Source organism: Apostichopus japonicus, chromosome 8, assembly GCF_037975245.1.
Source record: "Apostichopus japonicus isolate 1M-3 chromosome 8, ASM3797524v1, whole genome shotgun sequence".
NCBI classification, from domain to species: domain Eukaryota; kingdom Metazoa; phylum Echinodermata; class Holothuroidea; order Aspidochirotida; family Stichopodidae; genus Apostichopus; species Apostichopus japonicus.
In genome coordinates, this window is record NC_092568.1 from 1542 (window position 1) to 145720 (window position 144179).

The window sequence follows — 144179 nt, forward strand, 5'->3', positions numbered from 1 at the left end:
CACAAAGCTAGCCATCATGTTTAAGCTTATACGACATAGATCTTTGTGGAGCAGAACTCCCCCAGTTAAGAAAAAACTTATTCCGTTTGGGAGATATCCTTGTTTAAATTTCTTGTATGGGAGCCGTTTTTTTGGGGGGGGGGTGTAACTCTGTGATGTCATAGAGCCACTAGGATTTAAAACCTTTAAACTTTCTCGGTGGTTTTCATACTTTCAAGTTAGAATTTTCAAGTTAAACCGTGTTCACGCTGAAACCAATGTCATTATGAAATCATGTAAACAGTTTCAATATTTTAGCTCCACGATAGAGAATGATAAAGATTGTAATGAATAAGGAAAAGCATACAAAATGAAGCAAATATGGCTCGATGACGTCATACTTAGACTTGATCAAGTCTTCAGCCATGCCTGTGAAGGAACTAGAAACATGTGATATCTCTCAAATCGAATAAGATTTTACTTAGCTGTCTAAGGTGTTCATAATAATTATCTCTCACTTAAAGATCAATAATGATTGTTGGGTTTTAATCTCATTTCAATGTCTTTTAAAGAAGGGCCGTCCCAGGTACATGACACAGATCTGTTACTGCGATCTATCCGAATCTCCTTAAGGAACGAAGAAAAGTTGACAAAATCTACTGTTGCCTTGAAACAGAACATTATTTTAAATTCGTGGGACACAAACGCTTCTCTACGGAATGAAACCTTCTTAAATAGCTAATGAAATGCATATAAAAGATTACAACACATGTCACTAATTAATACTGGCTATGTGAGGTTAATCGTATTCGATTGTGTGTGGATATCCATTAGGAGTAGCTAGAGTAACAGAGTTTAGTTTCTTGAATACTGCCCTCAATTAATAAAAAGCGCTGTTTATCCTCGCAGCAAAAACGCCCCCAATTTCAAATTGACGGCGTGGCTATGGACTGAGCGACTCCTGTCAACAAGTCATTTCCACGCGACATCCATGTTAAAAGTTAGATTATATTGTGAATTGTAAATTAATAAAAAAATAACTAATTTTTACGCATTTTGAGTGCACATTGCTAAAATGTCATTATTGTATGATATATTAATATGCTAGACAGTCAAATACTATACTAAGAGAAATGCTGAGAGAAAGTACGGGATGAAACATAATGCAGCTTCTCATTTTGTAAAAAAATAAGGGGACGCGATGACATACTTGTCCCCGGGGGCCCTACCTACCTACCTATCGACGACACGATTAGTAAACAACTTACGCTGCATTTCATATATACATTCGTGAAAATATCCGGTTTCATAAAACAATAATTGAAAACTTTATCTTCCGAGTGAATTCTGATGGGTGCAGTTTGACTTGATTACAGATTAATTAACTGCCGTCAAAGATCGTTCTTACCACTGTGTATCCAAAATGTCCACTTGGATATATATGTCAGAGCCTTCCGTTCAACTATATATGCAAATAGCGTATGCGCAGCTAGTCATACACGCTGAGTGCTGCAGGGATAGAAAAGTAGGGCGGCAGTGTCTCGTTTTATTAGGAGAAGGAACGGACTCGTAAGTAAAAACGTAATCTGATGGTAATTATTGGTGACGATTACGTGGGTAACGGCTCGAAGAAGTCGTTATATGGTATAATCAAAATGGACACACTCTGCCCTTGTATCTTATAGACGTTTTTTCTCTTTTTGTCTTTGTAGAAATAACGGGATGCACTGGCGTATGTATGCATGCATGTATATAAGCGTATATATAAAAAAAAATATATATATATATATATATATATATATATATATATATATATATATATATATATATATATATATATATATATATATATATATATAAATATATATATATATATATATATATATATAAATATATATATATATATATATATATATAAATATATATATATATATATATATATATATATATATATAATTTTATTTGCGTTGTAATTTACACATTATGTGGCAACCGTTGTGTTGAAAGTAATGTGATGCCGTTGGTCATCATATATGTCGCCCTCTATTTATTTAGGCTACATGTCACTGTTTTCAGCCACATGTGCTTTTCATGTGGACAGTGACGTATTACAGGTCACGTGACGTCTGTTCATCAGCTCAGGTGGATCAGATCTCGAGACTTTTGGATCAGTCTTCCCTCCCGTTCTGAATCGTTCGGTTCGGTATACGTAGAAGCCCTGGTTTCGAACATTTTGTATCTGTTTCATATTCGTCTTTTATACACATTTATGCGTATCGTTATAGGACTCTACTTCGATATTGAGACCTCGTTTGTAACAATTTCGTTTAAATACATGTTTTTCTAGTTATTATTGAGGGTTTCGTGCCCATGTTTTGTGACTGATTGTAGTAATATATTACGGAATCTCAGCGCTCGTTCTTTACTCGTTAATCTATGTGTTATATTCTTTGCATGTAATTGCGAGGTTCAAGGTTCGTCGCTACTAACACACAACCATCCAAGCCGCATTTGTTTCCATACCACCACCAGTCCTCAGCAGGGAATATTTAGGCGCCCCCGGAATCCTAGACTGAGTAAACGTTACAGTATTAATGACGACATTATTATATAATGGGATAAGGAGGAGGAGGTCGTCAAAGAATCTTATAAGATGCGATGATTCTTTTATCTTCCAAGTTAAATCTGTTTAATTGAACAGATTTATATACAGACCGGCAATTAAATAGAGAGATATACATTACATTATAATAAAACGGCAAACAGTTATAGATGAGACCCATCAATTTTATTACTCGACTCATTCTTACAATATATTCTTACAACGTTACTATCAAACCTGCGGAAAACGGGTTCGAACTGTCAATATTTCAATCGCATTTAATGAAAGTTTCATTTCATGGAGACATTTATAGTCCATATAGAGGCCATTAAGGCCATAAAGTAGACCAAGGCCATGAGATTGCCAAGTTTATGAACATTAGCTAACATGATCTGTCATTATTTTAAAATTATAAATGTCAATTCGTTCTAAAAATTGAACGATAGTAAAATGGTAAGTCATGAACAAGAAAAAAAAACATAGGTAATGACAGAATACAATTGCACGGCAAATGTCTCTTCACTGAAACATTTATGTGCGTCAATGGAGGGTGCATCTGTATATTGTTTGTTTATATTTACTCTGAAGCGTACATAGCACTTCTGCGACAACTATTTTGTTTTATTCTTCTATTTGTGAATTGAGGAGTAGTACGCTATTGTTTAGATTCTATATTAAAAGTGAAACCATATGTTCCGGATATAATCGGAGCACCTGACCAAATTTTACAAGTTTTATTGCAATCTCCCCTTCAAACAACCCCTCCCCCACCCCTCCCAGAATCACCATCAGAAGTCTTTTCGCCGTTGGTGCCTATACAGTATGCATCCCAACACATGACTCAGTGTGAAATATCGTTAAATTGATAACAGAACATTATTTTCGGCGGTTGGTATAATGACTAAATATTGAATTGGATTGAACATGAATAAAAACCGGATTAATTGAAACGCCGCTTAATTATGGAACATCACCATGATATAGGCTGTACTCGCGTCATTTACACAAGCACAGTTGTTGTTCTCTTTATTATACTAGCATCGAACATGCAGTAAAGAAAATCCTTATGACAACGTTCTATAACAACTCATCATGTCAATGACGTCATAACTGAAATATAGTTTTTATATTCTATAATATTTAGAGGTTCTCTTTTATATTTACATAATTATATCTATTTTGCATCATACTATATATTTTTTCGTAAATCAAGCTTTCATAGCATAAGAATAAATAAATATAGATATCTCTCCGTAGCTATATATGCCACCCCCCCCTTTTAAATGTATACCGGTATCCATTGTTTTATCAATTACTATAACTCAACCAAAACAAGTTCGTGCTATTTCACATAAGTTGCAGAGCACCTTAGATGGTATTCAAGAACATTAATTTTGTCCTTGAAAAAAAAAGTGTATATTTTCCCCATTTTTTCAACCAATGTTTTTCTTTTCTGACTCTACTTGAAAATTACTTGAGAATCCCTAATCAGGTCGCTAAAGGTCGCTCATATATTCCAACTTGAATTAAAAAAATTTTACTGCCACATTCAAAAATGTTTTAAGTGTCTTAATACTAACACAAATAACATGGTTGGTCAGCACCTATATATAGTAAGTGAAAATACTTAAGAAAACTCTCTTTTTTTCTTGCTCAAAAAGAAATAGCACGCTAATGCAATTTTTTCGAGTATATAAGTTAAGAGTATGGTAGTATCGCTAATATGATCTAATAATAGGAGCCAAGGAAACTATATTTCACTATATATTCATGGTAGAATTTCAGGTGGTTTTTAGAAGGCATTTCTTCACCTCATTTTGAAAAGAGCGTTGGAAATGTGTCGATAAATGAAATATCACTTTAGCGATAACTTTACTCTTAATCCTATGGAGTGAGAATTCACTCTTTTAGAGGGTTCCAGAGGGATCCACTCTTTGAAAGGGAGGTATCCACTCTTTGAAAGGGAGGTATCCACTCTTTTAGAGGGTGTCCAGAGGGATCACTCTTAAGAACTTGAGTGGAAGTCACTCTTACCAAAGATTGACTTGATGTTAATTCAGCTCTAGATTAACAAGCGCTTTCCCCCAACAATAAGGCAATCTATAAGAGTTAAATCCACGGAAAAGATTTAAATCATTCCGCGAAAGAGTGATTATCTTAGACATTTTCAAATAGTAAATTCTAAATGTATTGAATGAAGAGCTTTACTCTGATTAACAAAGAGTGAAAAAGAAGCTCTTTGAGAGTGTCCTGCTGGAGAATCTAGCCTACTAGTCACTCTCAGCAAAGGTTGACTTCATGACAACGTAACTCTAAAACTCCTGGCTGATTTAGCTCTAAGAGAGTTAATTTTGATATATACTTCACTCCGAAAAAACGACTGGTATCAGTGCTCGACCGATTGATCATCCTGGACACGTTTAGACTAGGCCGTTGAACAGTAGGGAGTGCCCTTCCCCTCCCCCTCCCCCTCCCCCATGTTGACTTCTCCCCCCCCCATTTATTCTGTGTCACCACCATGTGTACAAACACTTTCCATTAAGATAAAAGAGACACATACTGTGCATGCCCCTTCCTTAAATTGTTGGTACCCCTCTAACTCAGAATTCCCGACTACGGGCCTGCAAGGGGCCCGACGGTTCCTATAGGTCAGGCCACATCTATTTCATCTTCCTCTCCACGAGGTGACGACCGTCCATCCCAAGGAGAAAAATCCATTTCGATTGACTTATCCGATTGGCCATCTACCTCAAACATAACAGGTAGTTGAAGTCCTACATCGGTTTCCTGTTTCCCTGCAGGACTTTGCAGGGTTATGGATACCGATTTATTACGACGATATTGTTTGGAAGCGTTACCACATATCGATTGCTTGGACTTTGATGGATTAGGCTGCTCTTCGTGCACCCAGTCGGCATTATCGTTGACTCCCCCCGTCGCGAAGATACTTGGCAGAATCAAGTCATTGGTAGAGTTGTGATGTTCGTTCTCGTAGATCTGATGATGATTTTGCGTATGGTTCGATTTCTTTCCTCTGGACTTCTTCTTGGACCTCCCTCTCCCGTGAGAGGCAGAATTATTAAGTTCTTTGCGTAGTTCACTACCGATATTATAAGAGATTGCCTTCCGGTCTGAATCCATCTCCTCCGAAAACTCGTCGCTGGCATCCGCTGCGTTTGGTCTCCGCCGATGATGTCCTTTACGGCGGGAGAGAGTTGGACAACTTTTGGAGAGAGGGATACCATTGGTCCTTTTGGGACCTTCACTGAAATGATCAAGACGCCCTCCAGCAGTTCGAGACTTTTTGTAAGTTGGGTAGTCCCCTTTCCCCGGGGAAAGGGGGTCTGGAATTGTCGGAAGAACAAAACTATCCGATAATGAAGATTGATTCGCGACTGTTCTGTTCCCGTTTGGATTCGGGTTCAGGTTCATATATTTGGGGATTCTTTTGCTCCAGAAGTCTTCCTCTCGTTTATAGAGATAAGTATCCTCATCTCCCGAGTGCGAGTCTTCGTCATCGGCGTCTGACGTTGCAACCTCTATCGATGTAATCGGAGGAAGAAAACTGTCTTTCATTTCTTCCATTATTTAGTTTTGACGTCGACGGTCATCAAATGAAAAGAACAAGAACTTGTCATCTCAGATTATTAGATGATTTTATCTAATCGGCGAGAATTTAAACAAGTAATCCACGAATGAAATTTGCACATATTTCCGGTTTAAGATATAACAACAACAACAAAATCACCAAGCCGCTTGTCATCCACAAAAGGAAGGTATCAAATTAACAGAGGCTTGGCTAATATGCCAGGATAAACACACTGGTCTCCTCTTGCAGCAAGCTTATATCTATATTGCTCTCCGTTTTTCCAGTCTGTGATTAAACTTTGTAATGTTCGGGTACTATCCTATTGAGTCAACTGTTTATAGATTCGCTATGTCGTATAGCCTTCCGTATATGACTGCATTATATTCCCCTATAATCCCACACCACGTGTAACTGTGGAGGATTTCAAATGGGAGTCTTACAAGATAACCTTTACGGAATCGTTTCTTGTTCAAATTTCAGCACGTAAAATGTGTCCTTCGTTATGTCAACTAATGTTCCAAGATTGGGAAACAGATTGCTTTGGCAAATATTGACAGCAACCGCTCTCCCACCTCTCTCTCTCTCCACCTCTCGCTCTCTGTATCTCTATAGTTAACCTGGTTTGCATGTGTAGCTAATTTGCAGAGTCATCAAGCAAGGTGATAAATTCCTACCGAGTAAACAAATTGAAACACTTGTATCCGCTGCGAGGCGATGAGAGCAAACTCAATTTATACCAATCTTCTCTTTTATATATATATTCATGTATATTCGTTCTCCTTGGTTTTTAATGAGAACGTCATTCACTACTTGCATATACATACAGAGTAGGTTTCATAATAGGTCGGGTTTGCGTCGGTAAATATTGAAAAGACTCTCCACAGTGATCCTGTTTATAGAGTTGTAGGTACTCCAAATCCTGAGGCTGACGTCACATCAGAAGGAAACATAAAACGATGCAACGTCAGGCCTGTTTTTATTTTTCTGTTTTGAATTTCAAAGAATTCAGTTCGCTTTATTTTCGCTTCATTGCTTGATTTCTTTAGACTTTCTCAGGAAATGTTCACTAATTGTCCAATCTAGAAACTCATTAAGTTGTCGAGTTACTTCTGTAAACGGCCTTGGTAACGATAATTAACGTCCAAATATGCTCCAGTGTGACAATTTAATCAAAACTGATAAAAAAAAATAATAATAACTGAATGAATGAAAAACTATAGATTAACATAGTTCAATCCAAATGGAATTAAACAGGAAACTGTTCTCCGAAGTCAAGAAGAAGAAGAAGGAGATAAACACACAAATAACCAAAATAAAACAAAACCACCCAGACACACACACGGTGTTATCAATCCACACAGATCCGTTGATCACAATCACGTTGAACTCCAATACCAAAGTTGCGTCGGATGTCAGTTATGCAATCTGACTATTTAAAGTCCAACAAGATTGGAAGTTTTTTGGACAACTGAAATAAGAGTACTCGTTGTATACACAATCTTTTGTCCATTGAGTAACGGAGTTATTTCCCTCAATTGGTCGAAAAAAGACGATACGTCATATTTGGCAGATGGATAGTTAATCTTGTTATTCGATGAGTCTGGTCCTGCTGTCTGAACTTATACCGGCGTGTATGGTATAGCCATATCTGTTGTATGTATAGCTGAAGATACGTATAGTAACGCATTCATCGGTCTGTATCGGAGAAGACAAAAGAGAAACCTAAATCAATGAGGCCACCATTATTTATTGTGTTCCTCTTAACATGTCTGAAAAGGTAAAGTATTGATTCCAAAACAAGCGTACCTATTCTGTTTGGAAGGGTTAGTTTATATAACCATTGTATCATACCCAAGTGCCTTATTTCATGTCTCTCAATTAGTTTACTCTTTTGGAACTCCGACCAGCGGTCAAAAGAAAGAAAAAACAGAGAGAGGGAGAGAGAGAGAGATAGAAAGGAAAAGACTAAGTTTGGTTAAGTCATTCGTTATTTTACTATACTGACTGGTCATTTTGACAGTCAATTTTGGACCTTTTCTTCACCAAAACCGATTAATGCAGCCAAATGTTTTCGAAGAAAAGTATTTCGTGTAGGGAACTATCAAACTTATTTCCAAATATTGAAGGGTGTCAGAAGAGATACTCAAATAGCTCCAGTAACAAAAACTGTTTATTTGTTGGAAGATTAGATCATTCAATAATTGAATACCAGATCGTCTATATTTTATCTTCACAACGTACGGCATGTAGTGTCGTGTAGAAGATTTCAAAGATAAGGGTGAGGGTGGGGTGGGACGTCTAAATTTCTCCCGACTGATTAAAGTAGGGGCATGGAGTGCGAGTGCGAGTACAACATCATGAGCACGATTACAACAGCATGAGTACGAGTACAACAGCACGAGCACAAGTATAACGGCATCAGTACGAGTACAACAGTGTGAGTACGAGTACAAACAGTATGAGTACGAGTACAACAGTATGAGCAAGAGTACAACAGCATGAGTATGAGTACACCAGCATGAGTACGAGTACACCAGTATGGATACGAGTACAATAGTTTGAGTATGAGTACACCAGCATGAGTACGAGTACAACAGTATGGGTACGAGTACAATAGTTTGAGTATGAGTACAACAGCATGAGTACGAGTACAACAGTGTGAGTACGAGTACAACAGTATGAGTACGAGTACAACAGTATGAGAACGAGTGCAATAGTTTGAGTACGAGTACAACAGTATGAGTACGATTACAACAGTATGAGTACGAGTACAATAGTTTGAGTACAAGTACGACAGTGTGAGTACGAGTACAACACTATGACTACGAGTACAATAGTTTGAGTACGAGTATAACAGCATATGTACGATTACAACAGTATGAATACGAGTACAACAGTATGAATATGAGTACAATAGTTTGAGTACGAGTACGACAGTGTGATTACGAGTACAACAGTATGAGTACGAGTACAGCTAGAAGTCATCATGATATGGAGTACGAGTGCGAGTTCAAATCCCGGCCGAAGCAGTACATAAGTACACTATGTATTTACAACTTACATATTCATTATTCGAATGAATCTCGTATAGGAATATGAGATACAACCAGCAAACCAACTGTCGAGGGTGGCTGTGATTGGAAGGCTACAGCCCCAGACACGGGGTCACTAAAGGGACTACAGGCCCATGGGCACGGGATCATAACGGGTCCCCGTATCTATATAGGGTGAAGAATAATCTGTTGTCATTCTCATAAGATATGAAATACTATAACATGCATACTTCAAAAGGGGACCATCTGATATAATTTTCCTGGTATCCCAACGTGGCTCTAGACACCCCTATGTCAGCTACTTTAAAATAAGCCGTATAAATGTAATACATGATATTAGCATACTATAGGAGCATGCCTGGATAAATATGCACAAAATCTTCTGTATAGGCAAGTCAGTCGTGGTATTGTTATCAAGATGGCTGTTTTACTTTGGACTATGAGAGTCTCATTACAAATTCATGACGATTATACAAGAGGAACATTGTAAAATCCATTCTGTCTTGCCTTGTCAATGAATTATCGATCACTGTACCAGCTCACTACCGAGAGAGCAAGGCGTCCGGTCCTTGTCTATATATATATGATGTGACTGGAAGTGTTAACCATGTCACTATAGTCAGGCCACTTTTTTGGTTCGATTGATCTTATTTGTCAATTCAGTCAGTTTTCGAATGATACGATTCGATGGTGAGAATTTGACCTTGGGTTACTTTTCTAACTTGTAATGCAGGTGTATAATTGTTGTTGCGTAATCGTCTGCACAAAATGTATGAGCATCAGACTAAAAATAGAAATCATACGCTTACAATATATAGATTGAAGGGTTGACGACTTGGTTAAGATATAAAGTTAAATAGATTACCACCGTACGAGGACACTTCTACACTTTCTCTACCATTTTAATTTTGTGATGAGTGACCCAAGTTTAAATTCATGAAGTCATGAGGCTCATCTAAAAGTCGACTCAAGCTGGACTTCTTAAAAGCAGTGCGACTTGATCATTACCTTCTACTTATACTTATATTTGTAAAGATATTTCTGTTACTGTTTTCAAATATTACGTTTGTTTTGTACCACAGATGTGTGTGTGTGTGACACTTTTATAGTTTCACTGTTTATATATATATATATATATATATATATATATATATATATATATATATATATATATATATATATATATATATATATATATATATATATATATATATATATATACTACTAGCACTTCAATAGTTTCCTTGTTTGGTTTAGACCATTCAAGTGTAGTCCGGAGTTGCATATAGTCAGTATAAGAGGGAAAGGAATGTGGAAGCTAAACACCTCTCTTTTAGACATCCGATTTATTTTGATCTTATCAAAGAAATAATATTATGAAACGGCAAGTAACTACACTGGCGACAACCATGGCCAGCTCTGGGAAAATTTGTAAGTTCAAAATTAGATCGGTGTCCATTTTGTATTCAAAGTCTGTCGCCATTATGCGTAAAACTATACAGAACTTGACTTAATTGAGAAAATGTCTTCTCATTTGAGCAAATTAATGCAACATCTCCATCTAAATTCCACTCAATCTCTACTAAACGATGCCAGGGATGCACTTGACAACTTTTATAATTACAAGCTCAAATGAACAACTGTAAGGTCTCGGGCTAAGTGGTCGGAAGAGGGTGAAAAAATTACGACATAGGCCTACTTTCTTAATTTGGAGAAACGAAATAAATCTGCAAACACAATTTGTGAGCTAGATATGGGTGATAATATATCAATTAGCACTACTGATGATGTTTTGCAAGAAGGTAAGACTTTTTATCAAACCCTCTTTACCAAAAACAAAAATGTTAAACCCTGTAGCTTTTACAGTAATCTCTATTTAAATCACACACAACAACTCTCTCAGGTGCAGCACGTCGGTTGCGAAGGATCTCTTATACTTTAGATGAATTATGTACTCAGTCCTTACAGTCGATGCCCTGTCGATGCCCTCAATTCGATGCCCTTAAATAAATCTCCTGATTCAGAAGGCCTCCCACCGAGTTCTATAAGACGTTCTGGGTGAAATTGTAGGATTAGTCCTCAATTCTTCGAAAAACAAATTCCATAATGGATATTTATCGGATGAACAGGGGAGAGCGTGTACTAAGCTCATTCCAAAGCCGTCAAAAGACAATAGCCTTTTAATAAAACTGGCGTCCCATCGCATTACTCAACACTGATTATAAGATAGTCGCAAAATGCGTATAGCTAGTCGTATGAAGGGGGTCCTCCACGATTTAATAAGTCCAAACCAAAATGTAAGGCTCGTCTTAGACCTCATCAATCACTGTGACAAACAGTCAAGTCCTGGTGCTCTCCTTTTGATAGATTATAAGAGAGCTTTCGACCGCCTCGACTGGGATTTCATGTTTAAAACATTTTCCTTTTTTAATTTGGGTCCCGATTTCGTAAGGTGGATTAGAACCCTCTCACTGTAACATTTCGTCGTGTATTTCAAATAACGGTGTTTTTTTTTTTTTACAAATTACTTTATGATCTCTAGAGATGTAAGGCAAGGCTGCCCATTAAGCCCGTACCTTTTTATTTGATGCACTGAGTTTTTTAATGCTCTAATTAATTCATATAACAATTTAGAAGGCATAACCATCTCAAACTTCACTTTCAAAGTATCCAGTTATGCCGACGACACGGTAATCATTACAGATGGCTCTATTGAGGAGGTAATTTCTGTTCTTAGAGGATTTTAACAAGTATCAGGTTTTAAATGTAACTTTGGATAAGTCCTATCTCTTCCCATAAGGCCCCTTTCTCTCGAGTCCTCCTCTTCACTTCAACGATTCACAATTTGCGATTCCTGAAGTTTTGCGATTCCTGAATGTTTACCTATACCTAGGTATCTCTTTCATACATCACGAGGAAGACTTTTTTGGTTTAAATTATACAAAACTTTCTCGTATTCAAACTTTGTTGCATATGTGGTCATTGAGAGACCTTATACCGATTGGAAGAATTCTTATTATCAAAACTTTCGCTATTTTTCAACTAGTTTATTTGACTCACATATTACCAAACCCTCCCGCACATTATTTCAAGAAGCTAAATAACATTTTCTATAAGTTCATCTGGTACAACAAGCCCGACAAAATCAAACGTTCAGTTCTGAACAACAAGAGATCGAATGCTGAACTTAACATGATTAACATGAAGTTTTTTGCCATTAGCTTGAAAAGTAAATGGGTGAAACTGCATAGACAAAAGCCTCGGTCCTTGGAAACTATTGTTTGATCGTTCATTTAAGAAATATGGCGGGAGATTCTTATTTGATTGAAGAACGATAAAATGATTTCAAACCCTTTTATTTACGATGTGGGTAGTGCTTGGTCTGACTTTAATTATCGTCTTGAAGACAAAAAAACTATATGATCTAATTAATATGTTCTAAATAATCCTCTCATTAAATCGACAACCATATTATCCACTCAGATGTCTTGAGACGGAATAATGCTTTTTTTTGTCAGCGATTTCTTCGACGCTGATGGTAATATTTTCTTTTGTCACAGAATTTCATATAACTGCTACTTTTCCATTTCCATTTTTATTATGGTATAATAAAATTGTTCTTTATAGTAAGAAGACTTTAAATCTGTTTCCAGAACGCATTTATTGAGGGACAAAACCAGAAAAGATTTTCTAAGGTTTCATTAACCGAGTTACAAAAAGTGTTAAAAGGAGGATCTTTGATATTAATTCTATAAAGATATAGTATTTGTTACCTAATATTCTGTGTAAGAACCTTTATATATATATATATATATATATATATATATATTTGTATATATATATATATATATATATATATATATATATATATATACATATATATATATATAAATATATATATATATATATATATATATTCAAATGTGTGATATCTTCGTGACCGATAACTATTCAAAATATCGGCGTTCCACGCTGTATCTATCAAATATTCAACTCCATGCAAATATTGCTTTCAATTCAGCAAATATATTTTTAAAACACTACAAAGAAATATATTAACTTATAAAATAGATAATAAAACTGACTTTCAAATTATGCAAGTCTAATCGTGCATGATTTCCTTGCATCTTTACTGTACGTGTTAATCGTGAAAACAGAACATGCAATACTCATCAAAAACTCACATTAAAACAGCGATCATGATATATTTAAATAAACTAAGATATCAGAACAAATATAAGTAGAGAGATTTTTTTTTAAGAAACCTGTCATCATTGATATTTGATTAAGCGACGAATCGATGTAGTAACATTACTCACCGTATATAGCCTATATATAATGTACGTTGTTTGAATCAGTTTGTCCACTGCACTCATCAACTGCAAATTTCGTCCTTGACCATGCAGCAGTCAATGCGGATACTAACCAAATAAAACGTACTAGACTATTTACTGGAAAGAGCGTTTGTATTCACGTTAGACAATGAAGTCAAATTTGGGTACAAAGTTCAAGATATATTGCGTCTTTTTATTTTGGTGTATTGAGTTAACTGTCATTATCCTATATATATATAGGTATCGATAAGCATGTCCATAAAGATGTTTCAACAGAAACCGATTTATTTCGAACATTTTATGTTCTTGTTGTTTGAAGTGAGGTGAAGTGTATATGATTGTTGTCGATGTACCCATTGTTCAAACTATAGTCGATCTTTGTATATATGCTGAAAATAACGAAACAATATAGGCCTAATTGTGAAAATTATTTCAAGCTGCTATCCCTATAAACCTCTGTCGATAAACATTTCTGTACTTCATGTCCACGTCATATTTGTTCTGCTCAATGAGCTTCCCACTTGTATCGCTGCTGGCGGGAGGGGGAGGGGGGGGGGTAAGGATGCAGAACCAAATGTGTCACGTGACAAGAAATTAAAGATATATAAAACTCATTTACGACAACCACGGAGACAGCGTCAACTTCTCTGTTCTATGGCCTTAATGATTAAATGTCATGTTACTTTACGAATCATTTTCGTTAATAATCACAATAATCCTAAATAACTGTCAAAAACGCTCCATATCGGTCTGTATATACTAGCACAGGGAAGAGAATGACACAGTCGAACACTACTTATCAATGATAAATTCTTAATGCAATTTTCAAACGTGGTACTAATTGTCTTCCTTTCCTACTAATGTTTACGTTGCTTCCACATGAACTAATCTAAGGATCTATCTGTTAATTAGATAGCTCTGCGGACGTTACACCGATTAATCTCCGATGTCTAAAGGGTAATTGGTACTACACTAAAATTACTATCAATATACAAACTGGTTTGTAATTTATAGCTTTTATGTGTCTGTAACATCAAAACTCGAAGGGAGCCTGAAGAATCGCGCACAAAGAAACGTCTGATGCCGGTAATCTGACCTAGTTTCGAATGAGGTGTAACAGAAGTGTTAGACACCACCATCGATCCCAGAAAATACACACACAGCTTGCTACCTTCTGTAATTAGACACTAGTGTACAGTCAGTACATACAGCTACGGTCAATACCCACAACACAGTGTACATAGCAGCGATGGACATCTCAGGTCTAGATAAAAGATAACAATGTATCACGTTTCATTACTGTCTGCATTTTGTAGCGACATGAACAAAACGTCACTTGCAAGCAACGAAAAGTTAACTATTTTCAGAGAGCGGCACGCGGTTTGGGGCGAGTCCTCAATGCCTTTAAGGCCCCCACTCCCCTCTCCACCCCCACAAGTAGTCCAATATGCCTCCCGGTCTATGGGTCAACATACGCTCTCTGCATAAATGCAGGGGAGTTTTGGGGTATGAAAATTTTCTTGTCCGATTATACAATTCAAGACTGATAGTGAACTTTCAATCAGACGGTTAGATTTCACAGTTGTAAGTTGACAGTCCACTTAAATTTGGTAAGAGTGGTATTTTGATGTCATCCAGTCAATATTATCCCTCGCGTTATATATGTCTACAATAGTGATACAATTGCATTGTCTTTTGTGATGGGTCAAACAAAGGGTGTAACCCGTGTCACTAAATATAGTTAAAATAAATATATATTTTGGGTTGATATAACTGATCAAATAACAAATGCCCTCAGTTAGTGTAAAAGATCCAAAGATCATGTTTACCACAGTCCTTTTTTATAGAAACACAAGTTTTGATCTCGTTTACGTCATTGAATAATGGAGAAGTACAAGCTAGCGTCATTACATCACAGAACGTTTGAGAATTGCAAACCTCGTGTTCTGACATTACAGACACCTGCAAAGGGTGTATAGTGTGCATCCTTCTCGTGGCGGTTGTGTCATGTATGACCGTGTTGGAATCAAAATCAGTGGCGCGCAAATAGGGACTCTGAGCCCCTCCAACCCCCCCCCCCCTAACCTCCACCGTAAGTCGAAAAAAAAACGATAGGTCGGGGGATTTTTAAATAGATTTTACAAGCGCAATCTTGTGTTTAGAAGTAAATATATACCTACTTTATAGCCTTCTAGGAGTACTGTAAATCGAGGTGATTTCCTCAGAAGTATTAACAGTTATATCAAACAAAACCATCTCGTGTAGTTTGGGACTTAAATGAGCAGTATAATAAACACACCTCAAATCAGTAGTCAGCATCTAAGAAACAAACAACAATAAATAGTTGACCTTTAAATATCTGCCCGAACTCTTGTGATGATTTAATGAGATGGGTGTGTGTGTGTGTTTGTTCGACCAAAAACGTATGGAAAGAACAAGGCGATAGGTATACCAAAGCAAGCAGTGGCGCATGTATCCATGTGCCCCCCCCCCCCCACCCACACACCCTAACCCACACACCTCCATTGTCAGAGGTAAATGGTTCAACTTGGGTGATTTTTGCAGTCGGAATGAAACCTCTTCTCCGGATGTACATACCTTTCCAAGCTCACACAAGCATTCAAGAATATTTATAAGCACTACTTTGCGTTTAGACCTAATAAATGTCTTTAAAAATGTCTCAGAGTGCATCGTTGCATCTACTTGGGGGGGGGGACCCAAGCACTCCCTGCACACGGGAGTCGTCTTCAATGACCCCGGGCCTTCCCTTTTTCGTAAAATCTGCAAATTTATTGTGAGCCTGTAATTGCTAGTTGACGTGTTTGAGTATCCATTCTGACGAGCTGCTTATTTACATTTATTTACATTATATTATGCTAAACGGGTATTAACCACTTCTTCGATTCCCACACGACTACCCCCCCCCCCCCCCACCCAAACACACACGCACATCCTTGCTGATGAACTGCTATGATCGAGGCGTTAGAAGCAATGGAACCTTGCATCTTGTACATCATGGGTTCACAACCTGCAGTCGACTCCAGAACGGTTGGTTTTACATACAGGAGCAATTCCAAATGTATGCATTCAACAGAGTGATAGGGTGTAATACTTCCATGATTGGGCAGTTTAGTTCGGTTTATTCTAAAACTCATCAAGAATGAGACAACGAATCTACGAGTGAATAACTTTATTTGCCAAATGAAGAAGATGAAGACGAAGAAGAAAAACGTTCTCAGAATAACAAGCATTTTATTTAAATAAAATTCTCAAATATAAAGCACGTTTTTTTTATACAAACGGTGGTTTTGATTTTATCTCTTTGAAACAAAATGTAACATAAATTATAAGTTAAGACACTGATTAATTTTACTTTTCAAGCATCAGGTATTGACATTTAAACGTAGCAACAGAAAATATTTCATGAATTTAACATTTTCCAATGTGAAGACACAGTCTACTCTTCCATTAAAGCAGCTTTCTGAGGTTGATTTTTGCTTTTTTAAATTACTCAATGCAAGTCGATACAAAAATCTCATAACAATATATTTATTCTGCTTTAATAGTCAACTTACATTTACAATAATTAAAGGATGAATATAAGGACAATTTAAGTCTTGATGTGTCATAGTCCAAGAAAGAAAAAAAGGCAATAGCTCTTAAGGTTTCCAAGACATTTGGCTTTAATATATGCTAAACCTTTGGAATGCTCCTTTAAGGCTCCTGGGTGCGGTGGGCCTTAATGTATATTATAATCCATTGTTTTATAAATTCTAAACCAGTCGACCAATCATCTAGCTTCTTCAGCTCTCTTCTCCTTTTGTATCAATGCTTGTTCCATCCTTGCTGTAAGTGGAAATAGATTGAACTGAACTGTATGTAATACATGTTCCTTTCACGTTATACAGAGAACAGAACATTTGTTCTGAACACACGTCTTCTACATTGTAAACTCGGCCTTTTGGCTAAGATCATGTGTAGTATCTGTTCTGTTTCGAGGGGAATGGTGATACACACCTGAGGATGATCACACAGTCACAGTCCCGATGCAATGGGACGGGGTTCCGTAGTTTGGTTTTCGTGCCCAGGTTTTCCTGGGTGACTTTTGTTAAAAAAGTATCTACAAAAGTATCTACTAAACTCAATAAGCTGCTATAACAAATGAAATCTTTTACAAATATGTATTAATATTAATACAAAAATGAATGCCTGTAACATAGTCAAACATTATACAAGCGATTCTTTGCAAACAAACATAAACTGACACAACTTGTCTTTGTTGCTTGTACTATATTCTTCTTTACTAGATTATAGAATAATTTGAGCATAATTAGGAATATGACTCATAATGAACACTTTTTGCCATGGGAGAGCTTGTTAGTAAAGTATGGTAAAGACAAAAAGAAAAAAAATCAATCTAAAACAACATTATTGCAGCTTACATTAAACTAACATAATAACTCTCTCTGAAATGCTTTGCAATGCTGAAGGTATGAAGAATCATATGATAAGAAAAGATAATATGATATCTTCCATCATTCAATGCCCTTTGTAACTATTAACCATGATATTTTCAGTATTATGTAACGTTAGTTTGTTACATATCTACCTTTATCATGTCACATTACATTACTTTACCTGACATGTTCAGAAATGACATGAGACCGATCCAAAATTTTAGGCGAGAATTTTTCAATTATTCAAAAAATTTAAAATTTGATGTTATTAAATGCAACATTTACATTGTGTGTTAGTGCCAGCTTAGACTCGTCTGGTGAATTTTAATGTAAAATGAACAATATTATATTAATTTAAGCGAAAATCGAAAATATTAAATTATTAAATGGATGGATTCCTTACTTGGCAAAATGGTTATGATAACAAGAGAAGATTTACTATTTACTACTGGAAAATACTCCAGAACAGAAGAGAACAAAATGTGTCTGGTCTCAAAAAAGTACACAGGGGCATCAAGATTCCAACCACACATGAGGTATTAAGTGCTACCATTAAAAAAAAAAATTAAAACAAAAGTATTTCTATATTTCTGTTGAGTTGCAAAAAAAAAAAAATTAAAACGAAAGTATTTCTATATTTCTGTTGAGTTGCATGGTTCGCTTAGATCTGAAGACAAGAAAAATCTAGAAATGTGTTTTCGTTTGCAAATAATCACGACATTTCTTGACAATGTGAAGTCCGATTTAGGTGTATGACAGGTCATTCATGGAAAAGGAAGCCTGAAAAATTGAAGCATCGCTTGCTGGTACTAAAATTATGCGAAGGATGACCTGCCCAGTTTATATGATCATAAGGCTGATCAACAAAGACTGTCAAAATATTATTGACACCATGTATTACAGTTTGTAAAGTTTAGAGAACTTTGTGAGACAATATGAAGCAATTTTATGTTTTCATGCCTTCGAGTTCAAAAGAAAATGCCCCTTTGTTAACTTTCCTAGAGTACAATGTACTGTATGTAAACAAATATACATATCGTTGGTGGCTCTAGGAAGGGCCGACCACCCCGTCACCATCACCACCTCCCCTTCCCCTCACCCACTGGAAATTAGGAACAAACTTAAGTTTGATCATAACAAGTACTTAGTGGACAGATTTTTAGCACTCTTCACACACATTGTGTATTTCTCACTTTCCTGAGGGATTTCTAAATTATCTATAAATATTACATAATCTTGGTCCTGAGGATTAACGACCCAACATAAAATAATTTTACAACATTAATATGCGAGTTTAGTAGGATTCTACTGATTACAGTTGTTCTACTTGTTTTAAAAATAATAATTGAAACTGAATATAATTATGTAATGCAACTACTGCTATATTAATAGTTTTTACTGTTTTAATAATAATGATGAAAATTTCATGCTTATTCTCAAGGAACCACCATACCCTACCCTTCCCTCCCCCCCCCCCCACAACTCCCACCAAATAAAATAAAATGCCATCTTGACTTTGTCTCTGAGAGAGTAGCAAAACAAAGATTATTTTTGTAGAGTTCTTTCACTTCTTTCATGTTTTTTCATTCTGGGAGTAAATTCTACTTGTTAAGCCCTCAATGGATTTTACGTTTTTTTTTCAATACTTCCTTTCATTTTGACATATATAATTTGTACTTTTTCATAATTACTCTTTTTACTCTACAGATGATAAAACAATTAAATTATTGAAAGATTGAAATGAATTTATTAAAATCTGAAGTTGAAGCTCTGTCAAATTTTGAAGTTTGAAATTTGAACAAGGATTCATGCAGTCTTGAAACCTTTGATTTAGTAGACTTTTTGAGGTTTTTGTGAATTCTTCATGGATCCATCTCACTAAAACACATCCCTGCATAAATTAATACTACAAGTCCTTTGTAGCCAAGAGGTACAGTAGGATATTTCATAGTGTCTCGCATTGAATTAATAAAGCCAACACAGTTCTACCCAGAAATTGCTCATAAAACAAAATGTCTAGAAACAGTCTATGAATGAAAAACACAGACATGTTTCAGTAAGCGGTTATATACCATATTATGGCTTAGCACCATAAGAGATTAATAAACACATTATTAATAGTATAATATTTGGTTACTACGAAAATGTTATCATTTGTATTCCCCCTTTTATCTAAATTCTTTAATCTCAATCCAAATTCCTTCATTTTGTTATATTCTCTGAATGCAAATGATCAATAATGTGCATGAAATGTGTGCTCAAAGACAAGAAAAGTGAAGAATCATTTCTTTTGTACCAGATTTCAAAATTTGATGTCAATAACATAATGACTGTATATAATAAGTTAATGGTACATTGATGCCTTCATTTTCCCAATTTATGAATCATCTTTCTATTCATTGTATAGTTTCCTGAGGATTTATTGGTCTTTACTAATAATATATCTGTCTAAATTTGGGACAGGAGAGTGACATATCTCCAATTTCAGTTTCAACAGATTTAATCAAGTTAACATTCAAACTTTCATAATCTAACGTAACATATAAAACTAGAGCCAATGAATTTCTTGAAGCAAACACTTTTTTGCTAACATATCTCACTGATTAACTGCACATAAAAGCTATGTTTTTTAAACCCTAGGTTCACACCCCCCCCCCTCAGGTTGTGAGGCAACACACCAGGGGATGTGAAGCATAAAGACAGTGACAATCAGTTTTCTGTAAGAGTAAGCTTATCCAAAGCTGGTGAAAGGTTTGCATTCTGTATTTTCAATTGCTCAGGGATCTACATAGTGGAAAAGGTTCAGAAACACTGCATTAGGGGCATTTAACAATATCTTTGCATAGATATCTGTTGCAACCCGTTACAGTTGCAATGCACTGCAACAAAATTCAATCCAATCGGGTCCATTGCCCCAAAGAAAGTCTTCCCAAGCTGTAACACAGCATTAACATCAAATAAATTGTGCTTTGGAGATTACAATCCTAATCTAATACACCACATTAACCTTTCCAAAAGAGTTTGTAGATTCAAATTGTAGATTTATGCTCTCGTATAGCAGAACAAAACATTGCCGAATGAAAAGATCTTAACCCCGCTTCTGTTATTATCCTTGATTCTGCATCTTTCTGCAGAACACAGCTCTATACTGCTAGAAGTTCATAACGGTCACAAGGTAATTTTGCAAATCTTTATCTTTGTCTCTCCCAATATTTCCAGTAATACTTCACTGTGAATGGTTTCAGTTAAAGAAGGATATCAAATCAAATCCCAAGCCTGATGCAATTTGTTTCTTCTTTTTTTCAGCACTAAAAGTTATTCATAAATAGGATTAATAACCTGTAGCCTAACTAGTTCCTTTAAAAATATTTTAAAAAACAAAAATACTACAATATTGACTATCGGAACATGATATTAATATCAGCATAAACGGATGACAGGTTGGTTTTGACTAAATTCCCAGCGATAAAGAAATTAAGATTAAATGCTCTCTAAGCTAGTATCACCAGAATAATACATTCTTCAGAAAAAATGACTTTAGGTTACCTCACAACAAACAAATGTATTACCAAAGATTCTCAATTGATGGTATTGTACTTTGCGGTTAGTAAGTTTTAGATTTAGTTAGTTACCTCAATGACAGAATATTACACGAGACTCTCAGACTGTCGTCCCTAGGTGTAAGTTTACGGTTGACAATTTAACCCACACTTTAGTGTTAATTAGTTTAACTCTATTAAGTTACCTTGACAGACTATTACACAATATTCTCAGGACTGCCAAGACTGTAGGCTTTCTACTAATTATTAGTTTACTAGATTACCTCAACAGACTTATAGGTAAGTTCCTCAGATTTCAGAATCTTTGAATAAGTATATTAAGCTAGTATATGAAGTTACCTCAAAAGACTACCAGTTAAGTTTCTTAGAATGCTGTATCTTCTGTACAGGTTCAGCCTGGATACTTTGTTATTACCAATGTAACACATTCCATAAATATGAACATGAAAGAATATCAAGTTACCTAGAAATGACTACTATAGGTAACTATTTCAGTTTGCTATGCATCCTCTGTATAAGCATAATTGTTTCACCTCTCTTAACACATTGAGTTACCTCAGATAAGGTAACTTTTTCACACTGCTGTGAATACTGTATGAGTACATTAAATTACCTCTTTTACTATATGATGTTACCTCAAATAACTGTTAGGTAATTGTTTCTCATACTGCTGTATGAATATATTAAAGTTACTGCTATTAGTATTTTAAGTTTCTTCAGATAGTATTAGGTAACTTTTTCACACTGCTGTGAATCCTGTATAAGTATATTAAATTACCTCTATTACTATATGATGTTACCTCAAATAACTGTTAGGTAATTGTTTCTCGTACTGCTGTATCAATATATTAAAGTTACCTCTATTAGTATATTAAGTTACCTCAAGAGCCTATTAGTTAACTTTCTCAGACTGCTGTATCCTTTGTATAAGTTCAGAATGGATGTTCTCAGCTATTCCCAGCGATGTAAGATATTCTTTCTTATAACTATATGTGACCTCAAATGACTATTAGGTAAGTTTGTCGTACTGCTGTATCAATATATTAAAGTTACCTCTATTAGTACATGATGTTACCTCAAGAGCCTATTAGGTAAGTTTCTCAGACTGCTGTATCCTTTGTTATAAGTTCAGACTGGATGCTCTCAGCTATTCCCAGCGATGTAAGATATTCTTTCTTATTACTATATGTTACCTCAAATGACTATTAGGTAAGTTTGTCGTACTGCTGTATCAATATATTAAAGTTACCTCTATTATTAAATTAAGTTACCTCAATAGCCTATTAGGTAAGTTTCTCAGATTGCTGTATCCTTTGTATAAGTTCAGACTGGATGCTCTCAGCTATTCCCAGCGATGTAAGATATTCTTTCGGATCTGCATTTCCTTTGATTATTGCTGCAATACTCTGGAAAACAACCCAGAAAAGTACCGGGAAATTACATTTTGCTTTACAGGATACTTTTATAGAATAGATATTTCATCCTGTTTCTGATTTAAAGGAGAATAGGTTGTTGTAAGAAACAAAAAATGTTGGATTTATTTGGTCCAATAAGTTGCTACTGATGCTATTAGATTTAAAGACAGACCTTTTCTGATGAAATATTTCCGATATCGCAGGGACTAAGGCATAATTTGCATTAGATGACAAGAAAACCGTTATTTAAAACATGTCATTAGAGACTCTCTTTGCTAATAAATATTCATTTTCTACTGTGATGACGATTCGTCTATGCAGGAGTTCTGGTAGAATAAAACAAAATGATCTCCCCATTGCTACCGTGTCTATTGCAGTAGTACCGCTACTAGCGTTGCAACTGTAGGCAATACCTCGAACTGTAACTAACCGCTGATATTGCAAGGGTAAGCGAGAAGAACATAATCTTGAAAAGAAGTTTACACTTCTGAGCCGTCAACATCGACCGTAAGTAATGATATTGCAGCACTTTTTGTTGATCAAATCACATCGTGAAGTTACGTGTACAAAGTAGTAACTATAGCCTGTGTTCGGTTGTCAGGCCAGTTGTTGTAGTAACACTGGCACTGCGACTACCATGTATTACTTTTATTAGCCTATGGGCTTATTAGCCTAAGTCACTACTATGAGAACCATTACCAAAGGTTCTGCCACAGGACGATGACCTTTGACCCCCTCAACAGTCCACATTTGACAGAAGGAGTGCGGTGGCACATTTCCGTAATACTAAGAGTGGGTCCCAGTCTTAACAAAAATTCAAATATAAGCCGTTTTTCTGCCGATACATGCTGAGACATTTATTATTGGAAATCATTGCATGATGCATATTTGTAGCTGATTTGGAGTGATACATGGTGTGATGCCAGTACAACAGTATGAGTACAAACAGAGTTCCCTTGGTATTAGGATGAGTATAATGCTTCAAGAGTGGGTACAAGCACTCTGTATACTAGATTCCCAAAAAATACCCATCTGAGCAAGAATGAGTACATACAACTACGCCTCAGTTTGAGTGCAAGTACAAGAGCAGACTCATAACAAGTCTGGTGTCAAGTACTCAGATCATATCACATGCTGCTCAACCAGAGAAACTTTCCAAAAACATGGCACACCCACTTATGTTTGCTATCGTGATACCACATGCTCACTGTTAAACAGAATTTCCTACTTTCAGATCAGATAAGCTAATCTATTTTGGCAGACTTAATACAATCAGTTATCAATTTGGTTTATATTTTGTCTTAAATTGTACATATGATCCATAAAGAGTTAGACTGTTTGTATCTTACATTCAATGCTAGAAATTCACTAAATTATTGCAAACAATTCATAAAAGAGAACATATTGATATCATAATTAATTCTTAATTTTAATCCAAAAGTTGTAATAAACCTCACTCGCGAGGTAACTTGTAAATATAGTAGTGCCCACCAGTTTGTGGCTGCACCCTTATGGGAATTCCCCCAGGGGACACGTAGTTGTGGTGCGCTGTAGTGCCCCAGGAGAGATTGATTGAATTGTACACACTTTGATGTGTTGGTGTGTGTGACAAGATATCAATGACTAGGGGTTAGTGTTGTAAAGTCATGTGAGGGTCGCCTTGGCCTTCAACTGTATTCTGAAAGTTTGGTTCCTCATTTATAAACATTTTTTTTACTGGCAGCAATCTGCTTCGGACAATCAGTTTCCTGTTTCGGTCACGGGTGAGTTACATTATGAGAATGGGATTAGTACCTCTAATTCCTCTCTCGTGAGGCGATCTACCGCCTCTCTTGCCACCCCTGCTTGTCTTGCCTCCAGCCCTTTTTTCTCCTCCTCCTTCATGTGAAGATTCATCATCGCCTGTTCAACTTTGGCCTTGTCAATTTCTGAGGTAAAAAAAAAAGAAACCAAGTCTCTTAGCAACAGTGACCAACAGTTACTACCTAAAATTTGCTAGAAAGTACCGATATAGTCACAATGGATCGTTGCTTCTTTATGATCCCTGATTGCAAACTGTTTCGTCTTGAATGTTAATTTTAAAGACAGGACTCTACCATTGTTCATATCTCACATCTTGAATACAAATTCTCTGGGCTTGAAATCTTATAAATAATTTTTAAACCTCTAAGAACTTTCAAAAAGTTTTTTTTCCCCCCTTTCAGAGGGCATAACACTTCAACCAGAGTAAGATTTTCTACAGAGACAAACTGATGAAGCCATTTAAGTGTTAAAGATATGAACATTTACTCAGATAGGTATCTTTCTCTTATTTTTAATAGGTGAGAAGCTCCTTCATTGTCTTTTTTATCTCCGATTAATTCTAGTTAAGTGATTATGTTCCACGTTGTAACTTGTTATAGACATTAATGTAACAAGTGATAAATGCAATCTCTTTGCGCGCCAAATGGAAAATTTCAACTTCACTTGAATGAGCAGTAACCATGGAAACAACATGCATCATATTTATACAGACAAGCAGTATTTCACAAGGATCACCTTCAAGCTCACAGAGGAGTAGGACAAGATTTATACTTCTACAGGGCAAATAATGAACCATCAAAGTAATAATTCTCTTCTGTCTTTTGTAAAGTAAAAAGTGAATTGACTCTCTCCAGGGTCACATTTGAGAGGTCATGAAGGGTCATTAGGATATGGGTAATGCAAATATACAAGTTCCAAACTGAAACAATAAATTTTGAGATATATTACATGAAATGAAAGTTATTAACAATTTTTTAAAGACCAAGATCTCATCAACCAGTGTTAATGCCAGAGTACAAACAAAAACCTAACATCCAACATGTATTAAAGTAAGTAAAGTAGTAAAGTCCAAAATGATGTAACCGTTTCTTCATGATATCAAACAGTTTTAAGTTTGTAACTATTCCCTTTTCACAAACGTAACGTTGCCTAGTCATGAGTTTGTATAGAATACATGTGACCTGTATGACTTATGACTATATTACAGTGTACATTTAAATATTGTAAATAAATGTTGCTATGTTCCTCTCCTGCGGGAGTTCTCCAGCATATTTACACCAAGAATTGAAATATTTTTTTCGATCAATTACCTCCCAAAAACAAATACAAAGGGCAGGTACATGAAAGCATGGCTTTCTCAAGCTTACAAAGTTTAAGTTGATGAAACAGTTGAAATGTGTATTACAACAATAAGTCACACAGTACAAACAGTATCTCTACCCAATCTTACCACAAAAAAAGTTTTAAATGTATACTCTCTTAGCTGACAGCATGCAGTGACCTCTCCTGTTGACCATACGGCACACTGCCCTACTAAACACAGACCGACTCTGCTTGACTGTAGTGACCTAGTGTTTGATAGTGGTCAAGAACTAGAGTCATAACTCTGACCCTGCACAATGAAGGACTGACGAGTACACATTTCACATATCTGTCTTCTGTTTACGATCACTGCCGGTTTTAGGTCACATGCAAAAATATTTCACCGGCAAAATGTTATAGAACTGAGTACCACCGACTAAAATGATAAGTAGGGCTAGTTTACAGACCTAATAACCAACTCCTATATTTGCCCTATGTATTAAAAGAAATGAAGAAATATTGGGGAATTTTTTATAACCTTCGTTATTGTACTTTTGTATATTTGCATTGAAACGAAGGACAGTATTATCAAGTTGATTCTCCTCCAACTGAAGGAGTGACGCTTCTTAGAACTTGCAAAATCTTGGTAAGTCGCAGTTGACTTGTATTAAAGCACTCGCACGCTGCTTGATGTTAGGATGGTCAGGCTGGGTCTGGTCCTATTAAGTTTTACTGTCATTAGTGTAGTTCAGTAAAACCCAACGGTAAGGATGCCTTCAAGTAACTCATACCTGTGTACGGGAATGGCTTATATTAAGCATCAGCCAATCCTCACGTGACAGTATTTCTCAAGAGAACCGTTTTGTACACAGTTTAATATGTCGAGCAATGTCATCACGCATGATACAGCCCAATGAATGACGTGTCTTGTGGAGCGGGAAAACCCTATGGTTATGGTTTACCCCTAGGGTTAACCCTAAGCTGAGAATCACTGCATCACATGTAGTATCATACAATATCATACTTCTTGAGGCCATGCAACTTGCCACATTACAACTTGTCTTGAGAGATGAAAAAACTTGAGGTCTTGGTGCAAGCATTCCCCACCCAATGAATATTCAGAGAGAATCATTGTAAGCACGGGACCACAGCCATTTACATGCCTTTCCAAGTTAGGAGATTACACCCGAAAACCTGATCACTTTCTCAAAGTGATCACATCTTCTCGATGCCATTACCTCAGCTTTAGATTCAGAGAACCAAGATACTTCAAATTCAAATAATAGAACAGAAGCACCCCCTGTTTTTCAAAACTCAAATACCATAAAATATGAGCCAGAACCAGAAATATATACCAGGAAATATGAACCGACCAATGAATGATTCATCACCAGATGGTCACGACAATTCTTACCTTGTTTTGTCTGAGCTGTCTTGGCTTGGTGTCTTTCGGTCTTGTCGAGATACCATATTGTCACAGCATACCTGCAGAAATGATGACGATAACAGGATGTAAAACCAACAGCTCAGAGTTTACTATTAAAATCAAATAACCAAATTTTACTTCCCGACCTTTCTCACGCGATAGAACTAGTGTGCTGTTCTGTGTGAAGTCTATATACAGTAGTTCATCTCATTAAAGCCATATCAGGCATTCTATCTATAAAGACTCACAAAAGGGATGCATATCATAATGGCCTAAACCGTCTTTACCTACGATCAATCGAGTTGTTTATGAACAAAACTTTAGTTTGCTCATTCCTTGCAGAACAGCTAATTCCTCTGGAAAAGATGTACCAAATTATAATATTGTGATAATAGAGAACCTTTCAAAAGTAAAACTTACAAATCAGGCTGTTATGATTTGCATCAGTTCGTGTGCATTTATAATGGAATGCATAATACTGCTTTAATAAAACTAACATAACTGGTACCCTAAAATTATGACCTTCATATTCCTTCACTCTAATATTATGCACCATAAACTATAGAATATGGCTTTTTTAATATTGTAGGCTAGTTTTCTTATCACAGGCTCAAGTGTTATTTGTACTCAATGAATATGTATTTAAGAAAGAATTCAGAAATGACTTCTTCTTGCCTTAAAACAGAAGACAGCCTGTGTAACTCATTTGATGTGAATTCCAGATCCATTTTACTCTATTTACTTAGTAGAAAACAGCATAAGTATTAAAAGATAATATGTATAGAAATTGCCAAGAGTTCATCAACTTTTTGCAACAAACCTGACATATAGATAGGCATGTTGTTGAGACATTGCAAAAGCTGCATATACAGTATGTTATAATTAAAAGAAATTTATTTTTATCGTGTACAAATTTCGCCAGTTCAAAGTGTAATATAACCAAACCCAAAATACAAACATCTCAGGCTTCAAGTGCTAACATTTGTTTTGAGAATCAAAACAGACTTTCTTGCAGCGATGAAAATCTGTCTTAGAAACCAACTAAGGATGCGATATTCCATAATATCTGTTCTGCTAAATATATTTACTTGTCAAGATAAGTTACAGAGCAAAAATTGTCAGCAGTCGAAAGCTTGAATTACCAATGACTAAGCTATCACAGCCAACACGCTTCACATTTTTATGCATTAAGAAATTTTAATCCACGTTAACAGAGCAAGTAAGAGGTGACTAAACTAAACAAGTTTCATCTTGCCAGGTTTCATTTTGGACAAAATTCATTATACACCCAGCACAAATTACCAACCTTTTCCAATTATTAATCCCCCCCCCCCCCAACACCATCATTCTCTTAAGTCTTGTTCTACCGTTAGAATACGGAATATGATCTTTTTCGATACGATCAACGGTTGATATAAACCTCATTTATATGGTTCTTGAGACAGCCAGAAGACCCTGAACTGTCTACAGTTCAGTGTGTTACATTTCATAATTGGCAGTAATCTGTGTTATCTCCCGTCTTGCAACTTTTATCGGTGGACTTTGAGCTGATGTGCAATTTAATATTGGTAGATGAGAGTACATGGGACCAAATACCGGATATATGATATATATGACTGTTGATATTCACTACCGTCAACATGTATAAAATCAATACCGATCAGCCAATAAAGACTGTACGACATATTTCTTTATACCACATAATAAGAATATTATTCCACCCCTAAATTGGAAAAATTGCACTTCTTGCCATTAAAATTTGACATTCCTCTTGGAAAACATATATACTGTTTCTTTTTTCACTACACATATATCTATCCCACCCATCACCCCCCCCCCCCCATCTGACCCTTCCCTGCACCTCCAGCAAACTCCTTGTGATGGTACTGCAGAGTGCATACCTCGTATCATAAGCTGGCTGGACTTCATGAGGGCTTCTCCTGTCTGACCAGAAGAAAAGCACACGATTGAGTATTGGCTCCACGTCCACAAATTCGGAACTCCTATTGGGGTACAATCGTAGTAGCCCTCCTTGCTTCTGTGGGAGCAGACCAGGGATGAAGAAAGTTACACTATTGTACAATTATACATCAAAACCATCTTTGTACCCAGTTAGAAATCTGGGAGATACTAAGAACTTTATAAAACTTTCTTTGAAGCCAATCCCTGTGTAGAGGGCTGTGGGGGTCCTCCCCACCCCACCCCCCAGAAAATATTAAAATTCAAACATCAAGTGTTGCAATCAGAGGCATATTAAGACTATAAATTACACAAAACACATTGTTGAGCTAATAACTACTTTATTTTAGAACTGTTGTGTGAAGTTTAAAGACAGGGTGAGAGGGGGGGGGGGGGGTGGGAGCGTACATCCTCCATTACCCCTGAACCTGCACCTGGACACATCTGTCACTTATGTACAACTAAACTCAGTCAGGAGTGGTGGCCAGGACTGGGGGAATTATGCAAACCACACCCTGCCTACCGATACCGTTTTGCGAATATAATGGTTCTAATATGGCTGACCGATGGTTATTAATGCCAAGTATCCCAAAGTTGGGTATTCTCCAATAGTCACTTGACATCTTAACAACAAATGTGTTAAGCAATATCCAATGACTTAAGCTAATTGTGATCTGAGCCTCTCTGCTGGTCACATGTCGATACAGGATCGACTCTTCCCTTTAACTTCCAATGCACTGGTCAAGAAAACTAAAAGTGTACAGTAAGCATAATTATATAACAAAAAAAACAATTATAAGTAATGTAGGATACCACCTGCACTGGTATACAATTTAGTATCATTAACAAACATGTAGGAAAAACTAAAGAATCAGAAAGAACAAAATTGTCCCAAAAATGAAAATTTAAGAATTTATACATTATAGCAGATTACTTCAAGCAGAAAATGTCAAACTTCCATGAAATTCAAATTTATAAGTATTATTTGCACTCATTTGGGGTTATGGCTAAAGATAAAAGGGTCTTGAAAATTTCCCTCTAAATGGTCATCTGGCTACCTTGAGTCTTGACTCTGCATTGACTGACCCCTATTAAACAAGAAACATCACATCTGCCTTCATTTAGACATGCACCAAAAGTTTTAAAGCTTTTTTATAAAAGCAGGAAAAGTGAATAACACAAAAGTATGACATTGCATAATGTCTCAGGAGACCAATTTCTTGGTAACTATTCCCACAGTACCTTCCTTCCTGCAATGATTAATACAAACCTCTCTTCACTGTTATGCTCCTTCCAAGTCACACAAGGATATATATGCCAGGCAATTACCTTATTTGGATATGCATTATGAGGAACATAAACCTTAACATCCTGGTGAAACTTCCTGTCAAGTCCTACATTCCATCCTTGAGAAAGGTTGATTTACTTTCGTACCTTTTTGTTTCAACAGTTGAACGTAAAGCAAACAGGTGTGATGTCATCGATCCAAGATAACTTTAAGATCACATTTTGTACAAAGTTTGACAACTTCAACAGTCCAAATCGAGATGTAATCTTCAACTGAATGCTTGTCCATCTCGATGGAGGCTTAGACTATTTATCTCTTTTATAACCATTTATCAAGAAACATGATTTCTACCCCTGGAACCTGGGCTATTCTATGAATTAATATTGCCAAACAGGGACAGGTCTAGGGATGTGGTCTGCCTACCCCCCCTTTTTTATTCTTTTTTTGGGGGGATTTTCATTAAACATTGGGTACAACATTTATTGTTATCATAACAAGTACATAGTGGACATTTTCCTGCACACTCCAAATGTGTATACTGATGTTTCTTATGCACTGCTGTGTTGGTAGTAACTTTGGTATCTACTAAAACCTGTCTCCTGTCTGACCCTGGTCCCCCGCCCACCTACCCCCCCCCCTCCAACCTGTTGATGCTAAATCCTGGATCTGCCAATGATGGGCTACTTACTGTTACATCCCACCCTTCATTGAGGTAATACAGGCATGTAATGCAACGTCCATCCCTGTTCGGGTTATCCACGTGGCAGGCATATCCAGTTCCATTTCCAGGGTAACATGCCACCATCACCTGGAAAGGATAACAACACACACCTTACTGTACCTGTACTGTGGATAATATATATTGCACTGTGTCAGATCATACAATCTGTAATGTGTACAGACTAAATAAATTCATTCATTATAGAGCTACTGTATATACAGATCCAATGGAATAACTTTACCATTCTGTATTGAATAAAAAGTAACCTTGATAAAAGTTATCAAAATAAGAAATGTTGAAAGCACCCAACCAAAATTGTTTCCATCAAGTTGATAATGAGATTTCCTTCTACCCCCCCCCCCCTCCCCCTCCATATCTAATAAATCAAAGTCTGGGAGAATTTCTTCCCATATGACAAGCCACTTGGCTTTCTAGTGAAAGGTGTTGAATAATTCGTCAACAACAAATATCGGTGTCCAAGGACCCTTCATATAAAAATAATAATAATCAGCAGTTATTTTTGTGTTTTACTTAAGCGACCAAAATGTGGGAGAAAACCGCAAGGGCTTATGGATTACAAATAACACGTTGGGTGGCTTCCAATTCAACGTTTTAACTCAAATTTGGAATCTTTTCAATTTAGAAAGTCATTTGAGATGGGAGAATCGTAGATTGCTCTTGGATTAAAAACCTGCCTTACTATGACCCGGCCGGGTATCGAACCCTGAACCCTGATTGCTGCTGTAAGCCTCATTGCTTCAAATGCCACCGCCTTTATCCACTCAGCCACAGCACATATAGCAGGCACCTTTTACCAAATGACATGTACCTTTTAATGGGATCACAATACATTTGGAACTATACTGTACATATCATCGCCAATTTCAACATTCTAGCACTCACTTTGCAGGGATATGTATAATGACCTACTGTACCATTGGTCAAAGTCTCTTTGGAGATACTCATAACCTTTACAAAACATCTATCTTCATATGATAGTCCAAATCAATTACACTATAAGTCAATTTCATAATACCACTACAAACTATTGAAACTGTATATTAGAAAACATATAAAATGGAAATTAGACAGGCTACGACAAAATTTTAAAGTGATGCTTACTATGGATGCTTTACAAAATATTTTCCAGTTAAAAATGAAGTAATTTATTCCAAGAGATTATGAACAAGTTCACCAGCAAATAAAGTAGTTGGGATTTGTTTCTACCAATTTTTTTTATGTTGAACCAAATATCATTGTTTGGTGTAGGATTTGAAAAGATCAAATAAAACTTGGCTAGCACCAGATTCCAACCAATTACCCTGGGCAGGAATAATAGTCCTGTGCCCTACCAATGGTGCCTTCAGAACCTTAGATGATCTTGATGCCGATGTAATAATTTCTTTGCCATTCAGATTTTACAGTACCAATTATATACTGTGTAACCAGGGCTCACACCTCAAGTTTCATTCAGTTGGTATATAGTACCTGACTTTGTAACTCAGAGGTCATTTCGTTCCATTCCATGTTCTAGTCACAGATTGTCTCACTCTCTTCAGGTTGTTAATTCTAAAAGTCATGTTCAACATTACCTTTGTTCTTCCTGAGATTGTATACTGTTCTTTCAGGAAGAAGCTCAGTTTCTGTACCACACTAGTTAGGAAGAGATTTAGCCTACAGATATTTGGCACAGTTGGCTCATTTCCTTCCAGCATGATTATCTCGTCACCTCGTATCCTCTTTTCCACCAGCTTCTGGGAATCAACACTACTGGTTTTGCCTCCACCAAGTTGACCGTCAACAAACTTTCCGCTCTGATATAAAACTTTCACTTCTTTGGCTAAACTTCTAGCAAATTTGTTGTCTTGTAAGTTATCGATAACGCAGTAACCCTCCTCTGTGAGATGCTTGTGTATATGTAATGCAATAGAACTGGCATCATAAGCATCAGGTTTTGGAAATTTTCGAGGTTTATAGCAGGCATCAGATAAACCCCTCCCTGGGTTGAAAAGCTTGGAATTTAAATCTGATGTGGATTGGGAAGTTCCCTGATTAAAAGCACCATTTCCAGAAGTCTGCCACTTGTTTTCTGCATCCACAGTTTGTTGTGTGGTAGAATTAGGCACTGTCCCAGAGCAACCATTTCCAACCAACACTGGCTGTTTCTTTTGAGCTCCATTAGATTGCCAGGAACTGGTGACATCACTGTCTACTGGCTGAGTTTTTACTGCACTGGCCTGGCTTGCACAATATTTCTTACAACTCTTTTTATGTCTTTTCCAGTCTTCAATCTGATGCTCTTTTGAGCAATAATAAACCTGTGTACATTTTGCACACCTCTTCAAGTTTTCAACATTTCCACACAAGTTGCAACAACTGGCATTTGCCTGAACTTTGGAAGAGTGTTGCTTTGGTTTAACATCAACACTAGCCATGTTTGCCTAGAGTTTCAATGATATCCAATACAAGTTATCAATTTCACTGTAGTCCGTAAGTAACCAAAACATACCCTCAATAAGCACAGTGCAAATGTTCACTAGGCTAGGATTAGCCTACCAACCTTGTCTCTCATGATGATTCTAAAGTTAGAATTCTGAAAAGTTCAAGCAATGTATTGAGAAAGTATTTTGAAATTATTTTGCAATTAACTTGAATTTGTACTAGCTTAATCATTAAACCCTAACAAGTTAATATCTGCAAGCATAAGAAACTAGTATAGTAAACCTAGCCTATGTTACTGTGCATGTCTCTAGGCCAAATCGTACCGTGACGGGGTTACTTTAGAATACACAACGATTTGACAGATTCCTAAACAGTTGGGTACATGGCTAACGTTAGGCTGTATTTACATCGTTGTCGTCTAGGACTAGCCTATGTTATTAACGTTAGTAACAGTTACGCTACTTTCGATCATACAGTTCGCTCCAAATCGTTTTGAAATTATTGCCGTCTCGATTGAAATGACCACATACATAAAAGTCTTAAAAATTCGGCCGTGAACGGAATTCTTTACAGAATCAGCGTACAGTTTGAAAGGTAAGCTCGCTGACGAATATGTTATGGCGCCTGCTAAAGTATCTCTGGCTCCATTGTGCAATTTACGAAACAACATACTATATATATGTAGTGATTGTGTGTACGGCATGTATGTAAGGTTTTTCACGCAGTTGGCAAATCAACATTACGAGCCGTCTGCTATGACACGATGGGTGGTCTGTGCATACTTAAACAATTTTACAGATCAAAGGTTATAGACTTGGCTCTCAATCAAATCATACAAATGTATGTATGTATGTATTCCATGATTTCCATGTTTCCAAATGATTCCAAATGATTTCCATGTTCTTGAATTATTGATAGGCAATGATTATCTTGCCTGTCAATGGAAACTATCAAAGGTAAAATGCATGGACAAATTATTTATTTCACAGTTATGTATGCGACCCAAAAGTCGCTACTTTTCCAGGCGTCAGAAAATTTGACTAAGTAATCCACGATGGAAGATCCATGATCCTGGTAAAAGTTTGCCGACAACTGATCTAGAGTTCTAGACCATGTGAGTTTTTTAATGCTATATGTCAACCAATGCAAGTAAATAAAAGAGATGATTCCTTGGGCTTCCGACATCAAAGGAACGGGAAATGAAGCGAAAGGGGGGATGCCCAGTTGCCCACCAAAATTCTCAGAGCGATAACTTTTATGATATATACACAGTGGTGTTGGGATATCGTTAAACGAAAATAAGTAATCACATCAGCAGGATCATCACGAAATTGTACGTATATCACCGTAATACAAACATATTTAAAAATAGGAATTCATTGGGCTTCCAACATCATGGGGAGCCATGGGGGGGGGGGCATGCAATGACTACGAATATCCCCTCCCTTAAGGGCAAAGGCATGGTTTAGTGGTTGTCCGCCTCACAATCCTTAGGTTCCAAAAAAATCGCTGCAGTGCAGTGGTGATGTGCGGAGTCTTCCGTGGATTTGGTATTTCTGGTTTGTGAACTTGATTGACAAAGAAAGAATATATATATTTCATGGTAGGTCATAAAAACTGTAAAACAATCTGTGTTGATCGTAAACTTACGTCAAATTCACAAATGCTGCCATCTACATTGGGTTCCCCCCCCCCCGCTTCAGGGTGAGTTCATTTATTTACGTCATTCAGAGCCGTGTACAGATATCCAGAGCCGTATATACGGCTCTGCAGATATCTTAATCATATACCGCCCTCTTATTTCAAACGTAACTACGTACATGCTAACTTATTCCAGTACTTTGAAAGTATGTCCCTAAAGAACATATATTTTTTATATTACAAGATTTTAACAAGACACCATTTGTACCATAAAAGCTAAGACGACTCTCCACCACTGCAGGAAAGTTAAGATAAATTGGATAATATATTAATATAACATAATTTTTTTAGTTTTTATAATTTCGGACATAATCCATGCTGTGCTTTGATTGAGGTATATGTCTGAATACCACATTACTTGGTCAGAGTGACAAACATAACGCAAAATCCAGTGTTATCAGTAGCAGCAGAAGAGCAAACATATGTTAAACGATAGTATCACATATTGAATGCATGTTTAAATCATGTAAACTTAGATCATTAAAACAGCTGTAATTCAGGCTTGTGTACAGACGATTCAAATTCCGATCCTCGCAATTTAATACTCGAGAGGAGAAAGGACAGAAGAGAGAGGAGAGGGGGAGAGGGGAGTAGGCTCCGTTCTTTGGAAGAGTTACTGGTTATTCGGATTATTCAATAATATGGGAAAAGAACGGCCCTATCAAATAGTCAAATAACATTAAAGACTGTTTACAGTCGATATATTTGCTTGTTCATTACGTATATCTTTCGATTTTACCAGCAGTTTTATTTATGTCGCCAAAAATCAAACTGCGACTTTCCATTGTTCGCTAAATCAGTCTAAATGGGAAAAGGCTCCGCTGAAGTCATTTTGCATGACCGACTTAGTGCGTTACATCTTGATTAGCTTGAGAAATAGGAATACATAAAGGGCATCATTATTCTGTCATTAAACTACAATCAGAAATAACATACTTATCATATCCATATATGCCATCGTCTATGTACGTGGTTAGATTTTTATCTAAATTTCTACTATAAGGAAATAAATGTTAACAAACAAAGCACATCGGCATTATCTTACATGTGTCCTTATCAAAATATTCTATTGTATGCGGTATTTTACTGATATTTACATATAGCTAACTTTAGTTTCTTTGAATAAACATGTAAGAAAATAATTAATAATAAATTGTTTATTTAATCGTACTGCGGTATAATGACGCCAAGCAGACTACATGGTTGGATAGATCGGAATCATCCATACAGAGGCTAGAAACGTTTAGTATATCTCCATGTATCCATGGTATTAGTGTATATATACAAAAAAGCCATTGCATTCGTATGATGCCTGATGAGTATGTTATGTATTTCAAAAACCTGCATATTCACACGTCAGATTTGTCTTTCTTAATTGGAGCTTTTTTTTATAGAAAGAAACACTGTTAAAGTCCATCAATATAGCCCCAAGAATGTTGTATTCTCAAAATTGCTAAAGGTTTTGAAAAAGTACTTTCTGTGAGGTTCTCTCTCACCAGACTATCCTGTGACATAGAAAGGAGGTTCACTTAGACAATTGCAGAAGAGAGGAACAGATGCTCTGGGGTGACAATAAAATGATTGTTAGGAGGGGGGAGGTTTGTGGCAGTACCGATAATCTTTAAGGAGATGTAGTGTGGGTAGGGGTGGAGAGTCGTGATTGGGTAGAAGGTATTGGTGAGATTACCAAGTTAATGGAAGATATATTTTTGTTTTGATGATATGAGGATATCGGTATACAGACCCACAGATTTGTAGAGTTAATCAATGCAACATTATTAGTACCATTGAGTAAGTACAATTTCCTTTGGAAAATATGAATACCAGTATGAGTATACAATCAATTGCACTAGTAACAAAATTAGGTTTAATAAACGAGTACCGTTAAACATACACGACTGTGACTGTACCAGCAACTACCTAATCTAAAATCACGTGTTTTGAGTAATCCGCAGCGTTAGTTTCCTATAGGGCGAATTGCCAATGCCCGACGCAGAACTTACAGTGGTTTCAACTGTTCTCATCAAACAATGTATTACGCCAGTCGTATCCAGTTATGCTGATGATGTGGGATGGGGTGGGGGTTGGGTGGAATGGGGGAGGGGGGGCTAAATACTAATACAATAGTATCTGTTATGTTCTTCCAGGTCATACTATATAGAACAATTTGATCTTCCAAAGCATCCATCCTTGTATGAATCATGATATATTGCAAAGGCGGTACAGCTTAAACTATAATTCATAGGTCACAGTTGAAAGTGGATCATGATGGTTTGATTGGCCCATTTATCAGATAGAGGGAGCTAAACCTGTCATTGATGTGTATATACTCGATGAAGTGGTTAGTCAATATTTGTAAAACGGAGTAGTAAATTCCGTTCATTCTCAGTACCCAATCAATCCGGGTGTTATGTGTGAGGCGACCTTTAGTGAGTACATATACAACAATTGAGCGTCCTTTATTTCGTCATCACCTTGCTGAGTCGGGTTAACCAGTAAGAAGGATCGGCAAGTGCCTGAAGCTCCCCCCCCTCCCCCACCCCGAGGTCAACAGGCCTCCATGAGCAGTTCCGTAAAGTACGTGGTCTTCCAACTTTCTATTGTGGGTTGTTCCTAAAAATCGTAATCATAAGGGGGAGGGGCACGCATTTGAGCTCCAGAAGGTGCTAATTCGACAATGCGATCATCATTAGCATGATCTTCTCACTCCACCCTCATATTTCCACCTCTCAAGAATAATGAAAGATATGAGCAATATGAAAAAACGGCTGGAACGGCAAAAATAATAATAAAAAGAGACTTGAAAGTAAAAAAAAAAATTATTTCATACAACAGGATGATATGCAGCTAGTATTTCTCTCTTTAAACAGATAGTAATGCTAAAAGCGGTTGTTTTTGCTTCAGGGTCTACGAAATAAATAAAGTGCATTATTGTTCCGTTATCGAGTTCACGCGTCATGCACTTCCTTGACGCATAAATGTCACAATATATGGTGGTGGGATTTCTAACATCACCACTTTATTAACAGCAATAACTAGTCAATCCGGAATTAACGAGGCCAGTAAGCAATAGGCCAGGCCTACATTGAGTTACATTTGCATGTACACATGAAAGTTTTGTATTCTTAGCTGGTTTGAATCCTGTAATGATGAGCTCATTGTATATATAATTGCGGGCAATGACACACACCAACTGCATGGTTTAATCCGGAACACAATTATACGTTACAGCTGTACTATATGCACATGTAATATATTTGCAAAAGTATCTTTATTAAACACTTCATAGAAGTCGGTGGTGTATGATCTTTGATTAAAAGAAAATATCTTTGGCAAAATGCAATTAATATCTTTCAATTAGTTTTACCAACATTTATGAATTGGTGGAAGCACTATGACAAAAGGTTGAGGTTAAAATGAGATTACTTACATTAAAATTGTCTGCTATAGTCTTATATTACGATATCATTGATAATCCATTGGCCATCCTCCCCCACCCCCGTGTCCGTCCCCTTTTCTGCCCACCTCCCAACCTAGATTAAATATCGCCGATGAACATTTCCGATACAGTTTAGTTGATGATATAATTTTGAGGCACACGTATATTGCCCTGCGTGACTGCATTTTATAAGATAACTTTTTTGCTTTTTACGGCACAATTCATCTGAATTGCACTAGTATACTAAAGTTGGATTAAATACCTATATAAAGACGAAAAACAAATATAGATCTACGATTTGTTCTCTTTAATCCGGTCGGAGATGATCAAACGAAGCGAAATGTAGGATATTCCTTCAGTGAAATACTGGCTGTGCCAACATAGTGCCAACGCACATGCATGGTCCACGCCAGATTGCTTCCAACGAATGACAACTCGTAGTCTAAAGTAAGGTGTACTTCTACGAACTGGAATTGACAATGTCGTTCTTCTCTCCACCAAATTCACCTTCAAATATATAAATAGTACAATATTTTACGAACAATATTGGGCAGCTTGAGTGGAATTATTGTTCCAAAGCCTAATACAACCCCTGCCGCCATCCATCTTCCCCACCCGCAAGCCCCTTGTATCATCAAATCGACCTGCCGTTAGTCCGAGTTAGGCTATTAAAAATTTTTATTTTAAATGGTAAAAATGGTGACTTTTGCGGTCTGTTTAATTCACATCTGATGCCATTCATTACAATGCCCAAAATTTTGTAAATACCTCAGAGCTTCCGGAGCATTGCCCCCTGCATGGACCCCATCAGGGGCTATTATGCCACTGGGTCATTCCAACCTGAAGATGCCCATAAATATGCTGGGCCCCCAGGAATAAAAGTCTAGTTACGCCCCTGGAAATAATAATAGAAACAGTTCATATATAGTAGAAGCTCAAAGGAAAGACATTGAAGAACAAGAAATCACAGATGATCATGTTTGTACAATATATCGACTGTTTTGATTCAATATTATTCAGTATTTCATGATTAATTTTGAACCATGAAATCGGGACGATCATCCTAAAATCCCACCCGAACCGACAGGGCTGGCTGCGCTCCTGAGGAGGAGGTGGCGGGTTATCAGTCGTGAAAACTTTTGCGATTTGAAGATATATATAAAAATGTAGTTAAATCTTATTAATAATTAACTGTGTTGGGTAATCGACTCTCCACGATGAACGGACACTTTAAAGGACACTTTGTCACTTGTTTAAAAATAATATTATAGGGTTAACAAATACATTGATGATATTTGAACATTACCAAATTAACCAAAATATCCTCCAGTGCTTACCTCGAAATTGAAATTTTTTAAGTACACTTGATAAATATTTGATCTGGAGGAATTCTAAACCAGTTTTGATAAGTACCGCACAGTGGTCGGTTACTTAACTATATTGATCGTAGACCCATTAGTGTCTTAATTACATATTAATGACCACTGTGGCACCAAACAGACCGACTTCAGACGGACTTCAATCACATTGGTTTAAATTTATTCTTAATATTGACATATCCATAAATACCTTAGATGATTCATATAGGCTTATATATGATACGCATTGGTTTTGTCAGATGAATCTGAGCGATTCCTCAGACTTCGTCCAAGATATCGAGTATCCTGTTAGGAATCTCAACTAACTCAGATGTATTGATTAATTAGATTTAATCGATTTAAATATTACAAAGAAAACTGTTTCTGACAAGAAACTTGCATCAACCGCTGCGTATCATATGTAAGTTACTCCAAGGGCGCAACCACGTATAAGCCCACCCTCACCCTCACCCCCACCGCATTCCCACTGGCAAACAGAATATTTACAAAGATTCTTAGTGTAGAGTACATAAATATATAACATGTATAGGCCTATAGGCGGATCAACCATCAATGGTCGATCGAAATTATTCAACATTGTTTCGAAAGTTGCAAAATGCAGCAGCATTTTGTATCTTAGCTTAGCACCCTCCATTTGACCAAAATTACACCCCTCCACTAGATGACACCTTAGCCCCCCCCCCCCCATGCACACAAAAAACAAAGGTGCTATAGGAGTTACTCAATAAACAGCCTGTCCGAAACTAACAATAATGAAAATAGGCTGTGTGGACAATAATTTTAAAACTCTCCTTCATGATACATATAGGTTAACGTTACCAGTAATGAATTCCCTGCCCCCCTTCCTTCTTTCCGCTCCCTTATGTCCCACCACACATCCTCTTCCCCTACTTTCCTGCACTCTCCCGCGAAGAGGTATATCCCCTTCTTAGACTGTGACGACCAAATCAAAATAGTGCATGGGATAAGAACACACACACATATATCATCACCGATGAACGGTCAAACTCGTTATCTCTAGAATAGTTTAGATGCCTTCCTCAGGGTATTTCTCCTAATGCATATATATATATTGAATCTGATTCTTTTCTCAATATCATAATTGAAAGAAATGTCTTATTTCTTGGAAGATAGTTTCGATGACTTAGCTTGTTTGTCAACAGAAGTCTGATAAATTGTGATATTTTTTGGCTATGAATATTCATTTACATGTACTAGAGACAAAAATGTTTCTGTAAGTCAAATACCAAGAATTAATTAGCTAAAAGATGAGGAACCCATTCCTGTTTATTCACAATGGATGGTAAAAGTGGTTTAGCTTTCTGACAGAAACGTGAATGGCAAATTACCACAGTGCATTGAGTATATAAGGTTGTCTCCCTTGCTATATATATTCAAAACATAAGTGATCTGTCAATTGAAGCATGGAGCTATAAACAGATTGAAGTAAAGCCTTATATATATATATATATATATATATATTTCTCGTAACCTAGGCGTGTCGGCGATACCCCCTATGTATAATGGACCATCATATGCACATCATTAATCTGCTTATGCATTGACGCATGTGAATTAACAGTCATGCGATAAGTAAGATTGGCGTACAGCACGATTGGGTGGGGTCGGGGAGACTTCCGTCAAACTGTCTCCTATTTCAGTACTTTGTCATCCGTCAACCCAATGTAGAACAGTTGTTCATATTGTATCTTTACTACCGTGCTACAGGTCCCAAGCCACGGGATTGGATAGGGTAGGCCTATATATATGGGTAGTGCGGAAGGGTGAGGCCTGGGGACTCATTAAAATGATTTAGGATTATTCGGATTTGCACGTAATGTGTTTTCCCCCTGTTAATGTCACTGCCCATCCCCCACCCCCTTCTAGACTATACAGAAATAATATATATGGTATGTAAAATTTCTGAATAAAACGATGAAACAACCCATCACGAGAAACAAGGTCAGCAGGGCTGGAAATTATATCCATTCATTTTTAAGTCGTTTTGTCCAAGAAGAAAGCAAGCAAACAGAGTGGAGTCAGCCAACACCTATCAATCCCTCCTTTGGTCATAAAATCTGAATGGATTTGTTTAAATTAGATATTATTAAAAGATATCTGTATTGTGATTCCGACTTTATCTCGAACAATAGATAAATATTTGTTGTCTAATACTGTCCCTATCGTTTACTATTCGGTAATATAAGTGTCATGAATCCTTGTAGTATTTATGATTAATATTATATTTCTTTCAAGTTAAATGTCGATCAATCAAACTGAACGACTGACAGAAATATTTCGTAGAATAGAAAATAGTTTGAAACAAAGAAACGGGGTTCCACTGGAAGGTTTCTATGAGATAGTCCTCATCTAGATTATTTTTATTAATGTGATTAAATGTTAAAGGCCCCGAATTTTTATCTCAAATATACATTGTCTTGAAATTTAGCAGATTTGAAGTGATACGATTTGGTACGGTACACTTTGTGAAGGATGTATAGGCCTTGAATGAGTCAGGTGTTTCAGGTGTTTGAGGACAAAGTTTAGTTTCGTTGGTTACCGTTCTTTTCATTTCTTGTGTAGTTTCAAGTTAGTATATATTATATTAGTGCTAACCTAGTATTAAGTTGAAACATCCAAAACTTCCTTACCAGACCATATAATATTTGAGGCATTTATCATTTGAGACCACCCCATCAAACGAATAGAACTTGTTTCTGGCTGCTACTAATTAGCCAACTATACCCGTTTTAATCCACTTCAAAAAAAATGTTACTAGTCCCACAGATATAATGCAATGTTATTTAGGGGGCGGGGGTGGGTATGCACTTGTTAATGTCCAAATTTAATTGTTTCTCCTTTTTTCTCAGTGTATATAACAGATACTGTTTGGTGGTATAAGTCATTATCTTCCTTCAACAGTTATAGGCCAAAAATAGTATAACGATGATATATGTAAGGACGGTTGTTTTAAGCAATAGGGCACACAAGAATTACCCATGTAATTTTTCTCGGCTAATAGCCTCAATATATATATTGGTCACAACTGCAATTTGAACTTGCGTTTTCATGTTTTTCTATTTCTTGGTCGCAACCTGAAATTGTACACAACTAAACATACCCCCACCGCAGAGGCGTAGCCAACCTGGGGCTAAGCCGAAGTTTTGTCTACCCTGGACCTCCCCCCCCCCCCTCCCACTCTTAAATCAAGTTAAACCCCGTGCTACTGACTTCCAAACGCAGTATAACTTGTTACTGTGTTGTTACGTAGCCGCTCATAAATATAGAGGGAGTAAGTGACACCTTCGAGAACAGCAAACTCACGGCCCCAATGGTGCTCTATCCTAGATCTAGAAACCGTACGGGTAAACTGACCTTCACCGCTGATCATTTGGTAAAATACTGGAAATTCAGGACATTAATTCCTTACTTTTCCATTTGGGTCGCAAGTTACGACGAGAATTATCTGGGTCACGACACAAGTATATATGGCACATCTCATGCAATACTAGCAAGCAACATGGGATTGGAAGTTCACAAAATTTACACATGTGATTACGTTCTTTGGTTGTCATGTTCACTTTTTAACGATATGGTATAAACTTAACCGTAGTTAGGACAGGATAGTAATCTAGTATGGGACTTCATTGCTTACGTCTAGGAATAGCGTAACAGTAGGTTTGGTCGAATATTTAAGCAAATGTGACCAACTTAGGCCTAAGTGCACAAGATCATAACTGTTCTTTTACTAGTTAATTTACAACAGTAAGCTGACCAGGATTTGTCTACCTACAAAGGAGGGTGAAGAGGAGACCAGCCTGGTGAGGACTAATAGTAATATACTAATACATGAAAGGATATAGGCTTAGGCCTAAAGATACCCATAGCTTTTTTTATCAGTCATAAAACTACAATGGCCAAGAAGGCATAAATTATTGTCCATTAAGTGCAAATAACCTTGTTTTTGTTGCCAGGTACAACTCGGAGAGAGCAGTCTGGGGGACACCAATATGGGAAACATGATGAAAAAAGGACTTGGACAGATACAGCCAGCTTCATTTGGTACTTGGGTGGTAAACAAATATCACTGGAAAGCAACAACAATCACCATGCTTCCAAAGCCTGATGGATGAGCACTGGTAAAGTTTCTGCTTGTCTGTTTTCAAATGGGCTCTTCACAATGTTTGTTAGTTGTTAGTCAGTATATAGCAGGGTTGTCCAACCTACGGCCCGCGGGCCACAGTCCGGCCCGCCAGAGATGCTCTACGGTGTGAAATTTAGTGAGCAGATTTATTGATAACAATTTGAAGCTATATAATCAATCATTCAAACCTTCTGGGTCCAAAAAACTTTATACAGGTCAGTTTGTGTGACACTCTCTCAGCGGAGGCGAGGGGAGGGGGTGCCGGCTGGACTTTATTCATCTGTTTTATCAGGAAGGAAAATAAATCAGTGCGCTTCGCGCGCAGTGCTCACATTTTGTTGCTTTGGGCTTCGCGCAAAAAATCGAAAAATCGAGCGTAGGGTTCATGCGGCCCCCTCCTTCATCATAATCATTTCATGTGGCCCTCCTCTGCAAAAGGTTGGACAACCCTGGTATATAGGCCCCAAATGGTCACATGCTAGAATTGCTAGAATTTTTCAAAAAGTTCTCTCCTGGAGGTCTTTACTCTCCAAATTGTTCTCAGATATTTTTAAGGAGCACACAAGATGACTGAATGTCCCAGTGAGGAAAATTTTCTCAAAGGTTGTAATTAAAACAGTTGAAGAAGTTTGAACAAAGTGACAATATTTGAATATCTGGCATATTTGGGGCCAATACAGCATATACCTTCAAGGCACATGCCAGTGCACTGTGTAGAATATATATACAATACTTTAAGTGATTTACACCAAGTTTACATCTCTGAACATTTAAAAGAACTAATTTTTGGGCCTATATGTGAACAATATATCAGTGAAAATGAGCTGGAGACAAACTGAGGATGAATTTCAGTCGGGGTCATAATTAATTTTAAATGGTGATCTTTTGTCAATTACCATCCGCATGTAGGACTACTCGTTTAAATGCAAATATCAACTGGGAGATAATTTAGTTGTTAATATGATTAGCTCGATATCATTTCTGTAATTATTTCCTTTCTTTAATTTATGCTCCTACTGTTGATGATTAAATTACAGTTACATTCAGGCACCCTTATTTGCATTTTTCAACACTTTTACAAAATATCTACACAGTATAATTAGTCAAAATCAGGTTGAAATTAATCAAACTAATTGACACTAACCAAGACATTTTTGAAAAGGTGATAGAATCTTCATTGAGACAAAGGTGGGTAAGGAGCTTCCAAAAAGTGGGGGAGGGGGCACAACATAGAGGGGCACTGTCTCTTTCCACAACCACCACTCATTATGCTATAAACTGATACACACCGGCCATATCATTTAAATATATTTGATGTGTTAGTATGCTATCAATACTATTTATTGAGATTGTTTATTGTTAACCGTGCTACAAAAAGATGCCATTTTAAAAATAAATAAATAATTAAAATAAAATATTAAAATTAGCAAAGGCTTAAGATATTCAAAAGACAGTTCTTCATCAAAGGGGCACATTTTATTTGCCAGTAGGGCATATTTGCTATTTTGGAAAAAAATGGGGGGGGCACATGCCCCAGTGCCCTCCCCCAACTCCTACCCCCCTGGATATGCAAAAGTTATTTAGGATGACAGCCTACTTAAACAACAAAAGGATATCCTTTTGGAAAATGAATGCCTTATTTACAATTCATTTTCAAATTTCACTGCATATAATTCCCTTGGCATAAATTTTTATCTGCAGCCATTGTGGTGACTAAATGTGATCAAAGCATACCGAAGTCTAAGTATCATGTATGATTAGAGAATTTAATTTTCCTTCTGTCTCACTTTCACATAGAAACTGCAACATTATCTAGCTTTTCTTTAAAGCATTCCTTTGAATTGATTTTGAGTCTATATTTGGCACACTAGCTGTCTAAATTGAAGTACAATAAGCAATGTGGACTCAATCTTGTTTCGAGCAATATATGCCATGAAGGTATGTTAAAAGTAAAATCTTGTTTTGAGCAATATATATGCTATGAAGGTTTGTCAACATTGGCAAGCAAGTGCAGTAAGGTGGTTAAAGGCAATATGTAAAATAATGTACAATCCTACCCATTCATGCCCCCCTCCCCCCAATCCCCTTGAACACCTCCTTAAACAATCAAACTTGAGGTATATGTACATTTTTAACAATATGATGATCAAAGCAAGTGCTCAAATCCCTCTAATAACATATTATCGTAATTAAATGGCAATAAAGTCAAATATAATCACCTCATTGTTGACTCTATAAGTGAACTAATTTTTTTTTTATAACAGCTAGATAATAAGGCACTAGATGTGTCAAGTTAATGACCTTATCAGCTTGCCACAAGGTGACACGGATGTTAGGATGACTGTGAACCCTCCAGCACCCCTGGACTCGCTTGGCGACGTCAGGACAAAGGGTTCTTGCATTTCTACATCAATTGGTTTCTCATCAAAATTTCCAAACCCAAGGCAGAGGTTAGCAGACAAAGCCCACCAACTGCATCTTTCTTACATCTGTATGCATCCAAATTCAAATTTAGGAGAAAGTTGACTGAAGAATTATATGAAAGTAAGTTTAAAGTCTTCTCTGTTATTGAACCTCTTATTTGTGTTCAATTTCTTTTTAATCTTTAATTACTTGAAATGTCTGTTATAATACTCATCAATATAAATACAAGCATTCTATCATTATCTGTATTTGTGGGCAGCTTATTAATAGCCAGACTGCATAATGAAAACATGCCCACATGGTTGTACTATGTAGAGACATTTACTTGATGGGGATTTTTGTCATTTATTTTGATTTTGGTTTTTAACATCATCCGTGAGATGTTCTAAATCATTTATGAGGAACTGAGCAAGAATAACAATATAATAAAAAAAAAACAAATTTATATAGTGCTCTTATCAATCAAGACGTACTCTAAAGCCCTTTACAACGACAACATATTACTGAACGAAAAAGACTTAATAGGCTAGCTGAAATGAATGCAATTCAACTTTACACCAAAATGTTGTTACAGAGTAATAGCGTCTCTAATGCTTTGTGGTACTGAGTTCCACAGTTTGGCAGGTGCCACACTGAAACCCGGTCGGCCAACTTACAGGTGCATCAAACAGGGATTTGTTGGGGGATCTGAGATTGAGTTTAGGGCGTTGCTTCTTAATCATATCAAATCTGTACTCCGAAGCCTAATGATGAAAATGCCATGTATGTAAGGAACAATTATTTTGAATTGGATATGGTACTTAACGGGAAGCCAATGAAGATTCTTAAGAATTGAGGTGATGTGGTCATGTACATTTTTATAGTCCTAGAAATTAGTATGGTTTGTAGCTATCCATAATGGATGTTTTGATGTACATCTGTGTGCGCTTCACTATGGCTCAAATCAGAGTTCCGCCACCCAGCGTTTCATACCTTGTAAAATATGACAGTGAAATTGTGCAGTGTAGGATTGCTTTTTATGATGATTATATCATCAGGCAAAAGCAGAAAATGTGTGTTCATATGGATCCAATTTATTGAACATACAGTAAAATAATTAAAAATATCTTTATATATTTGTGTGCACATCCAAGTGGAGTAGTACATTTTACACTGTAAGTAGTAGTGAATATGATACAATATTACTGAAAATTGGATTTTAATGTTGATTCATCAAAGGGGACTACACAAAGTGAAGTAAAAGTTAGGGATCACTTTATTCTACCAAAAAAATCTCATTGAAAAGACTGCCTTTAATACTCAACTTGGATCACTGTAGGTCTCTCATAAATTTCTACAATACATGCAGCTCATGTGTAAACACCCAACTCTGCAGCCCCAGAGGTCTTCAAAAATGTATTAATGTGACATACATAACCTTATGGTGGTGAAAAACAGAGACAAAGAAATGTGTTTTTGGGAATTTGCATAGAAACCTAGGTTTACATGGAAATTGTTATAGGGTACTGAAAAGAAACAAATGAAAAATTTATATTTGTCGAACCTGTGATATAGACAAAATCATTTTGATGCAATTAACTTGGGTGTGAAATCCATTTAGCTTGATCTATGGGTTAACACTTTTTTTTAACATAAAGTATTTGGAGGTTTAAGGAAACAAATTTAGTTCTATTGGAGAAGACAGTTAACTATCACAAAGTTATTTTTAATATAGGGTAAAGGTTTACATCCCTGTGGAGGTTGATGTTCTGTCTTCATAGCATGGTTATATAGGGACAGTCTGATACTAGTACAATCAAGTATTAGTGTATTACAATAACTACCTGGGTAAATTTCCACAAGTAGTTTGATAACTAGAAAAAGAGCATGATTTTTGTAACTTCCAGGGACCCCCACATATCAAAATGCAAGAACCAATATTATTGAGTAGAATTGTTTATCCTAAGAATTAGCTTACTGTTTCTTAAAGAGATTTTAACTACATTTAAGATTGTAAACGGTTTTTTTTTATATGTATTGAATAAACTTTTTAAAGTTTAAGGTATGTCTTTATAATCGATATTAGCCTTGAGAGTTGAGATTATCTCGATATAAGGGTACAAAGGTTACTGGGTGACAGGTTTGAACTCTTTAAAATTCTGGATCAACCAATCAAACTTTTCTCTTAGAATAGTCCTATGATTATGCAATGACAGTTGCTAGGGGCCCTGGCAACACAATTTGGGGGCAATGGTAAATACAAATCGTTCAAATCTGCCCATGTGAAGACCACCGTCAGTAACACACCCCATTAATCAGAACAACACTTTAACAGATGCCCAATCTGAGTATTTCTGTCCACCTGGCATCTTCTTGTTTGCCATCACATCAATCTTAAAGATAACTGCACTAGCTCATTGCCTTTTAACTACCAATCTTCCCCCCTGATGGACACTGTACAGAGGTAGATAAGGAGAATGTCAACTTGCCACTTCGGTGTTGACATAAGGAGCCAACTACACCTGTGGTTATCCTAGAGCATGTCTTTACAGTATATTTTATCGCTACTGAGTACATTTGAACAATGGTTCCTTACAATCTTACAAACAGAAATGTGGGGGAGGGGAAGGTGGGGACTCCAATAAAATGGGGCTTTCTTTGAATACAGATAGAGTCATCGTCATGGTTATGTGATTTCACATTAACAAAAAGGAGAAAACAAACTATTAAAATTCTTTCGAAACTAACCTGGAGGGGTGTGCATCTGCACAGGTACTCTAGCTCCCTCTGTTTGTTTCAAGTTACTGTAGCTCCCTCTGTTTGGGTCATTTTACTGCAGCTCCCTCTATTTGGGTCATTTTTTTTTGTTTTTTGTTTTTTTGTTATTCCTCATCTCATAGAGCAGGAAATTGTAACTAGATAAAAGTATAATTAGAACTTAGTAACTTTCTTGTTTCCTTCCTCCTAACTCCTCTCCCTTCCCCCTCACACCCCTCCTAACTCTTCTCCCTTCCCCCTCCCACCCCTCCTAACTCCTCTCCCTTCCCCCTCGCGCCCCACCCATCTGCCTTTCTCCTGTCACATTTCAAGATCATTCATCCGCTTCTTGAAATTTAATTTTGTAATTTGCAGTGATAAACAGAATTATTATTAATCAATAAAGGTCAAACCACTTCAGGAAAAGTCTTATCAAGATAATGATATTAAAATTGTAAATTTGCAAAAAGAGAAAAATGTTAAAGTTCAACCACCATTGGTCTTTTAACAAATGGGATATTTTCCAAATTTGTATTAATTATTCTTATCCTATTATCAACTGAATTGTTCTTGACCATAGTCAAGTCAATATCTCTGTTTAAGAGATTTCAAACGTGAACAGTGCAAAATGTTTTGTTGTCTTATCCTAAACGATGCAAAAAAGCAGCCATGAAATTAAGCCCTAGAAATACCAATTGATGCATTCCTTGTCCGGTCTTCCATTTCTCACCTGTTGTAGCATTCCATCCATATTTACCTGCCGCACCGTACCCCGTAAATCATGAAGTATAATTTATTTTATTGTGCTTACCAAACAACTGGAGTTAAATTTGCAATGCAAATGACTTATTAAAGAGTCTTGGCTATTTACTGAAGTAGCCACAAGCCGCCCCTCTTTATTGTCCCTATACTTTGAGTCACCTTGTTTAGCGATCTGTTACCCGGTAGTCTTCAGATCTTGGGGATCTGTTTTAAAAAAGGTTAGATCCATGTCTCCACAGGGTGCAGTCTTTGTTAGACTTAGAAATTGGAAAGACACTGTCCAGTCTTAGAAGTTTATCCTCTCAGAGCTTCAAGAAACACAGAGAAATAAACAGTAAGTAGAAGAAAGAAAAAAAGATTGAAATACTGTTAACTCTAAGTCAAAAGAGGGAAAATAGTAAAACAAAACCTATGTGAAAATTAAACTTTAAGGGCACTGCTATGTATTGTTTACAATTTAAATCTATATATGGTAGTTGTTATCATTCTAATTGTTATATCGTTGCTATTGTTTTGTTTTTTTTTGTATCTTTTTACATTTTGCATTTACTTTGTCTCTACTGTCTGTGGCCAATCTAGAAAGTCAAGAGAATTCAAAAGTTCAAAACGATTTCAGTTACGTCAACCTTTTCTTTAGTATTTCATATTTTAATATAATATGTTGAGAAACCACCCGAAAGGCAAGGAATATCATTGTTTACATCATGATTAGAATTTATATGTACAGTAATGCAATGCTACACATGTGACATAACCCCCCTTCCCCCCACCCTTCATCCTCCCCACCCACAGTCATTAAAATATTTGAAAGGAGTACTCTATGTCAAGTAGATTGTTTTTCTTTTCATTCGTTTTTGTACTTGAAAAACAAAACAAAATAAAATTCCTCATAAAAGAGCTCTCCAAACAGTGATTGATAATCATTGAATATGTGAAGCATTTACAAACTGACCTATGAAGGGTTTCTTTTGTTACTTTACTCATTGCATGAAGTATGAAATTTGCAACACTATCATTTATAAGCTTTGTATCAAATCAAACACTTGTTTCACTGTTTCTTTTTCTATTCTTTAGAATTTTCAATAACTCCCCTCTCATAAATTTCAAACCAATTTGACTGATGGCAGCTCATCTAGATTAACAATTTTGAGTTTAAAATCTATTTATTCTATTCCGACGACAGAATATTTCATTTCACCTTTTAACATTTGCAAACCGCTTCTAGCTTTGTGAAGGGTTCCCCTAGTGACTTATTTTCAAAGCTCTTTGAGTTCTTTTGTTAAAAGTTTGTTCAGCCTGAGCCAGTTAAAAGACTAGTCATGGCACTTGTTGAGAGGTCAAACTTGGAAAAAAAGGGGTCCAATTTTGATACACATCGCTCTTCTACATACTTATGATGCTACTCAGAGTTTGGAATAGGGCACTTTGGTGTATGAAATGGGCACTTTAAAGTTGAGAGGAACTTGGGATAACCTATTAACAACTGCCAGGGCCGATACTTGCCATTATTAAACCAGCATGACGAAAATGAAAATGAAAATTGTATTCTCACCATATTTTGTTGATCAGAGTTGGAAAGTTTTCTTACAAAATATTATGTAGGAACTTTTGTCCTACCCTCACCTTTCTGCAATTTGTCCTCTCAGTTTTAATATAAAATTCTCCTTATAGTCAAGCCATATCAATTTATAATTTAGCTCCCATATTGCAGTGTGCCCATCATTTCGTATGTTATATATCATTTGAAATGATAATTACTTGTTAATGAAATGTAAGGTAAAGTACGTTTTATCAATGTCTCCTTTTTATGCAATTTTTGTGTAAATGTGTAATTTAAAACTTCTTTTACAAATGGTTTTATGTCAGAGGATTGTTTTAGTCATGTATCCCGTATAAACAATTGCAGATAAATTTGATACTTAAAGTAACCACAACCTCCTGTCAAACTGTTGTATATTGGTACCATATGCTAGTTTGACCAAGCCTTCACTCACCATTACTATCCACTTCTTCATTCTCTACCTTGCCTCCAACTTCTCCAACTTGCCCATCTCTTCAACCTTGTTTTTATCTCTGTCCTTTCTGTGATCTCTCAATTCCAGTACCTTTTCCCTTTGCCATTTTCCACCTCTCCCTCCTATCCTGTCCCACCCACCCTACCCCAAAAACATCCCTTAACTAAAACAAATGTCCCCCACCCCTCTTTCAGCCCTGGTTGCTGCCCTTGATCAATGCCCTTCTTTCTTTCTTTCTTTCATACAGTTAATTTTCAATCAGCTATAGGATATTACTCGCCAATGAAAGAATAAAATGACCTTTTCGGAAAAAAAAAATTATAAAACAAGTACTGTAACCACAGATTATAATTTCCACTGGTACAGCCTTGTATTGATAAAAAAAAACAAGACAGATTAGAATAAACATTAATACTTGAACTCCACCCAAGAGAATCAGTCCTTCTTCAGATGTAAACAGAATTTAGTTTAAACCATACCCTTCAACTTTAACATATCCACTCTTGCATGGCAACTCTTCACATCCCAGTATACAGGTTGTGCAAGACTAAATTCTTTAACACTTGAAACTAGTCATTCCAAGTCAGCATATTTAGCCCTCATTGGAAACAAAGTTTGCCCAATCTTTGTCTTTTGAAGTGGTTCCTTTGGAAACTTTTTTACTCTTTTGACACTCGTCCAAATAGCCGAACGGCCCGATACCTGACTCACGATATAACCACAGATATTTACTCACTTCTTAAGTCAAATGCAATTTAGGCAAAAGAAAAGAGAATTGATGGCATTGCCAGTCTCAAATTGCTCCATGTTTGAAGTAAAATATGTTTCATAATCTGTAGAGGAATTGATATATATTTTTATATCTCTAACAATTGCTGCAGGTTTAATCAACGATTTTGGAGGTCATTTTCAAGCTGGTTACAAACATCACAGAGGAGTTTGATTCAAAACAGGAGAGGGACACTAAGAAGATTTCATTTCCAAAGAAGTAAGTTAACTTGATTTGAAAACTTTTCTGAAGTTTCTATTAAACTAAGCATCTGTAGCGAGACGTTTGACGGATACCTATACTGTAGATATCCCAGTAATGTTGGGGTTAAAGCTAAAACAGAGTTTTTGCTATCATTTCAGTTCACACATATAAGCATAAGCAAACCTCCATATCATCCCCCCCCCCCATATTTCCTCCCCCTTGTCCAACCTCTTATATGGAATTTCACTTTGCAACTCCACACTTTACATTATTTCATAACTATATTTCATTCTAATATGCTAAGTTGAATATTAATTTCATCAGTACATCAAAGTTTTCTTCATGCCAGTCCATTTCCATACCAGCTCCAACCTGCCCCCCCCCCCCTGCCCTCACACACACTTTTGCCTATCCATCATATTGCTGCAGCACAGGAAACATCCATTAAAAGACTGCTCAAAGCAGACTTCAGTCTTATCTCGGTTAAGGTGACTAGGGGAGTTTACGTTACCACGAAACCACAGCACAAACTTTTCCCTAAACTACTTTCATTCACTCTATTCCCAAGAAACCAGATTCAGGTAATTATCCCCATTGTTCCGCAGCCTGTGATTATATTTTAACCACCACACCTTCATTATCAATGTTCCTTTTTTTTTGCTTTTTTCTTTTCTTTTTTCTTCTCATGTGAAGCAGAACTGTTTGTTTAGTGGCTCATCCTATAAATCACCTCCTCATGATCTATAGGCCCTTTAAACTCCCAGTTTTGCTCACCTGTTTTCCCAAATGTGACCCCTAACTTTCCCATAATAAATTTGACTTCCTGCCACACTGTTAATTTGAATCTCTTTATTTTGTACCTGGAATTCAAATATACTGATAAAGGTAGAACATTCAGCTTTTTGTTCCCTCCTTTTTTTCAACTTGAAACGGGGATTTTTTTTCTTTCTACCCTGCCATTGTGAGTTATTAAAGGTGCACTCTAAACTTAATCAACCAATGGAGTTACCTTTCAAAAGAATGAAGAAAAGTTAAATTAAATGGTTTAATTTAAAGCTACTTTCTAGGAGTGACATTTGGATTGAAGTATGTGGGTGTGGAAGTTTGGGGACCGAGGGAAGGGGGTGGCGGCAATTTAAACTATCGACATTAACTGATAGGTAAAAACTACTAAAAGTTACAAATGAGTTGCAGTGAGAAGAGTTGGGGAGTGGGCGGAAGGGAGCCTTTAAAGTTGTTGACATTTATTGGCAATTAAATTTACTAGTTCTGAACTGCTCACTCTGCTCAAAGTATATGCATGGCAAAGTTGTGTGAATTTTACTGACCTTGTCAACTTAAACATTTTAAAAATAAAATGGGACACCTCCACCCCTTGCTCATGTCCCTTTCCTTTTGAAATATTTTACATTCAATGTTTCCCTGTGTATGATTTTCTACCTGCCTCCCCCTCCCCACTGCCCCTCCTCCCCTGCCCCCCCCCCCCGCCAAAGGCTTCCTTGCCTTTTCAGCCGTATTCCTTGTTCCTCCTATCCCATGTACAGATTTGAAGTCGGACCTTTATTGCTACCCTCAGATCTTCTTGAGAATCTCAAGTTTTAAGTGTCAAGAAAGGAAAAGTAGCAACTGTACAAACTGACTTTTTTTCTACAAGATATTTGATTTCCTAGACCTGAGCAAAATATGAGCTACAATTTTGTTGTTTCTATTTTTATTATTAAGTTTTTATTATTCTTACAGCAAAGGAATTCATCCATGCTCAGAGAATTCAGAGTAATTGACATTACTGTGTCTCTTTTCCAGGAGTTACTCCTCCAACTTCCTGTTTTGTTACCAACCAATAAAACCAATTTGCTTTGTTATGGCTATAAATTCCAGATCCCCCCCCCCCGGCCTCCCTTCTCTGTCTGAACCATTGTTATTGAATTATTGCATTGATTTGTTTGTCGTCCCCGTCAACAATGCTTATAAGACCTTTTGTTATTAACCATCAAAAAATGATATGATTAACATGAAGCATATCAATCAATCAATCGATGGATCCGGTGGCTGGCTGAGGTGGATTCATTTTTCAGAAGAATCGTTTATCAGGAAAGACAAACTAACAGAGCGAGGGATAAAAAGGCTCGGTGTCCCTATCAAATAGCTCAGTACAGTTTTAAATTGTCTGCAAGAAGTGCAGAAAAAGACACTCTGAGAGCCATTCCAACAATTATTTGCAATTTAAAACAGTTATATTCGTTTTTATTTACGAGAGAGAGAGGTTTTATCTGAAGAATCATCAATATGTATGGTGAGTTTATAAGAAAGATTCAGTAATTCATGTCTTGCTGCAAAAGTGCTCAATACATAGAAGTAGAGCAAGTATATAATATAGTGTATACATACGGTAACTTACAGGCATGTTCTTACTCAAGTTTTACGCCTGTATGGCGATCATCATCAGCCAACTGGACGCAAACGATCGTCTGACCTTACTTCTTCCTAACAAAGAAACAGCTCATATCAAAGTATCGCCATGATAATTAACAGACCACCCGGGCCGTGCTACCAAGAAATAGGGTCACATTATCGTTCGCGTCCAGTTTTCTGATGATCATGATGTAAGTTACCGTATACGTATACTATATTATGGTGATTTTATATATATTTTAATATTAATTGTGTATTTTTGTATTAATTGTGTAATTTAGACATAAACTGTATAATAGCAATAAGGCATGTTTATTGTCTGTGATGCAAAATTGGCAGAATCATTTTTTTTTTGTGTTAAACTATGTATTACCCCACTGCTCATTTATTTAAAAGTCATTTGTGGTAAAAGTTATCAAAGAAGGGACATCTCTTTCTCAGCAATAGGTTTGTTGTCAAAAGCAGATGGCCATTTGAGGATCATCAACCCCTCCCCCCCCCCATTTCTGTTCTATACAGGAGCCATTGTATTTTAAGAGTGATTAAGTCGATAGCATTTGACCATGCGATGCAAAATTTGCAAAATAATTTTTCTTGGTTTTTCTATTAATGTCATAATGTTATGTTGACATTCTTGACAAAAGTTTAGCACTGTTTACAAAAACAAAGACAAACTCGGTAGTATGTTCACAGCATAGGTACCGTGTGCCGAGTCTACCCTACTGTGCATAAGAATAACACTAGGCTGCACATGCGATAGAAACCGTTGTGGAAAACTTCTGATCAAATTTGCAACCATGTAAGACTGACTTAATTACTTGGTTTATGATCGCACGGTATACTTATGAACACAAATGATTGTTACAAAATTTTATGATTACCTTGTAGATAACTTTGTGAAACATGTATAAAACCTTCTTTTTTTTCATTTTTGAGGTTTTGATGGTCATTTGTGGCCAATTTAGCAATAGCTACATATTTAAGCATGCTAATTATGATATAGATCCTATAACTCAGTAACATTTATATACAAAGAACTTGCGCGAAGATGGCATGACTTACTGTACCATGACATTAGTAATGTTGTCTACCCATAATCATAGTGTCTTCCCTTATCTTGACTTTTATCTGCAAACACCTAGATACTAAGCGACTCTCCTAAAAGTGCATCTCTCATTCCAGTTTGTTTATTAATCGTATCTCATTGTCTTTGACAGTTTTTATGGTAGTGATTTATGACTTATTGTACACATGATAAGTGCCTTGTAAGCACTTAAAAGATAGATATGACCCCATATTATGTACTTTCTTACCAATCTTCATCCCCCCCCCCCCCCAATGTATTGCATTTATGATTTGCTTTAGATCTATTTATACATTGTATCGAAGTCGCACTCAAGAACTCGTTAGCAGCGGCTCGTATATTTTCATTAGGCAGGGAATCTTACGAGGCTGACCAATAGGAATTTTTTCTCCTCGTAAAATTTATTGCCCTGATTCAGTGAGATTTCAGTTTCTCTATGCTGGTCAAGCTTTTGTTTTTCTCATTTCTATTTGTATTGAATAAGTTAGCAATTGATAAACCTTTTCAAATATTATATACCCTAGATATTTTAAGAAACAATTATAAAACAAAAGGAGCCATTATTAACACGCCTCTGTTCCAAATAGTACTTCATTTACCCTTATTAATTAATTTATGATCCGTGGGATGATAAGGGGGGTAATGAACTATTTTATCTGGTATGAAATGAATGCAGTAAGAATCATTCTGAATGTAAACTTAAGTATCAGGAGAAACCCAAAACAGGATATTTGAAGATCTATGGTGCAAAAGCACTAATACATTATTGATCTCTTGTTATCAGGGCAAGTGTAAGTTTTATGTTCTATATTAAAACCTTGTTGGTTGTCCACAAAATAAACTACAAGTTTTTTTTTCTCTCAATAAAGTCTAAATAAGTGGTAAAATGGATTCAATGTGTCCATGATGTTTGTTTGAAAAGTTAACTGTAGGTCTTCCTTTAATACATAGGTACGATGCATCTGTATTTAAAGGTCTACGGCACTTTTAAAACATTCTGAGGCAATCTAGTCTAATATACCCAACCAATATTTTGGCAATTGAAGGTGTCTGCAAAATTGTGAGGAAAACTTTGATACAGTACTGCATTAAGTTGCAACAGTAGTGCGTTTTTTTTGGGATTGGGGGTGGGGGGGCTTGTGTTTTGGGTAGAAATTGCTTTGCTTACTGGGTTTATTCTTAAGATATTTAATTTCTAGAATCCACTTGTTTAGATGATTGCCAGTATTGATTGAGTGCTTCTCGAACATACAGTTGTCTGAAACTCGTAAAAGTTTACAAAAAGGACTTTTTCTAAAAATTCTAACAACTTCTCACCCTCCAAATCATTCCCATATATTCAGAAAACTATTCCCATGTATTCGGAAAAATTATTTATATTCAAGGACATTTATGTCTTAGTGAAGGGAGATGCATCGAGGATGGCAGTTAATTCTCTTTTAATGTTGCCAGAACAAGAGTGACCGCATATATTTGAATTTTTCTAGCATATTAGCTAGGGACACTATATACTTACTACTTTTGAAGGTTTGTCCTCTGTCAGCCATATCACTATATTCTGTCAGTAAACTCACATTGGCACTAATTGGCGCTTACTGTATATATATAGGGAATAACCTAATTATAAACCCATGTTTCACTAATACTGTACATATGGGTAATAACCTAATACCCATGTTTCACTTACTGTACATATGAGTAATAACCTAATACCCATGTTTCACTAATACTGTACATATGGGTAATAACCTAATACCCATGTTTCACTTACTGTACATATGAGTAATAACCTAAAACCCATGTTTCACTAATACTGTACATATGGGTAATAACCTAATACCCATGTTTCACTTACTGTACATATGAGTAATAACCTAAAACCCATGTTTCACTAATACTGTACATATGGGTAATAACATAATACCCATGTTTCACTCATACTGTACATATGGGTAATAACCTAATACCCATGTTTCACTTACTGTACATATGGGTAATAACCTAAAACCCATGTTTCACTAATACTGTACATATGGGTAATAACCTAATACCCATGTTTCACTCATACTGTACATATGGGTAATAACCTAATACCCATGTTTCACTTACTGTACATATGGGTAATAACCTAAAACCCATGTTTCACTAATACTGTACATATGGGTAATAACCTAGTTTCACTTACTGTATGGGTAATAACCTTAGAGTAGCCATGTCTCGTTAACTGTACATATGGGTAATAACCCAAAACACATGTTGGCCTACTGTACATATGGGTAATATGCTAATACCCATATTTCACTTACTGTACATATGGGTAAAGTAACCTTAGAATACCCATGTGTCCTGCTTCCATGGTACCTTCACTGCTTTCATCACCCATTTACCTTCACACCATTTTAATTGTGTGTCTCTCCTGTAAAAAACACGCAGCAAAAGAATCAATTTTACTTCTATTTTCTTTTCCCATGTCACAGATGGTAATAACCCTTGATGGTAATTAACTCTAAGATATATGTATGATGTTTTATTCCCTCATCATGAAGGATACAATGGTTGGTGAAAGGTTAATTTATAATGCACCATTGCACATTCTTTGAGGTCACGAGCGAGTCCCCGGGTGCCGGCCCAGACAAAAGTGCGAAAACAGTGACAACTGGCTGTTTCATCTACGGCATTTCACAGCCCTAAGGGATAATTTGAGATGTGATAAGATAGATGTTGATCAGGAAATATTAATCTGTCACTAGCTCTGCGAAGCACATCCTGGTAAATTGAATCGGCACTGGCTAACGTATTACTATTACACAATACTGCGCACTTAATACCTGCTATAGACTACTAGAAGGTTAACTACTCTAAAGCACAAATGATGGAACTTTCAGTGCAACTTGAATTTAATAGTGAATCTTTTCACAACTCTGGTGTTCTTGTTTAATTTCGATTCAGTCACTCCTTCTACGAAGATAAGGAGTACGATAGTCGTGGAAGCTGCGGCAGGCATCCTTGCAACAAATAATCCAGATATTCGAGAGGTTTATCCAGCAGAAATAGTCAAGATGTCTACCAATTGCAGCGAGACGTCCCTGTCTATGAGTGACCTCTTTGAAGGTGAGATATAAAGAAAATCTATCAAATTTTTAATAAAAATGTTTGCACATATCTTGTGATGGTTTGTATTTCTTGATGAAATTCTTGGAAACTTTGCCAAGTAGAGCCTATAAAGAAATAATTTAAATTGAAGCAAAATGCAGAAAGAGAAACAATGTTTGGTATCAAATTGACAGACTGACTTGCTCAATACATGTCACAATACAAACTTGTCTTCCCCCCCCCCACCCCTAAAAACATTAAACTACAGAATTTCAGGGGGAACAAATTCTAAAGCTGTCAAATAAATGCTTAAACTTTTTATATTGTTTGCAACTTTTGACATCTTTGGATTTAATAATTTAGCAATATTTAAGTCAATTTTATAGAATATAGTCGATGTAAAGTGACTCAGTATCTAAAGTAGACTTTTAAGCCTCTCTCTTCCATTGGTGCAAATTCCTTGGTGCATGTATCCTTGACTTCTAGTCAAATTTAAAATGTGGAACTACAAAAAATTATCATCCTCAAAGTTTGTTTTTGTCCAGTAGAAGGATTAAAACCAACTGAGCAAAAACATTGAGATATTTTTTGAAAACTTTATGAAGTTGTTGCATGTTTTTTTAGTTTTTCACAAATTTTCAGATTGTTGACATTAATAACAAAATGTTATAACAATAAAAAAAGAAGCCATTTCTGTTTTCTAAATTGAGAGCTTTTCATTTATGTAGTTGCTCATTCCACTCATTACTAGCTACAGGGCGGGACTACTTGAGAGAATTTGGCAACAGTCGCTGTGAAATCCGTCTACATATGTGGCTATATTTTCAGTCCTTTTTTGTATGTAATGTGCTATTCTTTTTCTCCTCTGCAGTCACCAGTGGCAATGTGGGTTTCATCCTTTTCATTGTCATAATGACTCTATTGTCTTTCACAACCTTCCTCATGTACGCTGAGGCTTACGTGTATCTCAACAAGAAGATCCTCGCCAGCCGAAGAAAGGTTAGACTGCTCATCGTCCTAGGAATATTTCCAGTAAGTGATTCAATTTCCTGATGAGGAGAATTTCTTATTTGAAAAATTGTGAGGTCTGTCAATACACTTACTTGCAGTGGATGGCAGAGCCAAGATTTCTGGAAATGTTTGGGAAGGGAGAGGGGGGTGGGGGTGTTGAGGGTTTAGGAATATTTCCAGTAAGTGCTTCGATTTCCTGATGAGGAGAATTTCTTATTTGAAAATTGTGAGGTCTGTCAATACACTTACTTTCAGTGGATGGCAGAGCCAGGATTCTGGAAAGGTTTCGGGAAGGGAGAGGGGGGTGGTTGGGGGTGTTGAGGGTTTAGGTAAGACAATTGTTTTATATCAGAACGTAGTGATGCATGTGAAAGCACTACTAACATTTAAGGAATGCGCATGCAGAAATATGTATGAAATTTGTCAACTATGTTCCTTGTTATGATAAAAAATGAACATGGATATAATTATGCTTTTTTACCACCCAAAATTTTATTAAGGGGGGAGGGGTGGCCCATACACTCCCTGATCCACCATCGTATTAGATTTGATGTTATTACCCAGACCGATGGCTCTAATTTGTTTGGGTCATAAGAACAAGTTCTATCAGCATCTTTTTAATATTGAATTTTATCAACATCCTTTGAAATACCATTTTCTTTGTAAAACCTCTATAATTATGTTCTGTGCGACAAAATAAAATTAACCTCTGCTGTAATGGTTGATACCACGTTATACGTAATGACCAAGGGAATGCTGTGCCATAGTTATAATTTATGGCTTCCCAGGTTATTTATATTCAGAAACAAGATTTCCCGTAATAAGATAAATTAAAGTTACCCTTGTTTCCACTCTTATGCACTACGGTAGTCTTCCTCTCCATGTTACGTTAACATTTGTTTCTCAGTATGAGTGGATATCATTTTTCAGTCTCCTCTTTCTCTCTCCACGACAGTTCATTAGCGTGTGTGCCTTGCTGTCACTCTACATGCCACGATCCCATATGATCACCTTCTTCACAAGTACAATGTAAGTCTCTTAATTCAATGCAAGATTTCTGTACCCCTCTTCCCATCACCCTCCCCCCTTCCTCTCCACTTAGTGAATCAGCTGTTTAAATTTCATGATTAACATTATACGATAATTAAAATGTGTAAAAGTAAGTTGGCCTGACGTTTCGATCCTAGCAGGATCTTCTTCAGAGGCTAAATGACAAGTAACAGTACAGTAACAGAAGGGACAAAAACATGCACAGAATACAGACAGGTTAATGAGCATGGTGAACACAATGAGATAGATGTAAGGGGATTAGTAGACAATGGATGGAGAGCAAAAAGCAACAGGGGAAGAGGAGAGGATAATTAAAATGCAGCACTGCATGCGAGTTAGATTCACTTGTTTTTTCACTTGTGTTTACTTAATTGTGCAGTAATTGTTCCCCTACAAATTAGTGATCAGTAGGTCATTAGGGATCAGTAGGTCAGTTGCTTGCTTACTTACTTTGTATGTGAGTATTTCTAAAGTGCTTATCATGTTACACACATGATCTGTTTTCTTGTGGAAAATGTCAAGGTGGACATTTGGGGGGAGGGGGTTGTGGGGAGGTTTAGGTTGTACTATTGAAGGAAGGGGAGAAAGGTTCAAGTAAGATGGAGAAGGTTGAGATCGGACCCTGAAATACCATTTCTTGTCATTAAGTGACACTTTTAGACTTGTTCTTGAACTATTCCTAATTGTAGGACACACGTTGCACCGTGACATAATATTTTCTTCACATCTGCTTCCATTTGCGATATTTTTTCGAGGAATTCTAAGGCCACCAATTCAACTGGATTTCTGTTTCATTCCATAATTTTGCTTTGTGAATGAAGACTTTAATTCATTTCTGTTTTAATGTCTTTGAATATTTAATTTAAAGCATATTATTTGAATGGAGTTTACTCATAAGGAGCTGTTAAAATTGTTCCAAGCTTTTAAGTTTTAAAAGAAAAATGTTAAGCTATGCAAATGTTACATAGCCTATTTATAACAATTAAAATCTATTTAAAACTACAGTATTCTATTATCACGATCTCTACTTTAGTGAAACAATTCTTTTATTTTTCTCGATAGTTACTTTTCTCTGGCCATCTACCAATTCCTGTATCTGATCTTTGACTATTACGGTGGCAAAGAGGCCCTGGTAGAGCTCCTTAAGGATAAAACCATCCCCCTGGCTGGCCCCCCTCTCTCCTGCTGCTGCTATTGTTGCATACCACCTCTTCCCATGACACCGTAAGTTCGTTAAGTCATCCTTCAGTTAGCTATGTACGTCTGTCTCCAAAAATCATGTTGTCTTGTCGGTGTAGTATTAAAAGTTGAGTTGAATATGACAAAGACGGTTTGTTCACAGGTTACATCTGACACTGGCATAGGCATAGGAGGCCAAAAAACTTGGTGAAAATTCAGGCAATATGATGAGAATTTTTGGGCACCTACTGAAAGAAAAATAATTTGCAATTTGTTTTTCAATGGTTAAACTGATATTATTATCATCATTATTATTGTAACAACGCCCCCAATACTTCTAATCAATATGGAAGTGTAATAACACGGCAAATGATTGTATGTTATTGGCCTGCAATGTAATAACCGATGCATACCTATATGATATGCACATTAACATGTTGAACACGCGCCACGTGCGCAAAAACTTTGGTTATATTTTTCGGGCAAGTCGTTACAGCCCCCCAAATCAAATTGGGCTCCTACACCTATGACTGGCACCTCTTGCCTTTGGTGCTCACTGTGGCATTAAAAGTCCTAACAGTGTTAATATAGACATCCTCCTGTAGGACAGGAAGGAGGGAGGGGGAGGGGGAGGGGGGAGTGTCGGAAGATACCTCAGATAGCAGAGAAATATAGTCATGTCCCTCAATGTATCGGTATCAGCTTTATCTCATTCCTTCTTCTTGTTTTCTTTACAGGCGAAATTTGAAGATCATCAAGAGTCTAGTCCTCCAAGTTACCATCTTGAGACCCTTGGTTTTGTTCATCGGACTGGTCACCTGGGCGGATGGAACCTACGTTCCAGGAAACGTGAGACACCATCTTTTCATATATGTAGAATAATTGGAATACCTGTGGATGGGGGAACAGGACCAGTGTTGTTAGGTTGTCAGGCCTCTGAACCTCTGTACATAACCTCAGTGTCTTAGTGATTTGGTACCACCCACTTGGTACAATTTTTTCTATACTGTAGTGTCATGTCCTACTTCAGAGCACTCGTATTGTCAGTACGAGCAGTATTAATATCATGTTTCTATCAGATCAAGGTTATGAACTGTTTGTACTGACAATACCAGGGCGTTGAAGTACAGTTTAGAGAGGTTTGGGAAATTGTCCCAACTGGCTATTTGATACATATGCCATATTGCATGTTCATAAGCAAGGTTTTATACATGATTCTATCATGTTCACTGATTAACTCGTGTTGTGTTTAGCTTGAAAGCTATAAAGTATAAAAGTTTAAGTAGTCACCCCCCTTCTTCCCACCTCTCCCTCCCCTACTCCCCCTCCCTTTGTACTATACCTATTGCACATCAATAAATCAAAACAAATAAATTGCTTTAAATGTTTGAACTTATAGCTTTTAACTTTCTCTGTTTTCATGTTGTTTTCTTTTGTAGCTGACATTTACGTCCATCAACCTCTACGTACAATTGCTATCCCTCTGTTCCACCCTGGTGGCCCTCTGGGGCGTCATCATGTTCGTCCGAGTCTCCAAAGGACCGCTCGCCAAGTACCGTGTGACCCCAAAGTTCCTGATTGTCCAAGTATGTCTGATCACAGTCTCTTCCCAGGCCATCATCATCGCTATCATTGGCGGATTCAACGGCATTCCCTGTACAGCAGTATTCAGATCGTTGGATAGAGGAAACTGTAAGTAAACTTCACTCTTTATCTGTTCAAATATCATTTCCCTTTTCACCGATGCTCAAAGAACTGCGAGTGGGATTTGAATTGATTTGATTTGATTCAGCAGTTCCATATATGTTGTGCAGTCTAGCTGCATGCTTCCTAAATGGTATTGATTGAAAATTGTAATCACATCTTCAATTGAAATGTCGATTGATAGAAAAGCCATGCTCAATGTATGGTTATAAATTCAAAATTTGAGATGGCACTTAATTCCTTGATTGACACCTTTGTACTCTGGACGAAAAACTGAAATCTTGTGACAAATATCGTGGATTGAAATCTTTGCAGACACATATCAGACTGAAATCTTTCTAAATGATATGGATTGAAATCTTGAAAGTCGCATCTCCGCTTGTAACGTTGACAGAGCAATTGAAGGTAGCCATGGTGTATGGCTATATATTCAAAATATAAGATTGAACTATATTCCTTTAATAACAGCTTGTACTCTTAAGGAAAAACAGAAATCTTTTTTTCTATGTTTTATTCTGGTTGGATCATTGAAAGCTCAATGGCAAAATTATCAGATTTGAAACTTACAAATTAAGACTTTAAAGAGAGGTGCATGTAAAACTACTGGAAATGAAATAATAAAATGGAAAAAACTTCTTACCCTTTATATTTTATTCCTGCAAGAATTATTTGTTACTACATCTATAGCTTGTTTGTAAAAGCTTGACTATCTTTCAAAAGTTAACTAAGATAATTTGTGACATAGTAAAGAGGGGGTGGCAGGGGGGGGGGGGGGGAAGTCACTCCTAATCAATTATTTATTTCTCTCTACAAAAGAAAAATATTTATCAACCTGTAACTTAAACAAGTTGAAAGAGAAAATGAATGAAGCCAAAGACTGAGTAACTTCTCCCTCTGAGATTAATTTTCTTTCATAAATATGAAAACGAGCCCTTTAAAGCAAAGTACACAAGTGAGTTGAAGCTCATGTAGAGCCTACAGAACTAGCAGAATTCATCTTGTAATTCCTGAAGTCGCTCTGTCACATACCCTCCAAAGTTTAACCGTACTTTACATTTCTGTTGACAAGAATGCGAGTGGTTTATCCAAACAGCTTAGTTCAGAAATTTGTGGTTACGATCAAATGGATAAAGGCTCAATGATTCAAGAAGTATGCCAGTTAATCACTTTAGCACACTAATCTATTGGAGGAGAATTCATTTTATTTTATATATAAATTTTTCTAAATTATTTATTTTTATTGGTGTTTTGAACAACCATGAGATCAAAGAAGATATGTATCATAGGCAAGGTCTTTCTGTTCTTAAAATCTAATGAGCCACCCTACAGCAAAGGCTGCCTTTGCTCCTGTCATGATTTGGTTTAGAAGAAATTGGAAGGTAGGGAGATTGTGGAGGAGGGGGGGGGGGGGGGTTGAAGGAGGTAGGAAGGTGTCATTTCAGAGGAAATGTTGTTTGAGAGGGCAGGGGAAGGGTGGGGAAAGAGGTATCACTTTAGAGAGAAATGTAGTTTGAGAGGTTAAGGCGGGTGGAAGGAGGTAGGAAGGTCAGATATATGTGTTCTGCATGATAAGGTATGCACTGTTCTATTATAACACCCCCTCCCCATCTCTTGTTCCTGACAGACATTAATGATATGCTACTGGTGATAGAGATGTTCCTCTTCAGTGGGGTGTCCCGTTTAGTTTTCCGATCTCAGCACGGAAACACCGGGACCTTGCTCGACGACAACCTCCCAAACATGGAATCAGCCTTGCCAGCAGAGACCAAGAAAGAGTTGGAAATGATGTCCAACAACAATGGCAACACTAACCACAACAATAACTCTGTCCTCACCCACGGATACTCTAAAGAAGATGAGGCGGAAGTCTCCGTGGTAACCGACGGCAAACTCCAAGACATCGTCGCACTCTCAAGTAGCGATGTCCGTCTCAATAGTCGAACAGTCATTCACCAGAGTAATATTTAAATTGTTATCTGGGGAGGTGTGGAGGGGGAACGGGGAGGGGGGGTATGAGTGGGTCAGCTCTCTTTCACATGGCACTCAATTCTAAATATAGGAGGCTGTTAGAGAGGATCGCATAAGCTGTGGAGGTAATGGTACTTTATGCTAATTCAGATAACAGAATCTGATTTTGGTTTGTAGATTAATATATATAAATATATATAATTTAACAAAATATTATTGCAAAATATGTATTGGCAGCATCCACCAAATTTCTTAAAAAATGAAAAAGACCTCTGCAGTGCAAAGCAATGTGTGAGATTAATTCTTCAGAGACGTAATTCACTTTTATTTATGATTCATACTGTCGAGCAATACAAACACTAAGAAGGACAACATTAATGTATACAAGTGACACTAGTTTAGAAATTTGATTCATATTAACACTCTGTGGAAAGATTGGTGGAATTTTATAAGTAAATGACTCTTTTTTTTTAACGCTATTTTGATTTTTTTTTCTTGTGATTCCATACACTGGTGTCTTTCATTTTTAAATTTGGCATGCTCAAAACTTTTCTGATTTGGAATTTGGATAAAATTATGCACTTTATCAGTACTCAAATTTATCATTTTGAACAATTTTGTCTTCCGTGGTCATTTTATGCAAACATTTCATAAATTATACAAAGACAAGGTATTGTCAAAAGCATGAATCAATTTTAAGAAATATTATCATTTTACTCCCTTCATATTGTTGAGAATTGTAGGGATGTAATTTTGAGGGTGGTATTGTTGAATTTGTATGCATGTGTTTTATATATGTATATATATATATATATATATATATATCAGCATATTTAATCTTAAAATTTTTTTTTTTAAATTTTTTAAAAAGATGTAAATTATCTTAAGTGCCTTTAAGTAAGTTTGTCATAAGTCAGATGTTTATCTGACTTTTGTCATGATTTGTTTCATCAAAGGTGATGACTTTGACCGTTTGTTTTCTTAGTATTATGAGTATAAGAAAGCAAAGGCAAGCTGAAATGCCTTCAGTATAAACAAAATTTGTGTGTTTTTATAAGTTGATAAATGTCACATTAATACCACAAATGCCTTCTACATCTATGCAACATATATCAATGTAGAAATAACAGTTATTGCCAGCCAATTCATCCTACTTCAATGGGACGAGGGCAGCATTGCATTATGAATAGAGTTTTTATCATATCAGAAGCTATTGGTTCGTCTAGAATCTAGTAATTTCAAAAGTAGAACCAAAAAATCTTGTACTTTTATTTAGTAAGACTGAAGGCTTTTCATGCTAGAGTTGGTTGGTGAATTTGAATTGGAAAGCTCTCTCTTCTGTTTCCTTTTCTGCTTGGGAGGGGGAGGGGGGTGGGAGGGAGGGAGGAATGAGGAAGGGAAAATGATGACCATAAACAACTGTTACAAATATTTGCCACAATTTCACATTATTGGTGAAGCTGAAGCTAGGTAGTCATAGAAACATATGTTTATGTGTTTTGATAGTTGCTAAGGGAAAAAAAATTTGTTTTCAATATTTTATCAGAATGGTCAAGGACCCCACCAGATAAATACAATTTGCATCTAATTAACATATTTAATTCAGATCGGTGTTAAGTTCATTCCATTAGTGGTAACCATGGGTTACAATCGTTGCAGCAACAAATCCTTTCCGTTCAATCATTCCAGTTGTTTCACAAAGTTGATTCATAAAATTTATTTCTTTACTTTTTAGACTTTCAGTTGCCACTTTTTTTCATTTGATTTTAAGACTGTATTTAATAATGACATTCATCAGAACTTTATCCTCAATAACAGGTTAGTAACTGAAAGTAGTCATTTGGTATGGTGACAGTTGTGTTTCATCTCTAGATAGTTAAGAAGATGTGGTAGCATTTGTATATAGCCAGAGATGTATTGGTAGCTTTTACACGGACCAAATTAGGACTGAGCCCTCAATCTCAGAATTAAAACTTTAAAAAAAAAAATGACAAAACTAGAGGTGATTACTTTTAGTAAGTTTTGTCAACCTCCTAATGTTGGTTTTCATTAACAGAAGTATAAGTGTAATTTGTAAATAAAAACAAAACACCTGCAAAATGTCAACTTCACAGAGCAGATGTAACTGTGGTTATCTCCTGCTTAATTCTTTTCAGTAAAATATTCCATTGAAGAAGAATTAAAATGTGTATCGGTAATGGCAATTGTTGAAAGGTGCATTTATAATATACATATATATGCAATCATGTAACATATAGTAATTCTTCCTTTTGTTTTTTAAATGAAAATTACTGTAACTTTATCTGACTCAACTTTTTCTCAATTAATTCTTGAAAGTTTAATCAACCTCTTCAGGTGTGAACTTAATTGTTCACAAGACGAAAAATTTCAAATTTTCTTTATTCGTGTTTAGTTTGAAGTTTGTTTCATCACAAATTATTCAAGTATTTTTATGCTACTATAAAATAGTTTGTATTCCCGTGTGGTATCATATGATCGTAAATATTTAAAGATTTTACATGACCTTATTTCTTTGATCTTTTAACTAAAATAAATTGAGAAAAGTCACAATTATGTGCCGTTTTAATTACTTTTTGCCATAGTTTCTCAATTTATGTCAAGTGTAAAAACAATCTTCCATCCCCACCCATAAGCCTGCATGGTCCCGTCTCCAGCACCTTTGTAATCTTGCTTTAACTGTTAAACGTGATTAAAAGCAAAACAGAGAATGGACTAGTTAACTTTTTAAACATGCCTGACGAGAGGAGGATGAGTGTGGGGGGGGGGGCGGACGAGGGGGAAGAGTTAATATACCCCAACAATCCTGTGATCAATAAGGGCGCACTGGGATAATATAGAGGGACCTTTGTAAAGGAATACAAGAATAATGCATTCTCATTTTCATAATTAACTGGAGGAAATATGAAAGATTGCAGAAAGGGGGGCATGGTGAGGTAATTATCCCTGGTGTCCAGTCTGGCCCTCGAAAAGAGTGATCCCTTTCCTGAGACATCTCATGGTTGCTTTTGCAGTGTAATCTTTCACACCAACAGATACCCCAAAACAGAAACAATTTTACTAAAGGTACTTAAAAAATATATATATCGAATTTTCTGATTTGAAACGAGCATCGTCTCACATAGTTGGCAAGAAAACAGACACCATCTTAACATGGAAGATCAGAGGTAGGTCAGTGCCCGGGGACAGTTATATGTTCATGTATTCCAGTACATCCATGGGTGGATGAGTATGTTCTTGACCCAGGACTGTATTTCCTGACCGACACCACCCCTCCCTCTCCTCATCCATCCCATCAGGCCTACCACCGTAGCATATGCATCGGGCTATAGCCTTCTTTACATGCTGGAGTAAAGTAACAATTGTATTGTATGAAATACGAGAAGAAAAAATTTGACACCTTCATGCCCTTTTCCTCTTATTTTCATACTTTGATACAGTGCTCCCATCCCCACCCCCTCCCCGACGCGCTGTTCACCTTAATCACTATACTTACGTCACCGTTCCACCAAAACCTATAAACATCAAGCTGTTATGCCACCCCCCTCCCTCACCTCTCACCATGCCGATTCATACCACACCTGGCTGGTCAGGTTACGCATGCTTGTCCTATTTAGATTAAATAGATTCTGATGTAAAGGTGTTGCATTACGTGAGAGCGTTAGGAGAAACAAGCAAAGCTAATCCCTTTTCCTTTGCACCCATTTCCATCCAACTCCCTGACTTGAAAATTGATCTTTTTGTTGGATAAATAAGTAAGGCTACAATCAACCGTCGGCCCCTGCCCCCCCCCCTTCCCACCCGGAGTTGCCTCTAGTTCAAGTATATCTCTACATCGCCAAAAGTATGTTAACTATTCTCCTTTAGAAAGGAATATAATAAAATAACGTTTAACAATCATGGTATTGAATCAACATATCTATACAACAGTTGATATTTGTAAAATATTTGGCAACTCTTGAAGCTATTGTTCTTTAGACAATTTATTCAAAGCAACGCCCCCTTCAACCATTTGATCTAATAGCAGGAGCCGCCTCACTGCTACAATATAAGCTGATCGAAAGAATTGATTGGTTAAGAGATGAACACTTTTGAACCAATCAGGCGATCGTTCCGAAGGACGCTCTGGTATGCACAAATATTGATGTAGTGCGCCCTCCTATATACTTAAAGTTTATACGCCACCAAAAGATAGTGTGTATATTTGCTAAAACGATAAATATGCAATTAGTCAACACCTAATACCTAGTTATAAAAAGATCAATTTTATTTCTTTACCTGCTTAAATAACGTGCCAATCAATGTCAAAATATCTCTTAAAGATTTCGCCATCCAGAAATTTGATTATCTTTACTGACCAGCGCGGTTGTTACTAAAACGGACCATGCATGATAAGCCTTTTTTTTCTCAATTTAAGTTTGCCTAGCGACCTGGAGGTGTTGTCCCGCGTGAAAATAACCGTACAAAGTCATGGAAAGTCCCTGCCCCCTCCCCACCCTCCCCAATCAGTTACGCACTCCGTATTTAAATACAGAACTGCACCCTGCAATACCGGCTCCTTTATACTCCCCCTCCCCCCCCCCCCGCCTTATTGTCACTCTCCAACACTGGGTCCACCTCCATACGCATCCACTCCACATACCCACTAAACACACCTCAATGCTCTATATACAATAACGTACATCACAGCTAGGTTACGAAATACATTATGGAAAGGTAACACGTCGGAATGAAGAAGCACCACAAACAATGAAAAACTGTTACCATAGACCCCTTACGGTACTTTATCAAGGACCCACAATTTGAATTAAATTAATATACGGTATATAGGCAAGCTAGCCTGACGAGAGGGGAGTGGTCAGGGGGTACAGCCCCGGGCGCGGTGACATAAAGGGCCAGGGAAACTATGGAGGGTGCCCGGGAAATATGAGATAAGGAATAGTGTATTTTCATATTCATAATATGCCCAATGAAAAGTAAAGCGTGCAAAGAAAGAGCAGGGGTGATACCATTGGCTACCACCGCTTAATCCTAATTGATGGTGGTTCCTAATAAAGCACAAAACATTACAGGAAAAGTTGCCCAAGGAAGTGGATTTTAGCCCATTTGCAAAATTATGTGTGAATATGTTGCTGTGCTTAGCTAACAATATATCCATCAGTTTTATTTACATCTGATGTTTTAGACTGAACCTCAAGTAGGAAATTTTCATTTCCATATTTTAAATGTTATCATGCATGACTAAAGGTAACTATTAGTCAAAAGTAACGTAACTGTTTATGACCTTAGCCCTAGGGTAATCATTAATGGGGAAACAATTATCTTGTAACTACAAGCCAAAACACATCTAAAGAATAAAGTCGCCGTTGTTACATCCATATCATAAAACAAATAATTATTTGATAATTTAAGCTTGTTTAATCTTTCGAATATCAAACTTGGATAAGATACAACTCACGATTTTGTAGTAGGGGCAACCTTAAAAATGTCATCATAACCTTACAAGCGAAAGATACCAAAATCATGTTGAAAAGTAAACAGTTTGCGTGTACTTTTTTATCTTTAGTTTTGTTCATTAACTTCCTATCACACATTTACATTATGAAACGAAGGTGGCGAGAAAAAAAAATACTGTTTGTTTTCCATGGTAACAACAGCAATCGATCAAAATAATGTATCAATGAAAATTCATCGTACAAAATAAATTCATTAGATAAGCAGTGGCAAAATAGTCGTGGGAACTTGAGTTTTTGCCAAAGTTACGTCAGATGTCTGCAGCATAGCTTTAACAAGTCGTCCCTAGATTTCGTTATGTCATTGAGCTGAAATATAACCACAGAATGTGTCAGTTATATGTAATAATAAATACAATAATTAATTAGGGAGTTATATTGTTCTATTTTTAATATTGCATAACTTATTTTGTTCTTCAATTAAGTTCTGGTGTAATTTTTGTAATATGCGTTTTAATAGATACCTGAACTACATTTCTTTCTCCTTTTTGTGCCTATGCTTATTTCCTCCTTTTTTCATGCAATATTATCATTTTTAACCTCTTTTATATGTACTTGTTTCATAATATTCATGTAGATACGTGGAATACATTTATTCATATATTCCGTAGCAGTGAAGGGTTTATTCATTCTCTACTATATGTAAGTTATTTAATAATTATTTTACAAAATTCGCACATGAAATACATTTCGATATGTATGTTGCGTAAAATTCATTAAAAGAATTCAAATTAATTAACATTTCATTTCTTTACTTTCTTATCTATAGTTATGTTGTTTATTTCTTCGCACTGATTTTTTTCAGGCTTTTTTATACGGTACGTATAAGTTTATCGATTTGTAAAGAAAGCATTGTATATCTTTTCGTCTTCAGTTTGTTTCACAGATCTCATTTTAATTCTCAAAGATTCCAGTTCCTGTTTATGGTTAGATAATATTAATTAAATAGATACATGAAATAAAGATACGTATTTATATCATTTATAAATAAAATTGTATTAAGACAAGACTGATTTCATTCTTCAAGCTTTTTCCACCAAAACAACAACAACATTTAGTGTATCCCGCAAACAATTTCTTAACCCCCCTCTTTTACCAGCAGGGTCATAGTCTCTTATTATTGTTTATAATATTATAAAGAGGAACGAGACTCGAGATGTAATAACAATATGGATACTCAGGATAATTAACCATTACCATGCAACTGTTGCTATGGCATAGCAACATATGACCCAACTGGCAAAGGAAGTACAATATCCCATCTTCCCTATGGGAGCGATGATATATATAACGATATGGGTACAGTGGGAAAGCAGACTTTCATCTGTTTTGGTCAAGTAATCAAGAAAAATGTACAAAGTAAAAAGTTATGTAACACAACTGTGATTAAAACTGATGGAAATGATCGCACCATTTTAATTGCATCTAAGACCCCTCACCCAAACCAAATTTGTATAATGCAAGGTTGGGGGGGGGGTGCCTTCATTATGTCTTTCGCTCGTATGCATGCATGGTTTATTCCTGGATATAACTCTTCATAATTAGGATGCGGAAATCTGTTCTAAGTTAAAGAACAGTACCGCTGCAGAAACACTTCACATATGCTACTTTATGCTAAGGTATACGTAGCCTTTGTTAAGGCGTATCGGTCAATTTTTCTTTGCCAAATGCGCTGAGTCGATCCTTACTCGATTCATCACGCTGTGAGCGATTCGTTCCTGTGTGAAGCGTATGTAGAAAGGGGAGGAAAATAAAACAGCGGTAGAATTTTCCTCTTTGTATATGTAGGGAGACTCATGGAGCAGACTCATCAGAGTCTAAGGCAGTGGTTCTCGAAGTGGTCCCTGCCGCCCCCCCCCCCGGGGGGCGTTGTGAAGTCTCAAGGGGCGCTAGATGGTACACGGGGAGTAAGGGGTGTTGGCACTGATTTGGGGTCCCTGGCGATTACGACACATCACTGCAGCGATCTGGCCTTGATGTTACTGGGAGAGGCGATCTGCGTCTCTTCCTCACTAGGATGGAACCAGACATTCGTTATCTCGCAGCGTTACACCAAGCTCACCCTTCACACTGACTGAACGACATTTTGGCTCTCTATACCAGTTTCACAGGGTGCCTGCTTTCTGCGGGTTTTTGTTGTTCTTGCAAACAGAAAAAGTTAACTGAGAAAAAAATATTGTTGAGATAAAATTCATCATCTTGTAGGGAATGTAGGCTATTTTTTTATTCCTATATGCATATCTTCGGACAATCTGATTGCTCGCTTGGGCGGCCGACTATGAATGGTAGGTCGAGGGGAGGGGGTCGAGGGGAGGGGGACATTGGGATAGTTCAAGATGGTTGAAGGGGGCGGTCGTCTAAAAAAGTTTGAGAACCACTGGTCTAAGGTATACGTAGATCTAGTCTATAAATTACCACTAAAATCATGTACAGTCCTTGTATTTTAACTATATATGCAAACACCCGACCGTGGTGACTTATTTTACCAAATTTATCGAGCTACTGTTACTGGGGGAATCTGTCAATCTTATTTCACATGCCACAGGTGTTTTAACCTAATCACTTTGTTTTTAGTTCCTTTCAAAGAAACCGAGATTTATCGATCAAACATTTAAAAACCCATTAACGCTTTTATAACCACGTCGGTGAATTCAAACACCTTTGGAATGTAACAGCATTTTCATAACCAGGGATGATGTGTTACTTTGTATATTGAACCTTTGTCAATAGTTACCGATGACGTTTACCTCATTAAACCAGATAATTTCAAGAAATGGAGTAAGAATTTTAGTTCGGCTATTGGCCATTGCCAGTACAGTATACTAACATATACGTGAAGGCCTATAACGTTTATTACGTAACTATATTGGCCGTTGCCAGTGCAGTATGCTAGCCTATATACGTAACTATATCGTGACCCTGTTGGGGTTTATATGACCCTCTTCCTCTTTACAACAATTTACTATGTTTATTACGCGTTTTGGAATACAGAAGATACCGTAACTAAGGATTTACAATTTATACGTCATGCTTAAGGTAGCGTATATGGGTTAACCAAACTTCCTCGAATTTCTCTCACATGAAAAACTGGAGGGGGTGATTTCAACCGTAAACTGCAGAGCAAATAACGTCCTGTCCCTAAATAACGATCGGGTATGATGATAGGGAACACCCCCCCCCCACCCACCCCAAATAGTGTTGACGCGAATTTGTGCCAGAACACATTTTTTTCTCGTTTACTGTTGTTTAATAGATGACATCAGAATCCAAAAATAGTAATATTCAGTAGTGATTTTATAGGGACATGAGGATGTGATATCTCTTCATATTTATCTCCTTTAGCTGATTAATTTACCTTCGTTAATTGTGTCGATGTTTTTGCTAATCCGATCATTCCACAAAGCATGACATTATTCTCGTCACGTTTACAAAGAAAACCGTTAACTGAAACTCGCTGGTAAATAACATAATTATATTCCATTATTATATATATCTAATATATTTGGTTGGTTCTTCTCATAGAAGAAATTCAACAAATTAATATACACATTTTTATTTTTTTTTATTTTTTTATTTTTATTATGGAATAGCGTATCTACCTGCAGTGATACTATTTTGTTACTATAGCAACACAAACATAACCAGGTGTGAAAAGGTGCATGTGAACTTTATGCCAATATAGATCCATATTTTTGTTATATTATCTTCTTAACCATATATTAACACACAATGTGAAATGAAAATGTGTGAATTCCAACACAGTTTTACTAATGTGGTTTTAACAGGTAGATAAATGGCGTTTGGTCGATTTCTCGTGATGAAATTTTCACTATAACCGTTGCTAAAGTATTGTCTTGAAATACGATATAGTGTCTCAATCATCCAGCCGTTTTTCTCAGTAAAATCAAATAAATCGACACCAAACGAATCTGGAGTGACGTAAATGCATGTATTACCAAATAGTTCAACAGGTGAACTGATGTCCAATTTCTCTTTTATTACAATGATTAGGCTGTTGTTCTAAGAATGCGTAATTTTCTTACAATGGCATATTATGTAGTTGCGATACAATATCTTAAACCTTTTATCATTATTAAGTATGCATAAGTATAGATAAATTTCTTATAAAAGGTAAAGGTGGAACTGCATAGCACATATGCTTCCAAGTTTTGTACTCAAGTCATGCTGGATTTACATCATAGAGTTATCATTGTTTTTCAAATAAGTATTTTTAATTAAATATTTTTAATTGTTTGTAAATGTTAATGATGGAGCTAAATGACAGGGACGTTTCCAATTTAATTTGTGCTAAACTCATGCTAAATATACAGAGTTGACTTTTTTAATTGGTATTATTAATATATATATATATATATTTTTGGTATAAATGTGATTGATGGAGCTGAAAGACATTACCAACTTAATTTGTGCTAAAATCATTCTAAATGTGATTATCTTTTTCATTAGTATTATTAATAACTATTTTTATTTGTTTTATATATGTTAATGATGTAGCTGAATGACACGGATGTTTCCAACTTAATATACTATAGAAATATATATATAACATGATCAGTGATCATTAATTTTCAATTAATTTTTTAATAATTAAATAAAAGTCTTATCAGAATTACACATATATACGAACAAAGTGGTCCAAGAGTGAAGCTGTCACCGACACTTTATTATACAACAGAATGTCATATTCTGTAAGTTATAGTTCGTACCACTGTTATCTGATGTCAGTAATTATGAGGTTTGATAAAGTTGATGATATTTGCACAAAAAAATTATTTCTTTTTGCAAATTTTTTGAAAATCACATGTAAGGTACCTCTTTATATATGCCTAATAGATGATTGGAAATGGTCGATAACTCAGTTTACATCCAAAGCAAAAATATACGGTACCTCTCTTTACATATTTCTATATATGATTGGAAATGATCGATAACTAAGTTGATAAAAGCACTGATGTATGGTACCTCTCCTTATATATGCATAATAGATGATTGGAAATGATCGATAACTCAGTTTATAACCGAAGCAATGATGTACGGTACTTCTCTTTATATATGCCTAATAGATGAATGGAAATGGTCGAAATGGTTGATAACTAAGTTTACCATAGCAATGATGGCACCGTGTCATCAGCGTTTTGATTTTCTAGAAAGTTAATGACCTCCCTTTGTAAACACCTTAGGTTGACCAATGCAATTCAGGATACACTCAAAATGACACCCGAAGATAGAAAACTGCAGTTTTTTGAAATATTGTGTTTTCTTGATATCTTTTTCCTTGTCTTATGCCAATTAGACAGGTTTAAAAATAAACCTTATTTACTCCACGACAAGTTCTCACTACTTAGTCATGGCCGTCTTCCACACCACCATCCTTCTCTGTCCACATCTGTTCCTTTCATACAACTCGCCCCCCCCCCTTCCCCTCTCCAAAAAATGTTCCACTGAATCTCAGTGTTAAATATCTTCCTTATATATAGATGATCAAGCCTTAGATATTAAAATTCAAATTATAATAAGCTTTTGCTATAATCTATGGTTTACACCGAACTGGGCCAATGGCCAACGCTCGTTAGGGGAGTTCTCTGGTAGCGGTAATATTTAGCTACGGTAAAACACGTGCTGCTTGAGAGAGCATATTGCGTAATATTACACCTAAAGAGAGAGAAAAAAATCGTTTGCCCTTTCCCAATCCCATTATTTAATAGTCAAAAGTCACTGTGTCACAGAACTCTTAGCATATTTCATTTTTGTTTACAGATACGATGACTGGCAGAATAAACAAATTCTGAACCTCGTACCCCATTCAAAGGAACCAAAGTTTGCACCGATACGATGAATTGGTATCAAATTTTATGAGCCGGTGTGCTTCCAAGCCCAGCCTCTCTCTAAACAACGTGGTGGATTGGGCAACCCTTACGATCTGTGAATAAAGCGACAGTTGTGTTGGTTCACAAGTGTAGCTAGCTAGCTCCCAAAACTGGTTACAGTTTGATTCAAAGACTTCTGTCACTTTCATTCCGTTGTGCGTGTGCGTCGCTCGCGGTTCAGTTGAAGTTTTATTTTACGCGGCATTCTTTGTCCTACCATTCATGCTGCGGGCCGGACGTACGAGTGCATATTCACACCAAGGAGGTTCAGTCGTGAGCGCATTGATGCAGACGACAGGTACGCTTACGTTTCATCGTTTGGTTTATATATAGGTAGGCTATATCTATCTATCTATATATATATAGATAGATAGATATATCTATATATATAGATATATATATATATCTATATCTATATCTATATATATATATATATATATATATATATATATATATATATATATATATATATATATATATATATCTACTTTCGAAACACTTCGTAGCAGGCAGGTTAACAGTACCTACCGGTATAATGATAATGATTAAAAATAGAAATAAAGATGCACTGCGTTATTCCACTGTTATCAATGAACTTTGCCTTCCTGTAAACTAGTGTGGGGTTGCGCATATACATTTAGCATATTGCTAACGTATTGTTTAGAAAAAAATTTAAATAGATAAATATGACAGTCATATATCTATATGTGGGCATGAATGTGTACTCTAACTAATTTAATTAATTTATTAAGCTGTACAGAAGAACATTCTTTTACATACAAGCTAGCAGCCTAGGTTAACAGAAGTCAGTTTTAAGTTAAGTCAGTATTTTATATTTATGTATAGATGATAGAGATAAATCTGAGATCAGGCTCTTTTTCGAGTCGCATTAACTAATCAACATGAGTTTGTACCCTAATTCCCGAGTAAAGGAGCTTCCATCACCATTCCTACCTTCTGTTTATCTCCTCCCCCACCCCACACCCCCACCCCACCCCCACCCCGTGATGGTGACGAAGTTGTAAGACGTTCATCTTCCTCTTTTATAGGGCTATTCATTCTGTACCATACATCATATACAAGATAAGTTTGCGTTAACTGTTTATGGTAATAGCCATAACTTCCATTAGCTACAATACCCACGTAGTTCATGTACATCTTAACGTTGAAGATAACAATCAGAACGCCACAAGTTTCACAAAGTTACGGTACAAAAACAGAGAGGTATGCTCTGTTATACCCAAACTTGACATTGATGTCATGAGATCTTTCTCACATTTCAGAGACTATCCATCACCCTCTCCAATAACAAGTCAAACTGCTTTACCAAACAAGTTCACGTTAGAGAGCCATAGATGCTATAGAATAGGATCATCCTTCGAGTCCGATGTTTGATGCAAGCAAACTTAGTTGAAAAGCCCGGCAAATAAAGTATATATGCTTTCTGTATACATAGTCTGCTTGGTGAAGTCATATATAGGAATCGCTCAATTCACGTTGTTCAGGTAACTTTGTTCGTATGTATAGTAGATAATATCTGTACACGCAAATAGTACAACTGACATATAACCCTTCACCCTTACTAGTTCCAGCTAGTGCAGTAAAAGTGTCTTCTGAATTATTAAAAAGAAAAGAAAACTAAAACGTATGAGCCATTGCTTGAAGGATGACCTTTGACACCGTTCAATTAATTAAGAATTGTTATTGGCCATTAGAAGCAATTTCATTAACATTTACAACTTTTTTTTAAATCGTCCATGACTCAATAACCAACGTGTCTGGACTCTTAATATCATATACATGATCACAATACATATGTTTCAATCAAAACGAAATCAACTTTGATAGATAGATGACATGTATGAACTCAAAAACAGTTTTCCATTCTTTTGTTGGACCATGAAATATAAAAACTAGAAGCCTTCTGCCAAATTACGAATTGTGAAACTCACCTCCAGGTACAAATATAAGGAAGGAAATAAGAACGCATTGTTAAAAGAATTAGAATGGGGTCGCTGATTAACCTGAAAGGAGAAGTGATATTCCGTCTGCAAGCAAGGTTGAAATGTTGACTCAAATGCAGGTCGAATTAATGATGTTGTTGTGTAAAGGAAGCGATGAAGTACGCCTCATTGACAATTCATGTTATCATCAATTCAATATACCTTACACGGTACTTCCTATGGTAAGCATGGTTTTTCATACATGTGTACATGCATCACATGGGTTTTTCATTTTACCTAATAAAAAGAACGAATTTATTATGATGGAAGTTTTAAACCATCTTGGGCATAGATTATATTTTAATATTTATTTTGAAAGATCAGATTTTCAATGATTAGTTAATTATTATTCAGACGATTAGCATATAACGCCCCCCCCCACCCCAACCCCCACACCTCTCTCTCTCTCTCTCTCTCTGCCCAATCCCGGGACCCAGAATGAAAAGGCTTGCCTTCTGCAGTACAATTTCGACCAGTAAGTTAACATCAATATAGTAATTTCTTTCGGTAGTACATCATCGTCACATCTTGTTAGCCTTCATGGCGTTCCATAGAAGCAAGTTTACTGCGATCATGAAGGATCTTTCAAAGTTTTTTTCTTCTTCTTTGTTTACAATTTTGCGGCCATTTTTGTTCCCGATATTTCTGTTTATCATACAAAGACCAATGAATGAAGACAAGCGAGCGTGAATTGAGCTCGATAAATAATGGTGATCTTTTGAACTTGTCTAAGCCTGTTTGAAGGCGATAGTCGTAAAATGAGGAGAATAACCACATTCTTTAACTATACCGTCAATCATGATATTTGGGCAAAATCGGTGAATGGGTGCGTATGACTACATATATCTTCGACTTAAGTACGAGGCACCGGTATGTGTTTAATCATTTGTAGTAAATTTCAATAAGACAAATAGTGTATAAGTTTAGTCCTGCACACGATGGTATTGTAATTAACTCTCTCAATTTTGAAAATTTCAAGATTAAGCTTCGATAAGAACTGCGCATGTCCATTTCTCTGATGTCACAACGGATGATTGTGACTACGACAAGATATGATAACATGTGAACTGCATTTACGTTAATTCGTTATCATAAACAGAGATATGGTTTGTCTAGCCCTTTTGCTCCCCCCCCCCCCCCATAACTCATCACCTCTCGACTCCCACGCCCATTCTCAGGTGTTAACTTGGTCCGTTGTTGCAGTATAAATGTATATACATGTACATGTTGTTAGAAAATAGTTACATGTAAATCATAACTTCAGTAATGTAAGTTTAGAGCAATATCCTACAATTATCAATTGACACCAAAACTACCGTCTATGCATGCATGGTATTGTTCTACACGACTGTAACCTTCAAACAGATAATTAACAAAAAGATAACTCTTCTATCTTGTTAAACTAGATATAAATAGGTTAAACAATATCCACGTCTACGACAACAATTATTGAACACAAGCACGCACCACGCATGTTTTGGCGTTCCATATAACTGAATAACTACGCAAGTGATTGTATAGGCATCTTATTAAAGTATTGTACTCTTATATGCGGCATCAGACTAATACATGCACGAATGACTGTTGAAGATGTCAGCCGGTATTTTGCGGTATGACAACTTACTGATACCAATCAACTAGTATGATTGGGTTTCCCCGTGGCCTTTACCCCAGTAACCCCAGCGGTTTCCCTTTGGCAACGTCAACAAAGCTGTTTTACCTCAAAAATCGAACAAAGGGAAAAGTCACCACAGCCCACTGGAGTGTGACAAGTTATTGTTCCCGTTCTATTATAGGGCCATTCTGCAGTACTTTATGTACCCGTCTCTTTCTCTCTCTCTCTTTCTCCACCTCCGTCTCTCTCTGTAAATACGTTTATTTTCGCGGGTAATTGTTTGCGATGCCAACAACTCGAGCGCTTCATTTACCTATTACCCATCGGCTATGTGTTAAAGGTAACACTCTTCTCGTTGTATAACCCCCAAGAGATCACACTTACTATGACTATATCTATAAGCATAAGGTTTAATAATAAGAAGAAAAAAATGTCGGAGTCAATTTATAAAATGTGTCAGTCAAGTGGAGACATTCAATTGCTAAGGTATACCTATGAAATTTCTTCTTCAAATTGTTAAGTTTTTATTCAACAAACTTCTGACGAAGATAATAAGGGCTTTCTGAAGCAAGTGAAAAAGAGCTGCAGGCATGATACTGTTCTTTGTAGCAAATTGTACAGATTTTTAAGGAGATTAAAATAGTGATGATTTTGGTATAGCCTATAGTTTCTCCAAGTCATATAACTGTATGTCCAGCCATATAGTAAGCCATATAAAAGTGTTTATCTATTTGCGATGACAACAAACAAATAGTTTTTGTTAATGGAACTTTGCATCTATAGTATCGTACAATACAGAATGGGTCTATTTGTTTCCGGCTTATGACAAAGGACCGGGAAAGCCCATTTTTTTCTTAAAGCGATAGAGCCCTATGTACGGCTCTGTTTGAGTGTTCATTCTAGCGCCCTCTTTATATACCAGATTCTTTCTTTTTCTTTTCTTTTTGGGGTTAAAGTTCAAATCTTCCTAAAATAGACAGAATCAGTTTACTAAACAAATAATTTTTGGATTCGATAAAGTTCTGTATAAATATGACACCGCTTCCAAAAATAAGTCAGAAAATAAATAAATACAACAAATAAATACAAAATATACACAGGTCTTGTTAATTTTCTGCCTTACACTTAATTAATGGGATGAGTAATTTGCCGTTCTACAAAGTAAACATATTCGTTTTCAATGTGAAGTGAGGAGGTTATGGGAAGGTGCGGGGATCAGTGGTTTGTTTACTATATCTCAGGTAAATGTTAAATAACACCGGTCCCAGCACCGAACCCTGTGGAACACCATAGGATACGCCAACAGCATTAGAAACAAATGTCTACAATGCGAACTCTCTGGCTACGATTAGTACTAAAGGATTTACAGCATGTAACTCCTATCGATTTACACTTGTCAGTTACATGAGATTCACTGCATTTTGAGCAGGATGGGCTAGATGGTGTATATAAGACATTGACCTCAAGTTGAAGTGGCCGAAACGTTGGCAGATGTTACATCTTTTGACGAAAAATCGATCTTAAACAATGCACAAGGATAAGCCAATATTTAGGCGGTTGCCACGATTATGATTAAGTTCACGTATTTCATTACTAACTGATAAACCAGCTTGGAAAACTTCAGGATTATTTTTTGGTTGGCTTAATAGAACTTTCAGATGATCGTTAATAGCATTCTTAACGACAGAGTTTACATCATGATTTTGATTAACAATCGATATAAGAAAGAATATAATATATAATAAAATAATGACGATAATGGTGAGGGACTGGTGTGTGGAGGGGGTTAGTAGTGGTGGAGTTGATGGGATGATATGATGGTGATTGACAGATAGTGCTGGAGAACGTGATGTGATAAGGACGGGAATGGTGATGATAGTAGTGATGGTGATGGATGTGATGATGGTGCTGGTGGTGCCGATGATGATGTTGATAATGGTGATAGTGTCGGTAGTGGAGGTGATGGTGGTAATTATGGTTTTGGTGGTGGTAGTGGTGATGATAGTGGTATCGTCGGTGGTGATGATGATTGTGATGAAGGGTGATGGTGATTGGGAAATATCTTCTAATAAAAGTTGTGTCATACAATCGAGTAACAGGAGTGGGATTTGTAGTAACCATTTGCTATTTTAGAGCATACATTTGACCCTGTTATTGTTTTTATTCTCAGAATGTCTCAGAATGTAGGCTACGGTACTAACACACACTTCTCTCCGATTCAGTCGGTATTATTTAGAACCTTTTTCCCTCCACGAGCGATGAAACAGTTATTAGTAATAATTGTAACTGTTGTGGCATTGCTATTCGTAGTGCGGGAATGTTGCAAGTATGCCAGATATTTCATACCTAAGTCATATCAAACTATATGACATGTACATTTGTAATAACAAGGTCTCTCCTATAGCAAGCTGTGCGGTGTCTTTGACCTGGACAGAAACTACTGCGCATGCTCAAATTAGTTCATCTTGGCCAATGATAATCCTAAGACGTGTCGTGCATTTGGCTACAGATTAAACTCTCCGATTAAATTAAAACATAAATAAGTTACAGAAGGCACGTCCCTTCTAGAAGTGGAATGCATATATCTATTACATATTCATAAGTTTTTATCAATATCACAAAATATATTCACAGCCTTCACGAACGGTCACAGCAGCAGTCAAATACTAACCAAATTATCCAATTAATTGAGCGTTCAATTAACCGAATAATTCCGTTGGTATGGTATATGCAACCAAGTAGTCTAAAACGATATGATTACGAAAAGGCATTTATTAAACTCATTGCAAGCCGTCTGTGCACACCATGCGAAGGCACGTGCATCCGAAACACTGTTGCTTGTTTTGAGTTAGGCTTAGGGCCTTCGTGTATCAGCAGTTTCTATATTTTAAATACAATACCCTGCATGTTTATTATCAGCATGCTTGGGTTGCCAAGCGAAGCCCGGCTCCATGCACGTAAAACCACTCCATCCCTACCAACTATAGATCTAAAGGCCTTTTCCGACAAATGACGTCTGTTTGCCATAAATATGTAATAACCCTGTTGCATATTCATATATTCAGAAACAACTTACTACAATGACAAAGGGACTCGTGATACACATGTGACGATGATCACAAAGTCACAGTCTCGATGCAAGGGGACGGGGCCGTGAGGGGGGGGGGGGTGAGAGTGGATCAGTTCAGTAGTGTGGTTGACGTCCCTAGGTTCTTTCTTGAGTGGCTTTTCTTTACAAGAAAATAACAGTGTGACATTTTGATCGTAAACAGAATGTTCTCTTAGCCTATATATCCAAGTCCCGCAGGCGTAATGTTACATATATACCACTTCCCGATGTCTTTCCTTCAACAGGTCACATGTCAGATGTCAAAGGTCACATGCCACGGACAGTATATAACGTTTAAAAGAATTAAAAATTGCCTTATGACGTCACCTAGATTGTTGCACTATTACACCTCGGGCAAGAACTGAGGTTAACTACCGATATATTTCCTTCCTTAACCGCTATAGCCTTTTCACACAATAACCTTAATACACTGATAGGTTGTCTCGGATCATATGTAATATCTGTTTCTTTTCCAAGGGAATCATGATACTGCCGCATGCATAATGCATATGATCACGTGACCGTGATACTATACTTGGAGGGGATTGTAGGGATGGCAGTGTAACAATATAGAGTATAAATTCGATCTTTCGTGATCTATCTCGTATTGTGAGTATAGCCTGTTGCTATATAAAATGAGAAAGTAACCATATAGCTTTGCAAGATCTTTCCAGCCTTCAAGGGAGGTTTTGAATCAATATTTCACTTCTAAATGAATGACTCATAAATATTATATAGCTATAGACAAATGAAAGAGATCTATATATATAAAATACCTACTATCTTAATATACGGTAGCATATATAGTGAAAATATAGCATATCCGCAATATCATTATTCTTCTCCCTAAGACTGGCCGTACCCGTCGAACCACGACATGCCCTGGTTAATCATTAACCTTTCTGACCGCTTTGACTTCGAAAAGTGAGAGAAAGCTTTCGAACTACAGAGCTTCAGGTTGATCATTAATTCCAGCTTCTTCTATGTTGTCCAGTAGTGCACAACTAGCCCCCCACCCCACCACACCCCACCCCACCGCACCACATCCTACTCCGTCCTGCTGATCCACCGAATACTTATCACGTTATGTGAACTTATTGGGACCCCCCCACTCCCCTCCCAGGTCTACTCAGTCCTGACAGGGCTTCCACGTCAGCTACAGACCTCCTGACTACGTGTCGGCTTATTTACCCTCCCCGTCCCCCCCCCCCCCATCTTCTCCTTTGATTCCACACGCTCTCCTCCAACCTCTATCCGTTCGTTTTCCTCCCTCACCCTCTCTGCCTTCCCCCTCCCTCCGGCTCGCCCTCACTCTTCAAGTTGTTTATATATAATTTTTTATACTAGCCTCGACTATATTGATTAAACTTACTAGTGCACTGTGAAGGATACAATTCTTCATACTAAATCCTATGAACGTGATGGTGTAACCACATGATGGGGTAACATTAAGTAAAACCTTCGTCAGTAGATGGTATACTTTGATCTGTTGACGCCATACCAATGAAAGTACAAGATAGTAATTCCATGGTCGTCGTACCAGGGTGCTGACTCTCTGGTAAGACATTTTCATACTGTTAAAAATATTTCATGGAAATATATAGCAGGTTACAAACAGCTATATATTCTTGCAGACATTGTATATAATTCCATTGTTAACAATACAGTTCATACAGCCCTTCTAGTCACGTTTATATGTTTTCATTGTTTATACTTCACTTGGAAAATTATGATTTCCAAAAACAAACGGAGGGGGTGGGGGAGAACGGGTGATATAATGGTCCCTGGTCCAACCTGTCTCTCTTCGCAGCACACAGACGTACACAAGCATATATACATATATATACATACAGACATATTCACAAAAGCAGAGTACAATCTGCGCCAATACCTATATATCTATATTCTGTATTTTATCTGATGTATGAAAGTAAAATATTAACAAGAGCTTCTGGAATTTGGTGTTTTGTTGTAACCTTTATGTAAATATTAGATAGAGAACGTTGAGATATAATTAGTTAAGTGTTTACATATCTAGTTCGTTGTGGCCGAGGGCATTGGGCTATTAAACATAACCCCGAATGTTATCGCATTGCAGGGATATAGGAACAGTTAGAAGTGGTAGCCAAGTCGAACAATGCCACAAAATCGTTTTATCGCTTCATCATTACTTATTAAGTTCCAATTATGATAATAATATTTTAACAAGCCAAAGCTCGTGGGAGCTTTTATCCTGTTTAACCAGCTACGCGTGATTTAGAATTGTTTCTCGGTCTGTTTAAATACCTATATGATAACTGTATGATATTGTATTGTGGAAATGCTCGAGATTAAATTGAGTATAAACGAATGGCAAAGACATAAAGGATATCATTATTAATTTTATCAAGTTTTTCTTGAATCATATAAACCCAAATTTAAGCAAACTTTGTCATGGTGACCATATAACCCCTGTCTGCATAATTAACTTCAAATATTCACTTTAACATTTTAAATAAGTTCAAAATACCAAAGGAAACCGTTTCACACTAGTGACAGGAGAAGGATTTCGCTAAGAATATTATCTTTGCAGACAACAAGGAAGGTCAAAAATATAACAATGAAATATAACAATGAGGAAGTATTTGTCTTTATAACATATTTGTGACATTTTGAACTTTTGAGAATAAGCCAGAAAGCGAAAATATCATTCTTAAATAGAAAAAAAAAATGCATTTCGTCTTTTCTCACGATGTTGTACGACACTCAACTATTCTGTGAATGTTAGGAGTACCTGATAGGGGAGGGTGTAGGGGAAGCGGGTATGCGAGTGCATGGGCGGGTAAACGGTTAGGGTGGGTAAACGGTTAGTGTGGGTAAACAGTTAGGGCGGGTAAACAGTTAGTACGGGTAAACAGTTAGGGTGGGGTAAGCGGATGGATGGGGAGTACGAGACTGGGATAGATGAACAACAAACTCGACGCTTTTAATAAAATCGTGTCAATCTTAGATAATATAAACAAAGCACTTGTGTTTTATTATCAATTAATCAATTCTGAACAATTTAATTCTATTTTCGTCTCATAAAAACCTGCAATTTTATCTCATTCAGACCACGCCGCCCGTCCTCAATATATGCCTTGCCCGTTCCACGTTCCTTTATTTCAAATTAGCCATTTCCTTTTTAATTCGTATCAGGGATATCGTTAATTAGCCTATACAATTAAAAAATATATGTGATGCAAATAAGAGATAACTAAATTTATATTAGAGATATTTTTTACTCCTTTTAGAGATATATTAATAATCCGGAGAAATATCGTTATCTTCTCAAATCCAATCTCTTCTAATTTAGAGATATCTCTTGGGAATCAATGCTAAAATGGTTTGCCATGTAAACGGACTATACCTTCTTAAAGGTTACAATGACGCAATAACATGGATTACTCAGCCAGCTAATTTCCAGATCTTTGGTATAACTTGGTTTTAAAGCAGATAAAGTGAAACTATATAGTCTGTTACTTATCACTATTTATAATAGCGCCCGCTAGTTTCATTTTTGTCCAATTGAAATTCAAAACATCATATTTACATGGAAGAAAAAAATTCATGTAGGAAATCGTTTGTCAACTATGTTGTAGAATAACCAACCAGAGACAAGATTAGGTTGTACAGTTATCTTGAAATTAAGTCAAAGTTCAGTTGACAATATACTCAAGTGGGTAACCTACACCCACCCCTATCGTGATATAAAGTTCATAAGCAGCACGCCAGGAGGCCTGATCTCATTTCAGTTTCGTGTGAGGGTTATTAATACTGTACGAGTTACATTTAACCGGACCGGACTGCATCTTTCTGTGTTGGTTACGGAGGTTAGCCTTAGCTATTTTTTTTTCAGTATTACATTTTCCCAATCATTAATTAGTCATATATAATTATACACATCATAATTATATTTTAAGTTAGTATTTTCGAGACGACCTTAACCAATGTTTCCTTCAATTACAAGTCTCAATAAAAAAAAAACTAAAAAAACAAAACCCGAATGGACAATTCAGAGCTGAAACTTCATATTGCTAAGTGTTCTAAGAATTTGTTGACAAATTTTTTTTTGTTTTTTAGTCTTAAAAGACAACTGAAGGCAAACTAATTAATGTTGAGGTGTTTGTATAGACCGCTAAAAACAATACCACTGCCATCCGTTCAGGTTTTTATTATTTCTATATCAATTTCATTTTGTGAGAAAAGACTTTTAAGACATCAGACGTCAATCAATCAAAATGGCTTGTCTACTTAGTCTATAGCAGACAGACTCAAAAGTAAAACAAAACAAAACGTATTGGAAAAGCAAAACAAGTTTGATGGTTTCATATTTCATATGATTTAATACAATGCTTTGGAAATTTATGAAGGTTACTTTCTGCAGTATATTGCATAAACTGATACTCTATTGTTTGTTTGAAGTAAAAAAAAAGGAGAACAATTTGTGGGCGAGTTGTTAGAATTTAATAATATATGAATAAACATTAATTCTATTTTTGGAGTGAATTAAGGAGCCGCCGTCATCTTTGATATTGAGCTTCAATTTGAATGAGAGTATATTCCAGATATTAATTAATCTTTAAAGGTAAAGTATCTTAAAATTACCGAAATAGCTACATAGAGATAGACTTGTAGTAAGTCCATACACTTATTCTACTAGCATACAGTGTTGCCGGCAGGCTCTTACTCGCCCTGATGGTGGATTTCTACTCGTATACATGTGTACACTCTAGTGTAAACTTAAGTATTCTCGCTCAGACCCTTGTACTCATATACGCGTACTCCTGCATTGAGAGGGGGAATTCTCCCTGTGCGCGTCCTACGATACTGTTCGGTACTCGAACAATGCGTATGAAAGTCTGTATATAAATATATTATTAACACTTATTTTCCCCTGTATTTGTTGTAATGTATCGTGGCATATCAATACTACACTATAGGCCGCCCTCACATAACCATCATCATTCAACATAATAAAAATAATTAAACACATAAAATTGGTATATTATATATCTTTCGTAATTTGAACAACTAAATTATATACAAACTCTATGAAAAGAATTTTCGGAGATCAAAGTACGACTGAGTTACTGATATTGGTAAATCGTTTTGGATTTATTCAGATAAACAATGAACGTTATGACATGCCCAGGCTATCTCAGCAGTAAATGCTAAAAGTATACAGGTTAACATGTTGTATATACTAATCATGGAGTGAGATGCGTTAACCTTTTTTTAGGTACAGCTCCAAAAACAAACCCAAAAATTTAGGTTTATTTGTATTTAAATCATATAAAAAGCTACAGCAACTGGATTGGGCTGGAGTATCATGTCGCTTATCGATCGAAATGGTGGTAATCGGGTTGATAGAAGACGGGAATCACGTGTCACAAAAACCGATTAATTGTGTAACTTAACGTCAATCTCCCGCATGCAGGAAAATTTGTTTTAACATTCCAGATATGTACCCCTCCTCCCCCCCCAAAAAGAAATCAATATACCGCTAGCTGTACAGTATATCCATGTACGTATAGTATAAACATATGCATCAAATGTGAATCTGTGTAGACCTTGATGAAACTCAGTAGCTACTTATCGAAAAGTTGCAGGTTGCCAATGGTGATACTGCTTCACTAGTTAGGCCTACGATGTATTTATGCAGGTTGAAGCATCAATAGAGAGACCACCTCTTAAGTTGTTGATCCATTCGAAAGACATGTTATATTACAGTTATATAGGCCTATATATCTATCTATATATCGCTACTTGTCTTAACGGGATGTATCGTAAATAGCCTATAGTCCAGTATAGCTGATACATGCACCTCAACAACGCCAATCTCAACCTATATCACATTCACTTTTTTGCTCAAATATTATGCTATATATATATATACACAATTATAGCAGTGATTCAATTGGATTCCAAAGACTTATTTTATGTTTAAAATAAAATGAAAAATTGAAGATCACTCGAGAAAACATATATGTTGTTTTATTTGTGTGTGTGCGTGTGTGTGTGTGCCACTGAAACATATAACAAACAGCAACTTAAGTATGGAAATTACCTATAGCTGCATATTGCGCAACATTCACGTTTATCAATTTTCTCTTACGTAACTTTTTCTGATTGCGTATACAAGACAGGCCGCTCTCCTACTCGCACCCCCCCCCCCCACTCCCTTCACATATATCCGGGTGAGAACAAAAGGAGCATTTCATGCAACGGCGGGCATGATAGAAACTATTATATGACCCGTACCTGTCACCTCCTACCCTTGTGGACCCTTGCTTACCCACCCCCCCCCCCCACAATCTCATCTCCATTCTACATTCAGTACGTAATCATTATCAAGAGACATTAACGGAAAACTTTTGAAAATAAGCTAGAAAGGTCTGAAGATTGTGACCGCCCTAAAACGTTTACGGCAATACGGTATAGTAAACCAATCTTAAGACATATATGAAGTGGCTATATTTGTCTTCTCAGTGAAGCAGATAAAATAGCATATATATATGCGGGGGGGGGGGGCGGATCCAAGTGACGTGGGTGTGGGTGTATATTCCCTTCCCCATTTTCCGACCCCACACCAAAAAATCTACAAGAAGTTATTGCACAGTCTTGCGTGTGGACCTAAATATCATACACAGTTAGACATACTAATTTATTGGGTAAAATATGCCTCATAACTTGTTCTATTTTCATGTCAACATTTTCTATTTCTGCATGGAGGAGGACGACTACCCTCACCTTTTTTAAAAATCCTGGATCCAACTCATATATAATACCCATATAATATATGCCAACAAATAGCGAACGAACATATTTTATATTGCTTACATAATAATAAGTTCATTAGCCTCGCCATGCAGACAAAAAATTTTTTATTAAAAGTTGCATTCCTGGGAATTTTTTATCACTACCGCTTTACAGTACACAAATTAGGCATAATTCAAGGGTACTTCTTTTAAATTATGATTAAACTGTTTTATAACTCATCTTAATGGTTGTGATGTCTATATAGAAATGGAAGGAATCTTCAAATTTCTCATTTCGTAGGCTCTATTTATAGTCTAAACGCCTAAACCCATTCACGTATAATCTCAATACAGATGTCGGATGAAAAATGCCTCACTGAACACAGACAATATTAAAACCATAATTCCCTCCCTGCTCAGTTATGCATTTTATATGAAATTTAAATGAAATGAATGGATATACTATTTGAAATTCGTTGCGCATGCGCATGCGCATGCGCATGCGCATGGATGCTTGGTTAAATTTTCGATTCCATTCGACCTCAAATTCCCTTAAAGTGCAAGTTGAGGTACATTGAGTTAGTTAAGGTATATAACTTATTATTCACTAAAAAGTCAACAATTTTTGAGAATTTCACTGAGACTTTAACCCGTTGCATGTGCTTACTACCAACACAAGTGTCTGACCGACCAACTTATTTTACACTCGAAAGGATTATTAATAATTGATTTATTCAGAATTTTAATCTGAGCATGTTATATTCCGAGAAAAAAAAGAGAAAACATTGTTGATGCTAGTAATGTTTCTATAGTAGTTCCGGTTTTCTCGATATTGACCTTTAAAATTTATTAAATCTGGAATGCTCCTTTAAGGCTAAATTGATGATGATGTCGGTTCCTACGTAAACAGGCCTTAATATCATTGTTAATTCATTCTTCTTCGAACTTTATATACATAACAGTGTATCGCTAAATGACATTCAACACCATTTTTTCCCCTTGAAACATTTTTAAGAGATTGTAAACATGCACCCGATACACACAGAATCGGCTGAAACATGTCATTTGAGGTCATAGAACTCTAATGTATTTCCAATGAGGGTTTTGTTGCACGGGAGGAATTTACCTACGGTCGGTGTTATAAACTATGTAGCTGTTTAAAGATCATTTCTCAAAAATCGAGATTGTGTTATAAAAATACAACCTGGATTGGGACATGAGTGTATTTGAATAGTCTTGTTAATTTGTGCCTATGAAGCCATGATCATGTCTTTAAATAAATTGTCACAATAGATATTGAATATCCTAAAATATTGCGTTATTTTTTCAATATAAGTTTAGACTGTTATAACTAAGAGTCAGTTTTTGGTACCAACAATTAAAATGTATATGCAAATAAGTATAATTTAACAGCTAATCGCACCATTTTTGTGCGAAAGCAAAAAAATAACATACGGTACAAAAACTGGATGACAAAACGAATGAAATATAGGTCATAAAAAATTTGTAATGCTATAAAACATTTTACTACTTTAAGTTGCCGCATGTATATAGCAGAAGGAAAAGCTATCACGGTATCATTAAAAGCGGAAAATCAAAACAAAAACTCCCCATGCATGTATTATATACAAATACATTGCACAGTACAAAAAGTTCATTCCAAGACTTACATATTGAACTGTACACCAGAACATGAAGGTGTTTTTACCTCCATGACCAGAACAAGCACGATTTAGCCTGCACAATATAGGCCACAAGGACTGGGGCACGAACATATCGAAGCTTATTGTATTGATGACAATTGTCAATCACAGTGCGCCTGAATTGGTCGAGGTAAGCTTATTGTTCGGTTTTAAATTGCTGTTTTCGGGAAGCTATTCAAAGCCATCTTTTGTCTAATTGGAGTTTATAACTGTACCACTAGTGCGGGGATCTTACAGTCATAGTTGTGTAGAGGTTTGTATTCAAAATAGGTCAGTGGTTCTAAGAATATCGATTATGAGTTAGGCATGGTTGTCAGTGAGCAAAATGAGTCCCTGGATTAGTACGAGTAAAGTCGCCAGCTAGTGTTTATAGGTGTACAATAAAGACCAACAGATTAATTCTTACTATACGGTGTTTGAAAATGCATATTTTTCAGAAACAAGTTTTGGATTTTAGAAGAACTTTGGTGAAATAATCACGTTATGTACAGTTTCGTGCTGTGGATATATTGTCAACAGTGTTTGCCGGTGGCCGGTGATATACGGCAATATATACCCGAACCATATCGGTATGTGAGTATCTATATAGGCCTATAGTTATGTCATATGTGACTCATGTGCCATCTGATAGTGTCATGATCATACGGTTACATTGTTGATGTAATAGGACTGGGGATTGACAGTGGCTCAAGTAGTTTGGGTTTCGTGCCCAGGCTCTATATCTAAGGTGACTTTTCTATTAAAAAAATACCTTCTGTTGGCCAGGAGTATAGTCGGAATGTAACGATAAAAGATGATGTCTATATGTAAAGTATGAGATGGCGTCTATTTGACCCGATTCAATCCCTATAGTGGGACCCGTAGTTATAACTACCCCAAGGGCCCAAGTCATGACTCTTGGTCAACTACCCCTAGTCATAACTTCGAGTCGTAACCCCGCATTTCACCCCTTGTCATATATACGAAACAACTATATAGCCCACCAGTAAAGTGGCTTAACTAATTAGGGGGTTAGTTGGTTGTGGGGTGGCGGTGGCTGAGGTAATTGAAGGGTGTGGGTTGGCATGGTGGTATCGTGGGTATGTGGGGGGGGGGGGTGGGGGTATGGTGGAGAGTGGTTCGATAGGTCGTTCCATGCATATTTATCTGGAAGTTCAATGAAACCACAATATGAATTTATTAGTCACGTGGGTACGATATTTACATGCGCTATCAGAACACGGATCGCATACCTTCTGCTAGATTAATAATTACATTAAACTTGTTTTACAACCGCGAGATAACAATAGCTATGTCAGCAGTATGTAATCAACTGGTGGTTAAATTGTCCTTTAAGATCTAATTAATTATCCGGCAGATAAGTCGTCAGTGATAAGCAAGCAAACACTTCACTTTTGAACTTTAAAACAAACCAGGAATAGTTTCGATTTAATCGGTCTGTTTCTTGAACACCAGATCATCAAGTTTCTCCTTTCTTTAGTCTCAGGTTTTCTTTCACTTTTTCTTTGTCGCGTTGTTTCTTTAAACAACACTTTCTCTTTCTAATTTCTTTAATTTCTCCTCTTCCCCCTTTTAGTTCCTTTTTTGTTGTTGGCTTAACTGTGATATTGTATTTTGTATTCCTTGGTGAAGGTAAAACGATGATGCATTTATGTGTGTGTGTGTCAGTGTGTATGGATGTGTGTGGGCTGTGCCACCTTACATTGGAGATATTGAACTTGTTTAGTACATGAACTATATTCTGTTTTGTCATAGTCAAAGGTCAGCAGAGGTCAAAATTTGAAAACCTGGCAAATTCTTAATGGAACTTAATGGAAACTATAGATATGTATAGTTATATATAGTTATATATATATAGTATTCGATTCGAACCCGGGCCTCCCGCTTTATATGCGGACACCCTACCTAACTATAGGTCATGGACGCTGATTATCTGTCCAGAGGTTCGAAACCAGTAAGGAAGGTCGTAATTCCACTGTAAGCGTTTGTCACCTGTATCGAACAATGCTAGTTCTGTTTTGGTGACATGTTTTGTCTGACTCGAAAGTATATCCTATACTTCTGCAAGCAAAGTTCAAACACTTCAAACCAATCGTTTCGTCTGTTCTGATGACCTTTCACTTAATTTTTGTCGGTTGTCTGCTAATCGTTAAACCACCTAGGCCTATAGATATATCCTTGTAGAAAACTAATACTCTGAAGAATTGCTTTGACCTAATTCAAAGTTATCGATGTTGGTTATAAAATGTTCTATCGAAGATGATGCGGGTTGAATCGAATAAAGGACCCGTACACATGAAGTAATAACGATGTTTGTATAGGTATGAGGTATCAGATGTACAATATACAGGCAAGATTGAATAACAAAAGAGGACAATGGCGTCTTCTGTAACTAGTAGAATATATATATATATATGTAATATAATATAATATAATATAATATATATAGTTCAAGGGAGATGTGTCAAAGGTGCTTAATGAGTTGATAACTGCGATTCATGTCTACTTAAAGTATGGATTCCTTACCGACGGAGCCCAAAAGTAAAGTGGTGGTAACCGGCAAATGCTGCCCCCATCCTTCAACCACATCAACTCACCCTCATCATCCTCATATTACCACACAAGCTCGCGCCATCGTGTTTTTCATTATTCGTGTATTTTCTCTAAAAAATCCTTTTGCAAATAACAACCTAACTAATAACTTCATAAATACTGCTACATATATTGACATCATCTAATTTGATCAATGTTTGAATTTTTCTTCTCTCGTCCACCGCAGGAAGCTCTTAGCCAAGAGATAGAGAGAGAACAAAGCAAAGAGAAATAGGAAGAATTTCAATATGGCAGACGACAATGACACGTGGTACACTACTGAGTTAGCGCTTGGAGTGGGTTCTACACTAGCACCGGAAAAACCAAAGTATCCATTTGGATGTGATGGACCGGTCTTAATCAAACCGACGACAGAGCAGCTCCTTGCTGGTAGGTTAGGCCAGACAGTCGTTTTGATGGAAGGCCTTATGGGCGTTACTAATAGAAGGGCGAGAGAGAGGGGGGGGGGGCGGCGGGGGAGATAAAAACACGTAGATGTGAGAGTAACGGACTGTACAAGTTCGAGTGCAGCATATTGAGTACCATAAACAGCGTGAAACTACAAACGAGTACTTAAATTATATATATGTTTACTCCGCTTCCTAAAGTAGCAGGTACGACTATAAAGTTAACCCACCCGATGAAAGCGTATGGTATCTATTTACGAAGGGGGTGGGGGCGGTCACTCCCAAATTTTGTTTTATACATCGGTCAGACGTCACTGTAACATCATCGTTGCCATTTGTCAAACCATTTGTTGGAAGATTTGACAAGTCAATTATTACAACATGTTTCATTTCCACTCTTCCTCAACTAATGGTTGCGTCCCAACTCAGCGTTTTACGATGGGTCTAGCGCTGGATAGCGCGGGAGGGGGATATTCAAGGGTATAGCAGTTAGCCTTGGGGAATGGCACAATGTGAGTCGTCAAGGAAAGAGTTAGGCTAAGCAGCGCTGTAACTGGATGAATTTGGGTGATAATAATTTCAAGAAAAATTCCTAATCCTGATATCTCTTCTTTTTTATTTGGTAGCTTTGGCCGAAGAAAGAACCATTTTAATCCTCTTGGCTTTCGCAATTGGACTGACTGTTCTGACCGTCGGTATCTTTATTGAGAGTTTAATTTACGTCTGCAGAAAAATCCCAAGCCGGAGGAAAGTTCAACTTGCTTTTGTCATGGGTATATATCCAGTAAGTATTACCTCCCCTCCCCCATCCCCACCCCACCCGATAACATGTCCGTCCCTATCCTAACACCTCTCCTGCAGAGGTGAGAAGCATTGTAAAAAGTGTTATTATATAACTTGAAGAACATTCATGTTAGAGTAAGAACTACGGCGTTACATGTTTATTAGCCGTGATTACAGATTAAACATCCCCCCCCCCCTGTCAAATGTCTTTCTATTAGTTTGACCCCTATGTAAATACAGGTCACATATGATGCATTACATATCGTGCTCTTTAAGGCTTTAAGTAATTCATTCACACGGTTCGCCAAATTGTGGTTTGGAACATTTGATTCAAAAACAGCCAAAAATCCGAGTCCTCGAATATAACCCATTGTTTTCCCATGCATATGTCGGTTTGCATTGATACGTTAACATTCCGGCTGAAACAAATGAACGATCGATTGAAGGTTACTCTATGTAACGTGGATACATGAGATGTGGGCAGATACAATGTACCCGCAGGATTGATAAACACAAGAGAAAACAATGGCAATATATCACGGTTGGAAATGTTATATATATTGCAGTACACCGGTAACTTTATATGAGCAAATAATAACACAATAAGTATGATGTAGCATCCCTTGTATGTAAAGTTTATGTAAGTTTGAAAACACGGATAGTGGTGTACCCGCGCAACATTAGAAACTTTGCACACACTCGTAATTTGCGTTTGCGATGATAATTAGGTGTCTTTGCAATTAAAGGGGTGGGTTCACATGCAGTCTTCGGCAAAGGAATCATTGTTGTGTCTCTCTTTTTATCCAACAGGTATTCTGTACGACCTCCTTAATGGCCCTTCTAGTACCAAATGCTGCCCTCCTAACTCATTTTACAGCCCAGGTGTAAGTTTATCAAACCATCACTTCATGATTTCATATAGATATATTTATAAATATACTACACAAATACGTTTGAAAAAAAAAAACAGACCGGGAAACCGTAATTCTTGAATGGAGTAAATATATTGATATAGGTTGTTAAATCGGTGTGATGTTTATTCTGGTGCAATTGTTTAGAAACAATGGTATAAACGTTCTTTAATGAAAGTATACATACCTTTGTTCTTTCTTTGCTTGTTATAACAATCAACATTTGTCAAAGGGCCATGATGCAGAATCTGTTCTGTGTCACAGAATTGCGATATATTTGGAACTATACAAGAGTAGATGTGTAACATGTGTCACATGTGTAACATGTGTAACATTTGAACATTTGTAACATGTGTAACATGTGTAACAGCCTACAGGTGTAGATGTGTAACATGTGTAATATGTGAAACATGTGTAACATTTGTAACATGTGTAACATGTGTTACATGTGTAACATGTGTAACAGGTGTAACATGTGTAACAGGTGTAACTGGTGTAGATGTGTAACATGTGTAGATGTGTAACATGTGTAACATGTGAAACATTTGTAACATGTGTAACATTTGTAACAAACCTTGTTTTCTTACCTTAGGTATTTTTCCGTGGCGCTCGTCCAATTTATTATGCTGCTAACGGGTTACTATGGTTCCAAAGATGGCCTGTTAAATCTACTCAAAGGGCAAATCATTCCTCTCGGCAGTCCGCCTCTACTTATTTTCTGTACATGTCTTTGGCCGAAGATACCAATAGTTCCGTAAGTAAATCCACGTGAATGTTTTACATTTTCAAATCGATTGCGTCAGTGTTGCACTCCCTGATTTCCTCCTCAATCTATTCCATATTCTCTTTCCATATTTGTCTCCTCATTCTCCTCATCTCTTCCTTATTCTGCCCCCAGTTCACCTCTCCATTTTCTTCCTCCTCTCATCTTCCTGATCATTCTCCACCTGCTCCAACCCCCCTCCCCCCACACCCCACCTTACCGCCAATTCTCTTTCACTTTCCCCATCCCCTTGTTTCTCCTCATTCTCCGCCTTCTATGCTGCCTCGTACCGAAGTCTGCCCCAAATTCTTCTCCCAATTTTCTCTACTATTTTATTCACCAATATCCTCATTTTTTTCTCTTTTCATTTCCTCCTCTATGCTCCTCACAATGCGCCTCCTCATCTTTTCTCCTGCATTTTCTACTAATTTCCCGCCTCTTTTTCTTTTCGTACTTATCCTGTTCAGCTAACCAAGCTTCTCCTCATTTTCTTTCCCACTCGCCTCCTCATTCGGCCCTTCATTCGCCTCCTCACTCTCATCCTCATTCCGTTACTGATTCTCCTCTATATGCTCCTCCTCATTCTTCTCATTCTCCTCAGCCTTCTCGTTCTACTTGTACACGCAATACTCTCCCTTAGTCTCCTCCCATTATCCTCCTCATCATGCTTCTCTCGTGTAGCCTCGTCTCTGATCTGCGGATCTACATAGTGTACCCACCCCTAAGATGGGGTTCTAAATGTGGTTATCCTCCTCGACTCACCAACTTTTTCTCTCTTTTTCCTTTCAATATTTGTCAACTATATTTGATCTTCATACGTCATAGAAATTGTCATCAAATACACCAAATTAATCTTACTTCAAAGAAATCTTTACATTCTTTCCATTTTTGGTCTAAATTTTCGTGTTTTTTTCCCCTTCTTTTCCAAACAGACCCACATACAAGAAATTTATCCGTGCCATCCGGTTTATGGTGATTCAGACAGCAATATTCAAACCGATGATGTTATTTATTGGCGGGATGCTATGGAGTAACAATAATTACACGCCAGGAAATGTAAGTCATTCACGTCGAACTTTACAATACATAAACATGAACCGTTCAAACATTCTTCCTTTCATTTTACGAAGAAATAATAAGGAAACCATATGCGGTTAGCGCGGTTCAAATACTAGAATTTTATAAACATCCTGCCCTGTTTAATGGTCTGGTATATATGTAACCATTGAATGGCAAATGTGAATGCATAAAACATGCCGATCACTATAATATCAATTGGAGACTTAGAGTGATGTGTTTTCTTCTCCCCCAATAACCCCCCCTCCCCCACTAACCCCACCCTCATCCGTCCACGTCTCCTCTCCCCTCCCCTCCCCTACTCATGACGTTAGACTTCTAGAGAAATTAGTACAACTCATATAAGCAACTTGTGTGCTTCAAAAGACATTTTCAATATAACGTTTAATTGGTTAAAATAGTTGCCATGTCTTCTTGATCCGATTCAACCATGTTACTTTTTCTCTTCATCGAAAAAAAAAAGATTAAAATTAGCTAGTTGCATTGCCTCCAGTAATAGTTGCAATCATGTATTCAGCCCAGATTCCAATATGCAAAGTAGACTGGGCTAGGTTAATCTGCTATGAAAGTATGGCAGGTCGATAAGTGATTCTCTATATAAGTGTTTTTTTACCTAAAAGCAATAGACCTTCTCAAAATTGTAATTTTTATGTTTTGACATGAATGCGACACATAAGTGACAGTGAAGTTTTACTAAGATTAAAATGGGTAGGTACAATATACGCTGTATATGTCACATGCTACTTGTTTGCTAGGGAATTCAAACATATAGCCATCATTGTTCATGTACGTGATGGAGATAATTGTCATGGACAAATTTTCGAAACAGTTGAGAAAAATCACATTCCATTTGGGAGATATCACCGATTTATTGTTCCTTCACACACATGGATGAAGACTTGATCAAGTCTAAATATGACGTCATCGAGCCACATTATTTTTTTTTTTTTAAATAGTTCCTTGAAATCTTCTGTAATGGAGATGGGCTTTGGAAATGTTGCGTGTAAAATATTGCAGCGCTTTATATGGCCTAATAATTGCATTGGTTTCAATATCAGCAATGTTAACAATTTACCTGATATAATGTTAACTTGTTGCCTTGAAATATAATATGGAAAGAAAAGCAGAAGGTTTCAGATCCTGGTGCATGGCACTATAATATCACAGATTGAAATATGACGGCTCCCAGACACGACCTCTCCCAAACGGAATATGTTGTTCATCACCATGGACTCTGCATGATAATCATAGAACAGGGTTGTCCAACCTACGGCCCGCGGGCCACAGTCCGGCCCGCCGCAGGGTTGCGTCCGGCCCGCCAGAGATGCACTACGGTGTGAAATTTATTGAGCAGATTTATTGATAACAATTTGAAGCTATATAATCAATCATTCGAACCTTCTGGGTCCAAAAAAAAATGCATACAGGTCAGTTTGTGTGACACTCTCTCAGCGGAGGGGAGGGGGGGGGGGAACCGGCTGGACTTTATTTATCTGTTTTATCAGGAAGGAAAATAAATCAGTGCGCTCCGCGCGCAGTGCTTACATTTTGTTGCCTTGGGCTTCGCGCAAACTATCGAGCGTAGGGTTCATGCGGCCCCCTCCTTCATCATAACCATTCCATGTGGCCCTCCTCTGCAAAAGGTTGGACAACCCTGTCATAGAATGATGGGTTGGGCTTGTGTCTCCTTAAGAGGTTTCCAAATGATCTTTAAACATTATTTTATCCACATTTCACAGTTCAGTGGCTCGGATCCGTGGCTGGTGATGGAAATCATGATGCTGTTTTCATCGATGTTTGCCCTGAACGGTATCATTATTATGTTCCGTATATCCAAGGACACCATGAAGGAATTTCATCTGGTGCCTAAGTTTTTCACAGTTCAGCTGACCCTCATCTTGACCAGCGTGCAGGGTTTTACCATCAGTCTTATTGTGTACTTCGGAGGAATTGCATGTAGGCCACCATTCATCCCGCCAATGAGGGGATTGTGTAAGTCCAACGGTTGCATATTTAAAATTTCAAAATAATGAATATTCATGATTAAGTTTGACATATTTTATCATTTACGATGACATACGAGAGTGTTTGATATTATCTTTGGGAGTTGATTTAGTTGGTATTGGCAGGAAAATAAATTATTTCGTTTTCTGTGTCGTTTATATATGTACATTGTGCACACAGACACACATACAAAGATTTCCTTGTTATTCCCCTTCCCCCCCCCCTTTCTCGAGTATATGGTTGTCAGACGGGGAAGCGGTAGGTAGGGGGCATGCTGAGTGTATAATTGAGCGGAACATCTAATTTAATTCTGTCACCATTTGCTACCAATGTTGTTTTATTCTTATCACTCATGTTTACAGATTACGATAAATTCCTCAACATTTTTGAGATGTTCATCTTCAACCTGTTCGCTACCATCTGGTTCCGAAGACTAGACGGAAATCTCGACGAAGTTCAGAAGGAGCGCCGCCTGTCAAAATATTCGCGACTTTCAGGCAGTATCTCCGGTCCACCAGGAGGCGAGAAGCCGTCGAACATGCCTACTCTTAGTACCTCCTTGGAAGGCGGAATGGACGATTTCGACCAAAAAGTTCTCAACAATAATTCGCGGAACGCGTTCACCGTCGAACATGACGACGAAAAGAAAATGCCATATTTAAATCACTCCAGTATTTCCAAGAACGGAGGCATCACACCGCCAGAAGATCAAAGAAGTGAATACGAGGGCGAAGGAATGACGTCATCCTCACCTCTGGTGAGATCCGACTCGGATCGTGAGACCAACGTCTGATAGCTAACGTCAAGTTTGGCTGGTTTCGTTGGTCAATGGCTCGCTTCGACGTACGCTATGCAATAAGGAGGCCGAGATCCAATACGGCCGCGGTTCGGATTGAAAAATAATAATAGTAATATTAATAATAATAATAATAATAATGAACAAAACCTTAAATATGATTCAAGAAGGTCCTCGTGGGAAGTGTCACGGACTGTATTATGGTCGCGTTGCCATGGTTACAAGCATGTGCAATCACAATCGATCGTAAATTTATCACGGAGCATGAATAAAGATAACACAAAGGTTTTTAAAAATTGCAAATAAGAACTAATTTTATGAATTAAGCAGTACTATTTTTTCATTCATGCAAGTGGCCTTTTCGTGTTTTTTTTTCTTTTCTTATTTTCTTCCGATTTTTGCCGTCCGTCTTAAAAACAGCTTACACTGTAAATGATACAAAATATGTATTGGAGTTCATGCAGTATAGCTACATGTTAACACCATTGGTTATTACGTATGAGTTGCAACGAATGTCTGTAACAGTGGCGTAATCAACCTTTTGCTTTCGGAGGGGCTGATTCGGGGAAGGGGGAGAGACAATGGGGTGGGACAGGGGTAAGCATACTTGACGATATCCTAATACATAATTTAATGCGGACTATTGATAATTCATGCTTGTAACTATATCTATAACGGTGTAACATATATAATACGTGAGTTCTTTAATCCAATTTGAACAAGTTAACTTTAAAGTCTCCGTCCATCATATGGACAAAATTATAAGTTTATCTCAGCTCTGTTGAATAAATTGGGAGTTTGATTAAGTTGATGATTTAAATGATTTCTATATGTTATCATATGTATTCACTTTTAAACATATATCAGTTATTTCACGGTTTAGGGATGATGTTTGGCATTCTTCTCCGTCTCTCATCATGAGGCAGAATACACAGAAGATGGGACAAGTGTTTTAACCGAGATGATGGCATCCCTGCAGGAAATTAGCTTTGGAAAATGTTAGCTATATTAATTAATGTCAACTTTGGGACGAATTCCTTTTTTACATATCGTACTAACTTAAACGCTGTATACGGCATAAGCTTACAACTTTCTAACCAACAATCTGACCAAAGAATGGAATATTTACATCTAATTTGCATATTCCTCAATCCATTATGAGATCTATATCTATGTGGCTCTTTCTTGTTTCTTGTAATTATTAACATTGATTATTGTTATTATTGTTATACTTATTATTATTATTATGATTATTTATTTATTTTAGCACTTATCTCTCACATACCTGAAAAGTGAAATACAATTAATATCAAAAACTTTTAGAAAAGATAATTCCTCTCAACAAATTAAACCGACTGATAGGTTGAGTTTAACTCTTATGTCGACAATGTTTAACATCCATCTGGCTTCAACATTTGAATTTATGCAAATGTATGATCATTGTTTTTTGTGCTGGCATAAGAACTTTTATCAGGATAAAAATGATGCCTTACGCTAAATTCTACTATAACTTATTTCAACGGTTACCATGGTAACAGCCTGCAAGGACCGGTGTAAGGCTACTGTTATTTTATTTATTTTTTTAAATAAACATAAATTTACGAATTGTTAATCGAGAGTTTCTGTTTACTATACGCTACAATTACGATGACTAAAACAAAATATCAGAATTATTTATCTTTAGTTTAGGTCTTACGGCTAATAATATTACTATTTAATAAAGGGTAAATCGTAAACGACAAACCGAGAACCGTAAAGTTTTAGCAAATTTCATTTACGGATCACCGTAATTTAACAAATTTTGGTCAAATATGGCAATTATAATTATATCCAATGCGAAGTGTTACATGTTGATCTAGTGAACTTTTTGACATCATGGACAAGAATTTGAACATTTCTGTTTTTACCTTTCAGAAAGGGCTCTTGAGATATCGTGGGAAGTAAATAAATATGAGAACTGCCCATATTATATATTAATATTATAACGATAGTATTCTAGTAAAACATGGTAACCTTCTATCGTTGAATATCCATTTATCACAATTTATATTGGACGTATACCCACGAAAAGTTTGTTAACAATAGTCTCGTGTTAATGTAATCTCTACCTATAAACCGTTTAAACATTTTTTTGTAGTGGGGGAGGGGAGGGGGAGGGGAGGGGAGGGGGAGAGACCTTTCTTATTTTGTTGGTCATTTTTATGTTAATTTTTTTTTTAGCACTGACGGGTTTAAATGGAACATTCTTCATTTTTCTTGTTACGTGTTACTGCGATTGTATTAATTTCGACCAAGTTGTGTTACTTAAATCAACCATCAGTTTTGTGTTATATCAGAAAACAAAGAAAGTTGACCAAAGAAAAGAGAAAATAGAGAGGAAATATCATGAAATGACACAACTATAAGACTGACATATATGTATCATATTTTGCTACGAAATAAATCGGATGCAGAGTAATTTATTGAATATTCATATGATGTAAATTTTGAAAATCCTATTGGAAGAGAGGAAAGCAGTGAATAAAATATTTCAAATCTAAGTGTTCCTTTTTTCTTTTCTTTTTTAGTTGTCCTACGTACTCACAATAAATGGAATAATCGAATAACGGATGGTCATATGGGGGCAGAGGGATTGGGGCAAGGTGGAGGGTGGGGCTAGATTTTCTGAAATAATGTACTCTCCAGAATACGTGCGGTTTGCATAGCGGAAACCGAACCATTGCGCACTTAGAGCATATACCTGTGTCCATATTTTCTATTGCAATAACAGTGTATTATAAATGACAACCAGCTGATTCCGGTTACAATATCTTCCGTAGATTACCACTAACCCCTTAACTATCACCCTCCTAACAGCGCATATAATCACCCCACCACCGCTATACTGAGGGCAGGGGGTAGGAGCCGGAGGGCACTGTGGGCACGTGCCCCACCCCACACTTTTTTTTCAAAATAGCAAATGTTCCCTACTGGCAAATAAAATGTGCGCCTTTGACGAAGAACTGTCTTTTGGATATCTTAAGCCTTTGTTTATTTTAATGATTTATTTTTAGTCTGTACATGATAATTTTTTAAATGGCATCCCATATCTTTTTGTAGCACGGTTAACAATAAACAATCTCAATAAATAGTATATTAAATAGCCTACTAACACATCATATATATATGGCCGGTGTGTATCGGTTTATAGCATAACTAGTGGTGGTTGTGGAATGCGAAAGTGCCCCTCTGATGTTGTGCCCCCCCCCCACACTTTTTGGAAGCTTCCTACCCCCCCTCCCCGACTGATGGGTTGGTAAAGTTGTCAACGAAGTTAAAGGTAGTTTAAAATATCTTTCGATTATTTACCCGGTGTGACAGTTAGCGTCCAGAATCTTATGTGAAGGCGTCCTACACGAACGTGCCTGAGTAAGAAATGCCTCTTTATAACCTAATGAAACGTTAATAATTAATTAATATTTACTTATTATCAGCTTCCTTCGATAGCTCAGTTGGTAGAGCGGGAGACTGTAGTTAGATAAAGTCATCTCTAGGTCGCTGGTTCGATTCCGGCTCGAAGGATTCTTTTTTGCGAAATTCCAAGACATTTAGAACATAGTAGTCTTCATAGCTTTTGACTTGTTGACTAAGCAGGACTTCATATCAAGCAATCATAAAGAAAGGTAAAACATATTCTTCAGCGATGGTGAGAAGACAGTGTGTCTATATAAATAACTTGATAAAGTGGAAAATCATCTACATTTATTAATCAATCATTTACGAGTCTAAACTGGTGAAGAATATCTGGAACGTTTTGGTAAATTACTCTTAAGTTTTTTGCAACAAGTGTCCTTCGATAGCTCTCATTTGGTAGCGCGAGAACACTGTAGTTAAATTGACGACTTCTATGTAGGTCGTTCGTTCGCTTCCTTGTAAATTCAACCTCCATAACATTATACTTGTTGACTTGACAGGACTTTCATTTTTGAAAACCTACATTATATCTGTCTATAGAAGTTCTGACTACGAATAACTTTGTCATTTGTTAACTTATTCTTATATTAATTACCATAATTAGTCAACAACCCGTAACAAGTGTCCTATGACAGCTCGGTTGGTAGAACAGGAACACTACAAACAATTTCCAAAATGTATATAGTTTGTGTAATAATCTTGCATAATTTGCATATTTGTCAATGTTTTCTACAATGGTTGTAAATAGACTGAAAGAAAAAATACCATCATTGCTACAGAGATAGTGATGAATAAGAAAGAGCGGCCAAATGAAAGTAATTTTGTTGCGCGACACGTGCTAAGTATACCTTGTTTTGAACAAATTGATCTTTGTCCCCAAAGTAAGTGCCAACAGATCTCACCATAGATTGTAACAAATTTCAATGCGCTTTATATTGAGAAGAGGAGTGCTGCCCTCTTCTTGATATTTCTGAATTCACTGCTATTATCATGTTTCTTTACCTGTTGGCTGGCAGTTGTGCTGGCCCATTTATCTTTCATCCAAATCATTAACCCGATACCCGACCCCCGATCCCCCACCCCCATCCCCAACCTATGACTGTGGACGCTGGTTGTATGTCCAGAGGTTCGAAACCGGTAAGGTTTAAGGTTATAATTCCACTGTAGGCGTTTATCATTTGTATCGAAAAATGCTAGGTCTGTTTTGGTGACATATATATATATATATATATATATATATATATATATATATATATATATATATATATATATCGTTGCAATTGAATTTCTCTGATATATATAGAAAGAGTGCCCTCAAAATGACGCCCTATATTTTGCAAGGACGTAAAAATGGAATTACGCCCTCTTTTTGTTGCGCCCCATACATTTCACTAAATAGCATGTCATGTGAATGCCAATGCAAACACAATCACCACCCTCCCCCACCCCCTCCCCCACCCTAAATAAAACATGAGTAAGCTAGTTTTCACAAGTCTCCCTTTGGGTTTTTCATTTAGTTCTTCATCTTTTTCTTCTCACTTTCATTTGCATCTGGAAAGTGACTTGTGTCAGTGCATGACACACACATACACACCAGAAAGTTGTTTTAGTAAACTCTGAGATTGATTTAATTTCAATTCAATAGGATTATCTTTATTAAGCTAATCAAAAAGAAATAATACAGGCAGGGGTAAGGGTAGAGGTAATATAGGGGGGGGAGAACTTACGTGATCTTTGTGTAGGTGATTACCTCACATGGGGAAGTTATATGTGACAGAACTAAAATCAGAAAATTTCATTTTGGCATTTAGTATTTCCGTTACGGTCCACAGGTAATATCCTTCCATCAATTTATTTCGCGTTGCGTCGATTCGGATACTACTAATCTGGAGTTCATTCATACTTAGTAAAGATTCCTAAATCCTATTGGTCCATTCAGGTCAGCTGACAGTGGTTAATCCTGTGAGTAACGCACGGTAAAATTACGGGGCATCACTTTAATAAATCTTTGGTTATATGTAACCAAAAATGTTTTGTTTTATGATTTTTCCCCCACACAAATGGTAGTGTATAAATGAACGGGGTTAATCAACGGTCTAGCGTGCGTTACTCACAGGATTAATGCACTCCGGGTGTTAATGCTATCGCTGGATGCACTCGGGCTCCGCCCTCGTGCATCGCTTGCATTATCCCCCGATCGTGCATTAATCCTGTGAGTAACACACGCTAGACCGTTGATTAACCCCTTATTATATATCTCAACATTTCATAAATACTGCCAAGTTCTAGGTATTATATCATATAAAATATTCATATGGTTCTTGGGTTTTATAATAAACGTATGGATAAGTTGACAAATTATTTAATCTCACACTCGGTTTGAACCAGGTGTGTATGTGATTCAATCGCACATATTATTGGAAATTACTACACAATAGGAGAAACAAAGAAATCTCACCTTTAATTAAATTCTTCGTATCACAAGGCAATTAGTACTGGAAAATATTACCTAATTTTAGGCTTATGGCGATTATTGACTAAGCTTGTTACATACTAATCGTACATAAAATAAAGTAACCTATTTAAACAAGGACCACCATCATCTTGTATACTCTCAGTTTTGTGAAACAAAATCTAAAGTGCCCCTCTTTTCCATTTCTGTGAGTAAACTGTCCCCTTTTGTTTTATAAATAGTATACCTTTGTTGAAAACTGAAATTTTTTAATTAAAAACAAGGGCCATGCGTTTGAAAAGAAATTAAGAGAAAACGGTATTTAATGTTTACCCTTTGTGAGATGTTCCCAATCACATCAAGGTGATATGTATGTTCCATAACCCCCAACTAGATTAAGCCCTCTACCGCCGCCCCTGAAGTATGGCGTATCAAGTTGACCAGGAGAGTTAGCTCAGTGGTTAGCGCCGGTGCCTTTCAATCATAAGCTCCCGAGTTCGAGTCACTCCAAGATTAATGTATGTCGTCATGCAGTTACAGAGATGTTGACAATTGACAATTCATCATCATGGACTTTAACTATGAATCTAAGAGACTGACTTGGGTCAGCTTGCGGCTTTGATAAGCCAATGATATGCTTCTTCGCGAGTTCCTGCTTGCAGGAGGATCTAAAGAAATACATAGATACAAATTGACCTTTACTTCATTCGAAAGACCTCTTATTATAGATGTGTCTATATTGCGTAACAAGCGTACAAATGAATCATTCAAAACAATGACGACAATGAGTTAGCTTTTAAGGCCTTTTGTCTTTAGTAATCATTTATCTACATTATGCGCAATTCGATGCATTAAATAAGTTGTTGAAAGAAAGAAATATGAAGAAATCTTGATCGGGTGCATCTTGCAAGCTTTACTTCCTTCTTGAGACCGCTTGCTGCGGAGTCTCCAACACTTCCCGGAAGTATGAAACTGAGCTAAGGGACTATATGATACCACTACGTATACAGGTGCGTATCCAGGGGGGGGGCGTTGGGGGCGCGCGCCCCCCGGGTAAGAAAAAGAGGAGAGAAAAAAAAGAGAAGAAAAAAGGAAAAAAGAGGGGAAAAAGAGGAGGGGGAGAGGAAGGAAGGGAAAAGAAAAAGAAGAAAGAGAGAAGAAGGAGAAAAGGAGGGAGTAAAAGAAAAACGCGAAGACACCGGGAAGAGAAAGAGGAACAGTGACATCATTACAGCGCTGAAGGGTAGCCAGTGACGGATCAATGATTTCGTAAAAGTGTGCCTCACCCTACCCCCTTACACCGACAACTCCATTTTTTTGACGTTTCCATTTTCCTCTCTCACTAATGATCTATATATATACTATATATGGTCTATCATAACGCGTGTGTAGAATTGTGCTATGAAACCAACTGTGGCTGGTCTCGAACTCGACCGTGTCGTCGGGGAACATGACGCATTTTGGGATGGGGGCGACCGCCCCCCCCCCCATTCAGCATTTTTTTTAAATGATATCGCTAAGTAATTTCAAAATAGAAAGTGCTTAGATGCAACTTACAAGGCCTGGGAAGTGTCATTTCCAGCGATCTGGGAGACATTTTCGGCCAAAATTTGCTTGTACGCTTCGCGCTAACAAATGGTCCTGGGTAGAGCCATTTCCAGCGATCTGGGAGGCATTTTCGGCCAACATTTTCTTGTACGCTTCTCGCCAACCTATGGTGGCGCTACGCTTAGATAATTTGCCTACAGGCTTCGCCCCTCCCTTGGCAAATTCCTCGCTACGCGCCTGTTCGAATTTGTAACGCAAACAGCAGATATCACATCATATCAGTGAGCATGAAATGGCGTTCCAGGATGAAAATCCTCAAAACTGTCCGACTTGCCTGAAAAAATAACCAAAAATTTTCAAGCGCGAAGCGCGCGTTCAACGTGTCAATGTCAATATCATATAAGCAAGCATCGGTTATTACATCGCATGCCATCATGTACCGTACGGTCCGTTAAAATTGCGCAGTATACCGCGGGATGCTAATGTAAACAACGACATGTCTCATGTAGATGTATAAAAAGCATGGAGGTCCAATTATGTCAAAAGTTTCTTTTACATTATGGCGAATTAGGGGCTGCACCTCCGCCGCGCAGTGGTGGAGCGTCCATACGGTCAGGGGGGCGGATGCCCCCCCCCCCCGACGGACTCAAATGGATTGCTGGCGCCTTTTTCAGCTCTTTACCACTTTTTACTTATTCGTGATTTTTGACTTTTTTATTGCGCTCTCATCTACTTATTGACATTTGTCACATTTTGTTGGTGTAATTTGGCGATGACACCCTATTCTTCGTTTATCTGCAAATTAGCCAGGCCCTGAAAGGGTCATTTCCGGCGATCTAGGGAGCATCTTTACTCAAAAATTGTCTGTGCGCTACGCGCCAACCAGTGGTGGCGCTCCGCTTAGATAGTGTCCAAAGCGCCCCTACAGACCATTCTCGCCCCTCCTGACCAATACCCCTAGCTCGCCACTGCCGCCGCGCCTCCTACGCCTATGTGTGTAGTGTTCGCTTTCGGAAATATCTGCTATTTTTTTCATTTCCTTCAACCAAGTTTTATAATAGCCGTTATAAGAGGTTTTAATATTTCTACACCAATAAATTAACTGTGTCTGGATTTTAGAAAATTTCTGACCAACATTCTGCATCACACTTCCCTCTACTCGTGCAATTTTGACCGGTCTGTTAGGGGTTGAAGGAAGTTTTTCTATATTGGTTGTCCTTAGATGAAATTTTGTACAACATTATGGGTATGTCATGAAGTGAGTTTATTCACGAGAAATGTGAATTTTCAAATTCTGAACAAGGGGCTTAAAACCTTGAAAAGTGGGGCCGACGGGTATTGTGGGCCGCGACGTAGAATCACCTACAAAAGCAAAGATCCACAGGAGATGCGATCAGGTCGAACATGATGTGTGCCGGGTTGACAATCTTCAAAAAGGTTATGGATGGAAAAAAAAAACTATTAGGAAATACTTGGTTCTCAGGCAAAAAGTGTATATCTGGTTGGTCATTTCAAGCCCGAGAAGTGCCGTTTCCGGTGATCTGGGGGGTTTCAAAACAAGAAATTTTCTTGTACGCTGCGCGCCAACCGATGGTGGCGCTCCGCTTAGATAGTAATTCGCGCCCCCCGGGTTTGAAAATCCTGGATACGCGCCTGGTATATACATTGATATTTAAATAACTTTTAAATCAGTTTTAAAAACTAATAAATCCATAGACCTATATATAGTTATTTTTGGCGGAGCAAAATACCACAAATTTACGTCATCAGTTGAGATCATGTCCACTTTGGCACATGATGTTGTGGTTGTACTCGTCCGTTACAGGGACGATACAATATACATTAAAAAATAGTCTGCTGATTTAGCCCGCGAAAAGTCGCACCAGAAGAGATCAAATTAGGCATAACACATTTCAAGGGATTGCGAATAAAAGACTAAAGAAATTTTTTGACACAAAAATTTCTACGGTTTGTAAATCTCTAACAAGGAGCGGGCCAAATGGTAGTAACTACTCATATATTTTGTTAAGACTAATATCATGTCTGAAAATTACAAGGTTTGGTAATAATATCGAAAAAAAATACAACCAAAGTCCAAGAGAGCCGGGTAGGACCCGGCGACAATAATGTCACCGGTACCCCGTCATAATCACTCTTCGGAGCCTCCTGGATATTTTCTCGGACCTCTATTTCACAACACGTCCGGGATGCATCCCGCCCCACGTCGCCCCCTTAACAGCCCTGGTTGTAACCCAACGCAATATGTAGCTTAACATAATCGCTACAAAACCAACAAAAATATGTCTGTGGGTTTGAAAATCGCAACTATGTAAACGAATATATACGTATATAGGCATATAATCAAAACTCGCCTCTTTGCGGCACAACTCACCCTATATACATACTTAACACCCCCGTATTGTCGGTAAAGTATGAAAGTGAAAATGGAGGTAAACTTTCTGATTTTGATTTAGAAATGTGATCTACAATAAAAGCAAATACAACCAATAATACGAGTAATTGTATATCTCTCTTTCTCCATATGTCCCCACCTCTCCCCCTCTCCCCCTCCCCACCCATCTCCGCCTCTCTCTCTCAACCCCCCTCTCTCTATCTCTTTCTTTGCATGTATGTCTTATTATTATGAATTTAATAATTAATTGAAATATCTGCGACTGTTTGACAAGTTAATCGACTCAAGATGGATCATCTTTGAAATATAAATTGATCTTTATTAATACATTTATATTTATACATTTAATTGATATGTAATTTGTTTTCTTTATTCAACCTGACTTTATACGTTACTTTCATAAACAGCGAAAATACAAGAATACACAATGGACAATCATTTCCTTTTGGTGCTACTGTTGGCACATTACTTATAAGTATAGCCTAAATCAAATACATAATGCACTTCCTTCCTTTATTATCTCTGATCGATTGTTTGACTTCCTTTGTCTGTTTAAGGTCAGTATATAGTGTCCCCCAAAATATGTTAGAAAGTCAAATAATGTCCACTGATCATCTGTTTTTAATATGCTATAATACTGTCACTTTGAAAGTATTTGCCGCACTGAGACAATTCAAACAACAGTTTATGGAACCACCGGGACAATCTGTGGGACACTTTGACGATCTAAGGACCCCCCCCCCACTCTCCCACCTGTGCGGCACTTTATTTGCCCTATATTCCATATACGGCTCTTATATCCATATCATGTCCATGCGCTTCAGCGATCACTTTTTGGCAACCGAATAGTATATATACCGAGGCTATCAATCACTGGTAGTCCAGTATTTTGCCAGCTATTTGAAAGGTGAGGTGCAGGTGGATCCCTGGGAGGGGGTGGGGTGGAATGGTATAGCGTTCATTAGCCTCTAGTTACGTCGCCATGATCCTAAATGGTTAAATTGTATAAGATGGTCTGTTTACTTCCACTTGGTGAATGCGAGTCATCGTCAAATGAATTGCTTTGTAACTGTTCTAACCTAATTTTTAATCACAAAGGTTAAAGTACACAAAAGACTTTCAAAGAACCTCACACACACACAATTTAAAAATGGCACTGACAATATACGCGATTGTCTACTTTAAACAAGGAAGTTTGGTTATATATGGTTCTATTTAGAACTGCTATATTGTACTGTCAAAGTCCAAGAAATAAATGTTTACAAAGTAACTAATCCAAGGGAATTTTCTCTAGCTTATTGTTCTTCGAAATGTGTGAGATGCCATTCCTTTGTGTAAGTATAATGTGACCTCTTAATAAACGAACCCACGATTTTTGTTATAGAAATAGAAGTCAGTTGAACCCCAATTACCCCTTTTATATGAAATAGTTCAAAATGACATAGAAATAAGGTATCTTTCCTGTTTCGGATATTGAGTGTAAAATAGGAAGATGCGGCGGGGCAGAACTCGAAGATAAAAGGACTAAAAATGAGTTCTAGAAATGTTGAGAAATTGTCATCTTTAGCAGACAGTGGTAGATGGCTTAAGCAGAAAGTTAGTGTTATTTGCTGTAATAGTTCGATAACAAATTATATTTTATTCTTTATTTTGTAAAAGATTCCAGTTAATGACCTCTTTGATTACTAATTTAAGGCTAAATTGTTGATGACGTCGGCTTCTCCGAGGAGTTTTAATTGTTTTAATGCAAATTCGTTCTTTTATAAATTCTATTAATCTAATGAAAATAAGCAAACAAAAATAACAAAACAAAAACTCTTTCAAATTGATTATCAACAGAGCACCTATGCATGCAACATCATTAACAAAATTTGTGTCATGTATTTTGAAGATGCAATATAAACTTGAGGGTATATACGTTGGTGTAATGTTATTGATTCTGGCTTCATTTGAGGAGCTGACGTAATGGAGGCTGTGTGCTAGACTAGGTAGTTCAGCCACTTTCATTGATGACTGTTCTTCACTATTTAAAGAGTAATTTCTTTAAGGAAAGCATTCAAGGTGAATGGTAACCAGTGCCGACAAGTTAGCTTGCTTATTGTGAGGGCCTCAAAGAACTCCTTGAAATATTGAACATGTATCGATGACCATTAAGTCGAATTTTTAGCATATTTAAGGGTAATATTGATGACCTGTTGTTATTTGCTTTCATTCCCCAAAACATATTCCTGGATGAGCCTGAATTTATGAAAATATTTGTCAACTTTTTTCATTATTTTATTTTGTATTCGTCGATTGCCACATAACGTGGACTATGGATTAGTATTTCAAGGAAATATACTTTAAACTATACATGTATGACCACATAATCTGTCATCGATTTCATATAAAAGTGGTTGCCCGTTTCAACATGAATGGGTGGTGCCGGTATTACTCACGTCAGTAATCCATATACATGCCCATTTATACTCATTGGACTTGATTCAGTGTAAATAAGTCATAAAGGCATCCCACTCGGTGTTGGTATATTAATCTTTCTCAATAAATAATGACTTGTTCCTTGTTTCCAGATCGGTTCCCTCCCTGATTGTTATTCCATAGATACAAGCTATCGATCATGTATAAACTTGTATATTGTAATTGAACCCACGCAACAAAACTTCCCCGTCGCACTGACACATGAGTGGGTGTTGACTCTGTTAAAACCCATCTATGCAGATTCCGCGAGTTAATATTTGCATTAAACAACATGTGGTGGACAAAAGAAAAAAAAATGAAAAAGTTGCTAAAAGGGCGTGCGGTTTGTGAGTATCAGAAAATCAGAAACTTAAATTTCTTACAAATTAATACAAAATGAAAGTTTGTAGTCGGTAGAACTTTGTGAATGAAACAATACGGCCAATATAAACGATAATGAAATGAGTCATGTTTATATGTTACAAGTGTTACACTATAAATGTTACATTTACATCACGTAGCTGTTAACGCCCACCGATGTTGTAATGCACACCGTACAGATCAAACGTATCATCGGTTGCTATGGGAGATTAATCCTACATGATGTAAACAATATACTCAGCATCCCGGCCTTTTGTCCTAAATGTACACCTGGAACAGGAAATTCAACCTAGATAGATATTTATGTTTACGATTGCTTATAAACATTCACTGACTCATAACACGCTTCCAATATATTTGATTATTATTAGTTAAAGTATAGGAGAAGTTAACAATAATAATAATAATAAGTCACAACACAAAAGCGGCGTGTTTTGCAATACTTATATTTATAATGATGATCATAATCATCATTGTCATCGCCATTAATATCGTCATCACTATCGAATCGATACCGTTCCTGCTATGGTATCGTGATCGTTATCGCTGCCGTCATTGTCATCGTCGTAAATCATTTGCGATTGTCATGCTGCCTTTATCGTCATCGCAATCGCCATGGTCATCGCTGTCGTCATCGTCATCACCATCGTCATCGTCATCGCCATCGTCACCGCTATCGTTGTGTTATCGCTTTCGTGATCGTGATCGTCATCTCTGCATCGACATCAACATCGTCATCATCATCATCGTCAGCGTCATTTTCCGATCGCCACCCGTAGCATTATCGACATCGTCATCACCCGCAGTATATACCGTAGTTTCCTTGTTAATTTTGAAAAGAAACATATACCAGCGGCATGTTCTAAGTATACATCATACAATTAAAAAAAATCATATTGTATTCACATGATCACACACTTTGTGAATGTACGCATGCGTATATGACAGCAAATTATTGAGGCACACTTGACATTACTGGTTCCCCCATCTCATGAAATACATATTAATGACTAAATCATTCCTGGTTCTTGCTTGTAAGTTAGAGACAGGATACATTATTTTATTATTTTATACAAGTTTTTATAAAGTTTATTACACAGAAATGTAAATCCTCAAGATATTCAACACCTGTTGAAGCATCAATGAAATATGGTTTTGGGAAAAAAAAACATTAATAGCAATGTACGAGCAAATTTTTGGGGGAAGAATTTTTTAGTGGCGACAATAGTTACGCTTCAAAAGCGAGCAGACTCTTGAGACTGAGTTATTTCCTGTTTTTCTCCATAAATCTTTGCTAGGACATGCCGTAAAGTGTGTGTGTGTGGGGGGGGGGGGGGTTGAAACTGAGTATGCTATAAAAATAATAGAGTGTTTTCTGCCACTCTTTACTTGTTTACTAGAAATGTAGACATCCCTATTCAGTACTTAAAAAAAAAATCAACACAGAAGAAAAACCATTGCACTGTATCGTACAAACTTCACCCAAGATATATTTTATCTTCGCGTCTTGGTGTATAAGCTATACTAAGGGAAATGGCAAATAATAATATTCGCCCAGGTTTTTTTTAAAGTGCAATTAAGACTCAGGGTTATTATGAAAACCCTGTTATGAAGGTGTCCTCGGAAGTTAATAGGCTCCCGTCACACTGATGTTTGTTTGAAAAAGAATCGGATTTTCAAGAGGAATGAAATATCTATAGTCAGAGTTACTTTCCAGCTGCATATGAAATTTAAACTTTACCAATGTCTGCAACCGTAAAAAGAAAAGGGTGGTATAAACAGTTATGACGGATAATTCCAACGTCGACCCTTTGTGGTTACGTCAACCCATCGGAATTAAAACAAAGATTTATGAAATGTATCAAATATTTCAAAAGTCTGTCGATGCGGAAAAATGGAGACTTGCATTATATTAACTTTGTGGGCATGGGTGGAGTATAACCCTAGAGAAAACATCTTGAACATAAATGACTTCAAAAGTTACAAAATAAAACACTGTTTTTTAATCTCTTAGCAATATTACTCATATAAAAAACGTCTCAATTTATGCGTGGGAGGAATACCTCATCCTCTTAGGCCCCAACTTCTTTCGCTAATATGGGGGAGGGGTGGGGGTGGGGTCACCAGAATGATCAATATGAAAAAAAGGGTGTCATGAAACCAAAGAGTTTGAATACTAGGTCTTTAAGACATATAGAGTATATACACAGCATCTTAATCATTTCCTCTTTCTCAATGTCTATACATGTCTACAACATATCCAAATCGGAAAGTTACGTCAGGTGCTGATTTTAGGATCCATAATAATAAACAAACTGGCTGCAGAGATAGGATGTCAACACTGTTCTAATAACATTGGTTTCCTTTTAACAACACTTCTTTCATTTGCTGTTGTTTTGTTTATAGACATATAAGGATATCTTTACAATATATACATATTATTATTATGATATATATATATATATATATAATTATATATATATATATATATATATATATATATATATATATATATATATATATAAATATATATATTGTAAAGATATGCTCACATTACCTGATCTTCCATCCACATATGTTTCTATCTCTTACAGAGGTTCGAAGGGGAGGGGAGGGAAGGGGGGAGTATCGATCTACATACGTGCTTGAAATCTTCTTTCATTAATGAATGTCTCATGTATATATCTGCTCATCGTCATGGGTTCAATCAAGAAAGACTACACTAATGTCAACTTTGTACATGAAACCATAATTTAGGATATTTATGAGATCATTTACTATATATAAGCCTCTAAAACGTACAATTTTTATTCGTACCGCAAAATTCATCCGAAAAATTCAAACGAAAACTACATGAAGATTTCTTGCACATTCAACGAAAAGTTCGAAGAATATAGCAAACGTGTTTTTCTGTTTATGTCAATGACGTCCAGTTATTGCACAATGACAGTCGACGTACGATATTGCGATATTGCGTAACATCAAATAAGCAATATTCGCAAACGTGCTTTAGGATAAATAGTACACTAAGGGCGTTGTTGCTATGATAAATTCCTATCAAAACTGGCTCTATACAAACAACAGAGATAAAACAAAAGGAGAGATATCGTACGAGTTTTGCTGAGAGATACATGTGTATAGATCGCCATGATAGCAACACGAAGTTAGAGCGAAACAGACTCGGAAACCGAAAATATTATTTGGATTCAAAACAAAGAAGGTGAATGTCCTACAGTGTGTTCCTTAGTTTTTACACATCGTTGTTGTTGTAACCCGACACCAGTGCCCAAAACTGAAACTGAAATTGAAGATATTTAAAGGAAATTTATACAGGAATCATTGACCTGCATGACGGTAAATAGAGGCATGTATACTTGATCCAATATACTATCAAGTTAAAACCCGTAATATTCCAGAAACTGAATGGGAAAGTCCCACAAATTAAACGGACATAAAGGAAATCATGGAAGTTGAGAGAAAGAAAGGAATTTGACCGAATGCACTGAGATATGTTAAACAGAATTCGATACTGAATATTTAAATATATGAATATGCAGGATTCATTGAATTTTGTGATAAGATAGTCCACGGGTGTAATTGCGGTATAGTCCGGGTGACGGCATTGCCAGATGGGGCCAAAAGGGATAATTCTTTGAACTTTTGGAAGTTTTTATGTTTCTCTTTGTTCAGTATGAAAAAATAACTGAAAATGCCTTTATTCTTAACCCATGTATAACTGGCCCTCTACACCCCCCCCCCCCCCAGATACTGAAAGGCTGTAGCCACTCTGACATTACACTCTCATTTGTAATATTGTAGATCCGCGATCCATCACAATTTCAAAGGGTTGTTTAAAACCTGGCTAATTCGAACACCGGGAAATTGATGTTTATATACTGTAAAGTTATAGTGAATATTGGTCACGGGAAGTCGATAAAAACAAAACGGACAGGGATTTTATTGACATTTCCGTGAAAGAAGTCCCAATTAACGATGTGTCTGTAATGAAAGTTATCATAAAAGTAAAGTATTATATACAACAACAACAACAACAAAGTTTCGCCACAAATGGAAATAGATTACAAATTCACTTCAATTCCAAGCAAAAGTCTTCTTTCAATAATTAGTAATAAGACTCGGATCCGCCTCACACAAAACGTATAAAATGATAAAAGTAAAAGTATATAAGTTATTAGAGTACAACCGGCTTATCACGCAATCTAAAGCCTAAAATATGCTTCAGAATGCTTGCATCCTATTCACGTTTATTTTTATTTATTTCTGGCGGAGGAAGCCCCCCCCCCCCTACACGGGAGTCCGCTTCAAAGACCCCACATCAGCCACATTCCTCCTTTTCCAAAAATCCTAGATCCGCCTCCTGGTGACCATTTAACCGCCATCAAATTGGATATTTTTCGAAGAAAAAGGTGGATAAACAACAAGTTGTATACTCGTATACCTGAGCGTAGCTATTTTCATCCATATGACGTCAGAGAAATATAATTGTTGACAAATTTGACATTTTTGTCATTTTCAGAGACGGAACCAGCAAATCCTCAGGTACCTTCGTTTTACCTGTATAACGTCTTTTGTCTATATGTGAATATGTAATTACTTTTACGACCCGTCATCGCTACAGTCGTTTATTAATCAAACCCTTCTTTACCCTTACCCCCCTCCCTGAAATAAAAAAAATTAAGAAATCACCACTTTTCATATTTTTTTTGTACACTATTTCATTTATTTTAAATTATATGGCATAAAAAAAAACTTTCTAAATTTTGGAATAAAATTTTTAAAAATTATTCTTTAATTGAAATTATCTCTTGAATCTCGACAAAGATACTTTTATTTCTTTCTTTAATTAACTCTTTTTTTTGTTCATTGTTTTGGAGAATTTTGTCGCTATATACTGTTCAATACTCAAGTCTCATTTCCATTCATTATTGTAAACAGAAATATGAAATGCTGGAAAAAGCTTAACTTTTATGTATGTGGTCAAAAAGTGACGAGAGTCATTACTGTACTAATTAACTAATTAACCACCATTTGGCAGGGCTATACGATATCCTGCTTTCAATATTTATCCCATTCATGCTGAATAATACGTTTCGGTGAAAATTACTGAAAATTGGCGCCGATTATCGAAACCGTTAAGGAAACAGTCTGTAAAATACAATCACTTGAAAAACAGTCCGCGCTATCAATATTTGTTTCTTTCTCAAACACTCTCTCTCGCCATGTGGCTTGATTTCCTCAATAAAGATATAAAATAAAATCCCCATTACATCATAATACCAGAATTAAGACATTAGAAAGAATGTATGTAGGCTATAACGGTAAACAAACATACTGTGTAACAGGAACTAAAACCTATATGTGTCTATATACAGGGAACAAGAAATAAAACCCGATTTAAAACGATCTACTGGAAGTGTCGGATTATATTTGGTCATTTTATTTTAACGAAATAAAGCACCAATGGTACACTCCCCTTGGTTCCTTTTCTGTTTATGATATTTCATCATATTTAGTGGAACCTTTATCTATCCTATAATTGATTGTATGAAACCTCAGACCTATAAATAAATATGTTTATTTATCCTATAAACCACATTACAATGATATTGAGTAAAAACAAATAAATAAATCGCATAAACTATGATAACAGAGTGTTGACTTTAACTTCAGATGTATAAAGTTTTGTAAATCCTGAAAGTAACAGAATTGCATGTATATTGAATGTATATTTCATGTATGATATGAAATGGCCTATACTTCTGCCAGAGAATGTGACAGGGCACAGAATGAATGAATTAAGTATTCTATCACTATATACGTTTAGTGAAATGTTTCTTTGCCAAATTAGAGTGTTGAAAAGCTTTATTCGGATTACAATCTTATTTCAAAAGAGCGAACAAATTCTGCATATAAATTTGATGTATAGTGTATTATAGTACAAACGATGTGCGTTTCGAAAAGTGAAATTCCCCTTTTATCCTTGGATGACGTCACGTCAGTGTATATTTACCGTATATGGCCATAATTAAACAATGGTCAGTGTTTTTTTTTACAACATTTGCAGGAATTTACCCAGCTGTGGAGATTTGAGAAATACGTTTCATTTGAGAAACTTTCAGAGAGTAAATCCTGACTGTTTGGAATTAGGGTGGAGTATTGTCCGGTATACACCTGCATACTCATGTAGGTTTTGAATTTTCACTGCAAATGCGATATATAATATACTATTAAGGTAAAATATATCATAAATATATAAATGTTTAAAACACTTAGATTTGTATATTGCTTTCTCGTATAATGAACTCGCCTCTTTTAATTACATACATTGAAATTTTATCAATCGTAAACACTCCCACAAGAAATATTCAACCATTTGATCATAACGATTCAATATCTTGTATATGAACACATGTCGCTAAATTCGGAAGCGGCTTATTGCTTAATAACGCGTTATTAATATAGACCACTTCCTTTATCACCATATGTATAACCTCAAATTTTGTCTAATACGGGCGAAAGCGTGGATCGAATGAAATAAAATCTAGATTATATTCCAACACTTCCGTATGGCCACTAATTTCAAATAGGTTAGGCTAACAGTTCCATGGTTATGTATATATGTTTATACCGTGTTTAATATATCGCCTATCATTGATGTTACTCCAATCGTGTTTATTTTCTCACTAAATTGTTTTGTAACCAGTATGACGTCATACCTGTTTGTTTCAAATTCTGTTTCAAATGTAAACAACTCGATAACTCGAAGCAGGAATTGAATGCAATGTTCCTTCTTTCACCAAACAAAGCTAAATTTACCACTGGACTATCCTTTTTAAGAAGGAAACTTGATTTTAATGAAATGTCATTTGTTATCATGGGATTCTCAGTATCGCACTTATTACATCATCGACAAAAACGTGTAAAAAAGGTGTATTAAAGAAGGAGATAAAAGATCTTTCTTTTGGTTCAACTCTTCACATAAAGAACTCTCAGTGAACGTTAAAAGAACGTTCTACCTGTACATGTATTAAATATTTCACCGAAAGGATATTAATTCTATCCCATTTATCTGCATATAGATGTAAAATTTAAACAAATTAAATTTTAAAAAAGAGGTACAAACATTAACTTGAAGAGAAAGAATATTTCACACAGGTTATAGTAGAGCAACTCATCTCAATAATAACTCATCCCTAATTTGATATATGATGAATGTGGCCGTGATTGACTGGTGAACAGTCCTTCCATGAAGTGGACCACAACAAAGGAGGTCCGCGATATCGGGACCTAGACACTATTTAAAAAATCCTCACTTCGAATTTAATCTTCGTTATCTGTGAATTGTGATTTATTTGAATAGTTTTATTTCATTTACTTTAGCGGTTAAAGTCGTCTGTATTTCGATTTCATCAAAATATAAACATTTTGGCCTTTCCACTACCCCCCCCCCCACACCTTACACACCCTAAAATGTGATTTAAATGCAATGCATGTAAAAAGACAAAACCATTTTTAGTTCAATTTTCATGATGATGCTATTCACTCATTTAAGAAATGCCTCCAAATATTTTCATGACAAGAAATGCATCTGAGGATGCAGTAATGTCAAAATGTCAAAATATTCCAAGCAAATTGTTTAGCATCTATATATATGTTCAGCCACCTCAGGGACTTCCCTTTAATCATTCGTGGTAATATCAGATTGTGGCCAAAGGTGAAGTCATAAGCTGTAACGGTGTACTCGTTGTAACTATAAGTTATAGGCCTAGAGTCATAAAATAGAGACACGGTTTGATAATTATATAGCGTTGGTCGTTACTCCTCATTTCATTCTACTGAGTTCTGTTCAAAGTATCTCTTTCGAGATCCGGCTGTAGTATTCACAAATGATTTCGAGTTGGTTAGCATCCTGATTGATCTCTAGAGTAAGGCAAAAGTTTTTACCAAGATCATAGGACCAACATTGTTCGATACAGGTGGCTAAAGCCTACAATGGATTAACAACCTTCCTTATTGGTTTCGAACCTCTGCACATATACAATCAGTGTATCAGTGTATATATATATATATATATATATATATATATATATATATATATATAATACGTCATAGTAATACGTCATCACTGTACATATCTCTCCTGCATAACTATACAACAAAGTACCCGGACACATGTTTCTTCTTTATCTGTTTGTTTGTTGTTTATTTTGTTTGTAAGAAACTACAGCTGTAAACAAAATGTAATGTATTACTCATATAGAGGTATGCTATATATATAGGGCGCAATATACTGACTGCAACCATTACATGGTAAATTAATCATTACAACAACTTGTGTAAATTCCAGTCTCTTCAAATATCTATATCTGAAAACCACAAACACAAATCAAATAGAATCTCTTCTTGTCGGCAAATCTGTTTCAAGCATATCTAAATTTATAGTACACGTGGTACACACAGTACATGCATGGATGGTACTCCGAGACTTGTACTCCGAGTACAATCTTCCTGATTATTCGGAATATAATTCGGAAATCTTTAGGCGAAAACCACTTCCTCGTATCGCGAAAGATGAATAGAGTTCTCAAATGTTGTGATACTTTCTAAATACATGTCGCAACAGCAGAATTTAGGAATGATGTCATCAGGGCACTTCCGAAGAAAATGTGTTCCATTTTTTTGTTTATGAAACTTTAAAAATAATTTATCCACAGAGGAAAAGGAATATTTCTACTCTAAAAATAAAGATACATTCTGATCGAATTCTAATTACAGAGAATATTGTCAGATTAAAAAATATTTCAAAATGTATCATGTCTCAAAGCATAAATCAACAAGAAGATGATAGCTTACTAAAGAAAGCTTTGAAGACCATTATGCAATGATGACTTCACACCAATACCGTGTGACACCGTGACACCTACCGTGATCCAACCAGGAAGTTGTTGCATAAAACCTCCCTGGTCCAACCGACTGGAGTAGGTGAAGGTTTAACCAGTCAAAATAGGTTATACATTCGATCGGCGGTATCGCAAGTTAGGGTACATGATATGGTGAGCAGGTTTTCAAATTAACACACTGTGGATCGTTATATTTCTCTTTGATATTTCGTTTCACATGCATCGCTTGCTTCCAGACTATATACCTTTAAATATCATATTGTATGTCGATCCGGCATATAGAAATACTTTTAAAACAATAATATTGGTCCATGCCATGACTTTCTGTCATAAACCACGCACCGCAAGGAAACCACACGCGCCCTGGTTAAATCATTAATTTTAAGATATATATATACGGGTGGATATGTGAACAAAATATATGGTTAACTATAATGCGGGTACAATCCGGGCTTATACGCGCTCAGGCATGTATTGGCCGTATATAGTCATATATATATATATATATATATATATATATACTAAAAACAATAGTCACTACAAATTACCACATCAGAATTGGGAGAGCCGAAAGTATATACGATTGGGTTTAGTGCCCAGTCGTTCGGTCTGTTATAATAGCGAAATATGAAATACCGAGGAGATATCGGCGAAAGCTCCCTGTAGGTACTAAGACGAATGATTTGTATAGAAATAGTGACTGCCTCGTATTGGAAACGACTAAAAGCAGGTCCACCCTAAGGGGCAAAGTTTTGCGAAACATTTTCCCGAAACGTGTAAACGTTTCAGATATTTTCTCAAGCGTGTAATAATATATCTGGGTCACTAAGATAAATTCAATTGGACGGAGACCATCGGGACCATTTTAATGTGTGTATTCAAGCGATCAAACCTAAATATGATTCTCTATGCCCATCCCTCCCCTCCCCCTTCCCTCCGTTTCTTGCATATACGGTCACCTATTGGTCGTGTACACACATCCATAAATCCTTGCTGTTGTTTTAAGTTTGTCAGTGTATTGAGTTTTCATTCTAACTGACTATAGTGACCTATACCTGCAGCCTTTCAATTTAACCATTAATGATTTCGGATGAAACATATTAGATTGCAAAAAATATGGGTTTTACTAGATTTCCGTATCACATACATCATACGAAGAAAAAATACAGGAATATGGCTAACGGGAAAACAACTGTTATACAACTATGCCGCATTAAGCGAATGGCTGGATTTCGAGTGAGATACAAGAATTAAATGAAGTGAATGATTGGAAGTAAAACAGCCAATGTTTGGCTTTTGCAGCGTTTTCGAGCTATCATTTGAGCTTGGCACACTCTGTTACTTGCAAACGTATGTTTCTTGGAACGAATATAAGAGTACGAGTATAAGTACGAACTATACGTGTATACACACCGCTTCATGAAGCTCTTATGCACCGGATACGGCCATAAAAGCTGCTGGTTGGTAACTTAATATGAATTCTCTTGTATACCGAGTGAAACGTAGGATTGTATGCAATAATTGTGCACAATAATTGAAACGGCTTGTACAAAAGACTCGCAATAACCAGTGACAACTTGTTTCAAACAAAACAGACCTATATACACTGATCGAGATTATCACCCACGCTATTAGTATTAGGCGTGGTACCCGGAATGAACCGGTCACTACCAACTTGTAAACGAAGAATTTCAAAGAATCTCGGTGTCGTAACATAAAACATACAGTAAAAACTGTATATAATTTCACATAATTTCACCTTTTGTACTTAGGAAGGAAATTGTATACGAGACGATAAACCGATGGAAAGTGGTGGTGTAATTGCACCCACACAGGTCATACGTCGGGCAACTTTAACGATCACATGGGGGGGGGAGGCAAAAAGTTATGTTAGTTGGAAAAAAATATTCTGTCAAGGGATATAGGCTAATTGCAGGCAGGTATTTGGAGAAGTTTTGCATTTTGTATTCATGTATAGTGACCAAAAAAAAAGACTTTTCGAAAGATTATCTCAAAATAATTGTCAAAATTGCAATAAAAATTTCGCAAATATTTTCCTGGTGTAATTGGGAACCTTCCAATTATTCATGGTGTAATAGTGTAGAGTCCCTCCCCAAGTATTCTACCCGGGAACATTTTAAGCTCTTTTGAGTGTAAAAACTCCCGGAGATTAATCTCCCACAGTATAATAAATGCGAATGGAGAAAAGTGACTAATGGACTTTTGTCCCTGACTATCGCAACCCTTGAGTGTTTACAGAGTGCACAAATTCATACCAGTTTAGAACACACCCCCCCCCCCACCGGTGTGGTGCAATACTCAGGGAGAGATTCTAAACTCTCACACCTCCCACCCGCCCTCAAGTTCTCCAACCTCCACACCCATCTAGTACCTGCAAAAACTAATCACTTTTATTCCAAATCCTGCACAATACATACACGCTAACGCTCAATCAGCCTTTGATACTTCGCTATACTATACTCCCCCGCCTCCCTCGCCTCTAAGTCAGCCTGTGAATTCGCTACTCTGGACAAATTGCATCCGGAAGAGTAAACCCAGGAGAAACTTTCTCTTTGCACGAAATTCACCATCATGATCATGATTATTGTTACCACTCTGCTATTTTGCTCTATGACGTATATATATATATATATATATATATATATATATATATATATATATATATATATATATATATATATATATATATATATATATATATATATATATATATATATATATATATATATATATATATGATTGATATTGTAGTGAGTTGGAAAATCCACAACAGTGAAACGAGGTATATATATATGTGGGGGACCGATAGTCCAATTTATTTTGTACGTGCTAATCTACCTATACAGTATATGCTGCGTCAGTCATAAACAAACCATTGTAGGGACGTATATGCAGGAAACCATGCTGTTATTTCGGATGTTCTTCGAAGCACGTGATTAGGTGATTATTATGGTCAGGCATCTGTATATGGGAGACAATGCACCATCAGCACGCCAAGAGTTACTCAGTATATATAGGTGGCATATAGGCTATACGGTTTGTTATTGATCAAACGGTGTTATTACCATCATTCAGGCTATACATTATATCCACAAGGATGCCGTCTGTCCTTTTACAATTGTTATTAAACAAAACAGATAATTGAAAGAAGAGGAAAAAAATATGAAAATGTGGGCGGGGACTTATCACATCTCTCCCCTCTGCTAGTTAATTCGTGACTGTTAATTGAAACTATATACACTAATGTTGACTATAATAGAGTATTGAATGTTATTTCTTCACCTACTATATGAAAAATCATGCATATCATAGCAAACTTGAGAGCCTAGCCAAACAAAACAAACGTCGAAACGCAACAGGATGATTGATATGGATGTGTGGCGGGGTATTTTACCTTTTATACACGAATGACGTTTAGAGCTATACTAAACCAATTGGTCATTCGAGTCGTGTGCATGGAAAGTCCAAGTCGCCTACGGACCTTCGGCACAGGCTGAACAACTTGCCCCTGCTCTTTACGGTATCTCTCCCTCCCTCCGTAATTACACGTATCCAGAGGCGGTCTGCAAACAGAGAAAGAGAAAAGTCAGTGAGGAGGAACTTTCTCCGCACAAATTACTGTTAATCTAACAATTTAGGGTATAGGAATTGTACATACGACCAGTGAAGATTTTTGCCCTATACGGCCATACAGCAGCGATACAATGTATATTGATCCGTTCGACGTAGCCTAAAGGTGTTAGCCGTTCTTTTGACCGAGTCGATTTATTCCCAGGAATCTCCGAAATCAACTTTATTTCTCAGTTGTTCGTCAATAATTACCAAACTATCGATTATGACTGCAAAGATAACTGCAATTGATTAATCTAACAGACAACATCCCAGAGTTTCTTCCACCAGATTCAAAGTCAATGGTCAATAATAATAATAATTGATGAAATTGAGACAATACTCAACATTTTCTTGCATGCTTGCAGACAATCATTACGTTACTACTATAGACAACTTAAAAAAAAATGAACTGGAACCTATAATTTCCATAGAATTTTTCATCAACTTCATTATTTGAAATGAAACTGAACAAATCAGTCTAATTGAGGCTGAAATGGAAATTTTTGGGAATAGAATAGCTTTGAAACATTTGTCAACTTAAATGAGCTACTTCTGCGAACTTTCAGATTGTTTCTAAACATAACAATTACGTGAAATTATGAAATGTTTGTTTTAGGAGGCCAGCCTTTGAATCTTCACAACCAGCATATACAGAGGCCGAATCCAGGCAGGAAACCCGGGATCTGGGGTGTGGGTGGGGTGGGGCGGGACTTGGCCTCGTCTGGTCTGGTTTTTAAAGTTACCCGCAAGCAAAATTAGTACGCTCGCGCGGAGCGGATGTTCTTCCGAGATTCCTGGACCTCACCGCCTGAGCGGTTGCATTACACCTCGATTCGTGCAAGTCCGTGGCCATATTCTTTATTTTGCGAGACCAGGATGAAGCCTTGCAGTCAGCCGGAGTGAATTAGCCCACTTCATTCAATAGTTTTCATATAACTAATTCAAATGCCGTTCAATCCAGGGAACGAATACCTTGACATCATATATTAAAAATAGAAAATGACGTATTGCTGTAATAAAGTCTATTTGGTCACGTGCCAGACTATAGCAACAGCATGTACAGAATTGAATTTGAAAAGGTTCAAAGGCCTCTTGGCTTGTATACACGGCTACTTATCCAATAATATAGCACGTACCATATATGGAATAACGAAAGCTAACATTTAACCCCACGTGACTATTTTGTTGTTGTTGTTGTCTTTCGTTTTATTGTGCAGAGCGATCTTAGCATTTAAAGCGGCGAAAATGTGTTTCTTGACAATTGAAGAAAAAGCAATGATATCTTCACGAAAAGGTACGCAGTGTATTAATGTATATTCCTGCTATGTGACGTTTCATCGTATCATTCAATTTCAGGCATGACCTGTAAACGTTGCAAACTTAAAGCTAACATAACTGAAAGCATTACACTTATTAAAGAGCACATATATATTACAACCACCTAGCTATACGTAAATCATGCACCATGTGTTTGGGGAAATATCGCGTTATTGGGAGTCAGACTTGTCGTGGAAAGAACATACACTAAACAACAAGTTTGGATACGAGTACAAATATATTTCCCTCTGTATGGTTACGAGTAGGAGTACGATGTTCTGAGTGCTAGTATACGAGTATACGTGTCTGCTAACACCTACACTAGAGTTCCAAAATGCCCCGACTACGAGTACATATCCACCAGAGGTGAGTACCATTACTGGTGACTATACGCTAGAGACGAATATATGAGTACAAACCCACGAGAGGTGATTACTGATGAGTAGGCTGGAATACGAGTACATATCTACGAGAGGTGAGTACCATTACTGGTGACAAGACTAGAATACGAGTACATATCCACGAGAGGTGTGTACCATTACTGGTGACTAGGCTGGAATACGAGTACATATCCACGAGAGGTGAGTACCATTACTGGTGACAAGGCTAGAATACGAGTACATATCCACCAGAGGTGAGTACCATTACTGCTGACTAGGCTGGAATACGAGTACATATCTACGAGAGGTAAGTACCATTACTGGTGACAAGGCTGGAATACGAGTACATATCCACCAGAGGTGAGTACCATTACTGGTGACAAGGCTAGAATACGAGTACATATCCACGAAAGGTGTGTACCATTACTGGTGACTAGGCTGGAATACGAGTACATATCCACGAGAGGTGAGTACCATTACTGGTGACTATAGGCTAGAATACGAGTACATATCCACCAGAGGTGAGTACCATTACTGGTGACTAGGCTGGAATACGAGTACATATCTACGAGAAGTGAGTACCATTACTGGTGACAAGGCTAGAATACGAGTACATATCCACGAAAGGTGAGTATCATTACTGGTGACAAGGCTAGAATACGAGTACATATCCACGAGAGGTGAGTATCATTACTGGTGACTATAGGCTAGAACACGAGTATATGAGTACAAATCAACAAGAGGTGAGTACCATTACTGATGACTAGGCTGGAATACGAGTACATATCTACGAGAAGTGAGTACCATTACTGAACAAGGGTAGAATACGAGTACATATCCACGAAAGGTGAGTATCATTACTGGTGACTATAGGCTAGAACACGAGTATATGAGTACAAATCCACGCGAGGTGAGTACCATTACTGATGACTAGGCTGGAATACGAGTACATATCCACGAAATTTGAGTACCATTACTGGTGACTATGCTAGAATACGAGTACATATCTACGAGAGGTGAGTACCATTACTGATGACTAGGCTGGAATACGAGTACATATCCACGAAATTTGAGTACCATTACTGGTGACAAGGCTAGAATACGAGTACATATCCACGAAAGGTGAGTATCATTACTGGTGACAATGCTAGAATACGAGTACATATCCACCAGAGGTGAGTACCATTACTGGTGACTAGGCTGGAATACGAGTACATATCTACGAGAAGTGAGTACCATTACTGGTGACAAGGCTAGAATACGAGTACATATCCACGAAAGGTGAGTATCATTACTGGTGACAAGGCTAGAATACGAGTACATATGCACGAGAGGTGAGTATCATTACTGGTGACTATAGGCTAGAACACGAGTATATGAGTACAAATCAACAAGAGGTGAGTACCATTACTGATGACTAGGCTGGAATACGAGTACATATCCACGAAAGGTGAGTATCATTACTGGTGACTATAGGCTAGAACACGAATATATGAGTACAAATCCACGAGAGGTGAGTACCATTACTGATGACTAGGCTGGAATACGAGTACCATTACTGGTGACTAGGCTGGAATACGAGTACATATCTACAAGAAGTGAGTACCATTACTGATGACAATGCTAGAATACGAGTACATATCCACGAAAGGTGAGTATCATTACTGGTGACTAAAGGCTAGAACACGAGTACATATCTAGGAGAGGTGAGTACCATTACTGGTGACTATAGGCTAGAACACGAGTATATGAGTACAAATCCACGAGAGGTGAGTACTATTACTGGTGACAAGGCTAGAATACGAGTATATACCCACGAGAGGTGAGTACCATTACCGGTGACTAAGCTAGAATACGGGCATACGAGTACGGACTCACTACAAGTATGTTTGAAGCTTGTTTGAAGCAAGTGAATTAAGCTATATTATCATTAAATATGAAGATCAAAAGACAATCGTGAATTTCACTGACATTAATCCTGACATTTCCACCCAAATCTGTCTACCACCCAATTTAATTTGTAGTTTTATCCACAGAAAACTGAAGGGAATGAATGTGAGGTACAATAGTCTATACCTGTCGCTAAGTATATACTGCAGGTATACTGTTACACATACCTTACATATTGGTGCCCACATATCGCTTTAAGTTTGACACTCATGCATATTTGCTATCTTTTTGAGAGTCTTAATTGGGAGCCACTATATTTTGAGGAATTTATTGGCCTTTGGGATTCCTATCTTAATGCTTTTAGGATTGGTTTTGGGAGCCTAGGGCCTTAAGATTGAACCAGTCTAGCATTAGTACCGCCAACATTAAAATGTCATCCCTCGATCATTTTCACCTTTGTTTTTGCAGAGTGACTGCTCATTTGCATGTAAAGGTGTGGGAGGGGGGGGGGGTGTCACACCTTTGACCATATTGGCTTTCAGGCAATATCGGCTTTTGGGGAATCCCTTAAAATAAGCTTTTAAACTTGAACTGCTGGGCTCCAAAAATTAGCTTATGAAGTGGCTAAGACTATTTGGGCCCAAAAGGTTGGCTTTTTCAAGGCCCCTAAACTGACTGGTATCAATAGCAAAACCTAACAAACCTATTTTCAAAATCGTCACAGCCCTGCGAATACGGTGTCTGTGTACGTTATTCGCCGGGCTGCCCTGCGAATAATCACTTCGTTAAATGAAACGAAGTTGTACAGTTTGTAGATGTAGGCCTACACGCCACGGCAGTAGCGGGACAATTAGTAAGTGATTGGTGAGTTGTGTGATCGGCCCTTCAATTTGCAAGTGAACATGTGCCTCAAACAGTGAGCGAATTATGTTATTCTCGGATTCGGTGTGACCGGGACGTCACCGTACACACACTATCCTTAGCTATTCTCGAATTCAGGAATTCAGTGTGACCGTGACCATTTTTAGCCATAACCATATGACTTTTCAAGAAGGACAGTACTGTAAATAGTCTACTGGGGTTAAGTGTTCTACTGAAAAATCTTGCATAAAAAGCTTTGTAGTTTTCAATGGTATACACAGTATGCTATGAACAGTGAATGCTTAGTGATAGCCACAGTAAAGAGACAACATGTTACTGACTACTGTATTTAGCTTGACAGGTACCAAATTTCATCTGTTACATTACCTGAAGGGTGCAGACTTAGTTGCAGTGAATGTAGATATATGTTCTCATTTGTTACATTGTCTGAAGGATGTAATGACATCTTTGTCATTACATGACAAATATGTAATGTCATGTAATATTGGTCATGAAATATTGGTCAAAAAATTGACCAATATTTCACCGCCTCCCTGCCACAGGCACTGCCCCTAATTCTATATAATAATGCCTCTTCACCTTTCAATCCGTACAATTTCACAAAGAGCAGCCATAGTTACAGCCATAACAGCCATAACTATACAACCACAGTATATTGGCATATTTTATATGCGGGTATATCTGCTAGTATTTATAAACCAAAGTCGAACATAACGGCAACAGGTGTAAATATAACCAGATATGGCCTAAGCCAAAAATACGTACCAATCAAAAACAAGGAACTTTGTACTAATGGGCGATATATTTGACACTGTTTAATGACATTTTAATATAAACTGTATACACGAATGGTATAAATTTCTAATATAAAGACTACGAAAGTCTCAATTTATAGTTACTACGCAGAAGTTATTCTAGACAGTTTTCGAAAAGACATTTCAGGGGGAATAACCGATGTTGTCAGAATGGACCTTTCAAATGTTATAGGCAGACGATTAAAACTGATGCATTATTTCCTGTGGATATGTTAAATTAACAAGAAAAAAATATATATTCACCTGCCTGCGTCAATAATGTTATATCTTACTCTATGAGATACTTCTGCTTTTTCTTTTGCAATATAATAAAAATTCCGAGATCCTCTTTCTTTCTCTTTTAAACTGTCAAACGTGATAATGACGTCAGTTCCTAATTTTAGTTGTGCTGTTTGGTTTAAGGAATGTTCTCGGTTTGATGTTCACTTTCAAAGGAAGTGTCACTTCCCTATATCATTTCGGAGATCTAATGTCAAAAAAAAAACAACAACAAAAAAACATCTGTACCATTTATTTGGCATAAGAGGTCATTGTACTCTTTTTCTTTCTTATTTTTGACGAGAAAGTGAAACTGATTTGATATTCCGGGACGGTAGTCCACCCAAACTGAGCGACATATTGTGATATATCTCGACTAAATTCAATTCAATTTAAAGTGCAATTTTGTGACGAGTCGGTCATATAGTATAGCCCTCCGTGCTTTACAGTGTTCCCATAGAGGTGTCAAGGTACCCCTGGGGGGAGTAGGGAGGGGGGATGCTTTGTTCATCGACATTGGTGATATATAGTTCAAACTTGCCCAGGCAAAGGAGGCATACGCCCCATCTCCATCCCATTACCAAAAAAAGATTTTAAAAAAAGAAGGAAAGAAATGAACAAGCAAACACACAGATACATGCACGAACATACGATTATGTTACGTAAGCCTCACATGCATACACATACTCCCGACCTCCCAATCTTATACCGGTTGAAAGCTACGATATACTCAGCTAGTAACCTTCTGTATAACTGGTTTGCCTCATCTGTACAAAGGACACAAAACTATACATTTTGAGCAGCAGGGGGAAGGCGAAAATTCCTCGAGAATTCTAGTGAAAAACGAAGGTGTCATACACTAGCAGGATTCGAACTCACTCTGTCTGCGAACACCTTTAAAGGGAGATATCGGATATTTTCTGCATCTTTAGATCAAAACCATCTCCTCCTATATCATCTGGTATGTTGGAGATATAATTTTTTGTTCTCCAAATTTAGTGGTACTTTGTAAATGCATCTGGCAACAGCTGCTAAAGTGAATGACGTCATCACGGCAATTCAAACTAATATTAGTGTAATATTTTGCTCACTTATTCACAGAGGGGCATAATATTTCTTTACCAAAAAAGTGCATTTTGATGAATTTCTATAAACAGAGAACCTTGGATTGCAGATAAACAAACATTTCAATAACATCACTTTCTTGGATAAATTAACAAGAAAACTAGAATGATATATAAAATAAAAGTTTTTAACAAAATTAGCCGTGATTACGGCGGACCAACTGCCGTTTTGTGCACCCCCCCCCTCCCTTGAAAAATTAAGGATTTACCCTGTCAAAATAAGGTACATATACAATTACAGATATCTCGAGTTATAGGAAGAAAATATTGAGCTGGAGTGTCAGCTGCAAGCAGTGGGGGATACTCATCTTTTAGAGATATAAAAGTGTATTACAAGGCTGATAATATATATGTTGAAACCAGCAAATTGTGAAGATTAAATCGCGTCAAATTAATACTATCGTGTTCCTTTTACATATATATTCCATGAAAATAAAAAGGAACAATTCGTATAACAACCTTTTCTCGTCATCAGATTAATTGAAATAAATATGCAATGTTCGTTAAACTTTTTTGTTTTCACTAAAGGGACACAAAACCCAACTATCATCTTCAGTATATATATTAGAGATCGTGTCATGTCTGGTAGCTGCCATTTTGTAAATCTGTGCCGATGTCAAAAATGCTATACAAGGATATGAAATTTTTTACTTTCTTGTTTGTTTTTATACTTGTTTTTGTAAGTGCAATTGTTAATCGTGTTGACATTGTTATCAATGCCAATCATTAGGTCGTGTAAGCAGCTTCAATATTTAAGATACGGCATTTTGCAAATATACCATTTAGGCTACATAGCCAGGAAAGCAAAATGGTAGTAACTAAAACAAATTGAAAAATTCAAGAACATGTGGCTCGATAACGTCATATTTAGACTTGATCAAGTCATCAGCCTTATGTGTGACTGAATATTATATCTATATATATAGGTGTCATATAATGTACATGAAATTGAGGATCGACGTAAAAAGTGCTGTTCGAACGAACAAGAGAAGCTATAGTAATGTTCTTGACATTATTTACAAAATTATTTCAAAACATTTCGATTGATAATTGTCCAAAGACCGTATTGAGAGTTACAACATGACATAAAGGCATCACACTTCGAGGAGATATCTGCCATCGAAAACTTCTGGAAAAACTTTGAACCAAAGTAATCATTTTGGTCATCTTTTGTAACCCCAGAGACTGACCGGATTCCATAATCAATGAAACATATGAACATATATTCACTATTCAAACACGGTTATTAGAAGATACTACAGAAATGCTCTTTGCCGTATATTGTGCAATGTTCTAAAAATAAATTGTAGATAATTATTTTGTCACGCCACGGGAATAATGTTTGCCAAAGGTCTCGATGTATTGCTCACTTTCAAGTTGTTTACCTAATAGTATATATTTCTACACCCAATGGTACCAAAGATCAAACATGACGTAGACATGCGCAGTACTAACTGAAAATGTCTTAATGCAGCCGTGTAACATTAATCGGGTGAACTATATATACCGAGTTGGGTATACAAACAATGAAAAATCCTGACACGCAGCTGTTTACTCTGATTTCATATACTGCCGTGGTGTGTTCATGAGACCGGCGTCATGTTCTAACAGCTGGTTCTGCCGGGATATAGAATCTCATTATCCTTCCAACAGCTCGAAGTGAAATTATAAGGCATCGAATCGGGCAAGGAATACATAGTTTTCATAAAGAGTGGTATTTAATTATTTATCATGATTAAAGTAAAAGTAAAGTGTTTCAAAACACCGATTGGATTGATATAGCATGGCGTATGCATATAGCAAAGATAAGCTCAGTGATGTATATATCAGTAAATAGGCCTATACCGTACTGGTGAAAGTAACACGCTTACTTTCAAAAGTGAAAGATCCCGCTCTGACGAGAGGGGCCATTCTCGGGAGATGCTTAGTCAAATTATATGGGGGCCACGTGAAATATGAGATTATAATTTATTTTCATTTTCATAATATGTAGTAATTACGGAGGTATGAATACTTCAAGAAGGGGGACACTGTGACCTATTATTTGCCTCGGCCCAACCTGGCTCCGCCGAAGCCACTGTTGATTTCAGTACATGACACAGACGACTACCAGTCTACTGGTATAACACTGCTATGAGTAAAACGCCTTTGTTTCGTCATGTTTGAAACATATACAAACTGTAAAAGGAACACTCTATCCAGTGTATTTAGTTATCAGATAAACATCGACATTTACTGTATGTCATACAATAAGCCTACATCTCAATCTATAAAAGGGTCCTAAATGTAAACGATTGTTAATTTTTTTTTTAAAGTTACATTAAGAACACAAATCGACGTCATGCACAATCAGATTAACAAAACTGATAAAACCGTCCGATTAGTACGTATACGATTCTATATAATAGAATGGCCTGTTGTCATAGTAATGATCGCCTGATCGGCGTTGAATATACGATATCTGTAACGCAAATCAAAAGCTATACCCGTGAGTTAAGTTGGAAATTCAAATCACACAGGTATTATTTTTTTAAATAAAGAAGCGAAAAAAAAAATTATCATAATGAAATCTCAACTTCTATTTATATATTTCATATATCACCGTTGGTCATATTTCGCTATTTTGTGATGTAAACTGCATTTTGCACACTGTTGAAAAGAATAACCAAAAACGATGGGCCAACTTCTTGCCTAACGTTAGTCACAATATCAGCAGAAAGTTTAAAAGGCAACCAAAAAAAAAAAAAGAAAAAAAAGAGGGGTTAATTCCTATATAGCCTACACGGTTAAAATGGTCAGGAATCTGTCGATTACCCTTGAAGCCAAATATTACACACTTCCATAAATATCTTTAAGAAGTTTAAGAAATAGCTTTCTTTCTAGTCATTGGCATAAACTGTTCTTTTCCCCCAGATAATGTGATACTGCAGTGTAACCATGCATGCATGTTGGTCATTATAACAAGAATACCGATGATTTTTTCATTTATCTATCTATCCGTAATAATTGAGCTAGCATACACCCGTCACACCCACACGGTAGTGACGGGAACATTAGCAGCTATAGCTTCTTATGTTCCTGGCATGCATGTTTAATTTCTTCTTTTAACACCTTAGCGATATCACCGTATAGCGGTTTACCCGAAAACAGGAAGTATAGACTTCCAAGCAAACTGTCATGCCATAATTGGCCAGGATTTTCGGGCCTATTATAAACTAACCATTACAAAGACTCTGTGGATGAAGTTGGTTTACCCGTCTGTAGTTCCAATTATTGTCTCTACAATTACTTTATTGTCTAGGCCAAATTTAACATACAGTGAAACACCCATTTCACAGTAATTGTACTTGGTTCAATGCTACTCGGGTTATGTGTGACTCTATAGAGAGATGGATTGATCGCACCAACTTATATCAAAGGAGTTACCCTCCCCAACCCCCCCCCCTCCATTCCCCTTCCATTCACCCTCCCCATCTGGTCAACCATGTCCCTTCCGAAGAAAGTTGATTATATATGCAAAACATCATTTTATATACACCACTACAACCTGATTCATTATTCCAATCATATTTCCTTTTGGTCAAATAAGTCCCCACTTTACAAAGCGCTCTTTTTACTATAAGACCACAACACACACTTTTTAATAGCAAATCGCAACCACTGCCGTGATGTCATTGCTAAAGTTAAGATTCTAAAATTAGATGAATAGAAACCTTTGACTCCTGTTTACATATTATCTTTAATCTTTCGCTATCAGATGCAATTGTCAAATCGTATGGACTCTGACCTGTAAACAAACTCACCATGTATAACAAATATTATCGTAAGTAAACGTAACCTCTCACTGTACGTGACGTCACAGCGAAAGTTCATGATTATTCAACTACAGGATTGATCATACGGTGGCTGTACGTGGAAAGAAAATTTCCTAGAATTGTTAGTAAACACGTTTGTGTAACAAAACATCTCTGTTATTTGATTCCATTCAACTTAGTTGACGAAATGTAAATATTGCTAATGACCAGTGACATGGAAATAGCCAGAGAAAAAAGGACAGAAAAATTATGTACAGTAAACACTTTCCAGTAAGTTGTGAAATATCTTGGTTGGGTTGGGGTAGGGAGTGGGGTGGGGTGGGGGAGGGGATTTCTGGCAGGCACTATCTCTATGTGTCTCAAACTTATAGACAGAGACCGTTAGTGTTTCACCACGATTGAAATCAGTACTATACATTAACTTCAAAGTTTCTTTCTCGGATAAGAAGTGAGCAATATATAATGATCTCACTTTGCCAAGATATATAATCAGGTCAAGCATATTGTTACATTTGGACGGGACAACTTCGATTGTCAATGGAACGTGAGGTAAACCACACTTCAAAGGTATACCTTAAAACTTCCGGACAACTTTGCGTATATGGCAGGCTATATATATAGGTGTGACCTGAGCAACCATGCATGAATTAACATTAAAACCAAGGAATCATGAAATTACGACACAAGTTCCTAATTATAAAGTGAGTTCAAGTAACTCAACTTCCTCACAATGTTGCATCCCTTCCCCTCCCCTTCCCCCCCCCCCAAACCCACCCAAACCTCATAAAATCACCCTCCCCTTCAGTTTGCATGGAGCTATAAACAGACAGCTCCATGTTTGGTAATAGGGTTCTCTTTCTTGAACAAGGAACACTTTGGGCATTGATGGCGAACACTCTAACACCCCTTCAGTTGAAGAAGGTAAATATAGATTTATGATATATTTGAGTAGAGAATGGGTTCATTGGGTGAAGAGTCACTGAGACTTCGTGACGTCATGCTCAGGACTATTTGTCCCGAATCGAAAGCAAAATAAAGTTATACATGTCTATACGATCTCTTCCTCGATGGCGGACACATGCATATATATTGAGCCTTGTAACTATATATGTATAGGCCTTGTATATACGGTACGTTTCATAAATCAGATAGCTTTTAGCGTTGATTTTAACTTTAATTTCTAGACTTTTGATCTAATTGTTCCCATAAAAATGAGAAAAGAAAAGAAAATGATGGGAAGATAGTGGCACGATATCCTTCAACCCCCCCCAAAAAAAACCTCCACCCCACCCCCACCCCCACCATGCGCGCGCCATGTTAAGGCGATGAGTAATTAATTAGAGAATGGTAAAGCTATACTGACATATAGATTGCTCAATCATATAATTATTAATCTGTGGATGGATCCTAGTTTCCCTCTAAATGATCCTACACTACAGACTTTCGATTGTGCATGTCTTGATTTGTTTTGTAACTATGGTAATTCCGGTGAAACTGGTATAGAAAAGTGCCTGAACATTACGTGAAAGGCATTGTACACTTCTGTCCCGCGACCAGTCATTATCACACGGGAATTGAAGTGTGTTACTGTTAGAAGTACAATACAATGGCCCACGCATACGCAATACAAATATAAGGTGTACACTAGAGATATCGTCCATGCATAGGCGAGACTTTATCTATAATTATTTTCACGATTAGACCTGCTTTCAACAAAATATATATATTGTGTCGATATGACTGAGCGTGTTAATCATGATACTTCTAACCCGTCATAATTAATATCCTAGAGACGCCATTTTATATGGTGTAATATGCACTATGCTTATTAACCAACACGCAATTCTATACCTGCACACTTCTACAAACAAATGATTCATGATGATATACATACGATGAATTCTGATCTTTAACAAAAAAGGGGGTATGCAGTTAAAAGGGCATTTCAATTCACCCATCACGGATCAAGTCATGAAATACTACAGACAGCTCTTGTTTATCAACCGAAATTGAAAATATTATATACATATAGAGACAAACGGATTTTGTTTTGACCAAGACTTCGGAAATGTATTTTAAGTTATCGGAGCTTTCATGGGTCTGCGTGGCCATCATGTGAAGGGAGGGAGGGGGTGGGGGCGTCTGGTGGGTAGTGGCTCGATCCTCATAGGACCTAAAAGTTCAACGTCGGACCGCTGCATAGGACTCTATTGGAAATAGATGAATCAAAGAAACTACTTAGAAAGTCATATAAAATATTTCTTCATTTGTGGATGTCCAACTGAATTTATTTTATCAGTTTGCTGATTGGTTTCTTTGATACGAAAATGAAATATAGCAATATGTTTGTTTGCTTTGATTGATACTGTTTTATATGAAACAAAACTTGTTATCGATGGAAAATGTAACTTAATCTTTTGTCTCAAATATCCACCAATATCATATTGTCAGTGTATTATGTAAAAGAGTGGCGTATATATTATCTATAGTAAACCGGTGTTCGATGTAAGGTAATCACGTAAGTGGTTTCATGTAGATAATGTGCAGTGGTAAATCACCCCACGCATTCAATCTTGTGTTAGTATTATGTAACAGGTAATCTTGTGGGTTTTTTTTTTCAAGGTAAAATTATAACTCGAAGAACAAACACGGAGAAAATAGACTATAAGCTTATCTGATTATTAAACTTGTCACGTGATCATAATCCTCACTAAGACCATTGGATGGATTAATAACGGATTGTGTAATGTCTACACAACTCGCCTTTCAGTAAGAATGACAGGTACGGTACTACTAGGGGGCATCGTATGGAATCATGTATGAAATTACAGTTTGGTGCAACCGAACTGCTCCCCGATCCCCGAGATTGACCTCTCTAGGCACCCACCCGTTTCCCTGTCCCAGTGTACACTGAGACTGTGGCCTGACTTGTGGCAGACTCAGAAATACATTAGCTCGTCATGGTTCTCAAATAACAAACTCGATGCCACAACTAAATAAAGCTTTAGCAGCGAAGTCGTATCGTATATATACTACATGTATACATGTATATATATATATATATATATATATATATATATGTATATATATGTATATATATGTATATATGTATATATATGTATATATATATATATATATATATATATATATATATATATATATATATATATATATATATATATATATGGGCACAGTATCAATTTTTCTTCTATCATTGTAGTTGGAAAAAAAAATGTTCGACTAAAACAGGAAAGCTGCGAAATTTTTCCCTCCATTTCACAGTATAAGACTTATTTATATACTGCGACAAGTGAAAACTTGAATAACAGTGACATGTCCAGAGGTATCCATTACATATGGATTGGGTAATGCTTCTTACCAAATAGTGATTTACGTAAAGAGTGCAATTTAGGACTTTCCACAATTAAGACTGACCAATAAATAAACGACTGTGGCGCAATAGGAAACAAATGTCTTTATTATCCATTCCTTCTGCTTTTAGTTCACGGTCAAGGTTTTCCATTTTTTCATCATTTGTATTCAAACTGTTCGTTTTCAACTAGTCAGACTAGAATACAATTATATACATTTACCATGACATCACGACTCTTTCTCGTTTCTAATTTGCTGTTATGTATATGAAATGACTATGCATAAGTCACCTTTGACTCAGAAAAATTGTCCAATGAGACCTCGCAATATGGACAATCAGGTTTAAAAATAGCACATACGTCATTTTCATTCGGAGCTCTCACTGCACTGAGACCTGAATATAACAGCAACGTATAGCATTTTGGTACGCACTTAGTGTACACAGAACGCATAGTAAAAGTCCACGGTAATCACACACATACCATCCACAACGCGGAACGCTTGTTGTGGGAAAATCGCCATTGCAACTAACTGGAAACCTTTTTAAAAGCCTAAAATCTTCGTTAAATCTCTTACATTTGACATCGTTCTATTGAAGGAAATAATACACCAGTCGAAGAAGGGTTTCAATCGATAGTTTATGATCTTTTTTGGTTATCATTTGTATTTTCAACGATCTTCATTCGCATCTGCATACTACAACAGAGTGTGTTACTGTGTGCAACGATACAACGAACACAATCGACGCCATTTGGATAGTAAACATCGAAGTATCGATTAGTAGATTACAGGTATAAATACATCCTTGTAATCTCCGAATGCCTCCAGCAGTCTCACCAGCACCAGCCCCTATTGAATGGCCTGCAAGTCGCGGTAAGGACCAAACTTGTGCAGAAACCGTAGCATCGATCCCTTCGAAAACAGTTGTTGACCACGACGGTGAATCTAAGATGTCTACCTTCCTCAAATTGCATCAAATAAATACGACGAATAGGGCGATACGTAGCGTCCAAAATGCTTCCAACTTGTCACAGTCTTCCGAAAATTTAGCAAATGACAATTTATCACCGAGTTCATTATTAGTTCCAAGAGGTACCAGGAGTCCAAGATCCGGTAGAAGTCCATCTCGTATGGACAGGTTATGTCATAATCACGACGATGATGATGTTGTGCTTCCACAGGAATTGTACCAAAAACTTCATGTTTCAAAGCCTACTCGTAAAACTTGCGATTTTGCCCATTCTCGGACCTCATCTTGCCCGTTTTTGCTTCTTGATTGCCGTTCAACTAAGGCCTTCAAGCAAAAACATATCGACGGTGCTCTTAATGTTAACTGTTCTAATAGGCTTTACTGTCGACGGTTACGAGATGGTAAAATGTCTATCGCCGATTTAGTTTCATCAGAAGAAGGGAAAATTGTTTTGAAACAATCAAGCCATAACCAAAGAAGGGAAATAATTGTCTACGACGAAGACACTCAACGGACTGATAGTTTACCGACTTCTCACCCTACACTTCTGGTTTTATCAAGATTAAGAAAAGAAGGGACTAGAGCATCTCTCTTGAAAGGTAAGCTCTTTCATTTGGTTTTACGTTAATGATCATCACACATTCTCAGCAATTTTATAATTTTTCAGACATTGATCGTGATCGTTAAATGTAACGGACTAATTTTCTGAGATTATGCCTACCGTTTATTTATTACCTCCACTTCTCTACTTTTAAATAGCATACTAAAACTGTGTACTGTACGTTGCTGATACTGTTTATGTGAAATCGACATTTGTATACTGTATGTAGTGTGCGTGTTGCTATATAGCCTACACCATGTATGTTTTTTTAACAGTTTACCAAACTGTCAGTGCAAAGGTCAAATCTTTTTTTTTTTTACAGCCAAGGCCTTTCTTTATTGGTCATTGCAATATGGGAAGTTATCAGTTGTTTGCTTCACTCCTACGGTCCTAGCTGCTCTCCTGAAATTAAATGTTTGTCGTGTTGCCGATAAGGTTCAATGTTTACCATTTGACTGTTAAACTGTATGCACTTCAGAATGGCAACCAGGGATAGTATAAACCAGGGATAGTATAGAGATAGGGAGAACAA

At 36.8% G+C, this 144179-nt stretch overlaps 5 protein-coding genes and 1 non-coding gene across 11 annotated transcripts in view; 4 read left to right on the plus strand and 2 right to left on the minus strand.

The window, feature by feature from the left end:
• Window positions 1-5141: 5141 nt before the first annotated feature.
• Window positions 5142-13618, minus strand: LOC139971012 (uncharacterized). The gene is made up of 2 exons (XM_071977140.1): window positions 13543-13618; window positions 5142-7865 (listed from the first exon to the last, which is right to left on the minus strand). The coding sequence occupies exon 2, from the start codon at window positions 6164-6166 to the stop codon at window positions 5231-5233; it is 936 nt and encodes a 311-aa protein (XP_071833241.1). The 5' UTR covers window positions 6167-7865; window positions 13543-13618; the 3' UTR covers window positions 5142-5230.
• A 3171-nt stretch (window positions 13619-16789) lies between these two features.
• LOC139970771 (egl nine homolog 1-like) lies at window positions 16790-34634 on the minus strand. 2 transcript variants are annotated; one of them, XM_071976745.1, is made up of 7 exons: window positions 33081-34634; window positions 31456-31575; window positions 29422-29558; window positions 27509-27579; window positions 24784-24917; window positions 22846-22980; window positions 16790-17403 (listed from the first exon to the last, which is right to left on the minus strand). In XM_071976745.1, the coding sequence occupies exons 1-6, from the start codon at window positions 33921-33923 to the stop codon at window positions 22858-22860; spliced, it is 1428 nt and encodes a 475-aa protein (XP_071832846.1). In that variant the 5' UTR covers window positions 33924-34634; the 3' UTR covers window positions 16790-17403; window positions 22846-22857. The 2 variants fall into 2 exon arrangements, with proteins under 2 accessions (XP_071832846.1, XP_071832845.1); XM_071976744.1 differs by having other exon boundaries at window positions 16790-22980; window positions 33081-34632.
• A 9516-nt stretch (window positions 34635-44150) lies between these two features.
• LOC139971029 (organic solute transporter subunit alpha-like) lies at window positions 44151-69575 on the plus strand. Of its 3 annotated transcripts, XM_071977180.1 has the most exons (12): window positions 44151-44270; window positions 44424-44588; window positions 46858-47137; window positions 50755-50849; window positions 53412-53518; window positions 59949-60110; window positions 60964-61124; window positions 62059-62132; window positions 63216-63377; window positions 64070-64181; window positions 64772-65024; window positions 66661-69575. In XM_071977180.1, the coding sequence occupies exons 6-12, from the start codon at window positions 60059-60061 to the stop codon at window positions 67002-67004; spliced, it is 1158 nt and encodes a 385-aa protein (XP_071833281.1). In that variant the 5' UTR covers window positions 44151-44270; window positions 44424-44588; window positions 46858-47137; window positions 50755-50849; window positions 53412-53518; window positions 59949-60058; the 3' UTR covers window positions 67005-69575. The 3 variants fall into 3 exon arrangements, with proteins under 3 accessions (XP_071833281.1, XP_071833280.1, XP_071833279.1); XM_071977179.1 differs by lacking the exon at window positions 50755-50849; XM_071977178.1 differs by lacking the exons at window positions 44151-44270; window positions 44424-44588; window positions 46858-47137; window positions 50755-50849; window positions 53412-53518 and adding an exon at window positions 55621-55796.
• An 8843-nt stretch (window positions 69576-78418) lies between these two features.
• Window positions 78419-105335, plus strand: LOC139970967 (organic solute transporter subunit alpha-like). 3 transcript variants are annotated; one of them, XM_071977062.1, is made up of 8 exons: window positions 78419-78756; window positions 96412-96614; window positions 97258-97415; window positions 98225-98298; window positions 98918-99079; window positions 100021-100144; window positions 101905-102157; window positions 102532-105335. In XM_071977062.1, the coding sequence occupies exons 2-8, from the start codon at window positions 96473-96475 to the stop codon at window positions 102960-102962; spliced, it is 1344 nt and encodes a 447-aa protein (XP_071833163.1). In that variant the 5' UTR covers window positions 78419-78756; window positions 96412-96472; the 3' UTR covers window positions 102963-105335. The 3 variants fall into 3 exon arrangements, with proteins under 3 accessions (XP_071833163.1, XP_071833162.1, XP_071833165.1); XM_071977061.1 differs by having other exon boundaries at window positions 78420-78721; XM_071977064.1 differs by lacking the exon at window positions 78419-78756 and adding an exon at window positions 88866-89001.
• A 1106-nt stretch (window positions 105336-106441) lies between these two features.
• Trnay-gua (transfer RNA tyrosine (anticodon GUA)) lies at window positions 106442-106526 on the plus strand. Its single transcript is given in 2 exon segments — window positions 106442-106478; window positions 106491-106526. It is a non-coding gene; the product is annotated as a tRNA-Tyr (tRNA).
• A 35970-nt stretch (window positions 106527-142496) lies between these two features.
• The window catches only part of LOC139970656 (dual specificity protein phosphatase 10-like), a 7169-nt gene continuing 5486 nt past the window's right edge, over window positions 142497-144179 (plus strand). The window contains exon 1 of the mRNA XM_071976531.1: window positions 142497-143645. Within this exon, the coding sequence (XP_071832632.1) occupies window positions 142895-143645 (751 nt within the window). The 5' untranslated portion in view covers window positions 142497-142894. The remainder of the gene's footprint in view (window positions 143646-144179) is intronic.

What these genes read in the sequence shown, in the direction of transcription:
- LOC139971012 (XM_071977140.1), bottom strand. Translation starts at nt 6,166, where the DNA reads ATGGAAGAAATGAAAGACAGTTTTCTTCCTCCGATTACATCGATAGAG.
- LOC139970771 (XM_071976745.1), bottom strand. Translation starts at nt 33,923, where the DNA reads ATGGCTAGTGTTGATGTTAAACCAAAGCAACACTCTTCCAAAGTTCAG. An exon ending in CAATCTCAGGAAGAACAAAG is followed by an intron (nt 31,576 to 33,080) that starts GTAATGTTGAAC and finishes TATCCTTTCCAG; the next exon opens with GTGATGGTGGCATGTTACCC. An exon ending in CAGCCAGCTTATGATACGAG is followed by an intron (nt 27,580 to 29,421) that starts GTATGCACTCTG and finishes TCATTTCTGCAG; the next exon opens with GTATGCTGTGACAATATGGT.
- LOC139970967 (XM_071977062.1), top strand. Translation starts at nt 96,473, where the DNA reads ATGGCAGACGACAATGACACGTGGTACACTACTGAGTTAGCGCTTGGA. An exon ending in GACAGAGCAGCTCCTTGCTG is followed by an intron (nt 96,615 to 97,257) that starts GTAGGTTAGGCC and finishes TTTATTTGGTAG; the next exon opens with CTTTGGCCGAAGAAAGAACC. An exon ending in CCCGCCAATGAGGGGATTGT is followed by an intron (nt 102,158 to 102,531) that starts GTAAGTCCAACG and finishes TCATGTTTACAG; the next exon opens with ATTACGATAAATTCCTCAAC.
- LOC139971029 (XM_071977178.1), top strand. An exon ending in TCGTCCTAGGAATATTTCCA is followed by an intron (nt 61,125 to 62,058) that starts GTAAGTGATTCA and finishes TCTCCACGACAG; the next exon opens with TTCATTAGCGTGTGTGCCTT. An exon ending in ATCGTTGGATAGAGGAAACT is followed by an intron (nt 65,025 to 66,660) that starts GTAAGTAAACTT and finishes TGTTCCTGACAG; the next exon opens with ACATTAATGATATGCTACTG.